This window comes from Rattus norvegicus, chromosome Y (genome assembly GCF_021556685.1).
Source record: "Rattus norvegicus strain SHRSP/BbbUtx chromosome Y, alternate assembly SHRSP_T2T, whole genome shotgun sequence".
NCBI lineage: Eukaryota > Metazoa > Chordata > Mammalia > Rodentia > Muridae > Rattus > Rattus norvegicus.
The window spans coordinates 3,566,314-3,710,492 of record NC_141555.1 but is presented as its reverse complement, the minus strand read 5'-3'; the positions used below and the strand labels follow the sequence as shown (position 1 = coordinate 3,710,492).

General features: G+C 37.7%; 1 long non-coding RNA gene and 1 pseudogene across 1 annotated transcript; one reads left to right on the top strand and one right to left on the bottom strand.

The window, feature by feature from the left end:
- Positions 1–67,236: 67,236 nt before the first annotated feature.
- On the bottom strand, positions 67,237–127,933 carry LOC147997945 (uncharacterized). The gene is made up of 4 exons (XR_015647402.1): positions 127,787–127,933; positions 121,305–121,369; positions 91,290–91,437; positions 67,237–67,574 (listed from the first exon to the last, which is right to left on the bottom strand). It is a non-coding gene; the product is annotated as an uncharacterized LOC147997945 (long non-coding RNA).
- LOC108353308 (ribosome biogenesis regulatory protein homolog) lies at positions 71,599–72,586 on the top strand (annotated as a pseudogene).
- Positions 127,934–144,179: the final 16,246 nt, after the last annotated feature.

The window sequence follows — 144,179 nt, the reverse complement described above, 5'->3', positions numbered from 1 at the left end:
TGCCCTTCAACAGAGGAATGGATACAGAAAATGTGGTACATCTACACAATGGAATATTACTCAGCTATCAAAAACAACGAGTTTATGAAATTCGTAGGCAAATGGTTGGAACTGGAAAATATCATCCTGAGTGAGCTAACCCACTCACAGAAAGACATACATGGTATGCACTCATTAATAAGTGGCTATTAGCCCAAATGCTTGAATTACCTTAGATCCCTAGAACAAAGGAAACTCAAGACGGATGATCAAAATGTGAATGCTTCACTCCTTCTTTAAATGAGGAAAAAGAATACCCTTGGCAGTTAAGTGAGAGGCAAAGATTAAAAGAGAGACTGAAGGAACACCCATTCAGAGCCTGCCCCACAGCTGGCCCATACATATACAGCCACCCAATTAGACAAGATGGATGAAGCAAAGAAGTGCAGACCGACAGGAGCCGGATGTAGATCGCTCCTGAGAGACACAGCCAGAATACAGCAAATACAGAGGCGAATGCCAGCAGCAAACCACTGAACTGAGAATAGGTCCCCCGTTGAAGGAATCAGAGAAAGAACTGGAAGAGCTTGAAGGTGCTCGAGACCCCAAAAGTACAACAATGTCAAGCAACCAGAGCTTCCAGGGACTAAGCCACTACCTAAACACTATCCATGGACTGACTCTGGACTCTGTCCCCATAGGTAGCAATGAATATCCTAGTAAGAGCACCAGTGGAAGGGGAAGCCCTGGGTCCTGCTAAGACTGAACCCCCAGTGAACTAGACTATGCGGGGAGGGTGGCAATGGGGGGAGGTTTGGGAGGGGAACACCCATAAGGAAGGGGAGGGGGGAGGGTGATGTTTGTCCGGAAACCGGGAAAGGGAATAACACTTGAAATGTATATAAGAAATACTCAAGTTAATAAAAAAAATAAAAAAAAATTAGAAGCAATTACCCAAAATTTATTGTTTTAAATTAAGTGGAAATGAAAAACCTTTAAAATATTAAAGATAGGAAAACTTCATATTCACAAGTATGTTCGCAGGCAATAATTGATTCAGATATTGAATTTCCATGGTAAACAGATGGTTTGCCCATCAGAAGGATGTTTATATAGTGTTATCAAAAGCTAAAGTTTCCATGTGAATTATATCCTCACTCATTTTTTTTCAATGGTGCACTCTATGATTTTGTTCTCTGAGCTTAAATTGAAGGAAGTCTGGTTTAATCAGCACACTGTCATAAGTCCTTTATCTTTGTGTTCAATGATAATTTTTGTTCTAGAGACAATGCTGTAGTTTCATATGCGTATGGGAACCCTAAACGTTATGACTAGAAAGCTATTATGAAGAAAGGTTTCTAGTTTCAATCATATTCTTGTTTAATGGGGATGTAATGAATTAGGTAGACTGATTAAAGAAATGGGGTAGCTTACTTAGCTCCCTTGTCTTGTCTTTCCAACAGAGTGGTAGAGACTACCGTTTAACCAATGGTGATTCAGTTCTTACTACTGCTTTTTTTGATGCACAAATATCCTCTTATGATTGGTATAGTTGTTCAACTATCTTTAGCAATTTTCTCCTAAAATAAAAAAAAAATTCCATGACATTTACTTGTTCTCATCACTCTGCTATACCTTGATCAAGAAACATGCTAAAACATGAGATGTAAATGGATATCAATGAACAGAATTCAATTTTTTTGAAACAATCCACATGCCACATATATTTATAGAGATCAAGAAGACTATCAGGAACAATCAGTGTGGTCAAGATCTTTCATACTAAAAGAGAAATGTGTGTTATCAAAAATTAAATCTTGTTATATAGATATTATGCAATAATTATGTTAAACCTCTTGCCTTCTCTGGGTAGAAATGAATATATATACTTACTGAGACAGTCAAGGTTATGATTTAAATTGTTGTTTTATAAACAAATGTTTATGAAAAAGCGTAAACATTTGGATCTAATTCAAATTATGTAGTGATATCTGTTATTCAACCTTTTAGTGCTTCCTTTTTATTTAATTTCTCTAACTATTGCCTTTCTATAAATTCTTTATTTATCTTCAACTGTTTCCTACATCTATTTTGTTTTATTCCTCTATTTTGTTTATACTTACTTTCTTTCTTTGTATTCCTTAACCATTTAAATTTCTATATATTTGTCACTTTAAATTTCAGACAAGCTTTTCTGCAAGAAAAAAAATCCATTTAATTATTGCATGGAAATGTGTAACCCATTCTATTGCACTACATTTTACCTAAGTTGCAGCAAGTGGATGTAGACAATAGATTTGCAGAAATCTCTGTGTTTTATCATAATGAAAGACCAGGAACATATATCTCTATGAAAAGATAAATTGGTAGTTGAAACTGAAAAAATACAAATAGTTTCATGTGTTTGGTTTTATTGCCTTTCTGTTTTACAATAAAATATCAGGTGTTACAACAGCTAACTTATGTTTAAAATTGTGGCATTTACTCTAATTTGGATATTATTCTTTGAGAATGTCTGAATATAAGGGTTAACAAACACACATTCTTTTCACGTATACACAATACACCATGATAATGTAATTCATGACTATACTTTGAAGAATAGATTATCTAGGACCAAACTCTAGGTGAGATAGTGTAACACCTCCAAAACTCCCCTCAAAATGGGCAGAGGTTTCTATCTTGTGTTCATAGCTTAGAGTGGAATCCAACTGTGAATATATGCAGACTTATAGGAAGTGTATGATTATATATTTACTGTTTTAGGACAAAATATTTGTTTCATGATCTCTCCATGTTTAGGCAAGGAACCATAGCTGTTCCTTATACTCTCATGGGTATTTCTTCAACATACAAACCTTAACTATTTCCAAGGCTATTTCCAGTATATTGAAGGAATACCGGGGGGAACTATCTAATTCTAAATCCGATGCTGATTCTTCTTGAGTAGTAGGCAAGGCCATTGGTATGCCTAATTGTGTTTAGAAAAGAACAGAAAATGTGAAATTTATAATATACTAAGAACTCAGACGAACTTCCTTTGCAGAAAAATCAATATTCAAGAACAGAGGGGAACAATGATTCCAAATAAGTACAGAGTAATTACAGAACATCACAAAACAAAGGAGGTATCTTTTTATTTTTATTTATTTTTATTTTTTTGTATGCCTTCTAATATCTTACCAGATACAAAGAGGATCTCTACAGAGTTACATCTATATGGAGTGTGAAATTCTATGTTGGTAGAAGGAAAATTGTTTTGTGGTTTTAGGATGAATGTATGATGAAGATAGAAATAATTCAATACCATATTTAAAAATGGATTAGATCTATGTGAACATGGATGTTTGTAGTTGGGTGCATCTTCTAATAGTATTATTATTATTTTTAGTAGTAGTAGTAGTAGTAGTAGTAGTAGTAGTAGTAGTTATTCAAGTGTCTTTGAATATTTGTGGGTGTTAGCAAAAATTTTATTGTTTTAATAACTAAATGTACTTTATAAGTATGTCTTACTTAGAGTGCATATATATATGAAATAATTATATTTTTAATTTGAGCATTTTAGTTTGTACTGAGTTAATAAAAATTGTATAGGAAAGAAAGCTTGTTTTACTATAAATAATTGCTGATTATTGAAAAAAACATTACTGGTATTTGTCTCTATTCAGACTGTTTGAGGAGTATTTGGACTGTTTCAGAAAATTCATCAATCTCATGTAATGACATTGTGAGGCCTTCACTTGAAATTGTGTGTGTGTTACTGTAAATATATCAGATGGATCTGTACTATAATTAGTAAAAACAAAGTAAATACTATATTTGTTTTTTAGAATTAAGTAAATATGTACTCAGTAGTCTTGTGTGAAAGCATTATCACTAGCATTGAAGAATTTAATTCAATCTGAGATAGTGAGGTCATGCTTGATATCTTTCAAACCATGTGGGAATAATCAGAGTTCATAGCATGGTACAATGAACCGAGGTTCCTGAGAGCAAATTATTAAATATTTAAGTCTTCTAATATCAGTATACAGCATACACTATACAATGTCAGAATGTTTTCATGGACATGCTTGAAATCATATCATAAATGAGACTTAGACTTTGTTGTCTCTAGTAACAGGGTGTCTAGTTTTAGTCTTATAACCACACAGAGGTTTGTAAAGCATTAATTGAACATTATTGTATGTATAGTTATTGGCAAGAAAAATAAAAGTCCTCATTGCTGTTTCTGCCATCCTCTTAAGAAATAGTATTTTCCAAATTCACATACAACAGCATCTATAGATATTGGTTCTGACCCAAACATAAAACTAAGTCTTTCCTGAAGGAATTAAATATTTTGTTTTTCCATGCATCTACTACAATGCAGCTGAAGCTGAGCATAATTTCACAGTATATTACTTATTATTTTTACTACTGAGATGATAATGAATTTGATGATCATATCTTATTATTCTTTTTCTTGAATATACTAACTCACACTTTCCACACCTTTCTTTCTTTAATTTGCTGAAATATTACCTTAATGAAATAATAAATGACAGTTGTGAAGGCTGGCGATAAATATGGTAAAAGGTTTAGTGTAAGCTACAGGAAGGTCTAGTTTTTATTGAATGAAACATCTCTAAGCAGAAGTCACTGAAAGAAAATTCAAATGAATAAAATCAGAAATGAAATGAGGACATAACAAATGAATCTGAGAACCCCCCCCCCCAAAATAATAACATCCTACTACAAAAGTCTATGTTCATCAAAACTACAAAATCTGGTAGAAATGGAAAAGGTTTTAGACAGATACAAAGTAACAAAGTAAAATAAGAATTAAATAACCATCTAAACAGACCCATAACTTTTAAAGTAATGGAAGCAATTATTAAAACTGTACAGTTGACAGAAAAATCTCAGGAGCTGATAGGTTTAGTGGAGAATTCTATCAGTCCTTCATAGAACACCTAATATCAATAGTGTCCAAATATTCCACAAAATATAATCAGACAGAACTCTATCCTATTCCTTCTATGAGCCATAATTATGCTTATTCCTAAGTAATACAAAGATCCAAAAAAGAAAGAAAATTTCAAAATAATTTCCCTTGTGAATGTCAATGAAGAAATGCTCAATAACATTTTGCAAACAGAACCTAAGTAAGAACATATCAAGAAGATCGTCCATAATGATTACATAGGCTTAATCCCAGAGGTGCAGGGATTGTTTCATATACATAAATCTAACAACCTAATTAATTATATAAACAAATTCAAAAGGAAAAATCACACAATCTTCTCATTAAATGCTGAAAAAGCTCTTGACAATATTCAACACACCTTCATGGTAAATGTCTTGAAATTAGCCTGAAAACAAGGCCCATACTTAAACAGAGTAAAAGCAATACAAAACAAACCAGTAGGCAACAACAAACTAAAGGGAGGGAAACTTAAAGAAATCCCACTAGAACCAAGCAAGGGTCTTAGAAAGGCTGCCAACTATCTCTAGTTATTCAGTATAATATTCAGTGCTCGTTGAAGTCAGACAAAAAAGTAGTTCTAATGGATTCAAAATGAAAATGTAGTTGCCAAAATATGCGGATGATAAAATTGTATGCTTATGTGACGCCAAAAGTATCACCCGAGAGCTACTTAGCATGAAAAAACAATTTCAGCAAAATAGTTAGATATAAAATTAATTCAATCAAATCAATAACCTTCTTCTGCTAAAAGGATAAACAGGCTGAGTATGAAATTAAAGGAATAACAATAGTAACAAACACTATAAAATGCATTAGCTTTATTCTAACCAAGCAAGTGAAAGATACATATGACAAGAACTACAATGCTTTGAATAAAGCAATTGAAGGAAATCTCAGAGGATAGAAAAATCTCCCATTGTTTTGGATTGCAAAAATTAACAGAGCAAATATTGCCATTTTTCAAACAGCAATCTACAGATTCAATATAATCCTTATCAAAATTCCAACTCAATTCTTCATAAAATTATAAAGAGCAATTTTCAAAAATATTTGAAAAAATAAGAAACTCAGGATAGCAAAAAAACTATCCTCAAAAATAAAAGAATTTCTTGGAGAATCAATATCCCTGACCTCAAGACGTAATATAGAGTAATATTGATAAAAACTGCATATTACTCATACAGAGCAACATAGAATGATTAATGAATAAAGTTGAAGAACCAGAAATGAAACCACACACACTTATGGCCACTTGGTCTTTGATTAAGTAGATAAAACCATCCAGTTGAAAAAAACATAGCGTTTTCAACAAATGTGGCTGGTTCAACTGGTGTTCAGGATGTAGAAGAAAGCAGACTGATGCCTTGTATTGCCCTGTACAAAGTTCAAGTCCAAGAATACTCCACATAAAGCCAGATAGACTGATGTAATAGAAGAAAAAGTTGGGAAGAGCCTCAAATACATGTGCTCTGGGGAAAAATTCGTTATGAAATCCATAGTTGATTTTGTTACAAGATTAAGAATCAACAAATGGGACCTCAAAAAAGTGCAAAGCTTCTGTAAGGCAAAATAATCTGTCCTTAGCACAAAATGGGAAACAACAAATTGTGAAAAGATCTTTAACATTCCCACATATGATCTACTATCTGGTCTATTATCAAATATATACAAAGAATTCAAGAAGTTAGACTCCAGAGAATCAAATAACCCAAGTAAAAAGGGGATGCATATGGAGACCAAGAATTCTCAGCTGAGTCATTATGAATGTCTGAAAAATACCTAAAGAAGCCACAATTACTCTTATACCTAAACCACACAAAGACACAACAAAGAAAGAGAACTTCAGACCAATTTCCCTTATGAATATCGACGCAAAAATACTCAATAAAATTCTGGCAAACCGAATTCAAGAGCACATCAAAACAATCATCCACCATGATCAAGTAGGCTTCATCCCAGGCATGCAGGGATGGTTTAATATACGGAAAACCATCAACGTGATCCATCATATAAACAAACTGAAAGAACAAAACCACATGATCATTTCATTAGATGCTGAGAAAGCATTTGACAAAATTCAACACCCCTTCATGATAAAAGTCCTGGAAAGAATAGGAATTCAAGGCCCATACCTAAACATAGTAAAAGCCATATACAGCAAACCAGTTGCTAAAATTAAACTAAATGGAGAGAAACTCGAAGCAATCCCACTAAAATCAGGGACTAGACAAGGCTGCCCACTCTCTCCATACTTATTCAATATAGTTCTTGAAGTTCTAGCCAGAGCAATCAGACAACAAAAGGAGATCAAGGGGATACAGATCGGAAAAGAAGAAGTCAAAATATCACTATTTGCAGATGACATGATAGTATATTTAAGTGATCCCAAAAGTTCCACCAGAGAACTACTAAAGCTGATAAACAACTTCAGCAAATTGGCTGGGTATAAAATTAACTCAAATAAATCAGTTGCCTTCCTCTATACAAAAGAGAAACAAGCCGAGAAAGAAATTAGGGAAACGACACCCTTCATAATAGACCCAAATAATATAAAGTAACTCGGTGTGACTTTAACCAAGCAAGTAAAACATCTGTACAATAAGAACTTCAAGACACTGAGGAAAGAAATTGAAGAAGACCTCAGAAGATGGAAAGATCTCCCATGCTCATGGATTGGCAGGATTAATATAGTAAAAATGGCCATTTTACCAAAAGCAATCTACAGATTCAATGCAATCCCCATCAAAATACCAATCCAATTCTTCAAAGAGTTAGACAGAACAATTTGCAAATTCATCTGGAATATCAAAAAACCCAGGATAGCTAAAGCTATCCTCAACAATAAAAGGACTTCAGGGGGAATCACTATCCCTGAACTCAAGCAGCATTACAGAGCAATAGTAATAAAAACTGCATGGTATTGGTACAGAGACAGACAGATAGACCAATGGAATAGAATTGAAGACCCAGAAATGAACCCACACACCTATGGTCACTTGATTTTTGACAAAGGAGCCAAAACCATCCAATGGAAAAAAGATAGCATTTTCAGCAAATGGTGCTGGTTCAACTGGAGGGCAACATGTAGAAGAATGCAGATCGATCCATGCTTATCACCCTGTACAAAGCTTAAGTCCAAGTGGATCAAGGACCTCCACATCAAACCAGACACACTCAAACTAATAGAAGAAAAACTAGGGAAGCATCTGGAACACATGGGCACTGGAAAAAATTTCCTGAACAAAACACCAATGGCTTACGCTCTAAGATCAAGAATCGACAAATGGGATCTCATAAAACTGCAAAGCTTCTGTAAGGCAAAGGACACGGTGGTTAGGACAAAACGGCAACCAACAGATTGGGAAAAGTTCTGTACCAATCCTACAACAGATAGAGGCCTTATATCCAAAATATACAAAGAACTCAAGAAGTTAGACCGCAGGGAAACAAATAACCCTATTAAAAAATGGGGTTCAGAGCTAAACAAAGAATTCACAGCTGAGGAATGCCGAATGGCTGAGAAACACCTAAAGAAATGTTCAACATCTTTAGTCATAAGGGAAATGCAAATCAAAACAACCCTGAGATTTCACCTCACACCAGTGAGAATGGCTAAGATCAAAAACTCAGGTGACAGCAGATGCTGGCGAGGATGTGGAGAAAGAGGAACACTCCTCCATTGTTGGTGGGATTTCAGACTGGTAAAACCATTCTGGAAATCAGTCTGGAGGTTCCTCAGAAAATTGGACATTGAACTGCCTGAGGATCCAGCTATACCTCTCTTGGGCATAAACCCAAAAGATGCCTCAACATATAAATGAGACACGTGCTCCACTATTTTCATCGCAGCCTTATTTATAATAGCCAGAAAATGGAAAGAACCGAGATGCCCTTCAACAGAGGAATGGATACAGAAAATGTGGTACATCTACACAATGGAATATTACTCAGCTATCAAAAACAACGAGTCTATGAAATTCGTAGGCAAATGGTTGGAACTGGAAAATATCATCCTGAGTGAGCTAACCCAATCACAGAAAGACATACATGGTATGCACTCATTGATAAGTGGCTATTAGCCCAAATGCTTGAATTACCCTAGATCACTAGAACAAAGGAAACTCAAGACGGATGATCAAAATGTGAATGCTTCACTCCTTCTTTAAATGAGGAAAAAGAATACCCTTGGCTGGGAAGGGAGAGGCAAAGATTAAAACAGAGACTGAAGGAACACCCATTCAGAGCCTGCCCCACAGCTGGCCCATACATATACAGCCACCCAATTGGACAAGATGGATGAAGCAAAGAAGTGCAGACCGACAGGAGCCGGATGTAGATCGCTCCTGAGAGACACAGCCAGAATACAGCAAATACAGAGGCGAATGCCAGCAGCAAACCACTGAGCTGAGAATAGGTCCCCCGTTGAAGGAATCAGAGAAAGAACTGGAAGAGCTTGAAGGGGCTCGAGACCCCAAAAGTACAACAATGTCAAGCAACCAGAGCTTCCAGGGACTAAGCCACTACCTAAAGACTATATATGGACTGACCCTGGACTCTGACCCCATAGGTAGCAATGAATATCCTAGTAAGAGCACCAGTGGAAGGGGAAGCCCTGGGTCCTGCTAAGACTGAACCCCCAGTGAACTAGACTATGGGGGGAGGGCGGCAATGGGGGGAGGGTTGGGAGGGGAACACCCATAAGGAAGGGGAGGGGGGAGGGGGAATTTGCCCGGTAACCGGGAAAGGGAATAACACTTGAAATGTATATAAGAAATACTCAAGTTAATAAAAAAAAATAAATAAAAAAAAAAGAAATGTTCATCATTCTTAGACATTTGCCAAATACAAATCAAAACAACACTGAGGTGCCACCTTTTACTGGTAAAATGGTTAACATCAAAGTCACATGTGACAAAAGAGTTGGTTATTATATGGATTATAGGAACACTCCTTTATTTGCAGTAGAACTGTAAACTAGAACAAGCACTCTGGCAATCATTTGAAGGTTTCTCAGAAAATTTGATATAGTAATGACTGAAGAAACCTATCCTAGGCATATACCAACATGAGCTCTAACATATTACACAAACACACATTCCACTATATTCATAGCAAAATTATTTATAATACCCAGAACCTGAAACAACCCCATATGCCTTTTAGCAGAAGAATTAATATAGAAAACATGATACTTACAAACTATGGAGTACTACTCAGCTATAAAAAACAGTGCCTTCATGAAATTTATAGGCAAATAGATGGAACTAGTAAATATCATCCTGAGTTAGGTAACACAAGCACAAAGAAACCCACATGGTATGCACTCTCTGATGATTGAATATTAGCTGAAGCTATCAATATAAAAGCCTAGGACCACAAGAAGCTCAAGATGGATGACCAAAGTATGGATGTTTCAGTCCTTCTTAATAGAGGGAACAAAAACATTCATAGAAGGAGATATGGAGACAAAGTTTGTAGCAGAGGGTGAAGGAATGGTCATTCATAATCTTTCCCTCCTAGAGATATATTACAAATATACAGCCAACAAACTCAGTCAATATTGCTGATGTCAAGAAGTATATGTTGACAGGAATATTTTATAGTTATTATCTGAGAGGTCTGTCAAGATCCTGTGAAATACAGAGTCAGATGGTGTCACGGAAACATTGAATTGAAAACACGGCCCCCCAAAAAAAGGGATTTAAATGTAATAAAGGAGCAGAAGCTGTTTTCTTCCCCATAGGAAGAACAATGATGTGAACTAAGCAGATCTCCAGAGATTTCAGAGACTAATCTTCAGCAAAAATACACATGGTGGGACCAATGGCTCCATCCTCATATGTAGCTTAGGATGACCTGGGCTCATCAGGCATCAATAACAGGAGAGGCCCTTTAACCTGTGAAGGCTCAATGGCCCAGGACAGTGGAATGTAAGACTTGCAAGATCGGAAAGAATTGGTAGGTGTGTGGGAAAACACTGTCATAGAGGCAAGAAGGAAAGGGTGATTCCAGAGGCGAAATTGTGAAAGTAAATACCATGTGATATGAAAATAAAGAAAATGTCCAATAAAAATAAAAAAGAAGGAAACAAGCAAATAAATAAATAAATAAATAAATAAATAAATACATGACGGAATAAGGCAGGAAAATACCTTGGAACGTAAATGATTAAATGTAAATGTTATTGTAATCTTCTCTGTTCCAAAGAGTTTTGTTTTGGGATTCCACAACTTCTCTGGTTGAGAGCTCTTTTTGCTACTAAAACTGTTAAAAACTTTTTGATAATTCATGGGTTTTTAGAACAATGTCAACAAGTGCTATAAATATTATTGTATATTGTGGCTGAGTCAGAAATCTCATTACATAAACATTTTCTAAAAACACTTTTCACTCTCAGGACATCTCCAGACAGTTCAGTTCCTTCTAAAGAAAAGTCTACAAACACACATATTTTTCATTCTTCCAAATAATCTCATTCAGGAAAATAGCTCAGTTTTTCAATTTATATAACAACTGCATCATTTATTTCAGGATTTCTTTATAATAGCCAATGAATTAGCAATTGGCAGCTCTTTAGGTTTTTTTTGTTTGTTTTGTTTTTGTTTTTGTTTTGTATTGTTATTTGTATTTTGTGTTCTGTTTTTCCTTTTGTAAGTTTTTTGTTTGTTTGTTTTCTTGTTTTCCTTTGCTTTTCTTTTTGCTTTTTGAGAAAAAGTATGTACATTTCCTTTTAACATTGCAAACAATTCAGAACTGAACTTTACAATATTACTCCACAGTCTTGTTTTTATTTTTACTCCAAATTTGAGTGGATAATGTAAAATAAAAAATTATTATTCTTTAGCATTTTTGATTTTATGTGGCTATATGAGGAAATTATCGAAACATTAGGAACAATAATCCTTCTACAGGGTTTAAATAATTTCATACTATTTGTTATTACAGAGTACAACATAAAAAATGTGTTTAGATAAATTTGATGATGGAACATAAATTTGATCTTCCCCAGTGTCATTTTTTTCCCTCCAGCTTAAAACACATACCCAAACAGAGACCATGACTGTCAGGATAAAAAGGAAAACGACATGCTGGTGTTCATTTCATACTCTCTACCATGCAAATAAACCAATATTTAGCCCTGTGCCACATTGGTTGTTATGTTCAAAAAGTTACATTTGACCTACTTAAACCAAGACCCCTTTTCCAACTCAAGCAGAGAGATTCTACTCCCAAACCCATATTATCCACTAGAATTCCAAGTAGAATGCTTGCCATATAAACTCTCCCAGTGTCAGTTTCCAGACACCCTTTTTCCTCAACTCCACTCACCTCTTGATACAATTAGTAATCTATAAAATACCAGAAAGCCTACCCATGTATATAAAGTCACATCGGCAATGAGAATACCAGTAAAATTTACCTGTCCACTTATCCTCTCTAATCTATTTGTGCATCTAATGCTGAATACCCAAACACCATCCCAAATAAACATCTCTTATTTAATAAATAGTTCCATTTTTCATTGTAGAGACACCATACTCAACAAAAGTCTACAGTGTCCACCAGGAATATGGTCATAGACCTGGGCTGGACCACTTGCTCAGTCACAATGGACAAAGGCCATAAATAAATGAAATAAATCACAAAACATAAACACATAAATTGACATAAAGACATGAATATACCTCCAAGTTCAAAATCCTTAATCCTTTAAAGAAGTACTTGATGAGCCTTTTCCTGAAAGCATTAACATTTATATATTAGAAATTAACTTATGATTATATGAATTGAAAGGTTATTAATAAATTTCTGTTATGTAGTCAATCTAACTTGATAACAGTTCCAGTGGCTCAACTTTCTTATATTGTATCAATCTAAATTCAGTGGAGAATACATTGGAAAACTGTGTTTTAGATTACTGAATACAGGAGGTACAGTAAAACAGATATTATGAAAATTGACATTTATGTCTGAATGTCATACATTCTTACTCAATGGTCACTTTTTTTTGTAAGGATATAACAATCATAGCACAGTAACTGTGATTTTTATTGTTGTTAATGTTTAGTATATACACTGTATTTCATTCAGATTTCACAATGTAAATTATTATGTGAAATATTTTATTTATTTCACATGTTATTAATTCATACCTTTGTCTATATCATTGTCATAAATTCTTATTAGATCACATACATCAAAGAAGCCATCCATTATTCTATTTGTTCTTTGCAATAATGACCTGATAAATACATTCCCAAATATTTCAACAAGTCTGGTATAGAATAGAGACTATGAAGTTCTATCATCTAATCTTTATTGGTAAAACAATGAACAAATAATGAAAAAAAGAGGTACAAACAAATAATGAAAAGCAAAAGAAAGGAAGGAAGAAAGAAAGGAAGAAAGAAAGGAAGAAAGAAAGAAAGGAAGGAAGGAAGAAAGAAAGAAAGAAAGAAAGAAAGAAAGAAAAAGATTTACAGTTGTTCAGTAAGGATCTAGCCATATTAGATGCCCACACTTGCAACCCACACACCCACCACTAGGAAGCAGGTGTCAAGGAAACTCTCAGAGAAAGAGGCATATGCTCCTTGAAGTTTTCAACTGCACAAAAGTATGAAGACAGTGCTCTGGCCTCCTAGAACACAAACAAACAAGGGACAGCTTGCCACCTATCATATCAAAGATATCCAGCAGAACATATTTGCAGGAGGGAAAGGCTACAGAGACAACAAAATGATTAAATGTTAGAGAAAACATGATATTGAAAGACCAAGCATATAAGCATCAAAAAGCACCTAAAAACAATGCTATTTGGGAACATCAGAATTTAGTACTCACAGCATGATAAGCCTTAACTACCCCAAAACACTTGAGAAGGTAAACTCTGATCTAAATTTCACTAAAATGATAGAAGACATTAAGGAAGACATAAATAGTACAATTAAATAAATACAGGAGAAGGCAGGTAAACATGTAGAATCTGTTAAAGAGTACAGATATAAATCTCCTTCAAAAATATAAGAAAACATAATCAAACATGTGAAGGAATTAAAAAAATCCATGATAAATTAATGAAAACAGAAATATTAAGAAAGAAGAATTAATGGTAACCCAGGAGATGGAAAATTTTGAATGAGGCCAAGAATCACAGATGTAAGTATCCACAACAGAGAACAAGGAGTAAAGAGTCTCAGGCATAGAAGATAATATTGAAGACGTTGATAAAATGAAAGGAAATATGAAAACAAAAAAGACCCTAAATCAAAACATTCATGAAATCAAGAAGACAAACCTAAGAACCAAAGGTATAAAAGACTGTCAAGTTTTCCAACGAAAAGGTCCGCTAATGCCTTCAAAAAATTATAGAAGATAAATTTCCTTACACCTGATGTAAAGAAATACATGCTCATAAATACAACAGGATTCTACATCAAACTGTTGTACAAGAATAAAAAAAAATGTTACGTCATAATGAAAATATGAAATGCCCAGGAAAAGAAAAAAAAACTTATTGACAGTAGTAAGAGAAAAAGTCAAGTAGCATATGAAATTATGTCTATCAAAATTGGACTAGAATTCACAAGAGAGATTCTAAAATGCAGAAGATCTTAGGGAGATATCATATAGATCCTAAGATATATAAAACCACAGCACTCTCTATTATTCTCAGTAAAACTTGCAATTGCCATGATATTTTATGCCAAAACGAAACGGAAATCGTATTTACCCACTAATCGATCCATATTGAGGTTAATATTTGGAAAGCTTCTACCAACAAAGAGAAACTACACCTAGTGGGAAAAAAGAAATTATTAAAAGAAATAAACAAACAAAATAAACCAAAAACAAAAATAAAACAAAAGAAGAGAGCAACACGAACATAATTCTACCACTAAGAAACCAAAGACAGAAAGAAAAAGGAAAAAAACAAGCAAACAAGTCAAATAAGAAACCAAACCAAACTAAATCAAACCAACAAAAAAACACAACAGGTAAACAACAGCAAAAAGAAACAAACAGGCAGCAACAGTCACTCGACCTCAACATCTTTACATGAATGTTATCAATTCCCTGTAAAAAAAACCTTGGATAATAATTGGATAATTAACTAGAAACCAACATTTTACTGAGTACAGAAAATGACAGAAGCTACCACATTGCAAAAAGCCAAAAAAAAAAAAAAAAAAAAATCCAAGCGATTGATCTGAAGAAACAAGCTGAAATAGTTATTTTAAAATTTATTACAATAATTTTTCATCAAAAAAGATAAATATAAAATGTCGAAGGACACTAAATACCCAAAAAAGAAAAAGTAATCTCCCACATTGCTAAATTTTAAATCACATATTGAACATCAGCCGATAATAAAAAGACACTTCAATAGCTTTATCTAACCAATGGATTATGGAGATAGAGTCTACACTGAGACAGTTTTAAATAACAGAAGAATTTTCTTATGAAACAAAAGAATTTCTCAGATATCTACAGAATATTTTCCCTAAAACAAATGAATATTCCTTTTTTAAACCATGTCATGGTAAATTTTCTAAAACTGACTATATAATCAGTCACAACGGATCATAAATGAATATAAGAATATTTAATTAGTGGTCTATGGGACCAGATGACTATAGAAACATGATGCTTTTCAGTTACATGAAAAACAACCGAAAAGCCATCTAAACCTGGAAGATGAACAACTCTCAATTCCATGAAAACTTGGTTCGGGAAGAAATTAAGACATTTATGAGTTCTTTAGTGTTCATTAAAAATGATGGCGCAACATACACAAACATACAGTGCATAATGAAAGCAATGATATAAAAAACAACAAACAAAACAAACAAAAAATTAATTTCTCTGATTGTCTGCATAAAGAAATTGGTTAGAACATATGCAAGGAGCTTAATAGGCCACCTGAAACCTCGAGAACAGAGTAGGTGGAAGGGGATATTCAAATAAATACAAAAATTAACGAAGTAGAATCAAAATGATTTTTACAAAGGAGCAAGAAATATAGAAACTTGTTCTTGAGAATATCAATTTGATAGATAGACCTTACCCAAACAAATCAGACAGCAGAGAGACAGTATTCAAATTAAGAAAATTAGAAATGAGAAAAGAAACATAACAAGAGAAACTCAGGAAATTCAAATCAAAAGAAACAAAATAAAATAAACCAACAAATCCTTCTTCAATGCCATAAAACCATATACAAATAAAAAATTAATGAAAATCTTAGAAGAAATATATGATTTTACTGACAGATACAGGATAATCTTTATGGAAATAGAGACTTTAGGAAGTCACGATACACACACACACACACACACACACACACACAAAAGGACAGGGCCAGAGGGTTTTATTGCAGAATTCTTCCAGATCTTCACAAAAAAGAGCAACTGCCTATACTTCTCATACTCTTAAACAAAATAAAAACCAAAGCAAAATTTCATAATTTGTTCTACAAATCCAATGTACAAAAGAAAGAAAGAGAACTTCAGCCCATTTTTCCTTATGAATATTGATGACAAATACTCAACAAAATCCTCACGATTTTAACCCAAGAACATATCAAATGCTCATTCACCAGGACCAAGTAAACTTCATCCTAGGGTAACAGGGATATTTCAATGTATGGAAATTATTCAATATAAAGCAGTATATTTAAGACTTAAAGGAAACAAAAATTTCATGAAAATATCACTATATATTGAAAAATTGTGTGATAAATAAAGCACAAATTCAGGTTGAAATATAAGACAGAAGAAGTGATGACACTCCCGAGAACTCAGAAGAGAAAACTACTTTATGTTCACATGCCTGGGCCAAGAGGAAATTTCTAGTACTATATGTGCCCTCCGCCTACCAAGATCTAGGAGCAGTCTGCGGCAGGACCCTTGGGATTTCTGCCTGTGCCAAGAAACCTGGCCCTCCTACACCCATGAAAGCAGAGGAAAGACCAATATTTCTGCTTCAAGTGACATGCTTCGTGGATTCAAGACACACAAAGGAAGAAGACCTCTTCGACTGTACACTTCTGGGTTCTGCTTGCACCTGGAAATGAACTGAAGTGGTCACACAGCTCCCTGCACCCAAATCTCATAGGGACGGGATCTTGATGCTAAGAGGAAACTCCTACTTTTTGCACATATTTCTGACCCAAGGGGCAAATGCCTAGTTCCATCTCTGCCCCCTGGGCAAAGGAACCTAGGAGCAGTCAGGGGTAGGATGCTTCCAGATTCTGCCTGGTCCAACACCTGAGAACCTGTAACTAGGAATGTTAACATACCTGAGATCAGAGAACTCTGTCCGAGAAGGTGCTGAAAAAAGAAGGTCTACAGCAGTGTTGACATACAGGCTTATGGATGGGTCTAGCCTCCGTCAGAGACAGAAAGACAAGATAACATGAGAGACAAACTGATTGTGAGAGGCAAGCACAAAATCCTAAGCAACATAAACCAAGAATGTATGGCATAATTGGAACACAGTTCCCCCAACAAAGTAAATAATGAATGACCAAACACATCAGAGATCAAGATTTGGATGTAACCTCTCATTTTATGATAATGGTAATGTGGGCCTTTAAGAGGACATAGAGAACTCATTTAAAGAAATACAGGACAACATAAGGAAATCAGGTGCATATCACACATTGAAACTGACAAAATAATAGTAGATAATATCAAAACCCTTCTTTCATTAATGGGCTGCTCGTGGAAACAGAAAATAAACAGACAGAGGGAACCTAAGAGACATCATAAAACAGATGGACTTAAGAAATATTTATAGAACATTCCATCCAAAAATAAAAGGATATTATTACTTCTCATCGTGTCATGATAAAATATCCAAAATTGACCATATAATCGGTATCAAAACAGACTTTAACAGATACAGGAAGATAGAAATAATCCTGTGCATCCTGTCAGATCAACATGGACTAACACTAATTTTCAATAACAGCAAGAACAAGAACAACAACAAAAACAACAACAAAAAGAAATCCCAATTATACATAAAAGTTGAGTAATATTGTACTTGATGATAACTTGATAATGGAAGAAATAAAGAATTAAAACCCTTTCAGAATTTAATGAAAATGAAGGCATAAACATACCCAAACTTATGGGACACAATAAAATAAAAGGTAAAGAAAAACTAATATATCTGAGTGAATGTAAAAGGAAACAGGAGAAAGCATACTTAACCAGCTTGAGAGGAAAATAAAGGTTTAAAAAGACAAAGAAAATAAAAGCAACAGAATTAGAAGGTAGAAAATTATCAAATCCTTGAGTAAAATTAACCATGTAGAAAGAAAAAAAATACTGTACAAAGAATAAATAAAACCAGGAGATGTTTCTTTGAGAAAATTAACAAGATAGATAAACACTTAGACAGACTACACAGAGAGCAGAGAGAGTGTATGCAAATTAACAAAATCAGAAATGAAATGGGAGACACAACAACAGAAGTTGAGGTAATTCAAAAAACCCATAAGATTCTATTACCAAAACATATATTCAACAAAACTGTAAAATCAGGCCAGAAATAGACAGTTTTCTGCACTAACACCATGCACCAAAGTGAAATCAGGAAGAGGGAAACCATCTAACTAGCCGGAAATCTCCCAAAGAAATAGAAGATATTATTAAAAGTCTCAGAACCAAAAAGAACCCAGAACAAGATGTGCTTAGTGCAGAATATCATCAGACCTTCAAAGAAGACTTCCTACCACTACTGTCCAAACTATTCAACAAAATAGAAAGAGTTGGAGCACTACTCACTTCCTTCTATGAAGCCACATTACACTTATACCTAAACCACACTAAGACCCATCAAAGAGTGCATCAGATCATTTTTCCTTAAAACATATCAGTGAAAAAATATTCAATAAAATTCTTAAAAACCTATCCAGTAACCTATCAAAACAGTCATTCTTCTTGATCAAGTAGACTTCATCCCAGCATGCAGTGATTGTTCAATATATAATATATAGAAATATATAGAAATCCAGCAACATAATACACTATATAAACAAACTCAAAGGGAAAGAAAAAATTTATTTTTCTTTCTTAGATGCTGAGAGAACATTTGAATAAAAATCAGCAACCGTGTATGATAAAATTCGTGGAAAGATCAAAAATCAAAGCCATACATAAACATAGTAAAAACAATATAAAATGAAGCACCAGCTAACATTGCATTCAATGCAGAGAAATTTGAAGCAATTCTACAACCTTCAGGGACTAAACAAGTCTGTCAACACTCTCCCTCTATTAATTCTATACAGTGTTCATAGTCCTATCTAAAGCAATGAGAAAACAAAAAGTGTTCAAACGGATACAAATTTGAAAGGAAGAAATCACAGTAATGGTGATGAAATGATAGTATAAATAACTGTCCCCAAAAGTTACATTTGAAAACAACTAATCCTGAAAAACAACTCCATGAAATTGACTAAATATGAAATTAATTCAAACAAATCAGTAGCCATCTTCTAGTCAGTGAATAAACAGGTTGAGAAAGAAATTATTATAACAAAACCATTCACAGTGGTCCCAAATAATGTAAAATACACGCTGTGATTCTAACCAACAAGTGTAAGATCTGTATGACAAGAACTTCAACATTTTGAAGAAAGAAATTTAAGGACATATCAGAAGATGGAATGACCTTCCAGTGTCTTTGGTTTACAGGATTAATATAGAATAATGGCGATTTTGCCAAAAGCAATCTACAGACTCAATGGAATAACCCTCAGAATTTTAACTCAAATCTGAAGAGCGTTATTAAGAACAATTTGTAAATTCATTTGGGAGAACAAAAAGTAAAACCAAACAAAAATGAAAACCAAACAAAAAAAAACAAAAATAAATAAGAAACAAACAAATAAAAAGAACAGGATAATTACAACTATAGTCAACAAAAAGAATATCTGGGAAATCACCATCCATGACCTCAATCAATATTACAAAGTGGTTGTGATAAAATGTATGGCAATGGAGCATAAACAGGCAGATAGAACAATGGCATAGAATTCAAGGTCTAGAAATGAACCCACAAACTTATGCTCACTTTAACTAAACCATCCAATGATAAAATGATAGCACTTTTGAACAATTAGTTCTGGTTCAAATGGAGGAATGCATGTAGGAGAAGACAAATCATTCCATTCTTATCAAAGTTTACAAAGCTTATGTTCAAGTGGATCAAAGGCCTGCACATCAAACCTGCTAAGTTCAAACTAATAGATTGAAATCTGGGAAAGATTCCCAATAATATAGACATTGGGGAGATTTTTCTGGACAAAATAGTGATGGCTTGTGCTCTAAGATAAAGAATCAACAAATGGAACCTCTTAAAATGACAAAGCTTCAGTAACTAAAAGGGCAATATCATTTGGACAAAAAGGAAATCAGCAGAACCGAAAAAATATTTTTAATATTCCTACATATGATAGAGGGATATTATACAAAATGGACAAAGAACTCAAGAAATTACATTCCAAAGAGTCAACTAACCCTATTAAAAATGAGGCAAAACAATTCTCCGCTGAGGAATACTGTATAACAGACCAGTACCTAAAGAGATGCTCAACATCCTTTTCAACATTGAAATGCAAATGAAAGCAACTCTTAGATTCCATCTCACACCAGTCAGAATTGCTAAGATCAAAAACTCAGGTGACTTCAGATGCTGTCAATGGTGTGGAGGTACAGAAGCATTCCTCCATTGGTGGTAGGATTGCGAAACTGAACAGCCCCTTTAAAAATCATTCTGGAGGCTGGGGATTTAGCAGTGGTAGAGTGCTTACCTAGGAAGCGCAAGGCCCTGGGTTCGGTCCCCAGCTCCGGAAAAAAAAACAAAAAAAAATCATTCTGGAATTTACATAGAGTATGATCTACTGCACGACCTGAAGACCGAGCTATACCTCTTCTGGGTATATATTCAAAAGATGCTACAGCATTCATCAGAGACTAATCTTCCACTCTGGTCATTGCAGTTTATCTATAATAGCCAGAAGTTGGAAAGAACCCAGATGCCCTTCTACAGAGGAATGGATATAGAAAATGTGGTACATCTACACAATGGAATACTACTCAGCTATCAATAACCATGATTTCATGAAATTCATAGGCACATTGAATGAACGGGAAAATGTCATCCTGTGTGAGTTAACCTAATCAAAGAAAAACACATATTCTCTGCATTCACTGATATGTGGATAGTAGCCCAAAACCTCAAATTACACAAGATGCAGTCCACAGACCACAGGAAGCTTAATAAAATTGCATTACCCAAATGCAAATGTTCCCACTCCTTCATAAAAGAGGGAACAAAAAATATTGAAAGTAGTGGATCTGAAGGCAAACTTTAGAACATACACTGAAGGAACTGCTTTGTAGAGCCTGCATTACAATATAATATATACAATCTTGTGATAATACTAATGAAGCTAAACAACACATGCTGAAAGGGACCAACTATGGATATCTCCTGAGAGGTCCATCCAGACTATGTGAAATATAGACTTGAATGCTCACAGAAAACAATTGAACTGAGAACAGAAACCCATTGTAGGAATTAGAGAAAGAATTGAAAGAGCTGAAGGGGCTTGCAATCCCGTAAGTACAACAATGCAAACCAACTGGAGCTTCCCAGGACTAAACCACTAGCAAAAGACAATACATGGATTTACCCTGAGCTCCAACTGCATATGCTGCAGAGCTAGGTTTGTTGGGGTAACAATGGAAGGAGAAGCTCTTGGTCCTGACAAGGTTGGACCCCCAATACAGGGGAATATTTGTATGCATGAGTAAATGGGTGGATGGTGGTCAGCCGTTCGGTGAAAGGGGGTTTGGGGCAAGTGGACATAAAACCAGGAAAGGGAAAATCATTTGAAATGTAAACAAGGAAATATATCTATTTAAATAATACAATTTAAAAAACAAACAAATACACAATAAAATTAAGAAAGAAAGAAAGAAAGAAAGGAAGAAAGAAAAGAAGGAAGGAAGGAAGGAAGGGAGGGAGGAAGAAAGGAAGGAAGGAAGGAAAATATTATTCTATTTGAAATATCCCATTCACAAAAGAATTCACATGGTATGTACTCACTGACAAATGAATGTTAGCCAATCAGCTGAAATTACCCAAGATCCAATACATAGACGTCATGAAACTCAAGAAGAAAGATGACTAAAATGTGGATGCTTCAGTCATTATTGGGAAAGGAAACAAAAAATATTCATAGGAGGTTATTTGCGACAAAATTTGGATCAGAGACTGAAGGAATAGTCATTCAGTGGCTGTCCCTCCTAAGGATACAGCACATATACATAGAGCCACAAAAGTCACACAATGTGGCTGATATCAAGAAGATCATGTTGACTGGAGTCTGATATAACTATTATCTAAGTGGACTGTAAAGATCCTGTGAAATTGATTGTCAAAAGCACTCAAGAAAACCCTGAACTGAAAACATGGCTCCCAGTTGAAGGGTCATAAGCAGTGAAGGAGCAGAAGGGGTTTTCCTCCCCACAGGACAAACAACAATGTCAACCAACCAGATTTCCCATCACTCCCAGAGACTAATCTATAAAGTAAAAATACACTTGGAGGGACCATTCGATTCACCCTCATGTGTAGCTTAGGAAGGCCTGTCCTTATCAGGCATCAAATAAGAAGAGAGACCCTTGAAGCTGAGAAAGCTCTAGTGCCCCAGTGTTGTGGAATGCCAGACTGGGAAGATAGGAGGGAGTTGGTAGTTGAATGGGAAAGCAATGTCATAGAAACAATATGGAAAGTGTGATTCTAGAAGGGAATTTGTAACAGCAGACTCCATTTTAAGTGCAAATAAATAATATCCAACAAAAATAGAGAAACAAGTAATAAATAAATGAAGAAAGAAGGAAAGAAAGAAAAAAAGAAAGACAGAAAGACAGTCACAAAGAAACAGAAAAAAGAAAGAGAGAGAGAAAGAATGAAAGAATGAAAGAACAAAAGAGAGAAAGGAAGAAGGGACAAAAGCAGAACAATATCTTAGAATGTGGATGAAAAAATATAAATGTAAATGTGTTCTGCTTTGTTCCAGACACTATTCTCCTTTCTATTCTATAATTTCTCTGGTTTAGAGTATTCTTTCTAATAAACTTTTTTTCAGTTCCTTCTTTTTTATTAACTCATACACAACTACTTGTCTTCTGGTTTGTTGAAGCAGTAAGTCAGACACTTGCCACAGTAATGCCTGTCAAAGTGGCTACTAATAAACTTTTAAAAGCAGTTTGGATAACTTGTGTGTTTTCAGACCAATGTAAACAATTGCAATAAGCATTATTGCATCTTGTGACCAATTCAGAAATCTCATTACATAAGTAAATATCCAAAAACGATTTCACTCTCAAGTCCTCTCCAGAATTCACTTCCTTCTCTAGAAAAGTCTATAAACACACTTATTTTACATTCTTCTACCTCATTGCACTCGGAAAAAAAATGTCCTTTTTTCAATTTACTTATCAATTCTATCATTTACTGCATGTTTCCTTTAAAATTGGCGATGAATACAGAAGCCCATGATGACAGAGACCTCTGTGGGTTTTTTGTTTGTTTGTTTATTTTTTACTTGTATGTTTGCTTGTTTGTTTTTGTTTTGTGTCGGTTTTGTTTTGTGTTGTTTTTGTTTTTGTTTATTTGGGATTTTTTGGAGAAAATAAGTGTGCATTTTCCTTTAACATTGCAAAAAATTTCAGAGCTGAAATTTACAATACTACTGTGAAGTTTTCTTTTGATTTTAACTCCGAATCTTAGTGAATAATATAAAATAATAACGTTATTGTGACTTTAATGCATTTGATTATATGTGGCTACAAGAGAAAATTAACTAAATACTAATAACAATAATCCTTCTACAGGATATAAAGGAGTTCATACTTTGCATGAGTGTTTTGTACAATGTAATGAAGCTGTTTGTTTTGATTTTTATGACAATGGGACAAAAGTTGTTCTTCCACACTCTGTTTCTCTACAACAGAAAGCACCTGCTCAAACAGAGACCATGCCTGCCAGAACACAAGGTAAACTTCATGCTGCAGTACATTTCCCACTCTTAACCATCCAACAAAATGAATATTTAGCCTTCTGCCTCATTGATTTCTATGTTTCAACTCAAAACTCAAGAAATTACATTTGATTGAAATTTCACTATATATGCTGAAATACATTGCCAGATGATTGATCAAGAATGTCTGCTTTCTCTCCATCCTATTTCCCAGATAGTTTTTATCCAATTAATCTCCAAATCTTCCTTTAAACAGATTATTTGTCCAACTCAGGCTCAAACATCTCACTGTATCCAAAACTCATATTATCTACTAGACCTTCAAGTAGACTGCTTGCCAGAGAACCTCTTCCAGTGTCTAAGTGTCCTGCCATCCTGTCTTCTCAACTCCACTCCCCATCTTGATTTCATTCTTAATCTATAAGATGATGGAGAGACTACACATGGATATAAGGTAAAACTGGCATTTAAAACTCAAATAAAATCTACCATTCCACTTATCCTCTCTAATCTTTTTTTTTCATCGCATGCTGAATACCCTAACACTATTCCCAATTAAACATTTCTTATTGAATAAATAGTCCCATTTTTTCAAATAGAGACATCTGCTCACCAAAATCTCCAAAGTTCACCAGGCAATGGATTCAGTCCTAGGTTAGATTACTTCTCAGTCACAATGGAAAAAGGCCATATAACCAGATAAAAAGCAGTTCGCAGAAAATATAAAAAACAAACAAACAAAAAAACAGAAACAAAAAACATTGAACAAATATAAACCCAGATATTGACCGAAAGACATGAATATATCACAAGTACCAACTCCTTAGTTTTTTTTTTTTTTTTTTTTTTTTTTTTTTTTTTTTTTTTATTAACTTGAGTATTTCTTATATACATTTCGAGTGTTATTCCCTTTCCCGGTATCCGCGCAAACATCCCCCTCCCCCCTCCCCTTCCTTATGGGTGTTCCCCTCCCAACCCTCCCCCCATTGCCGCCCTCCCCCCATAGTCTAGTTCACTGGGGATTCAGCCTTAGCAGGACCCAGGGCTTCCCCTTCCACTGGTCCTCTTCCTAGGATATTCATTGCTACCTATGAGGTCAGAGTCCAGGGTCAGTCCATGTATAGTCTTTAGGTAGTGGCTTAGTCCCTGAAAGCTCTAGTTGCTTGGCATTGTTGTACATATGGGGTCTCGAGCCCCTTCAAGCTCTTCCAGTTCTTTCTCTGATTCCTTTAACGGGGGACCTATTCTCAGTTCAGTGGTTTGCTGCTGGCATTCGCCTCTGTATTTGCTGTATTCTGGCTGTGTCTTTCAGGAGCGATCTACATCTGGCTCCTGTCGGTCTGCACTTCTTTGCTTCATCCATCTTGTCTAATTGGGTGGCTGTATATGTATGGGCCACATGTGGGGTAGGCTCTGAATGGGTGTCCCTTTAGTCTCTGTTTTAATCTTTGCCTCTCTCTTCCCTGCCAATGGTATTCTTGTTCCCCTTTTAAAGAAGGAGTGAAGCATTCACATTTTGATCATCCGTCTTGAGTTTGATTTGTTCTAGGTATCTAGGGTAATTCAAGCATTTGGGATAATAGCCACTTATCAATGAGTGCATACCATGTATGTCTTTCTGTGATTGGGTTAGGTCACACAGGATGATGTTTTCCGGTTCCAACCATTTGCCTACGAATTTCATAAACTCGTTGTTTTTGATAGATGAGTAATATTCCATTGTGTAGATGTACCACATTTTCTGTATCCATTCCTCTGTTGAAGGGCATCTGGGTTCTTTCTAGCTTCTGACTATTATAAATAAGGCTGCAATGAACATAGTGGAGGACGTGTCTTTTCTATATGTTGGGGCATCTTTTGGGTATATGCCCAAGAGAGGTCTAGCTGGATCCTCAGGCAGTTCAATGTCCAATTTTCTGAGGAACCTCCAGACTGATTTCCAGAATGGTTGTACCAGTTTGCAATTCCACAAACAATGGAGGAGTGTTCCTCTTTCTCCACATCCTCGCCAGCATCTGTTGTCCCCTGAGTTTTTGATCGTAGCCATTCTCACTGGTGTGAGATGAAATCTCAGGGTTGTTTTGATTTGCATTTCCCTTATGACTAAAGATGTTGAACATTTCTTTAGGTGTTTCTCAGCCATTCGGCATTCCTCAGCTGTTAATTCTTTGTTTAGCTCTGAACCCCATTTGTTAATAGGGTTATTTATTTCCCTGCGGTCTAACTTCTTGAGTTCTTCGTATATTTTGGATATAAGGCCTCTATCTGTTGTAGGCTTGGTAAAGATCTTTTCCCAATCTGTTGGTTGCCGTTTTGTCCTAGCCACAGTGTCCTTTGCCTTGCAGAAACTTTGCAGTTTTATGAGATCCCATTTGTCGATTCTTGATCTGAGCGTAAGCCATTGGCGTTTTGTTTAGGAAATTTTTTCCAGTGCCCATGTGTTCCAGTTTCTTCCCTAGTTTTTCTTCTATTAGTTTGAGTGTGTCTGGTTTGATGTGGAGGTCCTTGATCCACTTGGACTTAAGCTTTGTACAGGGTGAAAAGCATGGATCGAACTGCATTCTTCTACATGTTGACCTCCAGTTGAACCAGCACCATTTGCTGAAAATGCTATCTTTTTTCCATTGGATGGTTTTGGCTCCTTTGTCAAAAATCAAGTGACCATAGGTGTGTGGGTTCATTTCTGGGTCTTCAATTCTATTCCATTGGTCTATCTGCCTGCCTCTGTACCAATACCATGCAGTTTTTAATCACTATTGCTCTGTAATACTGCTTGAGTTCATGGATAGTGATTCCCCCTAAAGTCCTTTTATTGTTGAGGATAGCTTTAGCTATCCTGGGTTTTTTGTTATTCCAGATGAATTTGCAAATTGTTCTGTCTAACTCTTTGAAGAATTGGATTGGTATTTTGATGGGGATTGCATTAAATCTGTAGATTGCTTTTGGTAAAATGGCCATTTTTACTATATTAATCCTGCCAAGCCATGAGCATGGGAGATCTTTCCATCTTCTGAGGTCTTCTTCAATTTCCTTCTTCAGTGTCTTGAAGATCTTATTGTACAGATCTTTTACTTGCTTTCTTAATTTCACACCGAGGTACTTTATATTATTTGGGTTATTAAGAAGGGTGTCGTTTCCCTAATTTCTTTCTCGGCTTGTTTCTCTTTTGTATAGAGGAAGGCAACTGATTTATTTGAGTTAATTTTATACCCAGCCACTTTGCTGAAGTTGTCTATCAGCTTAAGTAGTTCTCTGGTGGAACTTTTGGGATCACTTAAATATACTATCATATCATCTGTAAATAGTGATATTTTGACTTCTTCTTTTCCGATCTGTATCCCATTGACCTCCTTTTGTTGTCTGATTGCTCTGGGTAGAACTTCAAGAACTATATTGAATAAGTAGAAAGACAGTGGGCAGCCTTGTCTAGTCCCTGATTTTAGTGGGATTGCTTCAAGTTTCTCTCCATTTAGTTTAATGTTAGCAACTGGTTTGCTGTATATGGCTTTTACTATGTTCAGGTATGGGCCTTGAATTCCTATTCTTTCCAGGACTTTTATCATGAAGGGGTGTTGAATTTTGTCAAATGCTTTCTCAGCGTCTAATGAAATGACCATGTGGTTTTGTTCTTTCAGTTTGTTTATATAATGGATCACGTTGATGGTTTTCCGTATATTAAACCATCCCTGCACGCCTGGGATGAAGCCTACTTGGTCATGGTGGATGATTGTTTTGATGTGCTCTTGGATTCGGTTTGCCAGAATTTTGTTGAGTATTTTTGCGTCGTATTCATAAGGGAAATTGGTCTGAAGTACTCTTTCTTTGTTTTGTCTTTGTGTGGTTTAGGTATAAGAGTAATTGTGGCTTCGTACAAGGTATTCGGTAGTGATCCATCTGTTTCAATTTTGTGGAATAGTTTGGATAATATTGGTATGAGGTCTTCTATGAAGGTTTGATAGAATTCTGAACTAAACCCGCCTGGACCCGGGCTCTTTTTGGTTGGGAGACCTTTAAAGACTGCTTCTATTTCCTTAGGAGTTATGGGGTTGTTTAACTGGTTTATCTGTTCCTGATTTAACTTCGAAACCTGGTATCTGTCTAGGAAATTGTCCATTTCTTGAAGATTTTCAAGCTTTGTTGAATATAGGTTTTTATATTAAGATCTGATGATTATTTGAATTTCCTCTGAATCTGTTGTTATGTCTCCCTTTTCATTTCTGATTTTGTTAATTTGGACGAACTCTGTGTCCTCTCGTTCGTCTGGCTAAGTGTTTATCTATCTTGTTGATTTTCTCAAAGAAGCAACTTTTGGTTCTGTTGATTCTTTCTATGGTCCTTTTTGTTTGTACTTGGTTGATTTCCGCTCTGAGTTTGATTATTTCCTGCCTTCTACTCCTCCTGGGTGTATTTGCTTCTTTTTGTTCTAGAGCTTTTAGGTGTCCTGTCAAGCTGCTGACATATGCTCTTTCCTGTTTCTTTCTGCAGGCACACTGCGCTATGAGTTTTCCTCTTAGCACAGCTTTCATTGTGTCCCATAAGTTTGGGTATGTGGTACCTTCATTTTCATTAAATTCTAAAAAGTTTTTAATTCCTTTATTTCTTCCTTGACCAGGTTATCATTGATCAGAGCACTGTTCAATTTCCACGTATATGTGGGCATTCTTCCCTTATTGTTATTGAAGACCAGTTTTAGGCCGTGGTGGTCCGATAGCACGCATGGGATTATTTCTATCTTTCTGTACCTGTTGAGGCCCGTTTTTTGACCAATTATATGGTCAGTTTTGAAGAGAGTACCATTAGGAGCTGAGAAGAAGGTATATCCTTTTGCTTTAGGATAGAATGTTCTATAAATATCCGTTAAGTCCATTTGGCTCATGACTTCTCTTAGTCTGTCTACATCTCTGTTGAATTTCTGTTTCCATGATCTGTCTATTGATGGGAGTGGGGTGTTGAAATCTCCCACTATTATTGTGTGAGGTGCAATGTGTGTTTTGAGCTTTAGTAAGGTTTCTTTTACATATGTAGGTGCCCTTGTATTTGGAGCATAGATATTGATTGAGAGTTCATCTTGGTGGATTTTTCCTTTGGTGAATATGAACTGTCCTTATCTTTTTTGATGACTTTTAGTTGGAAATTGATTTTCTTTGATATTAGAATGGCTACTCCAGCTTGCTTCTTCTGACCATTTGATGGAAAGTTGTTTTCCAGCCTTTCACTCTGAGGTAGTGTCTGTCTTTGTCTCTGAGGTGTGTTTCCTGTAGGCAGCAGAATGCAGGGTCCTCGTTGCGTATCCAGTTTGTTAATCTATGCCTTTTTATTGGGGAGTTGAGGCCATTGATATTGAGAGATATTAAGGAATAGTGATTATTTCTTCCCTTTATATTCATATTTGGATGTGAGGTTATGTTTGTGTGCTTTCATTCTCTTTGTTTTGTTGCCAAGACGATTAGTTTCTTTCTTATTCTAGGGTATAGCTTGCCTCCTTATGTTGGGCTTTACCATTTATTATCCTTTGGAGTGCTGGATTTGTAGAAACATATTGTGTAAATTTGGTTTTGTCATGGAATATCTTGGTTTCTCCATCAATGTTAATTGAGAGTTTTGCTGGATACAGTAACCTGGGCTGGCATTTGTGTTCTCTGAACGTCTGTATGACATCAGTCCAGGATCTTCTGGCCTTCATAGTTTCTGGCGAGAAGTCTGGTGTGATTCTGATAGGTCTCCCTTTATATGTTACTTGACCTTTTTCCCTTACTGCTTTTAATATTCTTTCTTTATTTTGTGTGTTTGGTGTTTTGACTATTATGTGACGGGAGGTGTTTCTTTTCTGGTCCAATCTATTTGGAGTTCTGTAGGCTTCTTGTATGCCTATGGGTATCTCTTTTTTTAGGTTAGGGAAGTTTTCTTCTATGATTTTTTTGAAGTTATTTACTGGTCCTTTGAGCTGGGAGTCTTCACTCTCTTCTATACCTATTATCCTTAGGTTTGATCTTCTCATTGAGTCCTGGATTTCCTGTATGTTTTGGACCAGTAGCTTTTTCCGCTTTACATTATCTTTGATAGTTGAGTCAATGATTTCTATGGAATCTTCTGCTCCTGAGATTCTCTCTTCCATCTCTTGTATTCTGTTGGTGAAGCTTGTATCTGCAGCTCCTTGTCTCTTCCTTTGGTTTTCTATATCCAGGGTTGTTTCCATGTGTTCTTTCTTGATTGCTTCTATTTCCATTTTTAATTCCTTCAACAGTTTGATTTTGTTTTCCTGGAATTCTTTCAGGGATTTTTGCGATTCTTTCAGGGATTTTTGCGATTCCTCTCTGTAGGCTTCTACTTATTTATTAATGTTTTCCTGTGTTTCCCTAAGGGAGTTCTTCACGTCTTTCTTGAAGTCCTCCAGCATCATGATCAAACATGATTTTGAAATTAGATCTTGCTTTTCTGGTGTGTTTGGATATTCCATGTTTGTTTTGTTGGGAGAATTGGGCTCCGATGATGCCATGTAGTCTTGGTTTCTGTTGCTTGGGTTCCTGTGCTTGCCTCTCGCCATCAGATTATCTCTAGTGTTACTTTGTTTTGCTATTTCTGACAGTGGCTATACTGTCCTATAAGCCTGTGTGTCAGGAGTGCTGTAGACCTGTTTTCCTCTCTTTCATTCAGTTATGGGGACAGAGTGTTCTGCTTTCGGGCGTGTAGTTTTTCCTCTCTACAGGTCTTCAGCTGTTCCTGTGGTCCTGTGTCTTGAGTTCACCAGGCAGCTTTCTTTCAGCAGAAAATTTGGTCATACCTGTGGTCCCGAGGCTCAAGTTCGCTCGTGGCTTGCTGCCCACAGGCTCTCTGCAGCGGCAGCAACCAGGAAGATATGTGTCGCCCCTTCCGGGAGCTTCAGTGCACCAGGGTTCTAGATGGCCTTTGGTGTTTTCCTCTGGCGTCCGAGATGTGTGTGCAGAGTGCAGTCTCTTTTGTTTTCCCAGGCTTGTCTGCCTCTCTGAAGGTTTAGCTCTCCCTCCCACGGGATTTTGGTGCAGAGAACTGTTTATCCGGTCTGTTTCCTTCAGGTGTCCTATCCGGTGGTGTCTCAGGCAGGGGTCCTGCCGCTCCTGGGCCCTCCCCCATGGGAGCCCAGAGGCCTTATACAGTTTCCTCTTGGGCCAGGGATGTGGGCAGGGGTGGGCAGTGTTGGTGGTCTCTTCTGCTCTGCAGCCTCAGGAGTGCCCACCTGACCAGGCGGTGAGGTCTCTTTTCCACGGTGTCTGGGAGCAGAGACCTGCTCAACTCCTTAGTTTTTTAAAGAAGTACTTGGTAAGTCTTTTCCTGAAATCCTCAACATATTTATATTTTATTAAATTAACTTATGATTATTGGCATTGAGGGTTTATTAATACATATCTGTTATATAGTAAATCTATCTTGAAAATGTTTCCAATGACTCATTTTTCTCATGCTGTATCAACCTAAATTCAATGGAACAATATACGGTGGAACTGTGATTTATAATTAGTAATACTGTAGATAGAGTAAAACAGACACTGTAAAAATATTTTATCAGGGGTTGGGTATTTAGATCAGTGGTAGAGGGCTTGCCTAGAAAGATCAGTGTCCTGGCTTCAGTCCCCAGCTCCGAAAAAAAAAAAAAAAAAAGAAAAAAGAAATAAAGTTTTATGTCTGAGGTTCAAAATTTCTTCTACTTTAGTTACTTAATAATTTTTGTCAAACAAAATAACAATTGTAGCACAGTATTTTTGACTTTTATTAAAGTTAATGTTCAGTATACATACGGTACTTCATTTAGACCAGATTTCACAAAGGTAATTTTAATGTGGCATATTGCATTTGTTTCCCATATTATTATTTCCACTATTTGACTCTATAATTGACATAAATTCTTATTTGATCATATACATCTGTTACTCAATTTCTTCTTTGCAAGTAGTGATCTGATAATTACAACGTCAATAATTTCAAGATGTATGGGATAGAACAGAGACCATAAAGCACTAACATCATATTTTTATAGGTAGAACAATGAACGGAAAATGAAAAGAACAATGAAGCACACAGGTAATGTCAAAGAAAAATGAAAGAAAGAAACAAAGGAAGGAAGGAAGGAAGGAAGGAAGGAAGGAAGGAAGAAAGAGACCAAAAGTTGTCTGGACATGCTCAGGATAACAGGGGAGGCCCCAGCACAACAAATGCCCTCCACACACACACACACACACACACACACACACACACACACACACACACACACACAACTGATAGAGGAAACTCTCCAAGAAAGACCCACATGCTCCTTCAGGTTTCCACCTATGCCCAAGTATGAAGGCTGTGTTCTGGCTTCCTTGATACAAACATGAGAGACAGTTTGCCACCTATGACTTCAGATACATCCAGAAGTACAGGTTTGCAGGAAGGAATTCTACAGAGACAGCAAGTTCAATAAATGTGAGACAAAATCAATAGTGAGATAAAGCCCAAGCACATAAGCACCAAAAAACTACTGCTATGTGGGACCTCAGAACAAAATTAACACAGCACAGCAAGTCTCAGATACCCCAAAAGACCTGAAAAGAAACATTCAGATTTAAAATCCCATCTCAATAAAATGATTGAAGACATTAAGAAAGACATAAGTGGTAGCCTTAAATACATACAGGAGAATTTAAGTAAACAAGTAGAATGACTTAAAGAAGCCACATATAATTCTCTTTTTGAAATACAAGATAACACTATGAAACAGGTGAAGGAATTAAAAAATCCATGATATAAAAATGGAAACAGAAACATTAAAGAAAGAAGAGAGAATGTCAACTCAGGAGATGGAAAACTTTTGAATTAGAGCCAGAATCACAGATGTAAGCATCCACAACAGAGTACAAGACATAAAGGGCCTCAGGCAAAATGGATAACTTTGAAAACATTGATACAAGGAAAGGAAATATGTAATTAAAAAGCCCTAAATTCACATTCAAGAAACCCAGGACACAAATCTAAGAACAGTAGGCATAAATGATTTTAAAGTTTCCAAACACAAAGGGCCACAAATGTCTTAAACAAACTTATAGAAGAAAACTTTCCTAAAACCTAACATAAGGAAATACATGCCTGAAAACATAGCAGGATCTTACATCAAACATATTGGACAAGAAAACGAAAATCTCTTATATCATAATGAAAGTACAAAATGCACAGGGAAAAAACACATTAACAGTAGTAAGAGAAAAAGTCAAATAACATATGAAATCATACCTAACAGAAGTAGACTAGATTTCTCAAAAGACACTAAAATTCTGAATTCCATGTGTAGATAACATATAGAACCTAAGAAAACCGAAACTGCAGCCCACTCCACTATACCTAAGAAAACTCTCAATTGCCGTTTGTCAAGAATCCACGGCATTTCATGCTTAAACCAAATAAAAACAGTATATGTCCTGTAATCCATCGCTATTGATGATAATACTTGGAAAACTTCTACCAAAAGGAGGGAAAATACAATAAAGAAAAAATAAAAAAAATCATTATGTATTTTTCAATAAAAAAAACAAAATATGATAGCAACACAAATATAGTTCTAGAAGAAGAAGAGGAGGAGGAAGTGGAGGAGGAGGAGGAGAAGGTGGAGGAGGAGGAGGAGGAGGAGGAGGAGGAGGAGGAGGAGGAGGAGGAGGAGGAGGAGATAAAACCAAGAGAAGTAGAAGGAAGTGAGTTATCAAACTCCTGGCTAAAATTAACCATGTAGAAAGAAAAAGCACTGTACAATGAATCAGCAAATCCAAGAGCTTTTTCTTTGAGAAAATCAGCAAGATTGATAAACCCTAAGCCAGAATAACCAGAGGGCACAAAGACTGTATCAAATTTACCAAAATTAGAAATGAAAAGGGAGACATAGCAACAGAGGTTGAGGTAATTAAAAAAAAAAAAAGACCTCAGATCCATCTACAAATGTATATATTGAAAAAAACAGGAAAATATGGAAAGAGACAATTTTCTAGACAAATACTGGATACCAAAATTAAATCAGAAACAGATAAACCATCTAACAAACCCCATAATTCCTAAATAAATAGAAGCAGGTATTAAAAATCTCCCAACCAAACAGACCCCAGGACGAGATAGGTTTACTTCAGAATTCTATCAGGCCTTCAAAGAAGACTTCCAACCAATACTGTCTAAACTTTTTAACAAAATAGAAAGAGGTGGAGCACTATGAAGCCACATTTACTCTTTTACCTAAATCACACAAACACCCAACAAAGAAAACTTTAGACCAATTTTCCTTATAAACATCGATGAAAAAATTCTCACTAAAATTCGTGTAGACTGTATCCAAGAACACATCAAAACAATAATTGATCTTGATCAAGTAGGCTTCTTCCCACACAGGGATGGTTCAGTATATCGAATTCCATCAATATAACCCACTATATAAACAAACTAAATTGGGAAAGAAAAAATGTCCATTTCATTAGGTGCTGAGAGGACATTGGGCAAAAATCAACACCCCTTTGTGATGAAATTCTTTGAAAGATCAGAAATTCAAAGTCATATGTAAACATATCGCAAGCAATATACAGCCAAGCAGCAGCTGACATTACGTTCAATGGACAGAAATTTGAAGCAATCCAACTACAGTCAGGAATTAATCAATGCTGTCTGCTCTCTAACTACTTATTCTATATAGTGCTCATAATCCTATCCAGAGAAGACAGGAAATGAAACATGTTCAAAGCGATACAAATTGGAAAGGCATTAATCACAATATTGGTAAATGAAATGATAGTATAACTAAGTGACCCCAAAAGATCCACATGAGAATAAATAATCTTGATAAACAACTTCAGGAAAGATACTGGATAAAAATTAGCTCAAACCAACCAGAACCCTTCCTCTACTCAAAGCATGCATAGGCTGAGAAAAAAATTAGGCTAAGGAAACCATTCACATAGTCCTAAATAATATAAAATACTTAAGTTTGACTTTAACCAAACAAGTGTAAGATTGTTATGAAAAGAATTAAAACAGTTTTGAGAGAGAAAATGTACAAGATCTTAGAAGATGGAAAGATCTCCCATTGTCTTGGTTTTGCAGGACGAATATAGTAAAAATCATGATTTTGCCTAAAACAGACTAAAGATTCCATGCAAACTCCATCAAAACTAATAATTCGTCATAAGGTTAGAAGGAGAAATTCTGAATTCATTTAGTATACCAAAAAACAAAAAGAAAAAAATAACAAAATATACAAAAATAACAAAAAATAAACAAATAAGAAACAAAAGAAAACAGAACTAAAAAACAGGATAATTAAAACTACAGTCAACCAAAAAAGAACATCTGGGCAATCATCATCTCTGATGTCAAGCACAATTACAGAGGTATAGTGAAAAAAAACTGTATTGTATTGTTCCAGAGAATGGCAGGTAAATCAATGGAATATAAATGAACCCACACACTTACTGTTGATTGAACTAAACCATGTAATGGAGAAAAAGAACATTTTCAACAAATGGTACTGGTTCAAGTGGAGGTAATCATGTCAAAGAATGCAAATCATCCAATTTTTATTGTCATGTACAAAGCTTAAGTCTGTATGGATCAAGGAATTCCACTTCAAACAAGATGAACTCAAATTAATAGATGAAAATCTAGGGAAGAGTCTCCCTCACATAAGCATTGGGGATTTTTTTTTCCGAACAAAACCCCAAAGGCTTATGCTCTAAGATCAAGAATCAACCAATGGGACCTCGTAAAATGTCAAAGATTCTGTAAGGTAAAGTACCAAATGATTTGGATAAAATGGCAAGCGAAAGATTGGGAAAAGATCTTTACCTATCGTACATATAATTGAAGGCTAATATTCAAAATGTACAGAAAACTAGAGAAGTTAGACACCACAGAGACAATAACCCTATTACAAATGGAGTAAAGATGTAGTAAAAGATTTCTCAGCTGAAGAATTTTGAACGACTGAGAAGTACCTAAGAAATGCTCAACACCCGTATTCATTAGGTAAATGATAACCAAAACAAACCTGAGAGTCCACCTCACACTAGTTAGAATATCTAAGATCAAAATCTCAGGTAAGAAGAGTTGTGGGCAATGATGTGGAGAACTACTCCATTGTTGGTGGGATTGAAAACTTGTACAACCTCTTTGGAAATCAATCTGGAATTTCCTCTGAAAATTGTCCACTGTGCTTCCTGTGAACACAGCTATACTACTTCTTGGAATGTACACAAAATGATATACAACATATAACAAAGACACATGCTCCACTTTGTTCATTGCAGCCTTATTTATATTAAGCAAATGTGTAAAGAATCCAGATACACTTCAACAGAAGAATACATACAGAAAATAATGTACAAACACAAAATGGAATATTATTCAGCTATCAAAAATTATTAATTCATTAAATTCATACGCAAATGGATTGAAATGTGAATTATCATAGAGATTGATATAACCATATCACACACACACACACACACACACACACACACACACACACACACACAAAAGAGAAAATCGCACATGTTGTGCGCTCACTGATAAGTTAATATTTTCCCAGAACCTGGAATTACCCAAGATGCAGTCCACAAGATACATTCAGTTCAGGATTAAGGATGTCCATAATGTCCTTCCTTACTCCTGAAAACAGGGAACAAATGCTTCCATCGGAGGGTGTATGGAGGCAAAGTTTAGAGCTAAGTCTGAAGGAACAATCCAGAGTTTGCCCCTCATGTGATATATATATATATATATATATATATATATATATATATATATATATATATATCCATATATCCATATATCCAGCAAAACTAGATAAGATAGATGAACTAAGAAGTGCATGGAGATAGGGACTTCATATAGATGACTCCTGAGAGGCAAAACCAGAGCATGTTAATTACTGAGGCAAATGCTAGCAGCAAATTTTTGAACTCAGATTGGGACCACCATTGGAGGAAATATAGAAAGAATTGAAAGAGATGAGGGGGCTTGCAACCCCATGTAAAAATAATGCTAAGGAATCAGAACTCCCAGTGAGTGAATCACTACAGAATGGATAGTACTGCATATGTAGTGCAGCATGGACATTTTTTGGCATCAATGGAAGGAGAATATCTTTTTCCTTCCAAGGTTAGACCCCCAGTGTAGTGTAATGTGAGGGTGGTTGGAAGTGGTGTGGTTTGGAAGGAGAACAACCTAGTAGACGTGTGGAGGTTCCTCAGAAAATTGGACTTTGAACTACCTGAGGACCCAGCTATACCTCTATTGGGCATATACCCAAAATATAACAAAGACACATCCTCCTCCATGTTCATAGCAGCTTATTTATAATAGGCAGAAGCTGGAAAGAAACCAGGTGCCCTTCAACAGAGGAATGGATACAGAAAATGTGGTACATCAACACAATGGAATATTACTCAGCTATCAAAAACAATGACTTTATGAAATTTGTAGGCAAATGATGGAACTGGAAAATAGCATCCTGGATGAAGTAACCAAATTACAGAAAAACACACAAGATAAGCACTCATTGATAAGTGGCTATTAGCCCAAATGCTTGGTTCACCCTAGGTCCACAGAACACAGGAAACTCAAGAAGAATGACTAATATGTGAATTCGTCAGTCCTTCTTCAAAAGGGGAACAAGAATACCCTTGGGAGTGTATAGGGAGGCAAAGTTTAGAACAGAGGCAGAAGGAACAACCATCCAGAGCGTGCCCCAAATGTGGCCCATACTTATACATCCACCAAACTAGATAAGATGGATGAAGCAAAGAAGTGCTGGTCAACAGGAACCAGATGTAGATCTCTCTTGAGAGACACAGTCAGAATACAACAAATATGTAGACGAATACCAGCAGCAAACCACTGAACTGAGAATGGGCCCCCTGTTGAAGGAATCAGAGAAAGGACTGGAAGAGCTTGAAGGGGCTGGAGACCCCATATGAACAATAATGCCAAGCAACCAGAGCTTCCAGGGACTAAGCCACTACCCAATGACTAGACATGGACTGACCCTGGGCTTCAACCTCATAGGCAGCAATGAATATCCTAGTAAGAGCACTTGTGGAAGGGGAAGCCCTTGGTCCTGTCAAGGCTGAACCCCCAGTGAAATTGAGTGTTCAGGAGAGGGCGGTAGTGGGGGGAGGATTGGGATGGGAACACTCATCAAGAAGGGGAGGGGTAGGTGCTAGGGGAATATTGGCCCAGAAATCGGGAAGGGGAATAACAATCGAAATGTAAGTAAGAAATACTCAAGTTAAAAAAGATAACAGGAAAAAATTTAAAAAAAGAAGTGTGGGGGTAGGAAATTGGGCTTAGATATGGGAAATCAGGAAAGGGAACATCAACTGAAATGTAAATAAAAAAATCCCATAAAAGAAAAAATATATCAACAACAACAAAACCATCTGAAAACTATAGATAATTTTATTAGAATCTAGAGTTTCAGGATCCCATGAAGTGTTTACTTTTCCAGAATGTTCATTAAATACTTTTCTTGAGATATTGTTAATTCACAAAGAATTAGAGACATCAGAATATGAAAATAAATATCTAAATATGAGACAAACAATAAAGAGAAAAGCAGTAGACATTATGAAATTAAAGAGAAAGAAGTGTGAATCAATCCCACTAAGAAGAGAGAAGTGGGACGGCCTACTTTCCCATTTATTCAATATAGTACTAGATGTTTAGATTACATCAAAGGTAAACAAAATGAGAAGATGATGTAAGTCATGATATCACTATTTGCATATGATATGACACTATACATACTGACCCCAAAATTTCTACCAGAAAACAATACATGATAAACAATTTCAGCAATGAGTTTGCATATCATATTAAGTCCAATGAATCAGTATCCTTCTTATACTCAATGGCTAAATGGAAAGAGCAAGAAATTAGGGAATTTATGTCCTTAAAAACAATCATAGGACATGTAAAATATCTTGGTGTGAATTGAACCAAGTTTGTAACAGATCTGTATGTTAAGATCATAAAGATTGTGAAGAAAGAAAATAAAAACCTCAGAAGAAAGAAACATCACATATATTCATGGCATAGGTGAGTTAACACAGTAAAAATGACCATTTTATGAAAAGCAATTTACATTTTCAATGTAATTACCATCCAAATTTCAACTCACTTCTTCACATAAGAAGAAAGATAATTTCTTACATTTATTTGGAACAATACAAACTCGGAATAAAGAATGTATACTCAACAGTTAATCATACTTGTGGGAACAATCATCCCTTTCTGTTGCCCTTCATGCTCGATATTTTCCATGCAGATATCTTGTTAAACATGGTGCACAGGTTCAAGTGTAGGGGACAGAACTTAGGCAGGGAGGGAGAGCTGACTCCACTGTTTGTACTTCTCTAAATCCATTTCAAAACTGCTGCAGGACTTAGGGCTGGTTGAGCCACCAGGGCACTGATCAGGGTTGAAGGGAGCTTCTGACAGAGATTTCAGGAGGGTAGGTCCCTTCTCTAAGTGGCAGTGTTACAACTGTTTTGACACAAATTATCAGAGTATTTAATAATTCCTGCACACCTTTAATACTTCTGAATAGGATTCTTTAATACAGTGTTTGGATGGGATAGGGTCTGACAGCAGTTACTTATTGGTTTGGCCTGATTCTTGGCCATAAGAATACTTATGGATGTGGTCCTCCTTATATATGACTGGCCTGCCTTGATCCTACATGGTCTGTGGTCAGGTTCTCAATCTGTGGAGAAGGGGATTGTGCCACTGCCCTAAGCGACAGCTCTGTCTTAATTCATCTACATGGGGTGGGGGGGGAGCTGTAATTATGTGTGATGGGCTTGAACTTCTGGGAAGGTGCTGCACTTCCTTATGGTCCCTGGGACTTTCACATATTTCAACAAGTAAGCAGGGTATTTTTCACAGTCCAACACCTCACACATGGCAATATCTACTAGGGAGTATAAGTGTTTTTCTTTAAAGGAATGGTATTAGTAACGAGACACACGAAGATCAATGAAATATAATTTAAGACCCAAGTATAAACTTACATACTTGGTAGTTGAACATGAAGCTAAAATGATCCAGAAGAGAAAATACCATACATTGGCACTTAAAGGGAGACCATGAGTGAGAGTATAAAAGTGGGAAGGCCAATGAAATGAAGACAGAAAAAAGAAAAAATACAGAAATGAGGTCCCAATCTCACCTTCCCTGGAAGATAACACTAAGAGCCCACCTCACTAAAAAGGGGCATAACAGCAGGACCAAGAAAAAAAGAGGTCAATTGAAATCACAAGTACATTTCTTCCAGCAATAGGCAAAAAATAAGGGGTGTTCTAAAGCATTCAGAACACGATGATGAAGCAAGTATTACTTTGCCAATTGATGAGCATGAGACTCTTAATCTCAGGATCATGCGTTTGAATCCAATATATAGAGCAAGATGTCACATGTAACTTGATGACTCTTTTCTGTACAATACATATCCTTGGTGATTGGAGGTGATGTGGCACAGAGTAAACTGCACAGACGCCATAAGAAAGTGAGCAATGTTCAGTAAGCTCATACTGATGAGTTTTAGTGCCTGATATCTCTACAGTAGCATAGATATAAAGAAAGGGTCTATTCTAGACAGCAGTTTCTTATCATGCAGTAGAGGTCATTTATGCAAGTTGCAATTTGGTCCTCCTGCAGGAACAACCCTTGTAGTCTTGCAGTCCCAGCATTTACATAGAGGTATTGACAATGTTCTTGCGATATTAATCTATCTTGTTCAATTTTTCAAAGAAACAGGTCTTGGTTTTGCTGATTTCTATATCATTTACTTTCTTTCTGACTGATTTCAGCACCAATTTTCACCCTTTCTTGTACTCCTCTCCTCTTTGGTGTGTTTGTTTCTTTCTGTCCTAGAGCTCTCAGGCATTCAGTTAAGTTGCATGTATATTTCTAAGGGAGTCAACATTCCTATCTCAAGCTCTTCTATAATAAAATAATGATTAAAACTCCATGGGATTGTGAAAAACACAGACATATCAAATAAAGTTATAAAACCAGGCAGTAAAGAACACTCATACACTTATGGTCATTTTATTTTGATGAAGGAGCTGACAAATACAATAAAAAAAGAAAGCATATTTAATAAATGGTGCTGGTTTAATTGATAGTTTGTATGTAGAAAAATGTAAATAAATCCAAAATTTATGACCATGCACAAAGGTCAAGTCCAAAGGTATTGAAGACTGAAATTACCAAATTTAATAGAAAATATATTGGAAAAGAGCCTTGTACTCATCAGCACAAAGAAAATTTTCCTTAACAGGACAACATGGTCTAAGAACCTCAAATGATACATGGGAATTTTGGAATAGAAAAGCTTTTGTAAGATAAGTCATGCTCAGTAGCATAAATCAACAACCTTAAAAATGGGAAAAATTCATTAACATCCAAAAGAGGGCTAATATCCAAAATATATAGAGAACTGAACAAGTTAGCATATAACTAATACCATAAATAATCCAATGAATTAATTGGGTACAAAGTTAATCAGAACTCACAACAAACGAAGCTCAAAAGTCTGAGAAGCATTTAAGAAATTTTTACAGGCCTTAATAATCTTTAAATGTAAAAAAATACAGTCCTGAGCTTCTACCTCACTCCAATCAGAATGGCAAATGTGAAGAAGTCAATTGACACACTTTTTTTTCAGGAATTTATTGAGAAGCCTTATTTTTAATAGGCACAGCACCAAACAACTCATCTAGTTGTTTTCTGCCCACCAAATCGTGGATATAGAAAATGTGATTCATTAACAGTATTGAAACTTATTCAGTTTTCAAATACAAATATATAATACATTTTGTATAAAAATAACTGGAACTTAATCTTATCCTCAATGGGTTACCTTGTCTCAAAGGACATTCCTGTTATATATTCACTGCTAAGTGGATATTAGTCATTAAATACAGGATAAACAGACATCACAGAACAAAAAGCCTAAAAAAAGAATGATTAAGGCAAGATGATTAAATCTCACTCACAGGAGGGTGATATGACAATCATAATTGTCAGATGGAGGGAGGGAACTGTATGGCACAAAAAATGATGATAGGAATGGAGTGGTTCAGTATCAGGTGTGGGTAGGGAAACAAGGGATAAGTATTTCACCATGATGATGAATGAAGTTAAGCAATTAAAAGGTATGGGCATATAGGATGAGATAAAGGATGAATAAAAAAACTGATACAAAGAATGGTCACAAGAATCAAATGTGGTGTCCTTAACAAAAACTCACAGCATTGAGGACATGAAATGTAAAGGGATTAATAATGCTATGAATTTCCATCTCACTCAAGGTATACTGCTTAATCCACTGTGGAAGAAGGGGGAAGAGAATTAATATAAGAATATGAATTTATGAAACCCGTGTGAAAATCAGTAAACAGGAAGAGAAAATCAGAAAATAAAGGCAGCAAATTTCACAGCTACATCCTTATTGGGTATATATCTGAAGTATCATGAAGTAAGGAAGCCATAGAGATATTTACACATATGTATTCCTGAGCTGTACAGAACAACCTAGCTCTTTGGCCAGTCTTATGACCCACAATGGTCAAAAGGATGTAGAGTATGTGAAACACATATGGAACTCACATTTTTCCAAAATTTAAAAAAAAAAGGAAAGTTCTGGTCTTTCAGTAATATGTATGAGATTAACTAGAAATTATTATTATATTTGAAATTAGCCAGGCTCAGACACATTTTCTTTTATATCTGGAAGTAGATAAAAAGGTGTGTAATGTGTCTGTGTGTGTGTGTGTGTCTGTGTGTGTGTGTGTGTGTGTGTGTGTGTGTGTGATGTTGATGTAGAAAGACGTTAAGACATTAGTGGGAATAAGACATCTTAAGAAATGCAGTATATAACTAAATACATGCAAAAATAAAGTACATGTTGGAATTAACTGGGATAAGAAAAGAATACACCTAAAGAAATAAGAAGGGAATGAGAACAAAGAAAAAATAAATGATGATCTAGATGCATAAAATACTATTCTGCACCAGTTTAATTCGAATTTAAAATAATAAATTATCCTACAAACGCATGTCATAGGATGGTGTCTGATATTTGACATTAAAACCTACAAACTTGACTTTTAGGGAGGAAAGTCAGTGATTGCTGTCCAGACTGTTTGTGAACTTCCTTATTCCTTCCAAAAACACTCTTTCAAGGAGCTCAAATTTAGATATGTGGCTGACTGCAAAAAACATGGTAGTTAACCCCTCCAGCAGCTGTTCTATTCATTTTGCCATGATCTTTACAGCGAAATTTAAGAATTGATAATACAGATCACAAGAAAAATTAAAATCAGAGACATGAAATTATTTCCTTGAATTGGAAACTTTTGGCTTCTTTTGAAAATTCATTATGTCAAGTGATAATTTCTTGGCCACACCATTGTAAGGATGATGTGCTAAATGTGCATGTGATAGAATGTATTCCTAGTAGCAGACACAGGTGCAAGGATAATGTGCTATAGCAACCAAGTGATATGATGTGTGGTGTACAAAATTGAGATAAAAATTTCCCTACAGACAGTGGGAGCTCTAGCATTGGTATGCTGTATTCCTCCTCATTTTTCTTTTCTAATAACTTGCATGTACTAGTGCACCTTTTATTGAGTTGTAAGCTCTATTTGTGGCGCTGCAAAAGACAGAATCCTGATGAATATCTTATGGTTAGGACACAGGGGCTGCTTGCTGCTTTCCTTGTGGCCTAAAATAGTTTCTATCCCTTGCTATTTAAACTGGGTTATACAGTCAATGCTGATAAATATGTGGCGGCTGGCACATGGATTTTTGATCTTAGCCATTCTAATCGGTGTGAAGTCGAGTGTCAGGGTGATTTTGATTTGCATTTCCCAGATGACTAAGGGTATATAATATTCTTTCACATATATTTCAGTCATTCAATATTGTTCAGCACACATTTATTTTTTAGCTCTGTACCCAATTTTATGATAGGGTTATTTGAATCTCTGGAGTCTATCTTCATGTGTACTTTGCATATATTGGATATCAGACCTCTTTCAGATATATGTCTGGTAAAGATATTTTCCCAATCTTTGCTTTCTAATTCATCCTAAGGAAAATTTCCTTTGCCTTTTCCAAGCTTTGCATTTACATGAGATCCCATTTTTCAATTCTAGATCTTAGAGAATAAGTCACTGTGTTGTGTTCATGAACATTAGACCCAGTGTCCATTTGTGAGTCTTTCCCACTATTAGTTGGAGTCTATATTGTTTTATATGGAGGTCCTAGATCTATTAGAACATGCTGTTTGTACAGAGTAAGAAGAGTGGATTGATTTGCATTCTTAAATCGTTGACCTTCAGTTTATTCAGCATCATTTGTTGTCCTTGCTATATTTCCCCCACCACTAAATGGTTTTGCCAACTTTTTCAAAAGTCAAGTGACTACATCCTCCCCATCATTCGTTATCTACTGAGTTTTGGATCTTACCCATTCGACTGTTGTGAGGTGGAATCTGTTTTTCGGTTGTTTGTTTTCTGTTTTTTTTTTTTTTTTTGCGGGTTTATTTTTGTTTTGTTTTGTTGTTATTTTTTGGATTTGCAAAACCTTCATAACCAATGATCATGGGAAATCTTTCTAATTTCTATGATCTTCTTCAATGTATTTCTACACAAAATTGAAGTTCTTATTCTAAAAATATTTACTTGCTTGGTTTCAGTCACACCAAAGTGTTTTATATTATTTTCAACTATTGTGAATCGTGTATTTTGCCTAAATTCTTCTCAACATGCCTATCCTTTGAATAGAAGATTGCTATGGATTTGTTTGAGTTATCTTTATATAGAGCAACTTTGTTAAAGTTGTTTATCAGCTGTATGAATCCTCATTTTATATTGTGTAGTCACTTACGTATACCATTATTCTATCAGCACATAGTGATATTTTTGACTTCTTTACAATTTGGATCCCTTGCCCTCTTTTTGTTGTCAAATTGCTCTAGTTAGGAATTCAAGTGCTATATTGACTAGGTAGCAAGAGTGTGGCAGCTTTGTCTAGTCCCTGATTTTCTCCATTAACTTTAATATTGGCTACTGCTTTGTTGTATATTGCTTTTAATATGTTTACCTATGGGCCTTGAATTGCTAATCTTTCCAAGACTATTAACATGAAGGAGTTTTCAAATTTGTCAAATGTTCTGTGGGCATCTAATGAGATGACCATTTGGTTTTTTTCTTTGAGGGTGTCTTTAGTGAATTACATTTATGAACTTTGATATGTGAGATCACCTCCCATCCGTGGGATGAAGCTTACTTGATTGTTTTCGATGATTGCTTTGATGTGTTCTTTGATTTTATTTGTAAGAATTTCCCTAAGTATTTTTGATTAGGATCGATCTTCCTAAGCAAGATTGCTCTTAATTTTTCTTTCTTTGTTACATCTTTGTGTGGTTTAGGTATAAGAGAAATTTAATAAATGGGGTTGTTTTTTTTTTCAGTTTCTATTTTGTGTTATATTTTGAAGTGTTTTGGTAAAAGGCCTACTTTGAAAATCTAATAGAATTATCCACTAAAGATATTTGCTCTTGGCCTTTTATTGTTTGAGGCACTTTTAATAACAGCTTCAATTTTTTAGGGATTTATCAGGTCACTATTTTGTTTTTTCTCATACTAATTAAACCTAAGCATCTGATATCCATTTAGAAAATTGTTCATTTTTTTCACAATTTTCCAATTTTGTTTAGTATAGGTTTCTGTAATAGAATCTGAGGAAAAATTTGAATTTCTCAAATTTTGTTGTTATGTCTCACTTTAAATTTCTAATTTTATTCATTTGGACAATGTCATTGTGCTCTCAGCTTAGTGTGTCTAAGGGATTATTTTTCTCGATAATTTTTTCAAAGAAACATTCCCTGATTTTGTTGATTCTTTGTGTAGATCTTTTTGTTTCTGGACCTGAATTTTATTATTTCCTGCCTTCTACTCATTTTGGATATGTTTGCTTTTTGTCATTCTAGAGCTTTTATGTGTGCTGTGAACCTACTGATGTATGCTCTCTCAAATTTTTGTTATTTTTATATGTGGTAGTGTGTTGTTTATGCTGAAATGTCTGTGCATATCACATGTATAGTGCAAACACATGACAGAAATTGTATCTGATAACCAAAAACTCAAATAACATATGTCTCTGTGACAAAATGTGATGCGAATCAAACAAGGGTCCTCCAAAAGAGATTAATCTATCTCTATTCCACTTTTATTTAAATTTCATGACTGAATAAATGTGATTGTGTTGTACATGAGAAGCATTAAGATCAACTTTACTCGAGCAAAGGGGATAATGTCTATTGTCACATAGGCTGAGGACAAGGAGAATGAATTTTATATATAAAATATTAAGTATAAAAACTTAAAAGTCCACTTATATATTACTACACAAACTGAGATCTAGCAAGGCCTCCCTTTTCCAACAAGTTCTGAACTTGACAAGTACATAATTAACAACATAATCCTTTTCAAAGTTTCAGAAAAATCTCTTAAAAAGAGACATGCCATACAAATTTTCTCAGATATTAAAAAAAGACATCGACCGGAAGTCCCACACCCACGGATCCCGGCCCGCAGCAGCTCTCTGCTCCCAGACCCCGTGAGAGAGAGAGACCTCACCGCCTGGTCAGGTGGGCACTCCTGAGGCTGCAGAGCGGAAGAGACCACCAACACTGCTCACCCCTGCCCACATCCCTGGCCCAAGAGGAAACTGTATAAGGCCTCTGGGCTCCCGTGGGGGAGGGCCGAGGAGCGGCAGGACCCCTGCCTGAGACACCGCCTGAACCTGAAGGAAACAGACCAGATAAACAGTTCTCTGCACCCAAATACCGTGGGAGGGAGAGCTAAACCCTCAGAGAGGCAGACACGCCTGGGAAACCAGAAGAGACTGCACTCTGCATACACATCTCGGACGCCAGAGGAAAACACCAAAGGCCATCTGGAAGCCTGGTGCACTGAAGCTCCCGGAAACGGCGGCACAGGTCTTCCTGGTTGCTGCCCCTGCAGAGAGCCCGTGGGCAGCACCCCACTAGCGAACTTGAGCCTTGGGACCACAGGTAAAACCAACTTTTCTGCTGCAAGAAAGCTGCCTGGTGAGCTTGGGACACACGGAAGCAGAATTCCTCTAGGACCCGGCACATTCTGTGTTTACCGGAAGTCCCACAACCGCGGATCCCGGCCTGCAGCAGCTCTCTGCTCCCAGACCCCGTGAGAGAGAGAGACCTCACTGCCTGGTCAGGTGGGCATTCCTGAGGCTGCAGAGCGGAAGAGACCACCAACACTGTTCACCCCTGCCCACATCCCTGGCCCAAGAGGAAACTGTATAAGGCCTCTGGGCTCCCGTGGGGGAGGGTGCAGGAGCAGCAGGACCCCTGCCAGAGACACCGCCTGAACCTGAAGGAAACAACTGGATAAACAGTTCTCTGCACCCAAACCATGGGAGAGAGAGCTAAAACTTCAGAGAGGCAGACAAGCATGGGAAACCAGAAGAGACTCCTCTCTGCACACATCTCGGACACCAGAGGAAAAAGCCAAAGACCATCTGGAACCCTGGTGCACTGAAGCTCCCGGAAGGGGCGGTACAGGTCTTCCTGGTTGCTGCCACTGCAGAGAGCCCGTGGGCAGCACCCCATGAGCGAACTTGAGCCTCGGGACCACAGGTAACCAAATTTTCTACTATAGGAAAGCTGCCTGGTGAACTCAAGACAGAGGCCCACAGGAACAGATGAAGACCTGTAGAGAGGAAAAACTACACGCCCGAAAGCAGAACACTCTGTCCCCATAACTGACTGAAAGAGAGGAAAACAGGTCTACAGCACGCCTGACACACAGGCTTATAGGACAGTCTAGCCACTGTCAGAAATAGCAGAACAATGTAACACTAGAGATAATCTGATGGCGAGAGGCAAGCCCAGGAACCCAAGCAACAGAAACCAAGACTACATGGCACCATCGGAGCCCAATTCTCCCATCAAAACAAACATGGAATATCCAAACACACCAGAAAAGCAAGATCTAGTTTCAAAATCATTTTTGATCATGATGCTGGAGCACTTCAAGAAAGACGTGAAGAACTCCCTTAGAGAACACGTAGAAGCCTACAGAGAGGAATTGAAAAAATGCCTGAAAGAATTCCAGGAAAACATGAATAAACAAGTAGAAGCCCATAGAGAGGAGACACAAAAATCCCTGAAAGAATTCCAGGAAAACATTAATAAACAAGTAGAAGCCCATAGAGAGGAGACACAAAAATCCCTGAAAGAATTCCAGGAAAACATAAATAAACAAGTAGAAGCCCATAGGGAGGAGACACAAAAATCCCTGAAAGAATTCCAGGAAAACAAATCAAACAGTTGAAGGAATTAAAAATGGAAATAGAAGCAATCAAGAAAGAACACATGGAAACAACCCTGGATATAGAAAACCAAAAGAAGAGACAAGGAGCTGTAGATACAAGCTTCATCAACAGAATACAAGAGATGGAAGAGAGAATCTCAGGAGCAGAAGATTCCAAAGAAATCATTGACTCAACTGTCAAAGATAATGTAAAGCGGAAAAAGCTACTGATCCAAAACATACAGGAAATCCAGGACTCAATGAGAAGATCAAACCTAAGGATAATAGGTATAGAAGAGAGTGAAGACTCCCAGCTCAAAGGACCAGTAAATATCTTCAACAAAATCATAGAAGAAAACTTCCCTAACCTAAAAAAAGAGATACCCATAGACATACAAGAAGCCTACAGAACTCCAAATAGATTGGACCAGAAAAGAAACACCTCCCGTCACATAATTGTCAAAACACCAAACACACAAAATAAAGAAAGAATATTAAAAGCAGTAAGGGAAAAAGGTCAAGTAACATATAAAGGGAGACCTATCAGAATCACACCAGACTTCTCGCCAGAAACTATGAAGGCCAGAAGATCCTGGACTGATGTCATACAGACCCTAAGAGAACACAAATGCCAGCCCAGATTACTGTATCCAGCAAAACTCTCAATTAATATTGATGGAGAAACCAAGATATTCCATGACAAAACCAAATTTACACAATATCTTTCTACAAATCCAGCACTACAAAGGATAATAAATGGTAAAGCCCAACATAAGGAGGCAAGCTATACCCTAGAAGAAGCAAGAAACTAATCGTCTTGGCAACAAAACAAAGAGAATGAAAGCACACAAACATAACCTCACATCCAAATATGAATATAACGGGAAGCAATAATCACTATTCCTTAATATCTCTCAATATCAATGGCCTCAACTCCCCAATAAAAAGAAATAGATTAACAAACTGGATATGCAACGAGCACCCTGCATTCTGCTGCCTACAGGAAACACACCTCAGAGACAAAGACAGACACTACCTCAGAGTGAAAGGCTGGAAAACAACTTTCCAAGCAAATGGTCAGAAAAAGCAAGATGGAGTAGCCATTCTAATATCAAATAAAATCAAGTTCCAAAGAAACGTCATCAAAAAAGATAAGGAAGGACACTTCATATTCATCAAAGGAAAAATCCACCAAGATGAACTCTCAATCCTAAATATCTATGCCCCAAATGCAAGGGCACCTACATATGTAAAAGAAACCTTTCTAAAGCTCAAAACACACATTGCACCTCACACAATAATAGTGGGAGATTTCAACACCCCACTCTCATCAATGGACAGATCATGGAAACAGAAATTAAACAGTGATGTTGAAAGACTAAGAGAAGTCATGAGCCAAATGGACTTAACGGATATTTATAGAACATTCTATCCTAAAGCAAAAGGATATACCTTCTTCTCAGCTCCTCATGGTACTTTCTCCAAAATTGACCATATAATTGGTCAAAAAACGGGCCTCAACAGGTACAGAAAGATAGAAATAATCCCATGCGTGCTATCGGACCACCACGGCCTAAAACTGGTCTTCAATAACAATAAGGGAAGAATGCCCACATATACGTGGAAATTGAACAATGCTCTACTCAATGATAACCTGGTCAAGGAAGAAATAAAGAAAGAAATTAAAAACTTTTTAGAATTTAATGAAAATGAAGATACAACATACTCAAACTTATGGGACACAATGAAAGCTGTGCTAAGAGGAAAACTCATAGCGCTGAGTGCCTGCAGAAAGAAAGAGGAAAGAGCATATGTCAGCAGCTTGACAGCACACCTAAAAGCACTAGAACAAAAAGAAGCAAATACACAAAGGAGGAATAGAAGGCAGAAAATAATCAAATTCAGAGCTGAAATCAACAAAGTAGAATCAAAAAGGACCATAGAAAGAATCAACAGAACCAAAAGTTGGTTCTTTGAGAAAATCAACAAGATAGATAAACCCTTAGCCAGACTAACGAGAGGACACAGAGAGTGCGTCCAAATTAACAAAATCAGAAATGAAAAGGGAGACATAACTACAGATTCAGAGGAAATTCAAAAAATCATCAGATCTTACTATAAAAACCTATATTCAACAAAACTTGAAATCTTCAGGAAATGGACAATTTCCTAGACAGAAACCAGGTATCGAAGTTAAATCAGGAACAGATAAACCAGTTAAACAACCCCATAACTCCTAAGGAAATAGAAGCAGTCATTAAAGGTCTCCCAACCAAAAAGAGCCCAGGTCCAGACGGGTTTAGTGCAGAATTCTATCAAACCTTCATAGAAGACCTCATACCAATATTATCCAAATTATTCCACAAAATTGAAACAGATGGAGCACTACCGAATATCTTCTACGAAGCCACAATTACTCTTATACCTAAACCACACAAAGACACAACAAAGAAAGAGAACTTCAGACCAATTTCCCTTATGAATATCGACGCAAAAATACTCAATAACATTCTGGGAAACCGAATTCAAGAGCACATGAAAACAATGATCCACCATAATCAAGTAGGCTTCATCCCAGGCATGCAGGGATGGTTTAATATACGGAAAACCATCAACGTGATCCACTATATAAACAAACTGAAAGAACAGAACCACATGATCATTTCATTAGATGCTGAGAAAGCATTTGTCAAAATTCAACACCCTTTCATGATAAAAGTCCTGGAAAGAATAGGAATTCAAGGCCCATACCTAAACATAGTAAAAGCCATATTCAGCAAACCAGTTGCTAACATTAAACTAAATGGAGAGAAACTTGAAGCAATCCCACTAAAATCAGGGACTATACAAGTCTGCCCACTCTCTCCCTACTTATTCAATATAGTTCTTGAAGGTCTAGCCAGAGCAATCAGACAACAAAAGGAGATCAAGAGGATACAGATCGGAAAAGAAGAAGTCAAAATATCACTATTTGCAGATGACATGATAGTACATCTAAGTGATCCCAAAAGTTCCACCAGAGAGCTACTAAAGCTGATAAACAACTTCAGCAAAGTGGCTGGGTATAAAATTAACTCAAATAAATCAGTTGCCTTCCTCTATACAAAAGAGAAAAAAGCCGAGAAAGAAATTAGGGAAACGACACCCTTCATAATAGACCCAAATAATATAAAGTACCTCGGTGTGACTTTAACCAAGCAAGTAAAAGATCTGTACAATAAGAACTTCAAGACACTGAGGAAAGAAATTGAAGAAGACCTCAGAAGATGGAAAGATCTCCCATGCTCATGGATTGGCAGGATTAATATAGTAAAAATGGCAATTTTACCAAAAGCAATCTACAGATTCAATGCAATCCCCATCAAAATACCAATCCAATTCTTCAAAGAGTTAGACAGAACAATTTGCAAATTCATCTGGAATAACAAAAAACCCAGGATAGCTAAAGCTATCCTCAACAATAAAAGGACTTCAGGGGGAATCACTATCCCTGAACTCAAGCAGTATTACAGAGCAATAGTGATAAAAACTGCATGGTATTGGTACAGAGACAGAAGGATATACCAATGAAATAGAATTGAAGACCCAGAAATGAACGCACACACCTATGGTCACTTGATTTTTGAAAAAGGAGCCAAACCATCTAATGGAAAAAAGATAGCATTTTCAGCAAATGGTGCTGGTTCAACTGGAGGGCAACATGTAGAAGAATGCAGATCGATCCATCCTTATCACACTGTACAAAGCTTAAGTCCAAGTGGATCAAGGACCTCCACATCAAACCAGACACACTCAAACTAATAGAAGAAAAACTAGGGAAGCATCTGGAGCACATGGGCACTGGAAAAAATTTCCTGAACAAAATACCAATGGCTTATGCTCTAAGATCAGGTATCGACAAATGGGATCTCATAAAACTGCAAAGCTTCTGTAAGGCAAAGGACACTGTGGTTAGGACAAAACGGCAACCAACAGATTGGGAAAAGATCTTTACCAATCCTACAACAGATAGAGGCCTTATATCCAAAATATACAAAGAACTCAAGAAGTTAGACCGCAGGGAAACAAATAACCCTATTAAAAAATGGGGTTCAGAGCTAAACAAAGAATTCACAGCTGAGGAATGCCGAATGGCTGAGAAACACCTAAAGAAATGTTCAACATCTTTAGTCATAAGGGAAATGCAAATCAAAACAACCCTGAGATTTCACCTCACACCAGTGAGAATGGCTAAGATCAAAAACTCAGGTGACAGCAGATGCTGGCGAGGATGTGGAGAAAGAGGAACACTCCTCCATTGTTGGTGGGATTGCAGACTGGTAAAACCATTCTGGAAATCAGTCTGGAGGTTCCTCAGAAAATTGGACATTGAACTGCCTGAGGATCCAGCTACACCTCTCTTGGGCATATACCCAAAAGATGCCTCAACATATAAATGAGACACGTGCTCCACTATGTTCATCGCAGCCTTATTTATAATAGCCAGAAACTGGAAAGAACCCAGATGCCCTTCAACAGAAGAATGGATACAGAAAATGTGGTACATCTACACAATGGAATATTAATCAGCTATCAAAAACAACGAGTTTATGAAAATCGTAGGCAAATGGTTGGAACTGGAAAATATCATCCTGAGTGAGCTAACCCAATTACAGAAAGACATACATGGTATGCACTCATTGATAAGTGGCTATTAGCCCAAATGCTTGAATTACCCTAGATCCCTAGAACAAACGAAACTCAAGACGGATGATCAAAAGGTGAATGCTTCACTCCTTCTTTAAATGAGGAAAAAGAATACCCTTGGCAGGGAAGGGAGAGGCAAAGCTTAAAACAGAGACTGAAGGAACACCCATTCAGAGCCTGCCCCACATTTGGCCCATACATATACAGCCACCCAATTAGACAAGATGGATGAAGCAAAGAAGTGCAGACCGACAGGAGCCGGATGTAGATCGCTCCTGAGAGACACAGCCAGAATACAGCAAATACAGAGGCGAATGCCAGCAGCAAACCACTGAACTGAGAATAGGACCCCCGTTGAAGGAATCAGAGAAAGAACTAGAAGAGCTTGAAGGGGCTCGAGACCCCATATGTACAACAATGCCAAGCAACCAGAGCTTCCAGGGACTAAGCCACTACCTAAAGACTATACATGGACTGACCCTGGACTCTGACCCCATAGGTAGCAATGAATATCCTAGTAAGAGCACCAGTGGAAGGGGAAGCCCTGGGTCCTGCTAAGACTGAACCCCCAGTGAACTAGTCTATGGGGGGAGGGCGGCAATGGGGGGAGGGTTGGGAGGGGAACACCCATAAGGAAGGGGAGGGGGGAGGGGGATGTTTGCCCGGAAACCGGGAAAAGGAATAACACTCGAAATGTATATAAGAAATACTCAAGTTAATAAAAAATTATAAGCCCGTAAAAAAAAAAAAAAGTCACAAAAAAAAAGTCACAAAAAAAAATATCAAATAAAATCAATTTCCAACTAAAAGTCATCAAAAAAGATAAGGAAGGACACTTCATATTCATCAAAGGAAAAATCAACCAAGATGAACTCTCAATCCTAAATATCTAGGCCCCAAATACAAGGGCACCTACATACGTAAAAGAAACCTTACAAAAGCTCAAAACACACATTGCACCTCACACAATAATAGTGGGAGATTTCAACACCACACCCTCATCAATGGACAGATCATGGAAACAGAAATTAAACAGTGATGTCGAAAGACTAAGAGAAGTCATGAGCCAAATGGACTTAATGGATATTTATAGAACATTCTATCCTAAAGCAAAAGGATATACCTTCTTCTCAGCTCCTCATGGTACTTTCTCCAAAATGGACCATATAATTGGTCAAAAAACGGGCCTCAACAGGTACAGAAAGATAGAAATAATCCCATGTGTGCTATCGGACCACCACGGCATAAAACTGGGCTTCAATAACAATAAGGGAAGAATGCCCACATATACGTGGAAATTGAACAATGCTCTACTCAATGATAACCTGGTCAAGGAAGAAATAAAGAAAGAAATTAAAAACTTTTTAGAATTTAATGAAAATGAAGATACAACATACTCAAACTTATGGGACACAATGAAAGCTGTGCTAAGAGGAAAACTCATAGCGCTGAGTGCCAGCAGAAAGAAAGAGGAAAGAGCATATGTCAGCAACTTGACAGCACACCTAAAAGCTCTAGAACAAAAAAAAGCAAATACACCCAGGAGGAGTAGAAGGCAGGAAATAATCAAATTCAGAGCTGAAATCAACCAAGTAGAAACAAAAAGGACCATAGAAAGAATCAACAGAACCAAAAGTTGGTTCTTTGAGAAAATCAACAAGATAGATAAACCCTTAGCCAGACTAACGAGAGGACACAGAGAGTGCATCCAAATTAACAAGATCAGAAATGAAAAGGGAGATATAACTACAGATTCAGAGGAAATTCAAAAAATCATCAGATCTTACTATAAAAACCTATATTCAACAAAATTTGAAAATCTTCAGGAAATGGACAATTTCCTAGACAGATACCAGGTATCGAAGTTAAATCAGGAACAGATAAACCAGTTAAACAACCCCATAACTCCTAAGGAAATAGAAGCAGTCATTAAAGGTCTCCCAACCAAAAAGAGCCCAGGTCCAGACGGGTTTAGTGCAGAATTCTATCAGACCTTCATAGAAGACCTCATACCAATATTATCCAAACTATTCCACAAAATTGAAACAGATGGAGCCCTACCGAATTCCTTCTACGAAGCCACAATTACTCTTATACCTAAACCACACAAAGACACAACAAAGAAAGAGAACTTCAGACCAATTTCCCTTATGAATATCGACGCAAAAATACTCAATAAAATTCTGGCAAACCGAATTCAAGAGCACATCACAACAATCATCCACCATGATCAAGTAGGCTTCATCCCAGTCATGCAGGGATGGTTTAATATACGGAAAACCATCAACGTGATCCATTATATAAACAAACTGAAAGAACAGAACCACATGATCACTTCATTAGATGCTGAGAAAGCATTTGACAAAATTCAACACCCTTTCATGATAAAAGTCCTGGAAAGAATAGGAATTCAAGGCCCATACCTAAACATAGTAAAAGCCATATTCAGCAAACCAGTTGCTAACATTAAACTAAATGGAGAGAAACTTGAAGCAATCCCACTAAAATCAGGGACTATACAAGTCTGCCCACTCTCTCCCTACTTATTCAATATAGTTCTTGAAGTTCTACCCAGAGCAATCAGACAACAAAAGGAGATCAAGAGGATACAGATCGGAAAAGAAGAAGTCAAAATATCACTATTTGCAGATGACATGATAGTAAATCTAAGTGATCCCAAAAGTTCCACCAGAGAAATACTAAAGCTGATAAACAACTTCAGCAAAGTGGCTGGGTATAAAATTAACTCAAATAAATCAGTTGCCTTCCTCTATACAAAAGAGAAAAAAGCCGAGAAAGAAATTAGGGAAACGACACCCTTCATAATAGACCCAAATAATATAAAGTACCTCGGTGTGACTTTAACCAAGCAAGTAAAAGATCTGTACAATAAGAACTTCAAGACACTGAGGAAAGAAATTGAAGAAGACCTCAGAAGATGGAAAGATCTCCCATGCTCATGGATTGGCAGGATTAATATAGTAAAAATGGCCATTTTACCAAAAGCAATCTACAGATTCAATGCAATCCCCATCAAAATACCAATCCAATTCTTCAAAGAGTTAGACAGAACAATTTGCAAATTCATCTGGAATAACAAAAAACCCAGGATAGCTAAAGCTATCCTCAACAATAAAAGGACTTCAGGGGGAATCACTATCTCTGAACTCAAGCAGTATTACAGAGCAATAGTGATAAAAACTGCATGGTATTGGTACAGAGACAGACAGATAGACCAATGGAATAGAATTGAAGACGCAGAAATGAATCCCCACACCTATGGTCACTTGATTTTTGACAAAGGAGCCAAACCATCCAATGGAAAAAAGATAGCATTTTCAGCAAATGGTGCTGGTTCAAGTGGAGGGCAACATGTAGAAGAATGCAGATCGATCCATGCTTATCACCCTGTACAAAGCTTAAGTCCTAGTGGATCAAGGACCTCCACATCAAACCAAACACACTCAAACTTATAGAAGAAAAACTAGGGAAGCATCTGGAACACATGGGTACTGGAAAAAATTTCCTGAACAAAACACCAATGGCTTATGCTCTAAGATCAAGAATCGACAAATGGGATCTCATAAAACTGCAAAGCTTCTGTAAGGCAAAGGACACGGTGGTTAGGACAAAACGGCAACCAACAGATTGGGAAAAGATCTTTACCAATCCTACAACAGATAGAGGCCTTATATCCAAAATATACAAAGAACTCAAGAAGTTAGACCGCAGGGAAACAAATAACCCTATTAAAAAATGGGGTTCAGAGCTAAACAAAGAATTCACAGCTGAGGAATGCCGAATGGCTGAGAAACACCTAAAGAAATGTTCAACATCTTTAGTCATAAGGGAAATGCAAATCAAAACAACCCTGAGATTTCACCTCACACCAGTGCGATTGGCTAAGATCAAAAACTCAGGTGACAGCAGATGCTGGCGAGGATGTGGAGAAAGAGGAACACTCCTCCATTGTTGGTGGGATTTCAGACTGGTAAAACCATTCTGGAAATCAGTCTGGAGGTTCCTCAGAAAATTGGACATTGAACTGCCTGAGGATCCAGCTATACCACTCTTGGGCATATACCCAAAAGATGCCTCAACATATAAATGAGACATGTGCTCCACTATGTTCATCGCAGCCTTATTTATAATAGCCAGAAAATGGAAAGAACCCAGATGCCCTTCAACAGAGGAATGGATACAGAAAATGTGGTCCATCTACACAATGGAATATTACTCAGCTATCAAAAACAACGAGTTTATGAAAATCGTAGGCAAATGGTTGGAACTGGAAAATATCATCCTGAGTGAGCTAACCCAATCACAGAAAGACATACATGGTATGGACTCATTGATAAGTGGCTATTAGCCCAAATGCTTGAATTACCCTAGATCCCTAGAATAAACGAAACTCAAGACAGATGATCAAAATGTGAATGCTTCACTCCTTCTTTAAATGAGGAAAAAGAATACCCTTGGCAGGGAAGGGAGAGGCAAAGCTTAAAACAGAGACTGAAGGAACACCCATTCAGAGCCTGCCCCACATTTGGCCCATACATATACAGCCACCCAATTAGACAAGATGGATGAAGCAAAGAAGTGCAGACCGACAGGAGCCGGATGTAGATCGCTCCTGAGAGACACAGCCAGAATACAGCAAATACAGAGGCGAATTCCAGCAGGAAACCACTGAACTGAGAATAGGTCCCCTATTGAAGGAATCAGAGAACGAACTGGAAGAGCTTGAAGGGGCTCGAGACCCCAAAAATACAACAATGTCAAGCAACCAGAGCTTCCAGGGACTAAGCCACTACCTAAAGAATATACATGGACTGACCCTGGATTCTGACCCCATAGGTAGCAATGAATATCCTAGTAAGAGCACCAGTGGAAGGGGAAGCCCTGGGTCCTGCTAAGACTGAACCCCCAGTGAACTAGTCTATGGGGGGAGGGAGGCAATGGGGGAAGGGTTGGGAGGGGAACACCCATAAGGAAGGGGAGGGGGGAGGGGGATGTTTGCCCGGAAACCGGGAAAGGGAATAACACTCGAAATATATATAAGAAATACTCAAGTTAATAAAAAAGAAATTTAGTGACTAAACTCAAAATGAAGACGCCTAGTATTCTCCTGTTTACCTTATCCTCCAAATAAACTTTGCCACAAATGTCACTGGAACAATAAAAACTTGGTGTGTAATAAATAAAAAATTTATCATGAGACCTGCATGTCTCAGAAAGTTCTATTGTCCACCATTTCCACTACATTAAATATTCTATTGAGCTTTCAAACACAACTTTATTTAGTGTTGGTGAAAACACACTCCCTTAAATTAAATACATGAAAAGAAAAGCAGACAGTACTATTAGTACGTCAGGCCAGTTAGAGGAAGAGCATCTAGGAGACAAAAGAACTCCTATAGTTGGTGTTCCTGCATGAGAAGCAGATGAATATGTGGTACATATTGTTGGACTCCAAGTCATTTTACTTCTTTTGTAGGTTAATTGACAGTGTAAGTCTTCTTAAGAATTAGGTATGTCATTTTTTGTTCTACATTTCCCAGTGTCAGTGAGTTTGATGCTTTGGAACATTTAGGTTTAGAAGTTATCCCCTGAGTTTTTAGCAGAGGCATAAAGGAAGATAACTATTATCAATACTGTCTTGTTTCCAATGAAGCCAAAATACATATGTCATATGTACTGACCAAGATGCCTTTGTCTTTGGAATAAAACACGCTCCACGTGTTTCAATGTTGAGCTTAATCTGAGGTAGTTTTATTGGAAGAGTTTCTTAGGCCTAAAAGTTTTATTAGAATTTTCCAATTATGCCTTTGGACTACATGTTCCTGAAACACAATAACAAGTATTTCAGGGTACCATTGTATTTGGTTGAAATCATGTTGTGGGTCCTGCATATAGGAACCAGCATCTTCTCTCTTGACACAGTTGTGGTGACAACTATATAGGAAGATGGAGGGATGTAAGTGCAGGGATACATTATCACCACAGTGAGAGTGGCATGCATTTAACGTACAAGTTAGAGTACAGAATCGCGTTTTTTTCTCCAAAGGTATGCTCAAAGAAAAGCTGAATAATGTAAATAAAAGCAACACACAAACTTACATAAACATAATCTGAGTTTGCACTATGGGTGTAAGTGGAAAGGACCAAAAGGAAATATGCTAAAATGCATATGCTAATATGAATATAAATATTCTAAGATGTTTTGGAATACGGCCAATACTTTTTTCTTTTTCCACTTTTACCCATTGTAAATTTTCTCTTCTTGGAGTGCATATCTTTCCAATAATAGAATATTGAAAGGATTGCATTTTATTATAATTTTTCCTTCTCTTATGAAGGCAGGCACTTCATAATATGAATGTCATGATACTCCGTAAGTTACATTTTTTTATGTAATTCTCTTAAACACACAGCTTCCCTCTAGATCTGCACTGGCATCAGAGAAGTTTTTCCAGAAGACCAAGAGTCTATCAAGATGACTAACAGTGTTTTATTTACCTTTTCCTTGTATGAACATCTCAATTAGGTGAAGTAAACATGTGAGCCCTAACATAAACTTCTACAGCAATGTCAATTGATCTCTTTGTTGTAATTTATGGTTATAAACTTAAATTTATACTTGCATTGTTTAATAAATGGTAATAAGATATTTATTCTCTTTCAGGAAAATAAGAATAAAACTACTTTTATATATTTTTTTTAAAATGCAAGCAAACAATAACAACAACAATACTAACCACAAAAACAAAAAATTCCTCACAGTAACTGGAACTGTCCTTAGGTCTATTGTGCACACTGATAGGTTTGTAGAACTCTGTCATGCCACTTCCTCCTCTCACCCAGCTATTTTCTTTTTTTTATAAATATCATAGTTCAATAGTTTAACATGCTTATTTTAGAAATCTGCCCAGAATTCTCAAATTTATACTAAGATTCTTAACTCATGAACTACATTAAATTATATATCTTCACATAATCCCAAGTGTAGCAATGCTTTTGACTTTCATTGAACTTGAATATGCACTTTGCTACCAAGGCAAAATCTCAATTTCCTTGTTGTATAAAGACAGTTGACTATTACAGTCATCGTGTTGGTTCCTTCTATTATAGTTACTTGCCAGAATTATCTTCATTTAAAACTATTTTTTTCAAATTTATAGGAAGTTCCATAGTATAATAAAATAATTCATGAATATGTAGTTATACTTAAAATCCCAAGATGATTTGACACATTTGTAATCTTTGAAATATACAAGTTTTACTTTCCACTTTTAATGGTATTCTTTCATTACCATGAGAATTGTATCACTTCCTGGGTGTTTTGTTTGCTTTTAAAATTAATTTCATGTAGTTTATTTAATGTATACTGTGTGATGGTATCATCCTATGATACGTTCTGTACCTATAATTAAGGAAATTGGATTTAATTGTTTTTTTAACCTTGTCTAGGTTTTTATTGAACGTGAAAAATATGATTGTTGACCCTTTTCCATAATTTACTGACAGATCTCAATTTTTCCTCAATATCTGCTTAGTTTTCATGATACCTCCTTACTAGTCTATGGCAAATTGACTGCATTTTTCTTTGTAACTTAAAATGTGTGTGTTCTTAAAATTTTTCACATGCTGAATATAAAGATGAAAGTAGAAAGATGACGGAATTAAGATGCTTGGTGAAAGAATAATGAATATGATTAAGGTCAATTTAGGTATGACTAAGGATGACTTGTAGAATATCTATCAACCAGTAATAATTTGTACAAGAATGCTCAAAATTGTAATGCAGACACACAGATAAAGTTTTATTTACCAAAGAAAGGTACTAATTATATGTTTAAAAAACAGGTTCCCATACAGTGGATCTAAAATGGAGTCCCAATAATGGGCCTTCACGTAGAGAGAAGCTCCTGGTGACACAAAATTTATAGCTCTGTTGACTAACTTTTCCATAAGAAGGTAAACACTGAGAGTTTTACGATTTTACCCTGTTCGGGGCAGGATTTGAAATAATGGTAAGACCAATGATTATAAAACAGACAGAGGTAATGAACAGTCTCTGCTCCTCCAACATTCTACTGGTGGACAGAAGACCAAAGTTTTGATTTGTGATTTTTTCCCTACTCTACAATTATACACCTTTATTAGTAAAAAACATAGTTTGATATCTAAACAATGCTATTAAAGTTGAATTTGTTTTCTTAATTAAATAACTATAACTTTAGCCCATTGTTCCCTACCTCAAATTACTTGTAAAATTATGAGCATGTTTTCTATTCTTTACTAATTTACCTTTGTCCTCTCGGTTCCGTACCATTTCTGTTAACGCAATGTATGTGCATGGTGGCTCAATTTCTTAACCCTTTCATTTCACAGACTGATTGCGTTCAGGGATCAAGGCTATTCCATTCTATATATTTGGTTAGAGGAAGTAACCATGTATAAGCAGAGATGCAAGAATTTTTTCCTGTTTCCTCTGTCTCTCTCTCTCTCTGTGTCTCTGTCTCTCTCTGTCTCTGTCTCTCTCAGAAACACACACACACACACACACACAGAGACAAATTCAGTTTCATTTATATTGTAACTAGACAGACTCTATGAACATGACTAACATATTCAACATCGTGGAATGTTGGGAAATCTACCTATAACTCTGTATATGTTTTGAGTATACTTTGGTTAAATTTACAATCTTTGTTTACTTTTGAATATCTAATTTTTATTTTGATTTTTTTTTCTGGGTGTTGCGATTCAATTCTAAATCTTTAAGCATTCTGTGCAAGTATTATATTTATGCTATATCACTTGCCATATTTTGTTTAATTTACTTTTTCAAACTCATTCCTTCTCTCCCTTAAAGTCTCCTACCCAGTCACTCATTTCCATAATCCTTCTCTTAGTCCTTTTTCATCTTCTTTTCTGACTGGCATATACCCTACCTGATCATCATCTCATGTTAATATTTCAAATCTCTGCTAGGAAAGGCATTTTTCTCCCACATTGAAGCCAAACATAACCATCCAGTTTTTTTTAAACGACCATATATCCCACATAGTAAGAAGGCATTTTTGGGTGGTCTCTACACTGATTGTATCTGCTAAGTGTGTAGAGATTTAGATCCAGCCTGTTTTTGGTTTTTGGTTCAGATTTAAGAGACACAAGTTTGTACAAGAGACTTGTATCTCTTGTTTTTCCTCTTGAGTTCTTCTTCCAGATCACAATCCTTCTTCCTATTATTCTATAAGTCCCATTCACTGATCGACAGTTAAAATCCATATCTGTCTAAAACACTTGATGTGGGGATTCTCTCCGAATATAACTTGCTCATGTCTGCATATTTATTATCATTATAGTGAACTAAATTACAGGAGAAAATGCAAATTAAGGATTTTGGCATCCTATACAATGTTTAAAGAATTAGAAACCTACTGCATGCCTCCCTATTTTTCTTTTAATGATGCAACATGAGAAAGATGTAATATCTAAAGAGAAAGTTACCTTCAAGAAGCATTAGGGTATTTTTAGGAAATCTGTAAGTGTTCAAAAAGTTGTAATAAACATGGAATTTTTTTAACTTTTTGGCAAAATAAAAGTGCTGTTCTAGATATGGATGAGAAACAGCGTGTTGTTTGGAAATAGAAAGAGGTAAGAACTTGAAGCCTCCATACGTCAGAAGACATAGCATTTATCTCTTCATTTCTTCTGTTTACCACATAAATGTCACAACTTCAGGGAAGGATACCCTAGAAAACTTTGTTCAAAATAGCCCCTCTATTGTCGCTGTCTTTCTGCCTTACTAAGACTTCTGTGGCTTTTCATTGCCATATACTATTATTCATTTGTTTGTATTCTCGTTGTTGAGAAATAAGAGCAGAGAGTGCTCAGTGCCTAGGATGAGAGCTGCCATAATATGTTAAATCACTGAGGACAAGGAACCAGCACAGATCTAGTTATGGCAACTTTGTAGTTAAGGGCAGGTACAAAATAGACTTTGATAGATAAATCTCCATGATTGCATAACAGAGTCATTCGAGAAAGGAGCAACATATCAAGCTAGTATTTTGTATTTGAAAACTGTATTTATGACTGAGTTAGTGAGGTCACTTGTGAAAAATTTGTAATTATTCCTAGATCTGCTCTTTATATACTTGAAAAAAGTAATACTTTCTTTTCTCTGAATATTAAAGTGCATTTGCCAATTAATGTGAAGCTGGGGATCATGATACAGAGCACAGCAATGCACTTAGCTTGACCAGTCACAGTCTGCAGTGTTAAAACAAGTGGACGTATTGGTCTGCTAAAATGTTTAGAGAAATATGACTCAAGTATCAGATGTATTTTGAAGAAAAATATGTTAGCCTTAACTTCTAGTTCAATTGTCCTCTCACTCAGATGCATTTGAAATTTTGTCTACAAATTTATTTGTGCTCATTTCTGGTTCTTGAGAGTAAAAATTTATGATAGCATCACTGAAGTCTGAACTGGACAGAAGATTTTGAAAAAGTGATTAGATATTTGAGAGAAGGATATTGGTTGCTTCCTAGTTCCTCATCCACCAACATATCTTGGTTAGGGATTCCGTGAAAAAATATTTGTTACAGAGAGTGTTTGCATTGGTGTCTTTACAATTTATAATTTCTGGATATATGCTGTGATTTCATTTCATGCCTAGTGTCTTACTGTTTCTATCGTCATACATCAAATGGGACAGCAGAATATCCCCAGTTATACCTGTTCATTATGTACATTTTAGGACCCTATGGTAAGGTCCAAATAGTTGTGTATGAAGAACTCTCAGTCACTGAGGCAGCTTTAGATATTTGAAATCTGAAATGACTTAACACAGGAAACATAAAATTCATATAGTTTTTCAAAAAACATTGGATGTTGTATTTGCAAAATATTCTTACAAATGTAAAAATTGAATAGAGCTAAAATATTAATGCTTTGTAAGGTTTTGGTCTGATTATTTTTCTTCCTCTTATGGACACTAGCATGACTCTTGGTTAGTGTATCTGTTTTATCCTGGTGTTATCTATTTACCAGTGGTTTTTTACCCATATGTTTGCTAATATTCCTAGTGAGTCTGTGCATGCAGACTAATCAAATCACATGAGAATAATTGATCCTGACCCATTTTTTGTAGTTGCATTGTGACAACTGTCAGCATCTGTCCTGACAGCTACTTCAGTTTTATCTGCACTATGGATTGATCTTGGGATGCTTTTTGCCCTTGGAATTTGGAGGCAATTTAGTGCACAGACAATGACACAAACTACAAGAACATGTTAGAAATGATGTAGCAATTTAAGGTGAGCACTACCCCAAGCTCCTTTAATACACTCTTCCCATATTCACATTAATTTCAATAAACTATCTATTCAAAACAGACTATGGTGACTAATTCACATTATTTGTAAAAGAAATCCTTGTTTTCTACAGCAGTCCTCAGTTTGGTTCCCCTGCAGTAATTCTTATGTCATAGGCTGTCCTCATTTAAGTCCTTCTCAAAGAGATGGCTTTGCCGCTGCAGGAAACCAACTATTTAAATAATGCAGCCTTCCCATTCATAATAAACTTCAGATGTTGTTCTTGGTTTATAGATTTGCTTGAGTTCTTTTGATGTGACTTTTGAACCCTTTGTTTACTAATATCATGACCGTCCATCTGTGACATCTGAACACATTTTTATATCAAAGGTTTTTCTCTAAAATACTATCATGAAGCATTATATGGATTGCTTGTATTGTCTGGTGTGTGTCAAGAATGGCAGTGACTAGCAAGGTGCTTGTTAGTTCTCACAGTTGTGTAGTGATATATAGGTAGATTTGGTGATACCCAGAGTTAGTAATTTTTCTATCCATAATTGTACTCTTCCTTCCCTTTCTTAGAAGTCTAAATCACAGCTTTCAAGTTCCCTGTTCTTTCAAACCACAGAACCTATTCCATTGCCAAGGTTCATGATGACTGATGTCTCCAGTATTCAATAAGATCATGTTAACTTCAAGACATCAAGACATCAAGTCCATGCCATAGGAAATAAAAATGTCTCATTTGCTAAGGCCACAGTATGCTTTTTCAAACTAACTAAGTTGGGTTTTCAGCACTGCTTCTCTTAAAACAAGAGACTTCCAGTTCAGTATATCAGAAACTCTCTTCCATATATATGTCCTGCACAGAAATACACATATCAGTTAAAACACTAGCACACACTAAAAAATATAAAAGAAATTTACTTGTGAAAATAAAAGTAACGCTTCAGTCATGATTATTTTTCATGTGGAGGGCAGCTATGCCATAAGGTTTGTGATATTTGAGCACTTTGACTGCATTTGATTATTTTTTTCAACAGAGAAGACTTTTGTTTCAAGCAATGTATGAGAAAACTACATATAGGTCCTCTTACTTCCTTCCTGTGGGGATAAGCATGGTATCTTCAAATCTGCTTCATCATTCTCATGACTTTGCGATTTTGTGTCCAGAATGAGTATATAGAAACATTTGTGGAAGAGATGTTCTGTAGTAAAACAACACTAGTTTTGTTCACGGGCCTCTTGGACCAGGTGTTAAATTTTCTATGGATCTAAAACAATGCATGAAGATATTTCAATCACCTGGTATCTACTGAGGCCTCTTTTGAGACCAATTATTTGTTCAGTATTATGAGAATATGCTATGAGGTGCTGTGAAGATTATATATCCTTTTTTAAGAAACAATTTTCCTTACAGAATTAGGAAGAACAATTTTCAGATTCATTTGAAAAAGCAAAATCTTAGTACAGTGAAAACTATTCTCTATGATAAAAGAACTTTAGGGGAAACTGCTTCTCTGACCTCAAGACATATTAAAAACAGTTGTAATAAAAAACAGTTGTAATAAAAAACTTGAATGGTATTGGTCACAGACAGCATGTAGACGGATAGAACACAATTAAAGATCCAGAAATGACTCCAAATACCAATGATCACTTGATTTTTGCATAGGGACTAAAACTAGACTATGGAAAAAATATAACATTTTCATAAAATGCTGCTGGTTGAAATGGAGGTCAGCATTTAGAAGAAAGGGAATCAAGCTGTTTTAGCTACTTGTACAAAGCTCTAGTTGACATGGATATTAGACCTCCACCTAAAACCAGGTACTTTGCAGTTAATAAAATAGAAAATGGAGAAGATTCTTCAACACAGGCATATAGCAAGTTTCAATGTCTCACAAAATCATAAAAAATTTCAAAGAAAGTGTGAAGTATTCATAGAATTCTTTCAGAATTTAAGTACCTGCATTTAGTGTAAAGCACCTACGTGGAATACATCCTATAGCATGCCTCAGAAAATCAAATGGAGACACTTGTTCTAAGTGTCTCAACCTTTACTTACAAAAGTCTATTTTCAGAAACATTTAAGAGTGAATTCTTGTTAGTCTAAGTATTTAAATATAATTCAATTTAAAATATGATTGACTAGCATTGCCTGTCACAGTTTTGCTCACCTGAGAACTACCTGCTGAAAAGTATGATTTTATTTGTTTAATTTGTGTAAACAAGAATTTTATTTTAGAAGGCAAAGGACAATTAAGGACTTAAAGCAACCTCGCTTGCAATAATATTCAAATAGTGAAATTATCTTTCACAGTTCATGAAGGATAATATCCCCTTATATTTCTTTTCTGACAAAAGTCATATATATCTTTTGTACATTCTGAGCATACTACATTTGCAGCGACAGAAAACACATTGTATTCTTAGAATGTACTTTAATGAATCCAAGGAAACAAGAAAAAAATGCCATCAATATCCCCCATTTAGATCTCAGAATCAATTGTTTCACAATAGTGTAGTTATTTTTACATTTCCTCCTTTTCTCTTTTAAAATATTTATTTATTTATTTATTTATTTATTTATTTATTTATTTACACCCCAAGAAATGACACTGCCCTGGTCCCTCATTTATTTATTTATTTATTTATTTATTTTTGTTTGTTTGATTGTTTGTTTTTTAGTTTACTTGTTTCTTTATATTGATATTATATTTACTTCATTGCACATGGTATAACCTTTGAAATTTTCCCCTCTGGGATCACCCTATCACTTCTACATTCTGCTTGCCTCTCCTTGAATTCTCAAATCCACTCATCAACTCCCTCCATCTCTTACCCTGGTACTCCTTTATAGGGTGACTCAAACCGTCACAGTTTCAAGGGCCTCTCACTGATGACTGATAAGTCCATTCTAAGCTACATATGTGTCTGAGCCATGATTCCATTCATGTATAATTCTGGCTGTTAGTTTAGTCTCTGTGAACTCTAGGGTATTTGACTCGTTGATATTATTGTTCTTTCTATGAGTTTGAACACACACTCACTTCCACAGTGGTAACACCAGCTTGAAAAACACCAGAAATGCAGCAGTGTTGCTTTTTCTTCACATCCTTACCATCATCTGTTGTTACCTGAGGTACAGGAAAGAAATGGACTTAGTAGTTATCTTGTATTGAACCATAATATTTTCTTCTAAATAGTTTTATGCTTATACTTAATTACAAAACAAAATTCCAAAATCCATTTTTTTAGTTCCAAAGTGATGTTCAAATTTTACTTCTTAACATGGAAAATTTCATTTTTCTAGGGCTGCCTTAGAAAAGTAGGACTTGGTGCACTTTAGATCTTTGTTCCAGAAACAAAGAATGATGATATTCAAAATTGGCATGTTCTACAATTCAGGATCTGTGTGTAGGAAAACACAAGGGGGTCCCTGGAACTTCAAAGACATTAAATCATGCATTAAAATAGAAAATGCAATCTTCACCCATTAATAAGACTTCTCCTTTTATGAGTATTCAATATCTATACCTATGCTGTAAATAAGGATGCAGTATAAAAGGAATAATACACATTGTCAGTGCATTTAATACAGTTCTAGAAATTCAAATCTCCTGATCAGAATGCTCTGATACTAGCCTATATTTTGAATTCCAAAAAACAGAAATGAGCTCAAGTACATCTGTAGAAAAAATTACCATTCCAGCGTAGTGATAAAGAAATTCTACCACAGTATCTGATCCCAAATTCCCAGGGTCTAAAGTCTTACTTATCACTGAGATAGATTTCCCTCTACATTCCAGCAGACTAGAATGTCCACAGGTCCCACATTTCAGACTGTGACCTGCTTGGGAGTAAACAAGAAGTACAGAATTCTTCGGTTGTCTTCTCCTAAAATGGCAATACCAATTAATTGCAAGTCTATACTAACCAGCTTAATCTACTCTCTGGGCCTCACAGAAAAGATTGCGTGCATTTGTTTGGAGCTAGTGCCTGTATTCAGGGTTCACTTAAGCAATAGCCACTAACATCCTATACAGTGACCAGTCATTACCTTTATTTCTCAGCAATTAGTCTGTCCATAGAAACATAATTGTACATGGTCCTGAAAAGTCACAGGAACCTTGATAAGGCAAATCATCAGTGACAATAATTCCACTAAATGTCCCTCTTTCATAGGGTCACAGTAATAAAAGGAATAATACTAGTGTGAATGGCATAGTATGCTTACAGGTAGTAGTCTAGCATTACTGTCGTCTGAGAAGATTCATGCTGCATGAGAGATGCAGATACCCACAGTAAAACAGCATTTGGGACATAAGGATTAATATGAAAACTGGAAATTCATTGTAGCCTCCAATAACTAACTAACGGAGTGACTTATCTTGGACATTTCAGCCTTTAAGAGGTTGAGTGACCAATCAAAGTGCATACACATGTGAGACAAAGCCTTTCTGCATATATAGCTTGGTTTTCATGTGAGTTGTGAAAATGTAGAGCATGGGTTACTCTAACAGCTGTTCCCTGAACAAGGGAGATGTATTTACAGCTAAGTTGACTTTTATTTCTGCCATAAATGGGATGTCACTAACATTGAAGAGAATTATTGTTCTGAGTAGGCAGTTACCCAGGGCTGCAACACCTGCTCAGAAAAAAATTGGAAGGGTCATTTGAGGAATAGTTTGTGTAAGGTGGTAAACAGGAATTCACACTTAAGAGCACATAAAGTGTACAATTAAATAAATAGACTTGGGGCAGAGTACATACTCAGGATCCTTAAAGTCCTAGGTTGTATTCACGAAACAGAGAAAAATTATCAATAGAAAAAATAAAATTAATGTAGGAATTTAATCAAAACAATCTCTAATTAACAGTAACATGTCAGTTATACACCATGCTATCAAAAAAGATGCCAGTCATGTCCCTGTAGTTTATAGACTTGTGGGTTTTAAGTAACTAAATTATTTTTTTTATTCATTGAGGCAGAATCTCTATTTTGTAGCATTACTTCCCCTGGCACATATTATGTAAAATTCACTGGCATTCAAGTCAAAGATTTTCTTTGGAATTATCACCTGATAAAAACCAAAATGAATGCTATTCTTGGGCCAATTTCAGATTGACTCAACAATTACAACACACATATGTTTTGTTCTGTACAGAATTTCCAAATAAGAAAGTTTGTACACAAAACCTGCAAATTTATAAAAGGAAAAGAAAAGAAAAACTGTGTCAGAAAAGGAAGAGGGGGCCTGGAAGAGATCTCTATAACCACCTGCAGTTTCTGCAATAAGTAAACCAGGGTGTCATTCTACCTGGAGGTAGTAGTTTTAATACTAAAAATGAGAATAATTTCACTTTAATTCCCCGAAACTAAAATAAATATCTTCCAACTACTGTCTTATACCTTATAAAGCAATAGTTTCATTCTATATTCATAGATCAGAAGAGGCAAATCAAATTTGATTCCCTCATAGGTTAGTTTATATTAAATAGAAAATTTCAATAGGACTCCTTTTAATATACATGTTTGCATAGGGTTGTGTGTGTGGGTAATATTGTCTATCTGTATATGTTTATACAAGAAAGCCTGGACACAGACAACTGAAACAGAGATCATTGAGGATCACTGCTTACAGTTTGCATTCTGTGTCTTACTCAACCTGTTTTTTATATATACCAGAGTAACTTGTTCAGGGGAGGCATTGCTCAAAATGGGATGGGTCCTCCCCGTCAATCACTAAATTTGCCCCACGGGTTTGTCTATTCTATATTTAAGCTGAAGTTCTGCATTATTAGATTTATTTGGCCCACTTGTTCTCAACATGTTGGCCATGATCCATTTGGGCATAACATATTATATATCCTGCGTATCAGATATTACACTGTTATTCACATCAGTGTCAAAACTACAGTTATGAAATAGTAATGGAATAATTCAATTGCAGAGGGTCTCCACAATATGTGGAATTGTATTAAAATACTGCAGCATTAGTTTAGGACCACTGTTCTAGCTCTATCAGGCTGAAAAAATACCTAACTTAGGAAAACATAGGAGCATTTGAATTAGAAGTGTGCCTCACCATTATGTGTATCTGGGCTCTGTAGATTCCAACTGTGATTCCCAAGCTTTCATAGCAAGAGTTTTACCCACATGGCTATTTCCCTAGCCCAAACTGAGCATTCTTGAGTAGAAAATCCAAAATGGTTCACAATCTGAAATATATCAAACATTGTCTTGCTGCAAGTGAGAAATTTCTACAACTGGAATCCAAATATTATGCCTGTGTGAAAATGTATAAACTGAACCACTCAGATCATAGGTGTATTAGAGAAATATATCTTATGAAAATGGTGGTTGTTACAGTTGGTGGGTTCTATTCTAAATGAATATATCATGGGTATGCACATATTCCACATTCTGTGTAAAAACAAAACCTTTTCTAGTTTCAAACAGTGTTCTCTCTCTCTATCTATCTCTATCTCTCTCTCTTTCTCTCTCTCTGTGTGTTTGTGTGTGTGTTTCTGTGTGTGTTGTGTTCGCGTTGTGTGTATTGTGTGTGTGTTGTGTGTGTTGTGCATGTGTGTGTGAGTACATTGTCTCTTTGTGAATGTTTGTAAGTGCGTGTACATCATAGAATTCAGTGACTAGACTCACTAATTAAAATTGATATTGTTACTAAGAATTCATTGGTAATATACATCAAATATGTGGAGGTTTAGTTAAGGACACGATATGGGTTGAAGGACTTTGTTAACACCCAAAGATCTAAAGACTGTGGATGAGGGAGAGTCTTTTCCCTGAAATGTGTAAATGAGGGTCCATTCATTTGACATACTGTCCACTCCCACTCCCACAGTTTTTGCTGTTTCCCAGAGTCCAATATCTTTTTCCTACACCTTTAAATGTATGCAAGTTGGTATATATTGTTTCATTGAGTAAAACTTGAGAGGGGGCATGATTTGAATATGTTCACCCATGTGTTTTCATGAAATCTCTGACCTACAACCCAGTTTTGTGCAATGAAAACTTCATCTTCCTGGCAATATAGGTGTTCAGATATATGAAAAACATCAATTTGTTAACTTACTGTCCATTCTTAAAATTTAAAGTCCTCAAATGTGATAGGATAAAGCATGAAGCAAGCGCCATGGAATGGCAGAGTATAAAGGAGCTGCAGGCCAAAGCCAAGGAGGAGGAATCAGAGAAGCTGTAGTGCATCCTAATGCACAAAGAGATGAAGCTGCAGTTCGAACTGGGCAACCTGCTGGCTTTAGAGAACAAAACCCTGATGGTACTCCACCAGGCAGCATCCTGGCCAGAAGCTGAGCTTAGAAAAACACACAGCATCTCATAAACAAACTTTGGCAGCTGCCAACGGAGAATGGAAAAGACAGTAGTAGCACACTTTCAGGATCCCACTACAGGCTTGCCCACTGAAAAACTGCTGCACTGACCAAGGCCACTCACCCGCTGGCAGCAGTAACATGCCTTAAGGGCAACTATCCCAAAAAGAGGACCACACTCCTGTGGGACAAGGTGAATGACCAGTGGTCATGCACTCGTGGCTACAAGCACACCTGGGATGATAAGGTTCCTGAGAGCTCTATTCCCATGGGAGACTAGTTTGCAAGAGGAATCAGGCCAAGAATGAATGCATGGCTGAGAAGGAACTGAACCTTCTGCAGAACCTGCCCTGTGAGAACAAGGTACAGGAATCCAGCTAAGTGGGCCTGAATCCTACAAGAAACCAGAGTAAAGAGGAGCAGGGCCACAGCATGTAAGTGGCCGAGGTCTTCAATTTTTTGGTGGAATGTTTCCTGATGTGCCTCTCCAAGAAGGAAGCATTCCAGGGCTCTGGCAAGAAAAGGAAGGTTCAGCACCTATTTGGGGAATTCACAGCCAAGAAATCGAACCAATTGGAGCTACTCCAAGTAGTGAAGAACAAGAAGCCTCAGCTGTAGGTTAACATGGTCACCACGGAGCAGATGAGCGAAGAGGACTAAGAGGAGGCTAACAAGAGAAGAAAAATGAGAAAGAAAGGCAGGAGAAGGGGGGCCAGCAAAGAATTTTAGGCAAGAAACATTCCAGTCCACCTGTTTTGGGTCACCAAAAGAAAGGAGTGTGGCACCAAGGAGGGTAGAGGAGAGAGAGTACTGCTCTGCCCTCTGAACCTGTTCTGAAAAGCTACAACTGTCCATACTGTAGGCTGGTTCAGGAGATGGAGACTGACCACAATGAGCTTGACATAAAAGGAACAGGCATGCCTTGTCTCACTCAGTGCTGGACTATGAATTACTGGAGACACTGACTGGAAGCTGGTGTATTTTGATAAATTAAGTATTACAGAATAATATTAAGAACCAGGAACAAGGTAAGGCCTGCTTTTTATTTTGAATTCGGATGCTATGTAAAGGTTGTTCAAATTTCTAGGCTATAGTAGATTGGTTTCAACACTTTTGCATTATTTTTGTAAGAAAGCTTGTATATTTTTCAAAGCAGGGAAATGGGTGGAGTTTACAAAGAGTTAAATGTATAGGGATAACTCGAGTTGCTTTTAGTAGAAACTGTATGTAGCCAGTGAACTTGGTACCAATATGGAGTGTTCTGTCAAAAAAAGTTACAAAGGATATTAAAAATACCGCTTGTACTAGGAAAACTCAAAAATTCTTTTGGAATGTACTGTAATTATGAAATAGTCCTTCTTGGTGTTACTTTTGGTGGTACATTTGTCCAATAATTTGCACCACAGTAAATAATGGTAATTAACCTTGTTATTTAAGAAAATGGTTGTCTCTTTGTCTGTACCTAATGACTTTTGTTTAATTGGCTTGGATTTTAGATTTTATTAAATGCTGGTCTGGTATTCGCTGTTGAGTCAATTAAGGCTTTCTGGAACTCACTAAGGCCAAGTGCTTTGGTTATAAATGAGGACCCACACACAACAGATTCCACACTTATTTCTTTCCTGGATGTTTTTCCCTGATTACCTGTCCTTTTTTATCTTAATAAACTTATCTTTGCATAAAGAAAGAAAGTTTAAATCCTACCTCCTCGCAATCATATATACAACCAGAAAATTAGTGCAGATATCAGTGAACAAATTTCAACAGGCACTGTTGCTTGCTGCTTGTGGTCTCATCAACTATCACTTCTCTGATAGCTAACTTTTTGAATTCCAAGGTGTAGGTCTGAGTTTGTTGGGGGTGGACCATGATTCTGTCTTCATGGTATAGCTAAGACTAACAAGGATATATAGGGAATGAAAAGCCTCAGATCTAATGAAAGCTCAATTTTCATCGGTTCAAAGTTCATGACAGAATCCCTTATACACTGTCATTGGGAGCTTCTGCCTTCTTACCAAGGGTCTGCAAAACCCATGGTAAAATGCTGCCTAACCAAACAAGTGTAAGAGTGGAAAAAATCATGTAAGTTCTTTCCAAATTATTGTCATTACCTTTGGCTACACCCTGGATCAGATAGTATCACAATGACAAGGCTCAAAATGAAAACTTGTGGAATGTAGGGAAAGTCAGAAATCCAATGGATCTGTGAGATAGTTCAGTGGAGTTCTCCTATATGCAGAAGTACAGGGCCTCGATAATGAAAAGCATTTGGTTAGAGATGTTGGCACACTGTTTAGCTGTAAGCCTGAGAAACAGTGAAGGAGGTATTTAAATGTAAAATTATATAAATGAATCCCACCATATATGTGTTACAATAGGCCCAGGGTACGTAGGAGGAATATGCACCATTTCATGGAAAATGATGAGAGTTTTGTACTATAAACTGTAATGACTTTTTCATTATTTGCACGTAAATAGGACTCTGAATTCCCCATGCACAATGAATTTCCCATCTATACTTTTATCATTATCATTAATTAACCAGTTTGATTATTGATGTTCAGCTACTATCTGAAACAATCTTGACTGAGTGGTAAAATGTTTGGAACAGTGCCTGGAGGAATTTGGCACTATTTGTTGAACATATTCATTTTGGTGAACTCTTCCCACCTAGAATAGACTTCATTATAAACAATCATGTACACTTAATCTCCCCAATCCAACAGATATCAGGGATATCAGGTTCCAAGTCATGACCATTTTCTCAGACCCTCATATATGCCTAGTTCTAATAGATTTATAATATCACTGTTTTAGATTTATATCACTGCAAAACTTGCAGATTGTTTAGATATACAGTGTCAGCCAACAAAGTCTACAACAAATTTAAGTGTGAGCAACTCAGTATTGTGGATCCCAGACAGGGAATCTGGTGAAGGTTAGTTACCAGAGCCTTGCCAATATTTTCTGGCAGAGTGATCTTTCCTGTGGTGTCCACTACCAACCTTTGGGTTCAAGCTGTCCTTCTTTTCTCTGTATATTCTCAATTTCTCCATGGTTGAACCATGGAGCCTCAGCAATAGTGGATCACAGTATGGCAGGAGAATGTCAGTACATCATTCTGTATCTTGGGCAAGCACAGGAAAGACGAGTAAGTGCCCTGTTAACCTCTAGCCTATATGTAGACAATATTTTTTATTTTTTTTATTAAATTTAGTATTTCTTATTTACATTTCGAGTGTTATTCCCTTTCCCCGTTTCTGGGCAAACATCCCCCTAATCCCCATTGCTGCCCTCTTCCCTACAATCTAGTTCACTGGGGGTTCAGTCTTAGCAGGACCCTTGGCTTCCCCTTCCACTGGTGCTCTTACTAGGATATTCATTGACGTAGACAATATGTTAATATACTAAGCCTTAAACCAGGGAACTCAGGGAGGAAAAGAAGTATTCACCAGGAGAGCTGAGAATTACTCTTTGATCTTAATGTCTTTCTGGAACCTGTGAAGACAGCTCTTTCCCTTTAAATCATACCATGCACTTGTGCAGTAACAAAAGGATAGTGACTTTTCTCATATACGAAGACAAGTCTTCATTTTCACCATGTATTCTGACTCTAAGGCTTGGGTCTGTATCATCTTTTTTAGTAACTGCTGAAGCCACTTTGTAATTTGTTCCATGTTTATGAAGGTTTTACTATTGATGTGGTGCAGTGCATCAGATATGTTCATAGGATGTAGGGTATCCAATATTTCTAGACAGATTATTTCAGCCAAGTTGGTTTCCTCATACAATCAGTGATGAGGATGTTTCAGACATCAGGTAAGAGAGTTGCAGGATTGACGGCCAGGCTCCAGGATAGTTCAGGACTAGAGCCTGATATTATTTCACACATGCAATAAAAATCCAAGGGTCTGCTATTCCTTTCAGGAGCCTCAACTACATGGTGTTATATGATTTCTTAACTGCTTTTGTAGCATCTTGGATATTTTGCCACTAATAAGGATTTTAGAATGACAATGAATGTGTATAGAAATTACCAATAATAAAATGCTGAGATAAGAGCAGTATATGGACAATTGTATATGTTTATGATTCCAGAACATTCTATATCTGTGGCAACAACCATGATTATTATTTCTGTGTTAAAATTTGGGATATACCAAAAATTTTTACTGGACCAAAATTGTCACATCTGTTAATTGAAGTTCTGAATTTTTCTTATTTTAATATTTGTCCTTATATTCTCCTTGATTTTCATAATTTCATTTATTAATATTAATACCATCATCATTATCATCATCATCAATTATTCTTATGATGATATTGGGATATGAACTCAGGACTTTGCACAAGATGGGAAAGTACTACTACTACTATAGTATCCTCTAGCCTGATTTTTGACATTGCTTTGTCTCTCAGTTCATACAGTGATTTTATTCTTTTCTACTCCTTTCCTTTCCTTTTGTCTAAGGTTCTAAGGATTGACATTTGTGCTTCAGAATGCTATGAAAAAGTTATATTACTATGCTCTGCTCTGGCCTCAACAGTGTCCATGATTACTGTCAAAAGTGAGGTCTTTCAGGTGGCCCCAAATTTGTCCTTAGAGTGGAATTCCAGGAGAGATCTGAAGTCATGATTGGATATCTGTCTGTCTGACTGGCAAAACTCTGATAGACATGACCAAGGGCAAAAGCTTTGAACTGCCCCAGCCCCAATGCTTGCTTTTGTATTACAATTGAAACTGACACCTATGCATTAAGGCAGTGGTTTTCAACCTTCCTAATGCTGTGAATCTTTAATATTGTTCCTCATGCTGTGGTGACCGCAACCACAAAATTGTTTTCATTGCTATTTCATAACTTTAATTTTTGCTACTGTTATGAGTTTTATGGTAAATATCTAATGGCAAGACATCTGATGTTTGAACCCCATGAGAGGGCCACTCGATACTAAAGGCTTTCTCACCCAGTAGGGTTGAGAATTACTGTAATAAGCCTATTCAGATACATAAATAGAAGTGTTGAAGGAGTCCTAGTGGATAAAAATGATGGACTGTTCATTCCCTCTCTATTATCACAGCTGTTTGAGAACATAATAAATCTCCATGGGTTCTGAATTCTGTGTTTGATTGGATGGGAGTAAGATCTGAGAAGCCTATCAAAGTGACAGGTTGCCTTGATATTTACTCTTCAGCTTCTAAGCCACTAGTTTATTTCTTCTTCCTAGCAGCAGTTGTGTCTGTTTCATTTACTCCTTCAATATCTCTTAATCAGTGCCCTCTTTCATTGCAAAGGATGAGATTTGAAAAAGCAGTGTGTCTAATTTGGATTTCCATGCCCCTTAATTGACTTAGAAACTTGAGATCCAGTGTCTAGGAGACAGAAAAAGGACTCAAATGGAGATAAAGATTTGTGTTTGGACCAGGACTAAGAAGCAAGCTTACAATAAATAAGATTAGAAGATTGTGGAATGTTATGATTTAAGTGTATGAATTCCTGGAAAAATCTCCAGTCCTCTATAGACTGTCAAATTTATAGGAGGGTGACTCTAAATTTTCACAGCAACACAGTATCACATTACTATTATTTCCTTGTGTCATCTATACGTAGAGGAACTGGTGTTCATTTTTATTGTTTATTCTACTTTTTGGTTGGGAAGTCCTTCCTACTTTAGAATAGTATGAGATAGAGGTTACTTATGCTTATGTTACAAAACTTTTCATTTTTTAGATCAATCCAACGAAGAAGAAAGGAGGATAGAGTAACAAAGAAAAGATATTTCTTAAATTTAAACAACCATCAATTAGAGCTCTTCTTTCTGTAAATAAGAAGAAAAATCTCTTACATGAGAAGTACTGGTATGAATGATGAAGACAAACTTGACCAGCTTAATTTTTCCAGAAAAGAGAAAAAGAACACAAAGAAAAATTTTGAATATACACAAGCAATCCTACTTAACTCTAATGATAACTTTGTGTAGATTTGTTTCAAGTTTGCTTCAGTAAGTTAATTTTTCAAAGTACTTTCTTCAAAATTAGCCCAAAGCCCCTTTTTTATACATGTGTATTTGCTACATTAATATTTTTTTACAAATCCGAGGTAATGCAATAGGTCAAAATAAACATCTATTCAGGAAAAAGAGAAATAATTCTGAAATTCCTAGCAAAAGCTCAGTTCCAAATTGAAAAGCCCTCCACAAGAACGACAAGAAAGTAACCTCTGACTGTAGGTGATATCATTATACAGGTGAAGGCAGTTATAGGATAGAACAATGCCTATCACTGGAAATGAAGTAAGGAATGTTGGGAGAAAAGTTTTATAGGATGAAGAGATGGGAGCAAGAGGACGGAAGAACAGAGAGAACATAGCCGGAAGTGTTAAGATTTCTCTCTGTGTATTTACAGGTTGTTATGATTATTCTTAAGGTGTGAATGAGTATAGGATTTTGTATGGCTAGATGACCAAATTATGCCTTATCAATTGAGTCAAAGGTTATTGTATGGTATGTTCTTTTCTGATTTAATTGAGTTCAAGAGAATGTGTTGTGTTTGGTCACTGGGCAAACCACAGAATTGGAGATATATTTTGGTGTAGTGGGATTAGTATATATATTAAGGGAGAATTTGCCTTATTCAATTACATGACCAGTAACTTCATTTATATTTTATTTGACTTTATTGATTGTGCAGTGGAAGAGGGAAAACAATCTGGGCATTACTTAGAGTAATATCTTTGATCAGGAGGAAGAGCTTTCTAACATTGCTATGATTTTCCAAGTCTTGGGAAGGAAGGCAGTCAATCCAGATGGGCTGCTTTATAGTCCCAGCACTTTATGAAAAGTTCTTTGATTTTGGCACTATTCTTATTGGCCAGGGCATCCTGGGAACCATACACAGAGTGAAAGGAAACCATCCCAAGTCAATGATCAATCAGAACAAAACACAACCAATGTTTTTCAGTAAGTTCAGTCCAGCAAGGCAAGCTCACATTCCACAAAGGCCAAATCTCATCTCGAGCTGGAATGACATTGCTCACTGTAGCACACACACACAGTACATCATCTTGGCCTACACATTCACTCAGCAACTGATGTTCACACCACTCGTTCATAGCCTCTAGCTGCTCCCTTTGTTCCAGATGATAGGGCTGGATATGGTGTTGTAAGCCTTTAATCCTAGTACTCATACCTCAAACACTTCTCCTAATGATTTTGGCAAGTTTAATCAAGTAACACTGAGAGACAAATCCAGCACACATCTTTTGGAAAGTAAAAACATATCAAAATAATGCTGTCAAATTCATTTGTAGGTCATCAGCCTGCTTACATTTTACTGCATAAGAACTGCAGGCAAGAACCTCTGGCCTCTAAAACTGGCAGTATTTCCAAGGAGTCCTGTAGAGAAAATATCCTGTCATTTCTAGCGTAAAACATGTTGTTTCTGGTCAAACAGATACTGCACTGGTCTCTGTGACAGAACTCTGTGCCTTGGTCCCTGCCAACCAACTACTCTTGAAGTCCCAACATTGATAGTCACAGGGTCTCAAGGAGTCCAGGGGACATCTCTTTGCCTCTGACTTAAGTCTATTTCTCAGAAATAACAAGCTTTCCTCAGAACGACAGGCACCAGAAAACTCATTCTTTCGCCTGTGTTTAGAAACATTGTGCATGGGACTTACCTAAGACTTAAATTCCAGCTTCTTACTCATCTTTTGGGATTACCAAACCTCTTTGCTCTCTTTTCTTTGCTTCTCCTGTCTGGCAAATGCTTTTTCAATAGTTTCATTGTCTCTCATTTGTGGCTACAGAGTACACCCAGGGGCATTTTGTATGCTAAGCACTCATCAGACATTGACCAGGACTTCAGCCCCAGTGGTGTCTTTTATAATATAATCCTTTTAATTCTATTTCTTGAAAAATCCTACCCTATAAGTGGGGAGTGATTGCAGAGCTCACCTTCATTACTACTTGTCATCTTGTATGTACTTGTGAAATATCATTTCTAAATTTTACACACTCACACACACACACACACACACACAGTTATTTTATTGCATTCGGTGAATGAAGTCATTTAAACCTTTAAAAAAAAACTTTGTTTGTTTCATGTATGTGGGTACACTGTCACTGCCTAAAAACACACCAAAAAAGATCGCAGATTCCCATTACAGATACCTGCAAACCACCATGTACATTCCGGGAATGAAAATCAGGAACTCTATAAGAAAAATCAATGCTTTTTACCACAGAGCCCCTACTTTGCCCCATTTAAACTCTTTAAAATCTATTTGACAGTATATGGGTTTAATATCCTTGATTAAGATTCCTTCCCATCATCTCTCTCACTCCATCTAAACCACCTCCACATTCTACTCTACCCTCCTCTCTTCCTCCTCTTTCTTCTCTTCCTTCTCTTCTACCTCTTCCTCCTCCTATTCTTCTTCTATTCATTATCATTTCTCCTTCTTCCCTCATATCTTTTTATTCCCCTGGTTTTGATCATAACACACTGAGTTTAACTATGATTTTTGGCCTCAGAGTGGATTGGGTTTAACTTATGAGAGAGTGAGCCACTTCTCAAGGGATATATCACTTAGCAGAAATGACATCCCCTCACCTCAGTAACTGTTAACTATTAGGAACAAATATACCCCGTGCAATTCAGTACTCAGTTGACAACCACTGCATTATGAAAATTGCTGAAACTTCATTGGTGTCTTGTGGCTTAGACCTGTACCTTCATCACAGTTTATTTAATCCAAGGGAATCACATCTCTTTGCTCATACCAGATGTGGTGATATCACTCCTACTACCTCCAAGGATATGTGTTTGTGTGTTTGTGTGTGTGTGTGTGTGTGTGTGTGTACCTGTGTCCTTTAGATTTCCAAGTGCAGTTGACTTCATATAACAAGAAGAGCTGTATCGTTAATAAGGAGTGGCCATTCCCCATCAAGTCCAACCCTCTCCTAGTGTGGTTTCGACTCAGGTCCGAGGAGAGCACAAGAGCACTATAAGTAAAAAGAGTATACACCATTGGAAACAAAATCATTCTTATGTGTGCAAATCCAGGAAGTTGTTATATGAAAGTGAGAAGAGAAAGTACGCAACAAAAAAGCAATAAAGGACAGACAAACTGCCACAAAAGAAAACAGCAGTTGGCCAAAATGAATAGCCTACATCCAGCACAAAAAAAGGTGACTCCCAAATTCATAGATTGCATTCCAAGGACATTTTCCTCAGAGATACAAAACCGTGTATTCCTCTGAAACACTCGTCATTGTGAAATTGTAACATGTGTGATGAGGTCAAGTGATACATATAACTTCTTTTACTAAACTCATTGTTTCATACCTAGAAAAGAATCACATGTGAAGACAGGAGTTTCTGTGGGAGGCTTGTGAATACTGAGCACTGTGCCTTGCTGGCATGACTTCTATTTTATCTTAATAAACTTACCTTTGCATAAATAAAAAATGATGAATTCACACATCCTCACAATCCCTCATACAACCAGAAAATTAAAATAGACATCAGTAAGCAAAGTTCAATAGTCACAGTTCTTTGCTGCTCTGTGGTCTCATCAGCTACTGCTTCTCCAATATTTACTTTCCTCAGTTCCTAGCTCCAGGCTTCTTATGGAGGCAACATCGAGGCTCTTTACTGCTATGCCCACTCTCCAGGTGCTATATGGCCTTGTTATATCCCAAGGCACACCTGACCTTGATTGATTGTTTTTCCAAGGTCATTAATATGTTCCAATCATATTTTTCTTCCTAGTGAAACTTATGATAGCTCATCTATTCCTTATTATGCACCCTTTACCTACTATCCTGTGAGGAGGGGGACACATATTCTTCTTACTTCATTATATCTTTCTGAAAACATTATCTGTCTTCAGGCAGAAAATTAGCTACTGCAGAGACATGCCTTAACACGGCTCTTACTTCCTCGTGCTGTGCCGATATGCTGTTTCATTCCTCTATTATCACAATTAAATTTGTTAATGGAGAGTTTTCCTGGATATAGTACTGGGCTGACATTTGTGTTTTCTTGGGGTCTTATAACACCTGTTCCTAGTCTCTTTTGAGAACTATGAGCCAGCATGCATACATGATTGTTGGGGAAGTCAGAGGGAAAAATCAGCATGTAATAAAAATAATAAAAGGACAAGATGAAGAAGGAATGGGATAGAGAAACATTACTGTATCATCTATATTAGGATAGATTAAATTACAGTATTGCTTTGTACATTGTATTATGGTCTTTACTATCTCTTCCTGGAGCAGTACTGAGCTGAAGTCAGCTGCTTTTTAACTATGTTATATAGTATCTGGTGCAACAATTGTAAATAAGGTATTTATTTTTAAAAATATCAAAAGGCCTATGAGATGTTGTGTTTCCGTTTTATTTTGCAAACTTGATAAGTTTTAATTTTACATTATTAATTACTTCAAGTGATTGGATAGTCCTTTAATGGACCAGTGTACCTCGTGGAATTTTATTTCCTATGCTGGCTCATTCACCTTATCCTTATTGATGGTCCATCTTTTGTTTGTGAAGTATGCTATTAAATCAGCTACAATTTTCTACTTCTCATTTGATATTTATAAGGAAGAAATCATCTACATATAAATTGATAGTGACTTCCTGTGATCTTTGAAATGAGTCTAATTCCAATCAAATTGTATTATGTAGTGTGACTGGATTGTTCTTATATCCTTGTGGGACCCTGGTTATTTGCCATTGTTTTCATTCCTATGAAAATATAGTTGTTTCCTAGAATTAAGGTGTAAAGGAATGCCAAACAATAAGTTTGTTAAATTTGCAGTGATTAGCCAATTAGTTTGCCTTTTGTCTTTTTCTTAGGAAAATGTCTTCTACATCTGGTAATTGTCCTTTCATTTGGCCTGTAAGGTTATTTATGCTTCTATACTGTACTGTAAATCTCCATTTGCCAATCAGTTTGTTAACTGGCCAAAGGATGCTTTGTTTGAAGCTCTGTGTTGGTTCTATTAAGTTTTATTTCAGTAAGGTTTTTATGGTCTCTTTTTCTTCCTCCATCCCCCCTTTCAAGGGGTGGGCCCGGGAGTGAAACACCATCCCAGATGCCACCACTGCCCATTGTGATTTCCAGTACAGGAGGGAGGCAGCAAAAGGTAAGGAGTCTGCACGTTTCCGAGCTGCAAATATCCGCATCCTTTGCTGCCTCAATTTGGTACAAGCATTTGCCTTCCATGATGGCTCCAATGTGCTCCTCTCGAGTACATGCTGCACCTTTCCTTTATATGGTGACGAACACTGCATAAGGTTCAGGGTTTATGCTGGGCCATGGGTGCATCTCCTTCCTCTGGTGTTTGGGGTGACAGTGCCTTGGTGTTATATTTCTGATTGGCAAAGGAGCCCTCTGTGAGATCTTACCTGACACTGCATTGTATTAGGACGGTCTTTATTGTTAGAATGCTCAAACACATCGACCAACAAATCCTAGCCCAAGGCAGATAAAATTATGGCATTTCCAGTGGTTGGAAACTCCACATGTAAGTAGTGGTGTTCATCATTTTGTTTGAGGTGGAATGTGGGTGCTGTTGGATTTCCTTCTAAGTTCCAGAACACAATTACCTGTCAACAGCCAGGTATTCCTAACTAAGTATAATAGGGAAACTTTGTCCCCATACTTCACCTCTTTCCGCTCTGTAAAGATATTTGTATGGAATGTGCAAGGTCAGTTAAGAATGATTTTTTCCGTCTTTTTAATTTACAGGAATTGTTTTTATTTATTTACATTTCAAATGTTATCCCCTTTCCTAGTTTCCTCCCCATAATCCCCATTTTATCCCTACAGTTTTCTTGATGGTGTTCCCCCACCAAACTACCCACTCATTCCCATCTCCCCACTCTCACATTCCCTTCACTGGGGAGTCCAGCCTTGTCACGACCAGTGACTTTTTATCCCACTGTTGCTCAATAAGGCTATCCACTGCTACATATGCAGCTGGAGCCATGGGTCTATCCAAGTGTAATCTTTGGATGGTGGTTTAGTCCCTGGGAGCTCTGGTTGGTTGGTATTGTTGTTCTCACAGGGTTGAAAACCACTTCAGCTTCTTCAGTCCTTTCTCCAACTCCTCCAATGGGAACCCTATTTTAAGTTCAATGGTTGTTTGAGAGCATCTGACTCTGTAATTGTTATGCTCTGCCAGAGCCTCTCTGCAAAAGTACTTGACAATGTGAGGTAGCTAATTGGATAGGTCCTGCAGAGAAGCAGGACAAATTGTTAATTGAAATAATAGAAAAACAAAAAACAAAAAAGTAAACTCAGGTGATTATATAAAGCCCTCCAGGTCAGGCCCCAATACCAAGAGTAGTTGGACAGAACAAAACCAACTCAATGGGTATTTTTTGTAGACATTTTGGTCTCATATTGATATGTTGGGAATCAGTATCATCACTTTCCCAGTTTGGTCTCTATTCACAGCATATGAACTTCTCCACTTCTATTTCTCTCCCATCTCTACATCATACTTCTTTATGGTGGTTCCATCCTCTTCCCTGCAACTCAGGAAGACATGTCCGTCTATGTGCTTACACCTTTATCTGTATTCTTCCTTGACAATTGGAGAGTAAGCCTGGGATTTTCCTGGTGTTTTCCTTCCCATGTCCAATCCTTAAGAGAATCTGACACTAACAATCATATTATAGACTCACTCTTGACATTCAGCTTCTAAACTTCTGGTCACTTCTATTATCTGCAATTGTTTTCCCTTGTGTATTTAAATGTTCTCTTTTAAAGAAGACTCAGGCCAGGCGAGATATCTCAGTGGTTAAAGATTTCTGTTTTTATGGAGGATTGACATTCAGTTTCCAGTACCAATATCTGCATGCTCCAGATAAGTTCAATTACAGAAGACTATGTTTTCTACAAGCACTTGAAATCATGTGTACATACCCACTCTGAGAAAGACATACATACAATTAAATCTTAAAATACAATATTTTTTAAAAAGAATTACTTCACTTGACAATATTGATCAATGTATTTAATCTGAGCACTAGGAGCCAGATGCTGGTGTAACTCAGAATTTGAGGCCAGCCTGGTTTCTAGAGCAAGTTCCAGAACTCTCTCAAAAAAATAAAACAATAAAAAACAAACATTAAATATACCTAGCAATATGTTGCTATTTGGAAAATGTGTAAGACATAATGTGTATTCAACATAGTTGAAAAGGTAGTCTCCCTTGTTCCTTTATAAACTGTGACTATTAATATTAATGATCACCATGATCATGATCAACTTGTACCTATCCTTAGGATTTCCAGAAAAATCTAACTGAGAAAAGATTGTTGCCAACACCATGATTGTTGGCATAAAGTAGGTACATTATCTGAATCTACAAAGAGAAGAAGATAAAGTCAGTGGAGTGGCAATATTCATTTCTTTCTCCTTCTTGACTGAATTCAGCATGTTGCACAGTTTGAATCTTCTGCCACCACGTTGATTTCACCAGGATATACCAAAGTAAAACTCTTTTCGTTTTACTTCTTAACATGAATTTTTTCCGAAGGAAACCAAACCACAAACAGATACATACATACATAAATTCATATGTATGTGCATACACATGTATTCATACATATATACATATATGCTTACATCCTTCCATTTTTTCACTTCCACTTTCTTTTTTTGATTGACAATTGATTACATTCAATTGCTCAATTAGTCCTTCTTCAAGCTTATATTGGGTGGCAGAGTTTCTGCTTTCTGACTGAAATAAATAAAAGTAGGTATTCAAAATATAATAGTTCTTTGAAAATGCTGTTAGATAATGTTTTGATGGGGCAAACACATTGAAGAATGTATAACTGAAACAGACACAGGTGAAAGGATATTATGTTAATGTAAGTAAGCAAAAGCATACTTGATGAAGGATTCTTTGTTAACAATACAAATGTATTGTTCTGACCCACATTGTGTAATTGAACTGCATTTGTTGGGACTACATTGAAAGAAATGTTCCCACAAATTTCTTGTGGTATGCTGCAGTTTTCTACAACTTCTGTGAAAACATGTCACTTGTTAGAATGACATCAAACATAAAGACACACATGCTAGGCAAGACAGGGGCAGAGGAAGGACAAGTGTAAGGCATGCGATGTTTGGAAAAAGTATAAAAGGGATTCAATTGACAGTGGCAGAGACTGAGTTTGGCTTGCCTATAGAGGTAGATGTGCAACACATATAAGTCTTGCACCTTCCCTGCTCTTCACTTCCCTGAGAGTGGCAGAGAAGAGAAATTCTGACATTCTTCCTGGTCCCTCCTGCTGACACAAGCCACGGCAGAGACCTGGCTGTATATGGTAGGTAGTTCTACCACTCTGTTCATGTTTGTGATCCCAACTTTATTGGACTCATGGTATATCTGTGGAGTGGATCAAGATGCTGCTTGCTGTTGCCCTGTGAGCTGACCTGTCAGATTCCAGACAACCCAGAAAGGAGTTGCTCCAAAGAACCATTATAAACAGGTCTACTTCCCCTTTATCCTTTCTTTTCTGTACCTCAGGCAGGCCATGTAAAGCCATTCATCAGTGAGTATTTTTTACATATTCCTGACACCAGAGTTCAGTCTCTAGGACCAATAGAAGAGCCAGGTATCTGACTCATTTAGGACTCTCTTTTCAGGAAATTTGGAATCAAAACAGATAAATACATCTCTCTGCACCATACAACCTATGTACTTTTACATGTAGGGTCAGGGTCATGATGAAATTGAAGCATCATCATAAAGAGTGTCTATCCCAACTGCAAAATTCTATGAGACCTTAGAATTCAATTAAAGGTAACTATCAAAATGATGGTTTCGTGATATAATATTGAAGTTGCACAAGTAATATACTTAATATAATTTTAGGAAGCCAAAGTTGTCAAAGAAATACATATAGACAGATAATAAGAGGAGGTTATGTTTCTCTCCAAAAAGGGGGACTAGTAAGAATTTGCATAAGAAAATTATAAAAGCAAGCAGAATTAGTCATCATAGGAATTTAATAAGGGGAAGAATGAAAAGACAATAGACTAAATATTGGAGGCAGCATTCATAATCACAGTCTTTTAAATCATATGTACATGTCATCAAACACATCACTAAGGAGGAAAAAAAAGGTTTCAGACTACAAATGAATAAAGAACTGAAAGATTTGAAAGATCATTTCAGGGGGGATTTAGGTCAGTGGTAGAGTGCTTGCCTAACAAGTGCAAGGCCCTGTATTCGGTCCCCAGATCCGAAAAAAAGAAAAAAAAAAGATCATTTTCATAACTGAGGAAGATGGCTTTGAGAAATGAAGAGCTTTCTGTTCAGAAGGAAACCTGACATGCAGGAGGCAAAATTAAAGGAGTGTAGTGGTAGAAGCTATTACTACAAGGCAGAGCACACGCCATCTAAGCAAAGCACTAAGCTCGTATGTTCTTCTCTTGAGAACTTTTAACACATAAGAAGCATTAAAGTTGAAACACAAGGAAGTCATGATATAAAAAGTTATCAGGAAAAGGAAACGGCTATAACAGAAAGAGATATTGCAAAATAGTAGCTACAATTAATCATTTATAGGGAACTTGACTACCAGAGAGACTTTTTACAGAGATGTTTCCTTTTGAAGTATTTAAAGGTACAAGTTTTGGCTGCTTGATTGTTTTTGTAACTCCTCACATGCCCACTTAAATAATTACAGATTCACAGATCCACTTGTGTCAGAGCAACAGTGCACTCTAGGAAAACCTCAGTTTTACTCCTTGCTTTCCTATCCTAGGTGTTGTGGGAGCCTAAACTTACTGTACAGACAAACCCAAGTCCAAGAACCACACTACATATAGCCAGTCCATCAAACAGCACAGAAATGACATCAAGAAACACCAGTCACTAAGATATGAATCTCTTAGGGGAGCTCATCACAAGATTCTGAGGAACATATACATTGACAGGATGCCCAACAAAGCAAAGATAGTGAGTATATGAGCAGAGGCCATCAAGAATCTGATGAAGCCTGAGGCCATCAAGCCCAAGGTGCCAAAATGACCCATCCAGAACCTTTGCTATCTGACTTTTATTGCTCACTTGAAATTTGGGAAGAGGATTCGAAGCTAGGTGGCCAAGTGTCATAGGCTCTGCCAGACAAATCCAAAGGTTCAGACCAAGGCAGAGGCCAAAGCTCCAGCTAAGGCCCATTCTTCAGCTCAAGCCAAGGTTAACAAAGGAGCCTATACCCCTCTGAAGGCCTGGAAGAAAAGGCTTCTGCCAATGTGAATACTGATGGACTTCAGTGACACACATACATACACACTATTTGCAAATGAACAGTTTATTGTGCTCCTTATACAAATAATCATGAGACAAATAAAAAAAAGTTTTGTTTTGTTTTAGGAATGGGAGACCAGTGGTATCTGAAAGTGAAGAGTGAAGGTGGGAGACGTTTTAATTAAGAGGTCTCAATATTGAAAGAGAAGCATTGACAGTGAAAGCGACATCAGAAAATGGTGAAAGAATCAGAAAATGTCACTATGCACAAAACTTATCTATTCTAAGGTCCCTTGAACCATCTTGGGAAGTTTCTGTCCATCTCTGAAGTTGGAATTTTGTGGAAGATAACTGAAAGGCCCCTGTTTCAGTCCTCAGCTAGAATGGTAGCTTTCTAGAAAGGAGGAAGTAACATCTATCTTTTGAGAAGGGAAGTAAGAATTTAAGGACCACTACCTCAGAGTTTGAGAATTATGATGTTCATAAACTACTTCTGGTCAGATCCTTACTGGGGTGCAAAGATAATTTTTCTCTAGAAGTCTAATTCTCCATGCCGTTGAGGAGGAGAAGCTTCTGAATACACACACACACACACACACACACACACACACACACACTTGCGCACACGCACACACAAACACACACAGACAGAGAGATTTATCTCTTTTCATTTAATCTTATCACTTTTTATGCATAGTTAGACTGGTATTTCTCTGTGGAAAGAGCAGCAGCTTCACTCTGCTCTGATAATGAATGGAAATTAGGAAGAGAGACTCTGTGAATCAGTCCTGCAACTTGCCAGTGCCTGAGCGTTCAGGGACTGCACAACACTTCATGTTCAGGGCATTTGAGATCTATGTTGAGTTCACAGCACCAAGACATAAACATTGAGAATGGGGAGAGGAAACAAAGGGGATCTAGCATTCCTTTTAAGGGAGTCCTTTACCTTTGTATTCCAATAGAGAAGATTGGTATGATGGAGCCACATCAACAGACACTATGAGGAACGAATTGACTAAGTGCTTAATAAAGACAGAAAAAAGAAAGATTTCTCTCACATTCTGTCAAGAAAACCAACTGGTGTCATTGATTCTGTGTAGAGATAAGTAGTTGGGGCAAAGAGAAATAGTTGTATGTGAGGCTATTTGTGTTTTTCTGCCTGCTCCTGTCTGGATTGGCTGTAGCTTTTTGTTTGTTTGTTTGTTTGTATGTTTGCTTGTTGTTCTTTTACTAAGATCTAGTGAGGTGAAGTAAATGGGTGTAAAATCAGCCTTTGTCAGTTAAGATCTGAAAAGCAAGACATAGATTTAAACATCACAACACACTTAATGTAATAAATAACTATTATTCTGCTGAAGTTGAAAACAGCAACAGAACTGCTCAAGTTCAGTTTTCAAAAACATTGACTGAGAATGCACACTTAAACAATGTAACTAGCATTGGCCCACTTGATGCGAAGCACATTAATTGTATGGTACCCACAGTTATTGTAGACGGAATCAGTTACATGCAAGATTTCTGTATGCTGGTCTCCAGGAAAGTATACAACAATGTACTCAAAATACAAGTTACTGTAACAACAGCATACTTGGGACACTCTGAGCAGGTATCTCAGGAGAGTTACCAGTATTTTGATGGTGGAAAAGCCACAACTTAACAATTGACCCAATCTGAACATAAATGTCTCTCATGCACAACAATAAATGCAAAAGGAGATGGGGATGGGTTCAGTAATACACCAGAGACATCATCAGAACTGTCAGGTAGGACGTGCTAACTTGAAGAACATTTTTAGTTGTGCATGTCTAAAGTTTACACTGGGATGCTGACAGTCAAGATAGCCAAAAATGGTCATTGTTCGGTTCCTGAACTTTTTATTTTTTTTTTTTTGAAGATTTGCTCCTAACAAGAGCTTCTCCTCCATCCTAAGTTAAGTGATTGACTTTCTTGCCACCTTTCTTCACAAGGTGAAAAATTGAGACTTACTTAGAATACTATAATTATATGTAAATAAATTTAATTTATATTGAGACATAGAACACAAAAAGTAATTATATAAAAGTCATAGGTTTAATCTGTACATCTACCAATAATTTAGTTCAGTCCTTAAATAAGGATTCGAGGATTACATGAATTCAGGCTGAATCCTCTACTTCACCAGGCTAGGCATGCCACACACTTGCCCCTTCGTACAATGTCCTTTTGGCACTTATTAAGGTTATTATTATGGACATGGTGACAGCAGAGCCAGAACAATAGAAGGGAGCAGATCAGCTGGAGCTCCATAAAGGTGGTTGAAGGAGTATAAAAGCTTGCCAAGAATATTCCAGGACCCTGTGCCACGGTCCCAGAGTCAAGGCCCCAACCTAAACTTGTGAACACTATTCTTTTGTTATTAGGTAAGAATTATTAATCACAGAATCTATTGCTACACGAAAACCCCAAAGAAAATTATCAGTATTTTAAGGGGGAAAGAATGTATAAAACACACCAGGAGATACCATTGTGCATCAAATGTGAGACAAGGTGAAATATTGTAGTCCTCAAACTGAGGCTCTCAGTCTCATCACTTTCATACCCTGGAAATAGAAACAGGCTAAATCTAAGGCCAAATCAAGGTCATAGAATCCCCAGATTTTAAGGCATTCATACACACACACACACACACACACACACACACACACACACACACACACAAATAGAATTGGTATACCAAATAAATGCAATGATGTGGCATTATCTCAAGGTACAGTGAACAAAATTAAAGAAAAACAATGATACCCTGTGGCCAATACAGTCATATACTGTGAGGCAGTAAGAAGGAATGGGCATATCCAGCTGTTCACATAACCTATTAAAAACCCAAAGCATTTCCAGGTCAATTACAATGATTGGTCATAAAAACAGCACCTAGAAATTCCTACAAGCCAACACATGTACAATTTCTTAAAGCACAAAACGACAGTCATACACTACTACTCATATTCCAAGTCTATGATTCAGGCCAGACACTATGATTTACTTTTATAAGAAATCAAAATAGCCTGTGCCCCCATCACATTCCTATCTGAACTTCACATTCTGTATTTAAGATGCAATCAGGAAAATGATTGTGAACACTAGGATACCATGGAGATATAGCCCACTGTGATGTTAGGAAATATGGGCTTAACATACATCACAAGACAGTCACAAAAAACATGCATTGTGAATACCTGTCCTTTATGTTCTTTCAGGGGTAGTATGTGAATATTCTCTCTTTCCTTTTGCATCTTGTGGAGATTTTCAGGTTCTTCAAATGCTTCATTCTATCCTCCAGAACAGGGGTGGTGGAGTGTTGGAATGATACCTCCTGGGGAAATTCTGTTGGTAGAAAACCCAAGTAAACTGGAATATATTAGGACTTAGTGGCAGGAAAAAATATGCTTGGTGTCAAAGAGAAATCTGAGCACCAAACGTTCTAGAAGTACATTGAATCCCTGACAGAGCAGTAAAGCTTTCTTTAAGCTGACCTCAGTTCTTACTACATCATTAACACTCAGTTGCTGAGGATATGGAGAATTGTTTAATGTTTTGATAGGGGTAGAATATTTTTGATCAAATCCAAAAATTTAAATACCTTTGCTGAGTGAGATTTTTCTTCCTGAATTGTATAAACACATGGTCCATTCATGTGATATTCAATCCAATTCCCACAGTTTTACTGTATCCCAGAGGCCAATATTTTTTCCTATACATTTAAATGTATGCAAGTTGGAGTTTATGACCAATGAATGGCCAGTGGTGACAGACTTGTGGCTACAAGTCTGCCCAGAACGACACTCAGGGTGGCTGATCGAAGTACATAGGAGCACCAACCCCATAAAAGACCAGTTCACCAAGAGAATTCAGGCAAAGAAAGAATACATGGCCAATAATTAGCTGAACCATTTGTGGAACATGGCCCACATGTACAAGATGCAGATGCCCAGCTCAGCCTGCCTGCACCCTGTAACACACCAGAGTAAGGAGGAGCTGGTCTGCAACATTCAATTGTCTGTCCCGCGCGCAACCTCCCGCCGGCAAGAAGCACGCGGACATTAGAAATCCTTACTGTGACCACTTTATTAATCTTAGAAGAGGAAAAGCCACGCCGCGCCAACATGGTGCGCTTATAAAACCCTAGTGCGGCACACCCACACCTGATTGGTTGTTACCCATGATCTCATAAGGCACGCCCTGGAGTGGGCAAAGACCTGGCACAAAGGCACTCTTGCACATGCGCACAGTTAACTTCCTGAAAGGGGGGCCGGCTGGTGCAGCGAAGGTTGGTGCCATCTTGCAATGGTAGAGTCTATCCTGACCTACCACGTGGGGCACAGTGGAAGACAGCGCCATCTAGTGGTGGCGAATGTATTGCGGCCCTCTATATCTCACCCTTATAATTTATATAATTTTATAGCAGACATGATCCCCCTATCGCGTGCAATGAGGAAACCTTAGCAATGTGCAAGGGCTGATCAAAGGAACACTGAGTCTCTCTCAATCCCAGTGCAATGGACCCACAGATCCATGGGGTGCAGGAGCAGGGAACTCAGATACAGAGTAAATCCTGAACAAGATAACCAAATTCCAGGTGAGGCCCTTTGTACAATGGCCACAAGTGCTTGAGTGATAACGGCCTTGTCATGTTACTGTTGAGATCTGAGTTTGAAAACCAACCAAGTATGAACACTGATCCACAGCATAGGGCTGCATCAAACAGAGCCACTCCCGATAAGTAGTGGGCACCTCATTTGGTCCTCCTCAGCCGTTACCACCAAGGACCGTAGTCAAGCTGCTCTTACAATAAAATTTTGAATTCCCAATTGTTAGTAACTACTCCAGAAAGTTCACCCACTGTACTTGTCTAACAATAGATTGGGGGAGGAACTCCAGATACTGCAGACACAATGTCTGTAGCAGTAATGGCTGCTACAATAGCAGCGAAAGTGTCAAGGTCTTTTCCAGGACAGTTCAGGATCACTCATTCTTCTGTGGAACAACCAGCAGACAATGGAACCATTTCTGAGATCTGTATAACCAGGACAGAGTTCTCCAGTCACTGTAGCTTTACAGAGGTAGCTTTCTGTGAAGCTACAGTCTGTAAAATGACAACACCAGTTACCAGTTAAGAGTCACCAGGGAAATGAAGGGACAGCAACGGCTGGAGTCCAGTCCTCCCCAGCAAGCAGCAGTGTGCAGAGGGTCAGAGAGCAGGCCATAGTGGGAAGGGAACATGTGGCGGTAACACTGACTGCAGCAATGGCAAAATCTCTGTGATGACAAAGGATGAAGTGGAATCTTCTATCTTCCTCTCAGGGCAGAGGAATGACTCCAGGGACCCGAACCAGGAAAGCTGAATAACCAGGATCAGCAAGTCTCAGCAACCACTCAGGCAGCTGGCACACTCTTGTAGCATCCTGTAGAAAAAACACAAACATTCCCTCTTCCCCATATAAAATATCTGGACAGGATCATGTCAATAAGTGGATCTCTCTATTTCACCTAGGCAGAAGTATGCCTAGTTGTAGGGTGCCATAAACTTTGGCATCCAAATTTTTAAAATTGAAATAAAAGGAGCATTATTTAGCATACAGGGATAACTCCCCCTTTTTATTTATTAAGATATAGTAAAGATATTATTTATTAAGGTAAGTTCTCAAGGATTAAGTTGAGGACACTGAGCACTTGTATTTATAAATTGACTTGTATACCAAATTATTGTCTCTAGCATAATTGTATTGGATATATAAAGAATGAGATTTTTTCACTAATTGTTCTTATGTAAGGCCTATAATCTGTCTGGAATCTTGTCCTCCCTTGTAAAGAGCCTACGCAATCCAATTTGAGTTCTTAAATGTCCTATAAAGGAACAGTATTTAGTGCTCTTATCCACTAAGCCATTTTTCTAGCACCTCACAAACTTTATTTACCTAAACATAAGCATTAATTAGAAATGTCAAATCTTGTAAATATTGTCCAGATTCAGTCTTACTAGAAATCCCTGAGCTGGCAGGGTGAGGCTGGGAGTTGAAAGTAAGCAAATGAAATCTTCCTCTTTTCATGAGGGTGTGTTATCAACTCCATTACCATTTTCAAGGAGCTGGGTCTATGGTTTTGTTTAGTTCTCTGAGCCAGAGTACTAAAAGGACAGTGAGTTGTCAGACAATTCACACTGAAATCATCACTCACTGATTTTATGTAGAAAACCTGCCTCTAATAAAGCATTAAGTGATTGTAAAATTTGAGGGCTAGTAGTATCTAAAAAAAAAAAAAAAAGAAAACTTTTATTCAATTGTAAAACCACAAGCCACACATTGGCTATCAGTGTATGAATTGAAAGCTTGATTTTTAACATTTAAAAACAGCGGCTAAAGCATGGAATTTAATAATCTGTGTTGAAGCAATAGAAACTCAAGAGAATAAACAAGTGATCCAATCATACATGTAGCCTTTTCATTAGATGAACCACCTATAAATACAGTAAGCGCATTTCCTATGGGTTGTATGCACAAATATGTAGGCAGTACAAAAGCATTTAAAGAGTAAAATTATCAATTTTGTCTGAAAAATTTGCATATGTAATAGGCCAAATATCAGTACTTAGTAGTAACCAATTAACTGTTGTTTGGAATAAGATATGTTTTACCAGGTTTCTATTCAAAATACTTCTATGACTCTAGTCCACAACTCTGTACTAACACAGCTGAAGCTTTATCTCCAATGTGCATAACAAAGACCTAAGTCCTCTGGTAAGGTGAGGTACTTAGCCAATTAACATATCTTTAGGAGCTTAAAATTAGCTTCAAATATTCTTATCCGGAGTAGTGTAACAGCTACTCCCCAAATATTAAAGCTCATTTTGAGAGCAAAGGTTTGTAATACAAATTTCCATATACATTGAAAGATTTAAGTTCTAACTTCTTACACTGAAGAAGCAACAAAATTACCTAATATGAGGCTGTTGGCCATTGTTAATGATATCACTTTATGGGCTCTCTAAAACTATAAGCAAGCTCACAAAATGAAAACTCACACTTGTTATGACGAAAACAAATTGTATAAAATCAATCCTCTAAATCTGTCTTGAAATGGCAGTTGGAGTAAGGAAACTGGCTGTAATGCTCTCACAAGTTCTAAAACCTCATCAATCCTTATCAATCCTGTAACAATCTCTACCTGTTTGATTTTTCCTTAATTAAAAATAAGTTTGAGTTAGTCAATGTAACACTGGCAATCCTAAATCACAATCTTTAAGTTCTCTTTGTAACACCCGAACACCACCACAAGGTCACCTGAGTTCTGAGTATGTGACTAGGTAGCTGTTCTCTGGGCAGTGGAAATTAGCATTGGAATACAGATAACTTCAGGGCAAGCCATAACTTTGGAAAGCAAAACTCAACCTCCAACAAACAATCTAGTCTCCAAGGCACCCCAGGTCTATCTATTATGTTACAAAGTTTGACTGTCAATTCTTACATTTGGACGCGCAATGGTGCGGTATCCAATACCTCAACAAGGGACAATGTCCTAAATTCTTTTAGAAGCCTGGTTTTTAGGATAAGAGTTCCATAAAAATATTACCTCAATTTAGACCTGTTTCCCTAGGTTGGCCCATGTCACACGCTATCTAGAATGACTCCATCCAGATTACCAGCTTTATGTCAACTTTCTGTTACCAATATTATACCTTTTTAACCATATCCAATAACTAAAAAGCCAGTAGTCCATAACCAAGGCAAGTAGAGCATATTTATACATTTAAAACCAATGAGAAACAAAATTGAAGTGGCTACACCTATCTTAATATTTAGACCAAACATCATTTTTACCCTTTTATCTATGATTTTAAGAGAAGCACCTTGTCACCTGTTGAGTCAAGTAATAAGTCAGGGATTTTTTTTTTTAAGAGAAACAGCTATCAACTCTTGTATGAAGAAGCTGTTGGCGCTTTTAAGATCAGCTCGTGTAGACGCTTAGCCTCTGGTCAGCTTCTCCAGCTAATCTAGACACCTGACTCTAGGCACAGGGCTCTAAAAACCTGATTGAAACTGTTTTTTATTCATTTGTTCCTTTTTGAAACGAGTTAAAACCAAGTCAAGGTGTGCACGACCGGCAGATAAAGTTTTTACCATTTTTTCTTTTGAACATGAAACATAAAACTTTTAGACAACGAGAAACAAAAACCACAGACATACACTGACAGACATGGGGACATCCTGGTGCACCAGAGACAAACAATAGACAAATAGGGAAAAAAGCTAGATGGTGTTCACAGTGACTATCCACTCGAGTGGAGCTGATATGGGCGATGGATTGTCTCAATTCCTGGACTAGCCCACCAACGTGTTGAAACCCAATTCTGTAAGATACTGAGAGATATTATCTGAGCAGTATGACCGACATTCACCAATGGTATGGAAGTGAAACACAGCCCTGAATATATTTACTCACAACCCAATTACATTAACTCCATCAGGCTGTGCATGGGCACTGAGATGTCCTTTTGTTTGATTCTTCTGAATAAATTTTCAGGCGCTCTGCCTCTATCAAATCTGATCAGTATGACTCTGTAAAGCTGTCGCGTCAGCGCCCGGACGCCGCGGCGTCCCCAGAGCCGGCGCGGGAGCTTAATAACACCTTTCATAAGCACTAAGACAAGGTTTTCTCCCAAAATACTGTGTTCCTTTTACCTCCTCCCTTCTCACCCGGGGCATTCTTTCCCCAATCTTTCATCTCTGGCAGTGGTAAGACTGCAGGGGGGCCTGCTGCTTGAGATCGATCAGGATCCTTTTCTCGTTGCAACTTTTCACTACCCTCTGTTTCTGACTCTTTGTTGTCTTGCCCTTCCCCCAACACTCTCCGCTTTGCTGTTATAGCTGGGCAGTTCCCACACGACCTCTGACGCCGTTTGGCGGTAGCTAGAAACTCAAAGGTCAATAGAAACAACTCGAGGGTTGCCAGAGCAACCATAGCGGCACCTGCTGCATCCGGCAGGGGACTGAGCTGGAGCAGATCAAGGCTAAACATAGTCTCTCAGAGTTTTTTACCTGCATTCCACAGCTTCTGGATTTCTTCCATGAAACGGAGGCTTCCTCTTGGCACCAGCGATGATGTAGCTTTTTTGTGTGCCGGGTTTCGGCACCAAATGTCCCGCGTGCTACCTCCCGCCGGCACGAAGCACGCGGACATTAGAAATCTGCGGCACACCCACATCTGATTGGTTGTTACCCATGATCTCATAAGGCACGCCACGGAGTGGGCAAAGACCTGGCATGAAGGCACTCTTGCACATGCGCACAGTTAACTTCCTGAAAGGGGGGCCGGCTGGTGCGGCGAAGGTTGGTGCCATCTTGCAATGGCGGAGTCTATCCTGACCTACCACGTGGGGCGCAGTGGAAGACAGCGCCATCTAGTGGTGGCGAATGTATTGCGGCCCTCTACAATTGTCCAATGTCTTCAGTGTTTCTGGGAAAGCTCCTTCCAGGAGTAGGTCCCCAAGAAAAAATACCCCGGGGCTTAGGTGAAAAGAGGAAGTATCAGGCTCCTTTTGGGGACTTTGCAGCCCAGAAAAAGAAACAATTGGAGTTATTTCTTCTCACCAACCGCAATAAACCTCAGCTGGATGTGTCGAGCACCAACAACAAGCAGATGTGGGAAGATGACCAATCGGAGGCTGCCAAGAGTAGGAAACAGAGCAAAAAAGTCAAAAGTAAAAAAGGATAGCCAGCTAGGACCTTCAGGCAAGAGAAAGGGTATATTGTCAAGTCAGGGACAGAAAAATAATGGAGGCTTGAGACAGGCAGCATTCCAGGCCACCTGCTTAAGGTGTCAAGAATAAAGGAGTGTGGCTCCAAGGAGGGAAGTGGAGAAAGTAGGGCTCTCCCCCATAGAATAGTTCTGAAAAGCTAAAACTATGTACTGTAGGCTGGTTCTGGAATTGGAAGCTTATTTCAATGAGGTTGATATTGAAGGGACAGGTTTGACTCCTCTGAATCAGTGTGAATTAATGAAGACACTTGTCCTGCGCTATCGTCTCGCCAATAAGAATACACGTGGACACCAGGATCCCTCTGCAGCAAAGTGTTTATTGCATCTTGAAGAAGAAAGACCTGGGGCCCATAAAGGCGCTGCTTATAAAACCCTAGCATGGCACGTCCATGCCTGATTGGTCCTTACCCATGATCTCACTGGCATGTCCCAGGGTGGGCAAAGACTTGGCGAGAACACACTTTTGCACATGTGCACACAGCTTGTTTCCTGAAAAGAGGTCAGCCTGGCACAGCGGAAGCCAGTGCCATCTTGTGACGGTGAATGCTAGCGCGGCTTTCCAAATCTCCCTCTTTTAGTTTTACTAGAATGAGGTTGGTCTAGGCCTCTGCAGTTATGTCCATCTACTGTGGCTCCTGTCTTAAGTCATTCCTCTAATGTCACAGCCTTACCCGTCATAGGGTAACCTATCGCCCTGGGCACAAGTCTTAGGTTGGTCTGTGCATGAGGAAAGTTACTCGTCTCTGGATACTGCAGTACCATGTGACAGTAACTGCTAAATGGCCTAGGGCAAACTCTACAAAAGAGGCCAGGCAAAAAAAATGAATTAGTGGGGAAGTCATGATCACCCTATCGCGTGCAATGAGGAGACCTTGACGATGTGCAAAGGGCTGATCAATGATCGTTGAGTCTCTCTCATTCCAGTGCAATGGATCCACAAATCCATGGGGTGCAAGAGCAGAGAACTCAGATGCCGACTAATTCTTGAGCATAGATAACCAAATTCCAGGGGAGGCCCCTTGTTCAATGGCCACAAGTGTGTGAGTGATAATGACCTTGTCACGTTTCTGTTGAGATCTGATTTTGCAAACCAACCATAGCATGAACACTAATCCACAGCATAGGGCTGCACCAAACAGAACCACCCCCACCCATTCTTTGAAGTGAGAAAAGGCTTAAGAAATCAAGGAAGAGAGTCCCTCCATCAGCGTCAGGTCCACTCATGTTGAGTTGATAGCCAAAACTGCTGCCCTCAAAGACTTGAGAGTCTCGTCAAATCCTGCTGACCAATTTCCTGCAAGGTACAATGACAATCGTCTAGACAGATTAGCTGCTCGGGTAAAATTTTCATATTGTACACTGGTAATGCAAAGCGACCCCAATTTTCTCTCACATCCCAATGGGGCCAATTGAAAGAGAATATCCAATCTTTCCTCTACCAGGTAGAGGTGTTGGTTAACAACCATTAATCTGCCCTTCAACTGGGCACTAGCGAAGGTATGAAGATCAACAGCATCTGCCACTGTGGCTGACAATTGATTCAGGGCTGTACCTGTTTGGACTGTGGTTGCCATGGCAACCCCAGTGGCAGTTGCAGCAACTGCACTAATGGAGATCGCCACCACAATGGATGCAGTTATACCAAAGTCTTTCTTCTGCCTGAACAAGGACAGGGTGGAAGGGGTCTCTACGGGGACAGGAACCCACTGCAGGACTCTGGCAACCATGGCACGATTAGCCCACTTTGAATTCCAACATTGTGACATAACAACAAGAATCATTGGAACAGGCTTCAAATGAAACATTTGAAAGGATAAACAAGAAAGGGGGTAAACACAGACTGGGGTAGGTGGATAATTAGTCTGGTTCACCAAAGTTTTATTGAACCCAGTGATCTCTACCGTAGAATTAGCATACGTAGTTGTAGTTCCATCAGTTCCTGAGGAAACAGAATCTAACCCCCAGTACTGAAAAAATCTTGAGATACCAGTAAAGGAGGCCTTTCCAACAGCTCCTCCTTGGATAAAGACCAAGGGATTAAGATTGTACAGTTGACATTAACTCCACAAAGCACCCACTTATGAAAGGGGTACATTCTAAGGTCCGGTAGAAATAGTCTCTGTTTCATAGCGAATTCTTCCCCTGGGTCAACCATCATATTGGGAGAAAAGGAAAAAGTTCTATCCTGATCTGCCCAGTGAGTAATGGAAGATTGACAATCAGACCAGGGTGGGGTCATCCCCTCATCCTCCAAACTACAATGGGGGACTATTCTGGGTTGATGAGGACGTTCCCTGTCTGTGAAGTTAGGCGATAGAAATGTGCCATTAGCCCAAATTGCCTCCTGCCAGAAGTTCTGTTTTGAAATCGTTATATCTGGGTTACTAGTATCCTGGGTTAGACTCACGCAGCCCCCTTTCGTCTCATCAAACATTCCTAAGTCTCGGCCTGTGAGCTTGATGCATCTTCCTGTTCCATCAATTTGAAAACAGAGAGAACCTTGTTCTGATAAAGAACGATTTTCCCCTAGTGGTGCCCAGGTGGAAGCATACAGTAAGTCTGGTAGTTCTAGAGTTTTGTTGGTTGTAAAATCTTAGGGGAAACAGCTGCATCATGACGGACAGGTATGGGCTTCGGAAAGGCAGACGAAATTGCCCATCTGTATTCTCCCAATATACTAGGAACCCAGATCCAAAGAGGCAGTGCAAGGGCTAGAGGTAATTTCCGAGGGATCCATCCGGGAATCATTTCCAGGTGTCAGCCTTCTTCATGTCAGTCGTCCCAGTAGCCAGAATGGGTTGTCTTCTTCCTGCGGGAAACGACAAACAGCTCCCCTGGATCTTATTAATATAGGATCCAGGCCTTTCCATAGTCCAGTCAAAACATCTTTCCATTTTATCATCTCTTTTGGTCTATCAGGCTCTGAAAAGTGACGTTCACCGCAGTATGGCCTTGGACATCAGGATTTAAAAAATTAAGGGTGAAGAGTGCCATGGAAACAGCTACTCTTGGTACTTAGGGTAGAGCCTCCTTGACTCCCCCTTATTGTTTAATTAAATAGGATTTGAGAGTGCAATGGGCATGTTCTACAATGCCCTGCCCTTGAGGATTATACGGGAGACCAGTCAGATGAGTCACATCCAACTGGCGGCAGAACTGTTGAAATTTTTGAGAAGTATAAGCTGGTCCATTTTCTGTCTTAAGGAGTTTGGGTTTACCCCAAGCACTCCACGCCTCAAGGCAATGCTGAATTACATGCGAGGCCTTTTCCCCTGTTAGATGTGTAGCAAACATGATGCCAGAGCATGTATCAATAGAAGCATGTAGATACTGAAGTCTTCCAAAGGAAGGGATATGAGTAACATCCATTTGCCAGACCTGCAGTGGTCGGATTCCCTGTGGATTAACTCACACATGGGGTAAAAGCAAGAAGTGACAACAATTTTGATATTGGGTAACTATCTCCCTAGCTTCTTTTCTAGGCAGAGCAAATCGGCGGCGTAAAGTTTCAGCCATCACATGAAGTTGTCTGTGAAATTCTTTTGCTACATCTAATTGGGGGGACAAGGCAACTGCAATCACTCTTGTACCTTGGTCCGCTAGGTCATTTCCGTTGGACATTGGACCAGGAAGGCCCGAGTGAGCTCTAATATGTGTTATAAATACAGGGGATCTCCTGCCAAGAAGGGTAGATTGAATTTGTTGAAAAATTTGAGCAAGTTTGCTGGAAGGCCTAATTAATCCAGCCACCCCAAGAACCTTAACCGCATTAACCACATAAGAGGAATCTGACACAATGTTAAGCAGGCCCAGGAAGGCCTCAAGGACCTCCAGCACCACTAAACATTCCACAACTTGGGGTGAGGTTTCATTATATTGCTTAGATACTACCTTATTATTGACCACATAAGCACCTACACCAGTTGTTGACCAGTCTGTATACACTACAGCCCCATCAACAAGTGGTTCCTGAGCCATTATGTGTGGGAACACAATGGCTTGACGTAAGGCAAATTGCAGGATCGAATGTTTTGGATAATGATTATCAATCTGTTCAGCAAAGGAAGAAAGTAACACGGCCCAAGCATTTGAGGTAGCAGTTAATGTTTGAACCTGAATAACTGTGTATGGTACTGTCAAAATTTTGGGTTCTTTTCCAAAATGAGTAATAGCTGCCTTCAACCCGCGGAGTGCAAGCTGACCAACCACATTGGGATACCAGTCAATAATCTTAGCAGGAGATGCATTGGGATGGATCCACAATAAAGACCCATTTTGACAGAAGACAGCTGTTGGTAATTGTATAGTTTTGAAAACACATAAATCAAAGGGCTTGGTTTCATCAATGCGTTGTAATTGAGCATCCTGTAAGGCACTTTCTACAACTTGTAAGGCCTGGTTTGCGGCTGGCATCAATGCTCTCGGAGAGGAGATATGAGGGTTCCCTTCCAAAATATCAAATAAAGGTTTCAACTCATCAGAGGGAATCTTTAAGAATGGTATCAGCCAATTTATATCTCCCAATAAATTTTGGAAATCATTTAAGGTATGTAAATGATCTCTACAGATCTCTAATTTCTGAGGAACTATTTTTTCAGGATAAATGACCAATCCCAGAAATAAGCCTGGCACTCGGCAAATTCTCAGCCAGTCCTGTAAGACTTTGCTCTTTCTAGGTGTAATAGCTGCTCTGCATTCCTGTGTGGCTTGCTCATAGACCAACTGTTCCACTAAAAGAATTGCTTATTCAGGGTCTCCAAAGATCCTGCCTGCTGGCTCTGTCATCCTAGCCACGAAGTCTGGGAATGACTCCTGGGGGCCTTGTATAATTTTTGTTAAGTGTCCCCCAGACTCTCCCTTCCTGGAAAGTGCCTTCCACGCCTTAATGGCGGCAGCGGAGATTTGAGCGTATGCTCTCCAGTTGTAATTTGTTTGATTATTGGCATACAGCCCTTGTCCTGTTAACAGATCAAGTGTCCAATTTCTTTGATGGCCTTCAGCAGTGGAATTGACTTTGGCCTGTGCCTGGAGGCGTCATACCACAAGGCTTTCCATTCCATATATTGCCGAGAACTTGGAGGCCCACTTACTAATGCCGCCCTTGCAGCTGCTATCCTACAAGGCCAAAAGCACTCAGGTACAGGTGATCTCAAGGTCTGCTATAACTGTGGTAAACCAGGACATTTAAAAAGGGAGTGCCAGGCCCTCACAAAGAGAAAAGCACCAGGACTGTGTACTAAGGGTGGGAAAGGCTATCATTGGGCCAGTGAGTGTCGCTCACTTAGAGATATCAGAGGCAGGTTTATTCAGCCCGGACCTCCCCAGGCAGAAGGAGGCAAAAACACTCCAAAAAACGGGTATCCGGGCCTCAGGTCTCAGGGCCCCAAAACATATGGGACCCCAGCTCACAACAAACAGACACAACGGTCCACAGTGCTACAGAAGTCTCAGCAGGAGTGGACCTCTGTTCCACCACCCAATTCATGGTAATGCCACAGATGGGTGTGCATCCTGTCCCCACTGACTACAAAGGCCCCCTATCCGTGGGAAGTGTCAGCCTTATTTTGGGTCGATCCTCCTTAACCTTAAAGGGACTTATTGTTCACCCTGGAGTAATAGATCAAGATTACTCGGGAGAACTTGAAGTTCTCTGCTCTTGCCCTCAAGGCGTTTTTTTCCATCTCCTCAGGTGACAGGATTGCTCAGTTGATTATCCTTCCAAGTTTACATGATCATTTTCTTTCTTCTGGGGTCCCTAGAGACACAGGAAGGCTTGGATCTTCCAGGACTGATTCTGCCTATTTAGACAACCAAAAAAAATTAATGCAGGAGAATCAAACAAAATGAAATTTTGATTCGAAACTTTGATCTTGAGAGTTGTATTTTACAGAGTGCCTACTTGGATTCGTGGTCACAAGGACTTTCAGCTGCCTCCAGTCAGGACACATAAGCTACAGCATTTGCTTCATTCTTCCTACCCCCAACCACATAGGATTTCTGAATGCCATTTACAGCTTGAAGAAGTTATAAAGGAGTTGTCACCCCAATTCCCTGGACTTTGCGGTGCTGAAAGTGGTTATTGTAAAGTTGTTTTTATGTGGAATTTAGAATTAGTTATAATTTAACAGGGAGGAATTAACTACATTAATTTATACCGGTGTAATCTCATTTTTTAACTAAACTGAAATCATATCTTTGCTTTGATATAGAATATATTAATTAAAAGTTTAAAAGTACAAGGTTTAGAGCCAGTTCTTTTATTGATGTCATTACAAATTTCTGAGTTGATTACACATGTATTTTAAGGGCCAAATAGCAAATATATTGTTGACTTTGTATGACTACTTTCAAGATATTATTAAGATATAAAGAAAACAGTACAAATTATCTTATATAGGTAAACAGTTTTCAAAAGTCAGAAATCCAAAAAAAAATGAGATTTAAAGTTATTTATCTTTTCTTGAGAAACAGCTGCTCATAACAGTTCCCCTTTGGGGGATTTAATGAAGAATTTGAACATCTCTACTTCCAGATGAGACAATACATTGTGGCTAGGCAGCCACTTGACAAAACTGCCTGTTTCAACTTCAGGCTAATACTGTCCAAAAAGGGACAAATTATGCAGAAGAGTTGAATGATAAACTGTGCCAAGACAGGGTGATCAACCCTTCAAAATCTGCATTTTAAGAATCTGCAGGTTGATTTTGGTACAGAAGGCTGAAGACTTGAGTCTCATGTTGTTGACAGGTGACTGTGCTAATGAAGACTTATCTCTACAACCTCTCAGTTCTAGGAGCCATATTAGGCTTCCTATGTGCATAGATATTTGATCATTCTCAGATTTCTGATGGGGTTGAAGACTGATTATAGTCTCATAGCCTATCTGTCTATTTAAGTCTGAATAAACACATTTTATTAGTTATCAGATAGTATACTCTCTAGCCAAGTTAAAATATAGAGATTAAGCCTTTCTTAAGGTAGAATGAATAACTAAATGTTCTGTTTATCTGATATAGTCTTCGACTGGTTGTTAGATATATTTTATTCTTTTAATTACAAAATAATAATAGGTATGCTCACCTTATATTTGAGAGATATTTGAGAAAAAAGATTTTTTTAAATAGATGAAAAGGGTGAAATGTGGGATGATGTCACAGGTGAGGCAGGTACAATATAGGAGGAGACCTGTCATTGGATGAGAAGGATGGATTGGCAGGAGTAAAGTTTGCAGGAAGAAGAATAGACTGGAATGAAGAGAGAGGGAGAGAGGAGGAGGAGAGGCACGGAAGCTGTGGCAGGACAATGTAGGCAGACGTAAATATCTTGCTCTGTGTATTTACGGGTTGTTATCAATATTGTTAAGGGATGGATGATACTGGGCTTTGTATGTTTAGGTGGGATATTATATCTTATCAATTGAATCTAAGGTTATTGTGTTGTGTCTTCTTCCATGTGATGATTTGAATGTAGCCAAGTGTGCAGCAGCAGGAGTCACTGGGCTGCCAAGGAGATGGGATGTGTTTCCACCTAGATATCTAGCAGATATCTTGGGGCACCACATTGTCAGACCTAGTGAAGTAAAAGACAACTGTACCTTTTTTATTTTTTTATATTTTACAACATCATGGGCAGAGAAAGAAATTAAAGAAATAACATCCTTCACAATACTTGCAAATAATATAAAATATCTTGTCATAATTCCAACCAAGTAAGTGAAAAAAACATATCAAAAGAAACTGAAATTTCTTTCTCTGAGGAAATAAATCAAAGAAGATCCCAGAAGATGGGAGAATTCCCATGTTCATGGATCAGAAAAAGTAGCATAGTCAAAAAGGGTCATCCAAACAAACATACTACAGATTAAAGAAACTGCCTCAAAATTGCAACTCAATACTTCAACGAAAAAACAAGATGGCCAAAACAATTCCCAATCATATAAGACCTTGTGTGTGAATCAACATTCCTATCCCCATGAGATACTACAGAGAAATAGTGAACAAAAGCTTCATAGGGTTCCTAACACAGACAGGTAAATGTGTGGAAGAGAACTGAAGAACCTTAAATAAACCCACTCACCTATGATCCCATGGATTTTGAAGATTCCAAAATAATTCAATGGAGAACAGGAAGCAATTTAAGAAATGATGCTAACCTACCCGGAAGTCTGCATGTGGCAAAGTGCATATTGATCCATTTCTACTTCTCACTATAAAGTTCAAGGACAAGTCAAACAAGGACATCCACATATAATCAGACATTCAGAAATTTATAGAAGGAAAATTTCAAGAAACTGCCTAAAACACATTTGCATGGGAGAAATTATTCAGAACAGAATACCAAAGGACCAGGCTCTAAAATAAACAATTGATATATGAAATGTTAGAAACCTGAGTACATTCGTTCAGGCAAAGGATAATGTCAATAGGGCAATACAACAACCTACAGATTAAAAAAGAATTTTAAAATCCCTATATCTGAGAGTGCTAAAATTCAAAACATATGAAAAACTGAAAACGTTAGACACTCAGGCAATAAAATAACCCAACTTTTAAACGGGGGTCAAGAGGTAAACCAAGAATTCTCACCTGAGCGATCTCAATTCCCGAGAAATACACCAACAAATGTTTATCATCCTTAGTTATCAGAAAAAGCCAAATCAAAACGATCTTGAGAATGTACTTTACACCAGTTAGAATGGCTAACATACAAAATAAGGCATTAGCAGAGAGGGCCAGAACGCAGAGAAAGTGGAATATTTCTCCATTGCTGGTGGGATTACTAACTGTATGGCCAATTTGGATACAAACGTGTTGGTTCAGAGAACATTTCAAACAGCTTTACCTGAAGACCCTGCTACACATCTCAGTTCTTGGCATTCACTCAAACATGATCCACATATAACAAGGGCATGTGGTTGAATATGTACATAGCAGTCATACTTACATGAGCTACATGCTGGAAACAACTCTGATATACCTCAACTGAAGATTTAATGCAGAAATTGTGGTATATTTATAAAAAAAGGAATAGTACTTAGGTATTAAAAATGAAGACATATAAAACTTTGTTCGCAAAGGGATGGAACAGGAAAATATTGAAGTAACAGAGATCAAAAAGGACATAATATGGCATGTACATAGTGACAAGTGAATTTTAGTCCCAAAGAATAGAATACCCACTATAGAAATCTTTGGTCACAAGAGTGTTAACAGTGTAAATGGCCAAATTGTGGATGCTTGAAACCCACTTAGAATACAGAACAAAGTGATTATGGGAGACAGAGCGATGGATGGAACTAGTTAAAGACAGAGAAGGATGGAAAAAAAGGAGTAGTAACTATGGGAATACCGAAGAGTAAACTACAGGAAAAGTGGAATGAATAACAATAAGTATCATTGGGGGATATGGAATTTGGGTAAACCCTGAAAAATCCCAGATGCTAGGGATGCTAGAGGCTCCTACAAACTTACTAGGATAATGTTAGCTGAAATACCAAGCAACAGGGAGAGAGGACCACAAGATTCGGCCTTCTGAACCTAGACATACCCCCCATCAGAGGGGTGGGTGCAAACACATATCAAAAATATAAACTATAATTATTGTGCCTAAAATAATGTAAAGGCAGAAAAAGGTGCAGGGGTTTAGTGGAAGGCCATCCAGAGACCACACCTCTGTGACAACAATTTCATTAACACACTCTAAGTCCTGGATATATTCCTGTTGCCAATATGTGTTTGCAGTGAGAGACTGATAGGGCTTTCCACAGAGGGGATCTAAAAGCACCTGACTGAGAATAAGGCAGATATTCAAAGCCCACATTTTTTTTCTTTTTTCTTTTTTTTAAATTAACTTGAGTATTTCTTATATACATTTCGAGTGTTATTCCCTTTCCCGGTTTCCAGGCAAACATCCCCCTAATCCCTCCCCCTCCCCTTTTTTATGGGTGTTCAAAGCCCACAATTTAACTGAGCGTGATAACCACAAAAAAGAGGGAGAGGAACACAGAAGGAGGTGAACGGGATTAGAACCCAATATGAAGAACATAAGTATCTATTAAGTTAATGGTAATTCAGAGGCTGAGGAACTTTACCACAAACTAAAGTGGATACTTCGGCCAGTCCATGGCTTCTGCTACATAGAGAGCAGAGCATATGGAGAAGACAACTGCCTTGTCTGCCATCTCTGAGTAGGGAGGCAATTGCTGTTTTTGAAATTTAATACCCAAGAGATACACCTTTATCTAGAGTGCTAAAGTAGAAGTGTGTATATAGAGGGTTCAGCATCCTTTTAGAAAAAATGATGATAAGTATGGCTTGGCGGATTCAATGAACAAAGACCAATTTGAGGAACGACAGTTTAAATGTAAACTCTCTCTCTCTCTCTCTCTCTCTCTCTCTCTGTCTCTCTCTGTCTCTTTATATATAATATATATATATGGAACACATATTCATTATTTGTTATGTAGATATACTGAAATATAAACTCCATAAATTTGTGACTTATTATTGAAATTTCACATAGATGGACACGTAAATATTTTATCATCTGTCCTTGCAGGTATAATAAATTTTAAGCTACCTTTATAAAAATTGAAATAAAAAATTGTATTTCTACTCCCTTAGGCTTCCATTCAATGCCTCAAATGTTCCTTAATATTAAGTGTCCCTCTCTATATCCCCTGCATCATCACCCTCTTCCCTTTCTATTCACATTTGACATTCCCTTTCCTGACAGAGTCCCTCAGCAATCCATAAGCAAATTTGTACTTGTCAAAATGAGGATAGACTAGCTCACATCTCTAGCTTTTTACAATAAACTAATCATTTAGTAACACAGATTGAATAATTAACATTCAGATTAAAGTGAATATTTATCCCATTTGTACTTTATGATCTGGACCACCTCATTCACATGACTTTTACAAAATCTGTTTATTTTCCAGAGAATGGGATGCTTTTCCTTTTTGTGATTATTAAGAGCAATCCAATCTGAAAAATCACCACATGTTCTTTATGCATTCATCTGTTAATGGACAAGTTGAATATTTTCTTTTTTTTTTTGGTTCTTTTTTTCAGAGCTGGGGACTGAACTCAGGGCCTTGCACTTCCTAGGCAAGCGCTCTACCACTGAGCTAAATCCCCAACCCCTACAAGTTGAATATTTTCAAATTCTGAATACTATAATAGAGCTTCATTGAACATGGTGGAGCAAGCATTTCTATGCTAGGATTAATCAACATTTGCATATATGTCCTGGAGTTCTATCTCAAGGTATAACCATAACAACCTTCCTGAAGAAACATTATACTGATTTCCAAGGTTCCTAAAGAAGTTTGCATTGCCCCCAGGAGAATCGAAATTTTCCACTTGATCCATAACCCATTAAGTTCATATGAGCTCTCTTATGTGTTATTAGACTGCATTTTTCTAAAAGGTATGAAAAAATATCTCATAATAATTTTCCTAGGCATTTCTGTAAAGTCTATGGATGATAATTATTAAGGTTCTAAATCATTTGAATTTCTTAAATTGTGAAAATTATGCTTATATATATAGACCATTTTATTTATGTTTTTCTTGATATATAGTGTTCTTGTTTTATGAATGTTTTATATAAACCCATTATTGTATGTGTACATTGAAATAATATTTACTATTTCTGTAGAAGACCTTTTAAATTAATGGTATATTAGATAATACTCTCTCACTGAGCTCACAGAATTGGCAGACATGTTGTAGTTAATAGAATTTCATAAAGTAATTTAATGAAACATCCTAAAAATAAAACATTTTCTAAATACATCACATTGTGAAATATACATTAAATATTTTATTGTGGAAGTCCCACACCCGCGGATCCCGGCCCGCAGCAGCTCTCTGCTCCCAGACCCGGTGAGAGAGAGACCCAACCGCCTGGTCAGGTGGGCACTCCTGAGGCTGCAGAGCGGAAGAGACCACCAACACTGCTCACCCCTGCCCACATCCCTGGCCCAAGAGGAAACTGTATAAGGCCTCTGGGCTCCCGTGGGGGAGGGCCCAGGAGCGGCAGGACCCCTGCCGGAGACACCGCCGGACCCTGAAGGAAACAGACCGGATAAACAGTTCTCTGCACCCAAATCCCGTGGGAGGGAGAGATAAACCTTCAGAGAGGCAGACAGGCCTGGGAAACCAGAAGAGACTGCTCCCTGCACACACATCTCGGACGCCAGAGGAAAAAGCCAAAGACCATCTGGAACCCTGGTGCACTGAAGCTCCCGGAAGGGGCGGCACAGGTCTTCCTGGTTGCTGCCGCTGCAGAGAGCCCCTGGGCAGCACCCCACGAGCGAACTTGAGCCTCGGGACCACAGGTAAGACCAAATTTTCTGCTGCAAGAAAGCTGCCTGGTGAGCTTGGGACACACGGAAGCAGAATTTCTCTAGAACCGGGCACGTTCTGTGTTTACCGGAAGTCCCACACCCGCGGATCCCGGCCCGCAGCAGCTCTCTGCTCCCAGACCCGGTGAGAGAGAGACCCAACCGCCTGGTCAGGTGGGCACTCCTGAGGCTGCAGAGCGGAAGAGACCACCAACACTGCTCACCCCTGCCCACATCCCTGGCCCAAGAGGAAACTGTATAAGGCCTCTGGGCTCCCGTGGGGGAGGGCCCAGGAGCGGCAGGACCCCTGCCAGAGACACCGCCGGACCCTGAAGGAAACAGACCGGATAAACAGTTCTCTGCACCCAAATCCCGTGGGAGGGAGAGCTAAACCTTCAGAGAGGCAGACAGGCCTGGGAAACCAGAAGAGACTGCTCCCTGCACACACATCTCGGACGCCAGAGGAAAAAGCCAAAGACCATCTGGAACCCTGGTGCACTGAAGCTCCCGGAAGGGGCGGCACAGGTCTTCCTGGTTGCTGCCGCTGCAGAGAGCCCCTGGACAGCACCCCACGAGCAAACCTGAGCCTCGGGACCACAGGTAAGACCAAATTTTCTGCTGCAAGAAAGCTGCCTGGTGAACTCAAGACACAGGCCCACAGGAACAGCTGAAGACCTGTAGAGAGGAAAAACTACACGCCAGAAAGCAGAACACTCTGTCCCCATAACTGACTGAAAGAGAGGAAAACAGGTCTACAGCACTCCTGACACACAGGCTTATAGGACAGTCTAGCCACTGTCAGAAATAGCAGAACAAAGTAACACTAGAGATAATCTGATGGCGAGAGGCAAGCGCAGGAACCCAAGCAACAGAAACCAAGACTACATGCCATCATCGGAGCCCAATTCTCCCACCAAAACAAACATGGAATATCCAAACACACCAGAAAAGCAAGATCTAGTTTCAAAATCATATTTGATCATGATGCTGGAGGACTTCAGGAAAGACCTGAACACACTTAGGGAAGCACAGGAAAACATTAATAAACAAGTAAAAGCCTACAGAGAGGAATCGCAAAAATCCCTGAAAGAATTCCAGGAAAACACAATCAAACAGTTGAAGGAATTAAAAATGGAAATAGAAGCAATCAAGAAAGAACACATGGAAACAACCCTGGATATAGAAAACCAAAAGAAGAGACAAGGAGCTGTAGATACAAGCTTCACCAACAGAATACAAGAGATGGAAGAGAGAATCTCAGGAGCAGAAGATTCCATAGAAATCATTGACTCAACTGTCAAAGATAATGTAAAGCGGAAAAAGCTACTGGTCCAAAACATACAGGAAATCCAGGACTCAATGAGAAGATCAAACCTAAGGATAATAGGTATAGAAGAGAGTGAAGACTCCCAGCTCAAAGGACCAGTAAATATCTTCAACAAAATCATAGAAGAAAACTTCCCTAACCTAAAAAAAGAGATACCCATAGACATACAGGAAGCCTACAGAACTCCAAATAGATTGGACCAGAAAAGAAACACCTCCCGTCACATAATTGTCAAAACACCAAACGCACAAAATAAAGAAAGAATATTAAAAGCAGTAAGGGAAAAAGGTCAAGTAACATATAAAGGGAGACCTATCAGAATCACACCAGACTTCTCGCCAGAAACTATGAAGGCCAGAAGATCCTGGACTGATGTTATACAGACCCTAAGAGAACACAAATGCCAGCCCAGATTACTGTATCCAGCAAAACTCTCAATTAACGTTGATGGAGAAACCAAGATATTCCATGACAAAACCAAATTTACACAATATCTTTCTACAAATCCAGCACTACAAAGGATAATAAATGGTAAAGCCCAACATAAGGAGGCAAGGTATACCCTAGAAGAAGCAAGAAACTAATCGTCTTGGCAACAAAACAAAGAGAATGAAAGCACACAAACATAACCTCACATCAAATATGAATATAACGGGAAGCAATAATCACTATTCCTTAATATCTCTCAATATCAATGGCCTCAACTCCCCAATAAAAAGACATAGATTAACAAACTGGATACGCAACGAGGACCCTGCATTCTGCTGCCTACAGGAAACACACCTCAGAGACAAAGACAGACACTACCTCAGAGTGAAAGGCTGGAAAACAACTTTCCAAGCAAATGGTCAGAAGAAGCAAGCTGGAGTAGCCATTCTAATATCAAATAAAATCAATTTCCAACTAAAAGTCATCAAAAAAGATAAGGAAGGACACTTCATATTCATCAAAGGAAAAATCAACCAAGATGAACTCTCAATCCTAAATATCTATGCCCCAAATACAAGGGCACCTACATACGTAAAAGAAACCTTACTAAAGCTCAAAACACACATTGCACCTCACACAATAAGAGTGGGAGATTTCAACACCCCACTCTCATCAATGGACAGATCATGGAAACAGAAATTAAACAGTGATGTAGACAGACTAAGAGAAGTCATGAGCCAAATGGACTTAACGGATATTTATAGAACATTCTATCCTAAAGCAAAAGGATATACCTTCTTCTCAGCTCCTCATGGTACTTTCTCCAAAATTGACCATATAATTGGTCAAAAAACGGGCCTCAACAGGTACAGAAAGATAGAAATAATCCCATGCGTGCTATCGGACCACCACGGCCTAAAACTGGTCTTCAATAACAATAAGGGAAGAATGCCCACATATACGTGGAAATTGAACAATGCTCTACTCAATGATAACCTGGTCAAGGAAGAAATAAAGAAAGAAATTAAAAACTTTTTAGAATTTAATGAAAATGAAGATACAACATACTCAAACTTATGGGACACAATGAAAGCTGTGCTAAGAGGAAAACTCATAGCGCTGAGTGCCTGCAGAAAGAAACAGGAAAGAGCATATGTCAGCAGCTTGACAGCACACCTAAAAGCTCTAGAACAAAAAGAAGCAAATACACCCAGGAGGAGTAGAAGCCAGGAAATAATCAAACTCAGAGCTGAAAACAAACAAGTAGAAACAAAAAGGACCATAGAAAGAATCAACAGAACCAAAAGTTGGTTCTTTGAGAAAATCAACAAGATAGATAAACCCTTAGCCAGACTAACGAGAGGACACAGAGAGTGTGTCCAAATTAACAAAATCAGAAATGAAAAGGGAGACATAACTACAGATTCGGAGGAAATTCAAAAAATCATCATATCTTACTATAAAAATCTATATTCAACAAAACTTGAAAATCTTCAGGAAATGGACAATTTCCTAGACAGATACCAGGTATCGAAGTTAAATCAGGAACAGATAAACCAGTTAAACAACCTCATAACTCCTAAGGAAATAGAAGCAGTCATTAAAGGTCTCCCAACCAAAAAGAGCACAGGTCCAGACGGGTTTAGTGCAGAATTCTATCAAACCTTCATAGAAGACCTCATACCAATATTATCCAAACTATTCCACAAAATTGAAACAGATGGAGCCCTACCGAATTCCTTCTATGAAGCCACAATTACTCTTATACCTAAACCACACAAAGACACAACAAAGAAAGAGAACTTCAGACCAATTTCCCTTATGAATATCGACGCAAAAATACTCAATAAAATTCTGGCAAACCGAATTCAAGAGCACATCAAAACAATCATCCACCATGATCAAGTAGGCTTCATCCCAGGCATGCAGGGATGGTTTAATATACGGAAAACCATCAACGTGATCCATTATATAAACAAACTGAAAGAACAGAACCACATGATCATTTCATTAGATGCTGAGAAAGCATTTGACAAAATTCAACACCCCTTCATGATAAAAGTCCTGGAAAGAATAGGAATTCAAGGCCCATACCTAAACATAGTAAAAGCCATATACAGCAAACCAGTTGCTTACATTAAACTAAATGGAGAGAAACTTGAAGCAATCCCACTAAAATCAGGGACTAGACAAGGCTGCCCACTCTCTCCCTACTTATTCAATATAGTTCTTGAAGTTCTAGCCAGAGCAATCAGACAACAAAAGGAGATCAAAGGGATACAGATCGGAAAAGAAGAGGTCAAAATATCACTATTTGCAGATGACATGATAGTATATTTAAGTGATCCCAAAAGTTCCACCAGAGAACTACTAAAGCTGATAAACAACTTCAGCAAAGTGGCTGGGTATAAAATTAACTCAAATAAATCAGTTGCCTTCCTCTATACAAAAGAGAAACAAGCCAAGAAAGAAATTAGGGAAACGACACCCTTCATAATAGACCCAAATAATATAAAGTACCTCGGTGTGACTTTAACCAAGCAAGTAAAAGATCTGTACAATAAGAACTTCAAGACACTGAGGAAAGAAATTGAAGAAGACCTCAGAAGATGGAAAGATCTCCCATGCTCATGGATTGGCAGGATTAATATAGTAAAAATGGCAATTTTACCAAAAGCAATCTACAGATTCAATGCAATCCCCATCAAAATACCAATCCAATTCTTCAAAGAGTTAGACAGAACAATTTGCAAATTCATCTGGAATAACAAAAAACCCAGGATAGCTAAAGCTATCCTCAACAATAAAAGGACTTCAGGGGGAATCACTATCCCTGAACTCAAGCAGTATTACAGAGCAATAGTGATAAAAACTGCATGGTATTGGTACAGAGACAGACAGATAGACCAATGGAATAGAATTGAAGACCCAGAAATGAACCCACACACCTATGGTCACTTGATTTTTGACAAAGGAGCCAAAACCATCCAATGGAAAAAAGATAGTATTTTCAGCAAATGGTGCTGGTTCAACTGGAGGGCAACATGTAGAAGAATGCAGATCGATCCATCCTTATCACCCTGTACAAAGCTTAAGTCCAAGTGGATCAAGGACCTCCACATCAAACCAGACACACTCAAACTAATAGAAGAAAAACTAGGGAAGCATCTGGAACACATGGGCACTGGAAAAAATTTCCTGAACAAAACACCAATGGCTTATGCTCTAAGATCAAGAATCGACAAATGGGATCTCATAAAACTGCAAAGCTTCTGTAAGGCAAAGGACACTGTGGTTAGGACAAAACGGCAACCAACAGATTGGGAAAAGATCTTTACCAATCCTACAACAGATAGAGGCCTTATTTCCAAAATATACAAAGAACTCAAGAAGTTAGACCGCAGGGAAACAAATAACCCTATTAAAAAATGGGGTTCAGAGCTAAACAAAGAATTCACAGCTGAGGAATGCCGAATGGCTGAGAAACACCTAAAGAAATGTTCAACATCTTTAGTCATAAGGGAAATGCAAATCAAAACAACCCTGAGATTTCACCTCACACCAGTGCGATTGGCTAAGATCAAAAACTCAGGTGACAGCAGATGCTGGCGAGGATGTGGAGAAAGAGGAACACTCCTCCATTGTTGGTGGGATTTCAGACTGGTAAAACCATTCTGGAAATCAGTCTGGAGGTTCCTCAGAAAATTGGACATTGAACTGCCTGATGATCCAGCTATACCTCTCTTGGGCATATACCCAAAAGATGCCTCAACATATAAAAGAGACACGTGCTCCACTATGTTCATCGCAGCCTTATTTATAATAGCCAGAAGCTGGAAAGAACCCAGATGCCCTTCAACAGAGGAATGGATACAGAAAATGTGGTACATCTACACAATGGAATATTACTCAGCTATCAAAAACAACGAGTTTATGAAATTCGTAGGCAAATGGTTGGAACTGGAAAATATCATCCTGAGTGAGCTAACCCAATCACAGAAAGACATACATGGTATGCACTCATTGATAAGTGGCTATTAGCCCAAATGCTTGAATTACCCTAGATCCCTAGAACAAACGAAACTCAAGACGGATGATCAAAATGTGAATGCTTCACTCCTTCTTTAAATGAGGAAAAAGAATACCCTTGGCAGGGAAGGGAGAGGCAAAGATTAAAACAGAGACTGAAGGAACACCCATTCAGAGCCTGCCCCACATGTGGCCCATACATATACAGCCACCCAATTAGACAAGATGGATGAAGCAAAGAAGTGCAGACCGACAGGAGCCGGATGTAGATCGCTCCTGAGAGACACAGCCAGAATACAGCAAATATAGAGGCGAATGCCAGCAGCAAACCACTGAACTGAGAATAGGTCCCCTATTGAAGGAATCAGAGAAAGAACTGGAAGAGCTTGAAGGGGCTCGAGACCCCAAAAGTACAACAATGCCAAGCAACCAGAGCTTCCAGGGACTAAGCCACTACCTAAAGACTATACATGGACTGACCCTGGACTCTGACCCCATAGGTAGCAATGAATATCCTAGTAAGAGCACCAGTGGAAGGGGAAGCCCTGGGTCCTGCTAAGACTGAACCCACAGTGAACTAGTCTATGGGGGGAGGGCGGCAATGGGGGGAGGGTTGGGAGGGGAACACCCATAAGGAAGGGGAGGGGGGAGGGGGATGTTTGCCCGGAAACCGGGAAAGGGAATAACACTCGAAATGTATATAAGAAATACTCAAGTTAATAAAAAAAAATATTTTATTGTTTGGGAATTCCCACCCATGTAGTTTGATGATAATATTCCCATTTATGCCTCCTACATCTCTCTCTACTTCTTTGAATCCTATGTTTGTATATCTTCCACAACAAATTATTGTATACTAACTCCATGATAAACCATTACAAATAATTGTTCAACCATAAAACAGAAGTCAATAACTGTCCATAGTATGGCAGTTAGCAGTAGGAGCCCTCAGGTCTTTCCACTGCATTCTTGATTGTTGAATGGCTTGAAGCTCTCCAGGGTACCACAGATGCTATGTGTCATGAGTGCAACACTCCTCTTATCCTGAAGATACTCTTTCGCTCTGATAAACCATCAATTTGGGAAGCTACAGTCTCTTTGCCCCATCTCTTGGGATAGCCTTTGAGCCTCGTGGAAAGGGTAAAATGTATATCAAACTCATCACGGATGAAATCAATAAAATGAGTACAAAAATATAATGAAAGCAGGAGATCGTTCTTGGAAAATATTAAAAAGATTTTCATAAACTTTGGCCAAGCTAGGTAAAAGGACAGGTGGAATTAATAAAATTTAAGAGAAGAAAGAAGACATAGAGAAAACACAAGTAATTTTATATTTACATTGCCAAAATTAGAATATTCTTTTAAAGTATTCATGATTTAGTTGATGTATTTGATATGTCAGTATTAAATCAGCTCAATGTGCATAATGTAAACAGCACCATAATAACCAATAAAGGCATGTATTTAAAATATCCCACTTAAAAGGTCATAGGACTTCAAATATTTGATCTTACAATTTGATTAGACATTAAAGATGATTTAAAGGTTCTTAGACTATACCATAAATTGGACAAAAGGATCACATACATTAAAAACCTATTTTCTATCTGTTAATACCCAACAATTGACAGAAAAAAAAGGAGAGGATATGAAACATAGGGAGAAAGAGGCAAACAGGAAGGGAAAGAGAGAGGGAGATAGAATTATAGTCAAGTGACAGAAAAGAGAGGAAGAGAGTATTACAGACTAATTTCTATCTATACACACATATTATCAATAAAATATGTATAAACAGATTCAAGAGAAAATTAAAAAGAAAATCTTCGACCACATTTTGTTTAACATACATTTATCAACAATGTAACAATCATGACAGAAGTCCTTGAGAAGCCATAGCTATAGAAGATATAGTTCAACATAACAACGGCTAGATCCAAAAAGCCCAAAGCTATCACCATGCTAAACAGTGAAAAATTCAAAGCTGTTTCACTACAATCAGGAACAAGACAAGAATATACACTTTTTTCATACCTATGAATCCCAGATTGTGTATTTTTAGCTAGAACAATTCAACAGCTGAAGAAAATCCAGGGAGAAAGATGAAAAAATGGAGCAGTCAAAGTGGTCTGATTTACATATTATGTGAAAGTATTTTAAAAACTCTAAAAATGTATCACAGTCTCTTAAGACTGATAAATACATTAATAAATGCAGAATACAATATAAACACACAAATGTCCTTAGGCTTCCTTTATACCAGTAAAAAGCATACTGTAAAAAAAAAAAAAAAAACTTGTGAGGAATTACCCTACCAACTGTTCGAAATTAAACAGTAAAATATTGTGGATTAAAATACAAAAAATGCAAAGAGAACTATGAATTAGCTACAAGTAATCCAACACTGAGTCAACTCTGCTGGTGTTTTGAGAAACCTTAAAAGCTTAACTACATGGAAGATTTCTTGTTCCTGTTTCCTTACATTGCTGACTCCAACCTTGCATCTCTGACACTAGGAGAAACTTCACATCATAATATAAAGCATGTTTGCTTTGAAACTAAATGGATGCTTCTAGTTGTTCTTTACAAAGAAGAGCACACAGTGTTCTGTGATTTATCCTCTTTAAGGGAGGAAGTATTATCCATCTCACAATACCCAGAATGACCAAAAAGTGATCTAGAGAAATTCAAGACCAAAATCAAATGGCCTGGTCAAAACTATTTCTGTCATATCCTATGTGTTTGCTCTTTTAGGGATTTTTAAATTTTTGTGTAAAGATTACTAATTTACGCTCTCTTACCTTCATTTCAGGAACTAATACTATTAGATAGATTATAATTATCTGAATTTCAATCCAAACTTTTAGGGAGAGAACAGACTTTTTGAAATTGTTTTCTTGTTCCTTCTGATGTCTCTCAAAAATGAGATAAGTTATTTATCCATATTTGGATCATCTGTGCTCATAAAGAGTCACTGAAAAGTCATCATTACTGTGTGGACTAGAAAACATAGGTGAATCTTTTCATTCCAGTCATTTATGTCTTTTGATCTTTCACTGTGACAAGTGCTAAAACATATCATTGAAGCAGGAAATATGAAAAGGATTGCTATCAATGGTTTCCAACTTGGACTTCATCTGGATTAACTGAAACCAAAAAATAGAAGGCACAACTGTGAGGGATTTCTGTTAAAATCAGTTTGAATCTGTGAGGTAGGAAATTACACCTTTAAATTTACACAAATTTAAGCCAGATAAAATCTAAACCATTCTTAATTCTAGAAGCATAACTTAGGACTGAAATAAAGAAGCTGTTATTGTAACCTGATTTGATTCACCTTACTAGCCTATCTGTATTTTCAAATGAAATCAGACACTTCATTAATGATTCAAGAATATACTGAGGAAAAGTTGAAATATCAGCCTCTTCATTCATTGAAGAGCCCCGGGATATTCGGACATCCAATTCATAATCAGCCATTTTTGAATTAGCTGCTATAATTTCTTGAATTTTTACAGAAAAACCCTTTAAGTGGATAAAGAATTTCATCATATAAATTCTATTGGATATTCCTGACTACTACACGAGTTATCTAGTGAGAAAAACAGAATAAAGATTGCCTCCTATGAGTCTAGCTCATTGAAAACAATGACTTCATGAAATGGTTAGACAAATGGATGGAACTCAATCTATCATCCTCAGTGTGGTAAATTAGTCACAAAAGAACACACTTGGTATGCACTCACTGATAAGCAGATAGTAGCCCAAAACCATAGAATTCCCAAGATACAATTGACAGACCATATGAACCTCAAGAAGTAAGAAGACCAAAGAGTGGATGCTTCAGAACATAGAAAGGAGAGCAAAAATAATCACAGGTGGACATATGGAGAAAACATATCTAGCAAATAGTGAAGGAAAAGCCATCAAGGGACTTGCCAAACTGTAGGAATCCAGAACGTATACAAGCACCAAACCCAGGCAAATTTGCAGATACCAAGAAATGGATGTTTCAGGAACCTGATAGAATTGTCTGCTGTGAGGGTCTGCCGGAGCTTGCCAAAAACAATGCAGATGTTTATATCCAATCACTGAATTGTGAACTGAGTCCCCAACAGAGGAATTGGACAAAGGACTGAAGCAGCTGAAGGGATTTGCAACCCCATAAGAAGAACACAATATCAAAAAACCAGACCATGCAAAACTCTCCAGGAATAAACCATCTCAAGAGAACATAGAGATGGACCTATGACCAATCTGCTATGAATATGTAGCAGAGGATAGCTTATTTTGACATCAATGGGAAGTAAGACCCTTGGGACTCTCAAGGGTAATACCATAGAGCAGAGAAATATCACGGTGGGAGAGAGGAGGCAGGATGTCAGTAGGAGAAGGATCACACTCATAGAAGCAGGAAAGGACTGGGATATCAGGTGTTTTGAGGGGAAACTGGAATGGGAATTACATTTAAAATGAAAACAAATATTTGAAAAAAAGGCAAAAGATAAGAATCAGCTCAGTTGCATATTCTCAAGGATCATATTCCCTAAATCAATTTTTGTCAAGGTATGAAATGCTCCAATGCAGGTCTTCCTAATTTCTATAGATTCAGGGCAAATAGCCAAGTTAATCCCTCAAATGAAAAACAAACTAATACATCTTCATGCATACATCAGATGGAGGAAGTAGACCATAAGATAGCAATATTAATTAGATTTCTTAGATTTCTGTGGGTTAAGAACTTGCACTTTCATAAAATGTTAAAATCAGAGGATAGTGTGTGGCAGGTTTGTACTTTCCTTTAACCATATGGATCTTATGGAAGAAATTCAGGTTTGGAGTTTTGGAGTCCAGTTACTGGACATCCTGAGACAACTTGCATTCTGATCACTTCAGTAATGGTACATAAGTAGCTCTGTATCTGTAAGGTGGTACTCTGTGTAAATCTCTCTGTCATTCATAAATAGTAGATTTGTCTTGACATTGGTTTGAGAGCAGAAATCTATAGGCACATGAAATTTGTTCCACCAAGCATCATGTCTCTTACATATTCTTTTATAAGTCATGTCACTCTGGGAACACAACATTAATCACTTATTTATCTGAGGAAAACACTTCATATTATACTGTGAGATCTAATGTGGTGAGAGAGCAGGATCTTCATCCTTCATCCTTCCTAGTCTAGAAAACAAACATTCTCTACCAGAGATGTGTAGTTACTGCTGAAAGCTCCATATCCCAAATCTAGTATGAATCTTGCCGTTAACACTGCTTTGATTGAGCAACAACAGGTATTACTCACCAGCTCCACTCCCAGGAGAGTTCTTCACTTCTTCATTTCATCTAATTGACCTCAGTCTGCAATATCTTCCAGAATGAGATATGAGAGAATTATTCCAACCCTGACAATGCTGAGATGCTAAGGCATGATCCTGAGCCCACTAATCTCCTACGGGTATGCCTGGCAATTTAGACCATTAGCATGACTACTCCTGTATGTGTCCCTACAGGTCTCAAAAAACTTCTCACATTATTTGGGTGTTATCCATTCCAAATGATAAACCACACAAGGAATAACAAAAGGACATGGACTGACATCTATCATCTTTTTGAGAATTTGAATCCCAGAGGACCTAAGGGGCAAATAACAATCCTCTGTCACTTCAGGTCTGTGTGAAATCCATTGCTCTTTGTTGTCCACTGGCAGAATTGGTTGCAACAAACATGGAAAGGGGGAAGGAGAGCATGCTCTGGTGTAATAACACCATCATGGAGGCAGGGGTTGTGGGAAGAGAATAGGGTTTTTTATTAGTGGAAACTGGAAAGGGACATAATATTTGAAAAATTGATAAAAATTATCCAATGAAAATGTAAAAACCTGATACACCTCCTCAACAAAAGAAGCTATAATTTATATCAAATAGAACTGAGCAACAATATCATTATCAAGAATAACTAAAAACAAACCACCAATAATAATAAAACTCTTCATTCCTACAAAATTGTTGGAATTACTGAAAATTGCAGTCATTGCTGATTCTATATTTGAAGGAATCCATAGGCATATATCTCTGTGTGTCCTGGCCTCTTTTTATATTCCCATATTGAATATTTTTATTTTCTCTTATGTATTAGAGAAATACTTCTCAGTTTCTGCTTTGTTTTTGATAATAAAGGTAGCTTAATTTAAGAGTGGCAGCATACAGCAAGGATTTTTTTAATCATGATTTTGGGATCCACAGACCATGACACACAAATACATCAAGAATACAGTTTCCTGTGCAGCTCTGCCTGGCTGTAAACCAGTTATGAATCCTAAGATGCATGAGAATTGCAGAAAACCACTGTTGCCTTATACTTGTGCTGTTACAGGGAGAAGAGCCACACATGACTCAGAAGGCATATATATATATATATATATATATGTATATATATATATATATGTGTGTGTGTGTGTGTATACATATATATGTATATATATATATCCTTAGTAATATGGCATTTTAATTAACAGATAAATAACAAAATTTCAAATGTAAAAAAGGAAAACCAAACACACAAAAAATCAAGCTTCAAACCAAAAACCAAATACAGTAGTTAACTTAGGCAGCATTCAATTGCTGCAGGTATTGCAACATACATCTACAGCCAGTCGCTGCCCTTGCAAACATAGCAGATCATCAGGCAAGATGGTAAAAATATCTTCGAAGGTATGTGAAGACATGCCTCAATCAGGGTGGTTGGTTGTTGATTTACAAGTCCTCAAATGGTTAAACATGTGGAATGTTCCATGTGATGCCTCATGCTCTTTCAAGTGGAAACCAAATTGCTACTATTATGAGGAATCAGATGAATTAGGTTTTGTAATTTTTTGCACGCTCAGTGCTCCGAGTGGACAGTTCTGTCTCTGAGAGCTAGAGTCCTAGTCTATGATCAGTTCTAGCATCTACAGGAGTATTTCAGACTAAGTGGTGGAAAAGGCCTGGTGGGGACTTGTCATGTCAGTTATACAAAAGACAGCAGCACAATTCAGCAGGATAATACAGTATGATATTTTATCTGAGACCATTGACTCATGCCCAAGAAAATAAGGAAAGGGTCTCACAGGGCTGCATATTTTCTCAGATTTTAAAAACTCCTAGAAATAAAATTGTGAACAGCACATTACACCAATCATCCTTATGTTTTATTGTGTAATATCATGTTGCAATGTCTTAATGTCACTAGAGGAGAGATATGGCAACCTAGAAAAAAAAAAGGGTTAGGACACCTGGTCATCACTGAAATGAAGGCAATTATTATTTCTCCACTATAGGAATCTGCCTGGCTTCCACTTTAAAACTCAATAATCGCCAAGAGCCAGAGAATCAATATTACAGGAGGTACATGCACACTAAAGTGATATTAAATTCAGCAAGAAAATCTTCCCAATGGGAGGCACTGAAATCTAAAGGATATGCTCATGCAGAAAATAAACTATATCACTACTTTGTTTATCAGTATCCTAAAACTATTTAGGGGAAACTTAATGGCAATGGGCTCAGAAAATACTAGAGAGCTCATATGGGAGGGATGAATATACAATAGCTAGAATCTATATGGATCACATATTTCTTTTTAAATGTAGGAGAACAATATTCTGAATTGTTCCTAGCTGACAACTGCAGAGAACTATGAAGAAAGTTAAACACCTGAAAGGACTCTTTATAAGTACTGGTAATCTACTTGAGTCCTCCCATCCCATGCTTTTAAATAATCTCAGTGACACCGATATGGTGATGCATCTTCTCAGCCAAGTCCTTTTACTCAGTGACCAATTCTTTCTGTTTCAGGGGATCCTGCAGTCTTTCTTACTTTGTCTCCTCATACTGGTCATTAGAAGATAATATTATCCATGGAAGCATGCATGTGTACAGACACTCAGACAAACAGACACACAGACACACACCCAGACATACACACTTTTGAACTCAACCAAATACATTTGTTCACAAACACAGAGTACTTTTAGAATGTGGGTAGTGTCCCAGTTAAAGGTAATATAAGATATCACCCAGGTTCCTAAGTGTACCTTAAGGAAAAAAGGCAAAACAAACAAACAAACAAAAAAAACAACCCTTGAATGGGATATGTATGTAGTGAGCACAGAAGTTAGAAACAGGTATCTTTGCCTGTTACCCAATCCTGCTTAGAAAGTTCTCACGGCTCTGCACTGTAGGCTTAATTTCAGACAATGGACCATTGGTGGTGACATATGAACCTCTTCAGTCCTCTAACTCACTGTTCCCCAGTGAATGCAAAATGAGCAGCAGTTACCAATAGGGGTACCATATCATACCTGACATGGGAACCAAAACTACCAGCACAAACAACTAGGAAATCTCCACAACCACAATCCAAGCAAAAACTCTTTGAATTGTAGTGAGATCCTGTCAGATATATTTCAACACAGATAAGACTCACTAATTCAATGCCAAATGGTTGAATGCATAACCAAACCCAGAAAAAAAATCCTCGGAAGGGATGGATAACATTGTACGTTTTCACTTTCTGGCTGATAGACATCTGGACAATTCCACTTAAAGGCCACTCTGAGGTTTACCACTACAAAACTAATATCCCACAGTTTCTCTGCTGACACCTATTTCTTGTTCTGGAATTTCAGCATCAAAGGTTGAATTTTCAGAAGATTTGTACATGGGTTCTCATTTGACAGCCCCAGCAATGTCTGATGGTCATCCCTTTTCTAAAACCTCCTTAAAGATAGTTTTCATTCAGATCAAATGACTTTGAATAACAATAGTTATGAGTGCCATGGATACAACACAGGATGAGTGCTCTGGACTATTTTGAGCCTAAGGTCTGTCTGAGGGAAAGATGTGATTAAAAACCTGGGCATAACTCCTGAACATCTTCTGGTTGCAGATTCAACTCTACAAAAATTAATCTTTCGAATAAAAAATTCCAGGCCAACCTCCAAAGCCAAGGAACAATAAGCCAAGTTTAGGCCAATCTGGAAAGAAACTGATAGCAGGTAATGATTGAAATATCCAGGATGTTGAGAAGATGCAAAAAGCCACATGAACTTCTATTGTACACTCACTATATACCAAGAGCAAAGAAGGCAGAAGAGCCCTTAGTGAGAGGTTTTGGCACTTACATCCATGTTCTTCATTCCTGTGATTTCCCTTAATTAATGCCAATGTTGTTGGATAGTTTTCCCCCTATAAGTAGTTACAGTAGTGATCAAGACCCCATAAGGGCAATTTAAAATCAGATTAGAAAATTTTGTTTCCATTTGTTCTAGTGAAATATATATATATATATATATATATATATATATATATATATATATATATATATATATATACATTCATATTCACTGGCTGTTTACTTTTGGCCAAAATAACTACAAGTAAGAATCCTAGAATCCTAGAGACTCCTTTAAAGGCAGACTTCCTGGAATGCTTCAAATATAAAACCTGATGCTCACTTTAGTTCAACGACAAGAATGTGCAGACACGTTCTATTCCTAGTGCTGGGGTCAAACCCTGTGCATTAGTCATCAGTTTTCTTTTGTGAGTTAATTAGATTTGTACAACATTCATTGATCTGCCAGTGCATTTTCTTCAGGTCAGTCATCACTTGCTGTTGTTGCATCATGAGCATCTCAGACTCAAAATTGTTCTTGTGGTAGGAGTTATTCCAAGAATCAAATAACTTTATGAACTGAGATCCAAGGATTACATAAAACAAGACTGAATCCTGAACTACACTAGCTTAGGGTTTGACCCACAGTTGCTTCTTTGTACTGGGTCGGTATGGTTCTTATTAAACTTATTATTAGGGAACTGAGAAAAGCAGAGCCAGCAAACAAAAGGAGGGAGCTGATCAGCCTGAGCTCCTGAGGGGGCTGGAAGGAATAGACTAGCTTGCCAAGAACATCCCAGGACACTGTACTAAAGAAAAAGCTCTGACTTAAACCTTAGAAGACAACTTTCCTGTTCGTAGGAAAGAATTCACAATCAAAGAACCTATTGCTACACAAAAACCAAAGGAACATAATCAGTATATGTAGGAAAAAGAATGTATAACACACACCAGGAAAGTGCAATATGCGTCCAAGTTTAGAAGCGGTAAAATGTTTTAATGCTCCAAGTAAGGCTCTCAGTCTCATCACTATCATACCATGGAAATAGAGACAGACTAATATTCAGGCCAAATCAAAAACATAGAATTGCCAGGTCTTCAGGGATAGACATAGACATACTCAAACACACACACACACACACACACACACACACACACACACACACAAATACACTACACACAAACACTAAGACACACAAACACACACAAACACACACACACACTCAAATACAATTAAAATGTCAAATAAATGCAATGGTGTTGCATTAGCTCAAAGGACAATGAATAAAATCAGAGAAACCAAATATTTTCTGTTGCAAATCCAGTCACACACTGTGGGATCATGCCCCTCCAGCTGTTCCCATGACCTTTAGAAGCCCAAGCATGTCCAGGTCAATTACAACAATAATTGGTCATAAACATAGCATAGAGAAATTCCCATAAGTCAACACCTATTCAGCCTTCTTAAAACACACAATGAGAGCCCACACACTACAACCCTTATACCCAGACTGTGATTCAGGCCACAGGCTATGATTTAACTTTGTCAAAATCAAAATAACCTGTGCTCCCATCACACTCCTATCTGAACTTCACAGTCTGTGTTTAAAATACAATCAGGAAATTGATTTTCATTATGATGACACCCTGGAGTTTTAGACAACTGAAAAGTGAGGAAACATGAAATTAAAAGACACCTTAAAACACTCAACTAATAACTTTCACTGTGACTACCTCTCATTTAAGTCCTTTCTGGGTATTATGTCAGTATTATTCAGAGTTTTTTTCTCTCATTTTGCATTTTGTGGAGAGCAATTTTCATGTTCTCCAAATGCTTCAAGCACTCTCCTTATCAAGTGTTGTGGAAGGTTGTGATAATGCCTTCAGATCAAACTCTGTATATAACACAAGTAAACTGGCATGTATGAAGACATAGTGCCAGGAGAAACTATGCTTAGTCTAAAACAGAAGTCTGAGGATGAACATTTTGAGAGATACACTGACTCTCTGACAGAGGAAGAAAGCTACTTTTAAGCTGAACTCAGCTATGTCCCTCTTCCCCACCGTCCTAGCCATATGATGACATATGCCATTATAGACATAAACGGCACTTCCTAATCCCAATCCTCTGCCACATAAATGCAAAAGGTGGCACAAACAGGAAGAATTGGAGGACATTCTCAGCTAATATGAGACATGTATTTTCTTGATTCCAAACAGCTTAATTTCTTGAATCTCTAATCATGCGTTTTCAAGAACAAAGTAAATGACACTTTGATACATGAGCAGGAGAGTATCCCTCTTGCTATCACTTACCCATGTAACCTACATGACACTGCTAAAAATAAAGGTGTTCAACAGCTTATCCTGAGAGAGACCCTTTGTTATTCTTACAGAGGCTCATCCTAGTGTTCTTTGACACTCCCTATGATATTAAAGAGCACCAAGGAAAGCAGTTTGCATATATTAATTTGTGGCTCTCTGTTAAACTACTGATCAGAAATTGTTGCGTCTGGGTCAGCCATTTAGGAAGACTGAAGTTCCAAATCATAAGTCCTACTCCTGCAAGGACCAACTCAAGCCACCCTCCTCCAGGAACCTACCCGACCCCAGCAAGTACTCATTGGGCCTTACCTAGGACTATTCTATTTGTCATGTTCTCCAACATAATAGAAGGCTGGCTTCATTCTATCTTAGTCTGGTCTCTGCAAGTATATGATTCTACTTCCAAAATAGACTGAGCACCCTGGAGAGCATGGCTGCTTCTGAAACAATTAGGCTCTGAAGGTATAGTACACTGGCAATTTGTGTCACCACAACACTGGTGAGATCACAGAAGTTTCTAAGGTTCTCCTGGATACAACAGAATTTCCAGAGAAAGCACTCCTGATGATGTCACTGGGAAAAGTCATAGCCTACATGCTCGCTAACCCTACACAGACTGACCAGTTCCTACAGTACCTTTTCCAAAGACTCACTTTGGAGGCAGGGAACACACATACACACTCTCCTTCCAGAGCTTCAGAGTTCTCACTACTTCATTACAACTCAGTTGCTGAGAATAGGGAGAGTTCATTAAGGCCTTGAAATGGAGACCATCTTTGTTAACACCCAACGATGTGAAGACCTGGAATTAGGGAGATTCTTCTCCCTTAAATGTTTAAACCCAGGGTCAATTCATGTCCAATTCCCACAGTTTTTACTGTTTTCCAAAGGCCGACATTTTTCCCTACACCTTTAAACTACCTTGTTGTGGCAACATAGGTGCTCAGGTGTAGGGCAAACACCCAATTGTAGACTTTCTGTCCATTATTAAAAGTTAAGATGTCCAAAAATGAGTAGACTGATCCTTAAGTTAAAGGCATGGAAAGGCAGTGTGCTGAGGAGCTGCTGAACAAGGCAGAGCAGGAGGAAGCAGAAAAGCTGCAGCACATCATGTTGCACAAGAAACTAGAGCTGGAGATTGACCTAGGTAACCTGTTAGCTTTGACAGCAACCCTCCCTATGGTGCTATGCAAGGCCAGGCCCTCACTGGAGGCAGAGCTGTGGGCACTGTCATGGAAAACATGTAGCTTCTCTTCACCAAACTGTGGCTGATACCGATGAGGCACATGGAGGAGGTGGAAGTGTGCTTGCAAGTGCATGACACAGGCTAGCCACCCAAGAAACCACTGCTCAGCAAAAGCTGGTCACTCACTGGCAGAAGCAGTTAAATCATCTTAAGGGCATCCATCCCAAGAGGAGGACAAACCTCATGCTGAACGAGGTGAATAGTGAGTGGGGACATACTTGTGGATGCAAGCACTTGGGATGACACTAAGGAGGGGCTGATCTAGGAGCCTGAGAGCGCTGACCCAAGCAATGACTAGGTCTTCAAGATGACTCAGGCCAAGAAATAATTCATGGCTAAGAACTAGCTGAACCATCAGTGATACCTGGTCTGCATGTACAAGATGCAGATGCCAAGATGTGCCGGCATGCTCCCTACAAGACACCAGAGTAAGGAGGAGCTGTGCTGCACGATGCATGTGTCCATGGTCTCCAGTGCTTTGATGGGACACTTCCAGGAGATGCTCCCCAAGAAGAAAGTGCTCCGGGGCTAAGAGAATTAGAGAAAGTTTCTGCCCCTCTTTAAGGACTTCATAGCCCAAAAGAAGAAATATTTGGAGGTATTTCCTGTTGTAAACAGCAAGAAACTGCAGCTGGAATTGTTGGGGGTCACCAACATGCAATAGGAAAGAGGACCAAAAGGAGGTTGCCAGGAGGATTTAAATGAGTCAGAACGGCAAGAGAAAATGGCACATCCAGGAGGCTTTAGAGCCAAGAAGCATTCCAGGCTGCCTACTTTAGGTTGCAAGAAGAATGGAGTGTGGCACCAAGGAGGGAAGAGGAGAAAGTAGTGCTCTCCCCTCTGGAACTGTTCTAAACAGCTAAAACTGCAAGTATTGTAGGTTAGTTCAGTAGTTGGCCACATTTTTCAATGAACTTGACATTAAAGTGACAGGTTTGCTTCTCCTCTAGTCATTGCTAGACTATGAATTAAGGGAGGCACCGAATGGAAGATGATGTATTTTGAGAATATGAGAATTATAGAATTAAAATTGTCAGAACCAAGAAGATGTTAAGGCTTGCCTATCATCTTGATTTTGGATGCTAGGTGAAGATTGACCAAATTTCTAGGTTATAGCAGATTGGTATCTACATTTTTGCATTATTGTAAAAAAAGCCTGCATATTGATTAAAACAGGAAGAATGTGTGGAAATTACAAAAGATATATAGGTACCTGGTATTGCTTTAAGCTTTTACTGACAGTAGAGGTTTTATGTGAAGACTTTGACCTGTGAAATATGGAGTGTGCTTTCAAAAACCAAAGTTACAATGGTAGTAAAATGGACCATTGTATTAAGAAAACTCAAAAATTCTTTTTGGCACTGTCTATAATTAATATATAGTGCATATTCATACTATTTCAGGTGATATATTTGACCAATACTTTGGAAGCAAACTAAATAATGGTAATTAATCTTCTTTCTTAAGAAGATGTCATTTTGTTTGTAGCCCGTGGGTTTTTTTTTAATTGGCTTGGGTTTTAGATTTTATCAAATTCTGGGTTGCAATTCACTATGGAGTTGTGCAAGCCTGTCTGAAACTCACTTAGGATAAGTGCTGAGATTATAAGTGCGCAGACATAAACAACAGATTTAATGTTTATTTCTTTCTTGGATGGTTTCCCTGTTTCATTATCCTTTTTTAAAATCTTTAAAAAAACCTTATATTTACATAAGTAAAAAATAAATAAGTTAAAGTCTCAAATGCTATCAATTTCTCATGTCACCAGAAAACTAAATTAGACATCTGTGAGAAAAGTTCAACTGGCAATGATATTTGCCGCTCTGTGGTCTCATCAACTATCACTTCTCTAATATCTACCTTCATGAACTCCCAGGTCCAGTCCAGAGTTAGATGGGAGTTGGACCCTGATCCTGTATTCATAACATAACGAAGATTTACAAGGATAGAGAGGGAATGAAGAAGCCTCAGATCTAGTGAAACCTCAATTTTCATGTGTTTTTAAGATCCTGAGAAAGGCCCTTAGACACTGTCACCTGAACCTTCTGCCTTACTTACAAGGATCTGCAGAAGCCATGGTAAAATGATGCCTAACCACACAGATGTAAGAGTGGAAAAATCATCTAATTCCTTTCCAAGTTTATTTCTTTACCTTTGGCTACTGACTTGAGTAGGAAGTAGCACAATGAGAAATCTCAAAATAGGAACTGGAGGGATGTTGGGGAAGTCAGGAGTGCAATGGATCTCTGAAATAGTTCAATGAATAGCCTTTATGGAGAACTTGAGGGCCTGGATAATGAAAAATAATTAGTACTTGATTTTGGCCAGGTGCTTACCTGTGAGCCTGAGAAACAAAGAGGAGCCTTATTTCAAGCATAAAATTATACAGATGAATTCATCGATTTATGTGGCACAATTAGCACAAGGTAAGTAAGTGAGAGGCCTATGCACCCTTCCTCGGACACGAATGAGAGTTTTTTACTGCAACTTGTAAGGACCTTTTCTTTATTTTCAATGGACTAGAACTCTGAAGTCCTCATGCACAATTAATTTCAAGTATATATATATATATATATATATATATATATATATATATATATATATATCTCATTACCTTTAATAAATCATTTTTGACTATGAATGTTCAGCTACTATCTGAAACAATCTTGGAACACTGCTTGGCAGAACTTGGAGCAATGTTTTAGTATTTTCAGTCTGGTGGAGAAAACATCTTCCCACCAGAACAGACTTCATTAAGAACAATCATGTAATCTTCACTTCCCCTATATGGAAGTTTTCAGGGAAATCAGTTTCCCAGTCTCAACCATAGTCTCAGTCCCTCATATCAACCCACTTCTGAAACAAGTATTACTGTTTTAGATTTATATAACTCCAAAACTGACACATTGCATAGATATACAGTGACAGCATATCAAGTCTAGTTACAACATATTTAAGTGTGAGCAACTCAATATTGTGGACTCCAAACAGGGAACCAGGTGTAGGTTAGTTACCAGAGATCTGCCAATATTTCTGGTGGACCAATCATTTCTGTCATGTCCACCACCAACCCTTGGGCTCAAGCTCTCCTTTTGTCCTTTGTACATTTTCAAATTCCCCTTTGTTATACCACAGAATCTCGGGCACGAGGGGCTCACAATATGTCAGCTGCATGTATACAAACATGGGGAGGTTGGAAGGAGAGTTAATTATTCATCCAGATATAATGGATGGGGACAGCAAGGATATGTGAAAAATGAGATGCAATTGCTGCAGGTGATAGAATTGCTCAACTGTTGCTCTTTCCTTATATCAAGAGAAAGGCTGCTCCAAAAGGAAGGGAAGGAGATTTTGGGAGTCCTGGAAAATGTGTTTTGTCAAACAATATTCAATGACTATAGGCCCAAACTAATGGTACAAATGAATGTCATTGACATACAAGAATCGGTTGCTATAATAGCTGATGTTACTATTCATTATCAAAAGTTTTGTAGTGCAGATCAGTTCCTTCAGAAGGATTACACATACTTTAGAGGAGGTGGTAAATTAGCACAAATAAGTCCAAGTGTTCAATCAGTCAGGGTTAAAGTTAGGGCAACTCAGAGTTCAGTATAAGGTTCTGTCAGGTTCAATTTTAAGTGGGTCACGCATGTCAAAAAGAAAGGAAACACTGAACTTCATGGTGATATTGTAATTAATTCTTTCTGAGATTCACATGGCTTGTAGGAGGATCAGGCCCAATTTGCATTCTACCTCAGAGTTCACCTACAGATGAGTAAAACGTCCATGATGTCTAGTGTGAAGTGTATAAGAAGTATTTCTTGATGTTGGTGTCATGCTTTCACTAATGTATTTTAAATGCTCTTATTGATAACTGTTTTGATCTCTTAATGTAGGTGTAAAATGCCTATGAGACAATTGGTATATAAAAAATATAATTTATATGAATCTAATTGGTTTTACTATGTCATGGTCATTTATACTTTGGTCCAGAATTAACTTTTGTGGTTTCAGTGTGAAACAATTTTCAAAGTTCATAAGTTTGAACACTGCCTCCTAAGCTGGTAATGCTGTTATGCATTTTTGAATCCTTTAGGAAATGAACCTTCCTTTGAAAAATGGGTTGTTACCTCTAGGGAAGGAAGAATGGATAAAAAGAGAAAGGGATGGAGGGAATGAGCCAAAGATAGATTCAGAGAGAGAGACAGAGAGAAAAAGAGAGAGAGACAAACAGACAGACGCAGAGAAAAAGACAGACAGAAAGAAAGGAAGAGAGAGACAAAGAAACAGAGAGACAGAGTGCAGAGAGAAAAAGAGAAAGTGGTTGACCACTACTCATGTTCCCTTGTTACTTTTGGTTGGCTACTCTGTGGTCTACTTTTACTGGGCCTTAGTCCATAGTTCTGAGAAGGTCCCAAAGTGTACTAACCAAGATTTTGGCTATTTTCCTTCTGCTTCTGGCTACCAGTTATTATTCGAAGTATGTCAACTTAAATATGGCTTTTGTAATTAAAATTCACCCTGACAAATGCTTGGTGCAACCATGGTATCCCTAACACCCAACATTACTGCTTGCTGGCTAATAAAGACATTCTACTGATTTAAACCCAAGTCCTGTCTGTTCTCATGGAAATCCCCATGACACTGCTTCTTGTGATACTGTGGGTTTCTCCTGTTTCAGTAATTTAATTGCCAGACAAATGTAATCCCTTGCAGACCCTAGATACAAACCATAGTCTTTTGTACAAGGGTAAGTGCCAATGATCATTTGAGGGGTATATATTCTCATTGGAAATCATAACTTAAAATCCCTGATATAATCAAGTTGACACTTTTAAAGAGTATGAATACAATTACCTTTACTGTTTTACCCTGACATGTTACTGATACATTGACTCAAATCTAGCCTCGTGAGAATTGAATCCCAGGCTACAGATTGAGAACTGCACAATACAATAAAAACAGACAGAGCACAAAGTGTATACATTTATGGTCCTTATGGGCCATTTTTCTCTGTAGTACCAAAGGAACACTATCTTGGGACCTGAACCTGGCCCCAGAAATCCTGGATACTCCTTTTCCAGCAGCAAGATTCTGTACCTCTCAGGAAAGACTGCAGATTCCTGAGTTGCCACTGTGAGTTCAGTATCCCTGCAATGCTATACATTCTACATGCCACCAATGTATCAGGCTGTGAGGTGAGTTTGGAGGGTTCAAAGCACCTCAGAAGTCAGATACTTTTCCTTGTCCATCCTTAGTAAGCTACAGCCCAACTGGAGAAGAATCACTGCAAACCGACTTGGCTGCATCCATGATGAGGACCAGAATATGGCAATAGTGTCAGGGATTCTGGTCCTACTTCATCCAAAGGTTCCATTGGATTGTGAGTTTGTAGAATTTGCCCTACAACTAGGTCATCTGAATAGGCTTTTTTCAGCAGAACTGTGGCAGCTGCCATGCTCTCTAGACACATTCACTTGTTTTCCTATAATTTTCCTGTACCTATACTGTTGTGTTGAGAACAAGTGAAAGAAACTTATCCTTAGTGCTCCTATTTCATTTTCAGATTTCATTTGATAATAAATTCTAGATCCTAGTCTCAACTGGAGCTGGGCACTTAGCAATAGCTAAACAGCTTCTATTGTGAACAAGCAGTTGCTTCAATTCACACATCACAGGTACATTTTCTCCACCTTGTTGGCATGGGCAAAAAGAACATGTCCCCAGGCACAGAGACTAATTGCTATCCTAACTGATGTAACCTCTTTGTTCAATTTCTTTGTCAAAATATGATTGGACAGTTTCTAACCTCTTCCCTCTTGAACTATGATTTTATCCTTTATAAATATGTTGTCCAAAGTCACTTCTGGGTCATACTTCAGCTTCCAGGTCGGTTCTACTGATCTATCTATCAGTAACAGCTTTATTGCTAAATATTTTGTTAGCTGTCTTGACCTTGTATTTGGGTTAAGTTGGATTTAAGTGGACTTCATTATACTGCAAGGCCTCACCTCTACAGACTATTGCCTGTGTGCCTCTCATATTATGTTCTATTTCTTTATAGTGAGATATCTAGGTAATACTAATCATTCACTCTCTTGGTCACACCCTCCCTCTTTCCCATCATCTTTTATTTTCTTGACTCTCATTGCCTAGGGTATGGAATGAAATCAGGATTCACACTTACTCACTGGATGCGATGCTACCTCTCTCTGAGCCTCTTTTGTGTTTGTGGTTGGTGACTAAGACTAGAAAATGCTAAGGAAATTCTCTGCCATGGGCCCAGTTCCCATGTAACATGAGTGTCAAGGCTTAACACACCTGCATAGATGTCCAGGTTGTTCCTAGAAGTAAACGAAGAATTGAATGTCTAGTAGCACAAGTAATGTAGTAATGAATATAGCTAGGATGTTTCCTAAAGTTGGTCCACCTTTTTGAATGTCATATGATCTGCAAGGTCTGAGAGGCATGGTCCACAGTCACTTTATCCAAGAACTGCTTCTCCCTTTTGATATGCCTGCCCTGGTGCTTCCTCTTACATATCCTAATGTTTCCTGAACCTCTGCACACTGTACTGGACCAACTTGCTGCAGAGCAATATGAAGGGGAACTTTCATTGAAATAACACTATTTAGATGAATTAAGGACTTTATACAATTCCTGATTTGGTTCAAATACTTTTAAGAAGAATGATTATCAACATGGTTATAATCATTTTTTTCAGAAAGATATAATGAAGTAAGAATAAAGAATTTGGGTTCTTTCCATAAAGGATAGTAAGTAAAGTCTGCATGACAAGGAGTTGAATGAGATTTCATGATTTTCAGTATGAAGAAGAATATGATTGGAAAAAATTAATGATCATGGAGAAACAATCATTCCAGGTCAGGTGTCCCTGGGATACAAGAAGGCCATATATGATCTGTAGAAGTGGCACAACAGTAAAGACCACATATTGCTCTTCTAGGAATGACATGGTATCTCACAACCATCTGTTATAGGATATTGTGGAGTGTCTGAAGACATGGACAGTTTACTCACATATATAAAGTAAAATGTTAAAAAATAAATCTATATAAAACTGTTGCTTTTAATTTATGAGTTCAGAGTATGAAATAATGCTTTGACCTTAACTATCATCATCCTTCTCTAACTCCCTTTTGCATAACATTCTATCTGTATGGTAATTTTATAAAGAACATTTTTCTAAGAAATTATGAAAGCTTGAGTTTAAAATAAAGGATGGCAGTTGGGACTCGGCTCCTTACACTAAACATGTATACATGTATATGTGTTTGTCTGTGTCTAAAAAATATGTGTACATATACATATCTATGTTTCTTTGTACTTACATATATAGATCTATGTGTTATATTTCTCTATCCAATTCTTTCTTGACCTTTCCTTTGACTGGAGAATTGTGACACAGATATTTACAATTATTGATATGCCTGTAAGTAATCAAACTCCTGTTGTTGATTTTTGTGTTTTCTTCATGTATTTTCTTCTTTAATAATTAAGAGTTGCCACAATCTAACTCTGTCTGCGATAATCAATTCCCACTTCAAGGAAAAATAGTGTTTAATATATCTCCCTTAGGATTTAGTTTGTTGACTATTGTTTGTTTAGGCTTCAATTTTATAGAAAATTTCCATTCCCCTTAAATCATCAGTTTCATTGGATATACTATTTTGGGTTCCCTGTTATGGTTTTTAAGACTTGTATGACTGCTGGTGGATTTCAGCGATTTACTGAGAGATTGCCTGTTTCCTACTTAGTGTTCTGCTTGTGCGTCTGTGGGAGAGGAGTTTGGTGTGCACATATGTTCCTTTCCATATTGTGGGGAAAATTCCACTATGAGCATGCTGAAGACATACATGGACCTAGTGTCTCCTTCATGCCCATAATTAAAAGTTTTTGTATTTGATGATTTTCCACAATCTTATCATCATTTCATGTTTATGTGTGGTAGGTTTGCATGTACTTTTGTGTTATTGCCATAAATTTTCTTAAATACTGAACTTCAACTTTAAGATGAATTAAGTTTTTAATTCCTGACTTTGTTTTATTAAAGCAGAAGGAACCCAGTAAGAAAAAACTGTACCTGCCAAGATTCTTCTATTATTTGATTTTGTACATGTTTAATAGTGAAGTTACACAAGTATTATATAACCTACTCAACATTGTGAACACCATCAGTTCAGCTATAAAAACAAAACTTATTCCAACTCTTACATATAATGTATCAAAGATAATCGACAGAAACTTTAAGAAACAATTAAAATGTTATAAATTTGTATGACTTTGATATGCATAGATGAAATTTTCATAAAATATGCTAGCACAGTCTGAATCCATTCCACTGGGATATAATGTTATATTAACAGCCCTGAATTGATAAAGTATGTCCATTTTTTAAGGAAAAAAGACAAGAAATTTATCCAATGTCTGGAAACAAAATGAGATTCAATAAACAACCATTTTAAAATGTTAAATTATTTTTCTTGAATAATGTAATATGCATATTTTAAAAGCCTTTAAATATTTTCTTAAGAATAATTCACTCTATTCATTTTTAAATATTGTATTGAAGGGATTTACTATTGTAATTTTTTATTGTGTGTAAAGGGACATACCATGCTTACAAATCCTAGTGAGAATGATTTATACATTTATATTTACTGAATGTATTTATATGAAATAGTTTTTTATTTAATCTTCTGTAAGTTCAATTATGCCTATATCTACATGATTCTGTGACTACTTGTTCTTGTAAATCACCCAAGGCTCAAATTCATCAGAATTATGCAGAATTACCTTTTGTTTTTTCACCAATGATTATTTTTTTGTTTACTGTACATCAAAATCACACATCCTTACTCTCTTCCCAGTTCATCCTAACAAGTTACTCCCCAGATGTCCCATCTGTTTCTTCTATGGAAAAGGAGAGCCCATTTGGATGGACCCTATAGAAATAGCTAGTCCCTGCAGGAAAAAGCACTTTTTCTCCCACTGAGGTCCAACCAGGCAATCCAGGGAGAGGACATTCAAATGCCCGAAACAAAGGCAAAAAGAACTTCTGTTCCTCTTATTAGTGGCCTCACATGAATTAAAGGAGCACATTTGCTACGAATGTGAATTAATCCTAGGACAAGCCAATGTTTTCTCCCTGTTTGGTGACCTAGTCTTTTTCTGGGCTTGGTGCCAGAGGAGACCTAAAGAGGAGGTTAAAATAGGGGGAAAGAGAAGAAAGACACAATTGGTTAGGAGTCAGGAATGCATTTCTCTGAGGGCTGGCCAATTGGCCTTCAGAGCAGTCCAGATTAAACACTGTAAGTAATAACTTGGGGTTATTGATAAGAAAGTAGCCTCTAATAGTGTAGATTGTAGATAACTGCTCAGCTCCAGTGCTGATTAAGGATTAGTGTAAATAATAATAGAGGTGTTTTTGATTTGGGCATGGAATGATCAAAGGCAGGGTAGAAACCCTAGATTGAGATTAAATTATTTTCTATAACATACTTCATAAGTCTTCTTGTCGTGTCCTTGACCCCTCCAATTACCTTGTGAATTTTGTTTCAGAAATAAAGAAGTGTAAAACTCAACAGAGTTGAGTAAGCTTTTGCCTCACTGGTCTTGTTCAATTTGAAATAATTAAATTATTCCTGCAACCTGTGCAAATGTCCTAAATTATACAATTCTTTTCAGCTATGTTTAAATGCAAACAACCAGAGCCTAAAGCTGAAATATGATTATGTAATTATTAAAGATGTTAGGTTCAGTTTTGGTTAACACTATTGCACAATGCCAGAGCCTAATAATAAAAATCTCTGTTGTCTTTACCAATCCTACAACAGACAGAGGCCTTATATCCAAAATATACAAAGAACTCAAGAAGTTAGGCTGCAGGGAGATAGATAACCCTATTAAAAATGGGGTTCAGAGCTAAACAATAATTCACAGCTAAGGAATGCCGAATGGCTGAGAAACACCTAAAGAAATGTTCAAAATCTTTAGTCATAAGGGAAATGCAAATCAAAACAACCCTGAGATTTCATCTCACACCAGTGAGAATGGCTAAGATCAAAAACTCAGGTGACAGCAGATTCTGGCGAGGATGTGGAGAAAGAGGAACACTCCTCCATTGTTGGTGGGACTGCAGACTGTTACAACCATTCTGGAAATCAGTCTGGAGGTTCCTCAGAAAATTGGACATTGAACTGCCTGAGGATCCAGTTATACCTCTCTTGGGCATATACCCAAAAGATGCCCCAACATATAAAAAAGACACGTGCTCCACTATATTCATCGCAGGCTTATTTATAATACCAGAAGCTGGAAAGAACCCAGATGCCCTTCAACAGAGGAATGGATACAGAAAATGTGGTACATCTACACAATGGAATATTACTCAGCTATCTAAAACAACGAATTTATGAAATTCGTAGGCAAATGTTCGGAACTGGAAAATATCATCCTGAGTGAGGTAACACAATCACAGAAAAACACACATGGTATGCACTCATTGATAAGTGGCTATTAGCCGAAATACTTGAATTACCCTAGATGCCTAGAACAAATGAAACTCAAGACGGATGATCGAAATGTGAATGCTTCACTCCTTCTTTAAAAGGGGAACAAGAAAACCCTTGGCAGGGAATAGAGAGGCAAAGATTAAAACAGACACAGAAGGAACACCCATTCAGAGCCTGCCCCACATGTGGCCCATGCATATACAGTCATCCAATTAGACAAGATGGATGAAGCAAAGAAGTGCAGGCCGACAGGAGCCGGATATAGATCTCTACCTAGAGACACAGCCAGAATACAGCAAACACAGAGGCTTATGCCAGCACCAAACCACTGAATTGAGAATAGGATCCCCGTTGAAGGAATCAGAGAAAGAAATGGAAGAGCTTGAAGGGGCTCGAAACCCCATAGGTACAACAATGCCAAGCAACCAGAGCTTCAAGGGACTAAGCCACTACCTATAGACTAAACATGGACTGACCCTGGACTCTGACCTCATAGGTAGCAATGAATATCCTAGTAAGAGCACCAGTGGGAGGGGAAGCCCTGGGTCCTGCTAAGACTGAACCCCCAGTGAACTAGATTGTTGGGGGGAGGGCGGCAAGGCAGGGAGGATGGGGAGGGGAACGAATGCCCATAAAGAAGGGGAGGGAGGTGGAAGTGTGCCTGGAAACCGGGAAAGGGAATAACACTCGAAATGTATATAAGAAATACTCAAGTTAATAAAAAAAAAAATCTCTGTTGTTTGTTTTAGTTTGGTTTTCATGATAGGAAATTCCTATATAGCTTTTACATCCTGGTAGTCTATCTGAGGATCATGCTGCTCTTGGACTCAGAGTTTCTGCCCGCCTTTGCCTCCACAATGCTGGGATTAAAGGCATGCTCCACTACCACCTGTCTCATAAAGGTCTTATTTTCTTATATTATCTGGTTGATCATATATTGGAAATGGGCACAGAAATCTTTGACCAATGGAAAATTAGTAAACACTGACCTCTCTAGGTTCAGAAAACTTTTCTTCCACCATGTAAATGCTGGACAAACTTGCCATAAATTGAGAAGAAATCACTATCCAAGACACAAATTTAAATGACAGATATTATCTTTTTTTTTTTCGGAGCTGGGGACCAAACCCAGGGCCTTGCGCTCGCTAGGCAAGCACTGTACCACTGAGCTAAATCACCAACGACAGGTATTATCTTAAACCCCAACTGAATAGAAAAAAAAATGGTGAGCTGTGTATCCCACAAAGAATTAATATGGTTCATGAACAAAATAGGACTCTTCAGGCATGAAATTATGGAACATTTATCACTACAATAAACACTATGTATAATATAAATAAGAAAGTACAATTAATTCATGCAATATCCTGTATAGAATTAAAATAAATTAAGATAGAAAAACATGATGCTCTTGGGGACAGAAATTGAGGAATGATATTTGTATAGTCATACATATCTCTCTTTACTAAGAGCAAGAGGTCAACCTTGTCAAGTTATAACAGCTGTGTTTTTCTCTATCACCTCACACTCCTGCTTGACTGGCTGGCGAATATTTCCCCTGCAGGAGTAGATTTAACCTCTTACCCTTGTTATACATTTGGAGACTCATGAAACCTACAAGGTCTATACACCATAAGAACTTCATTTAGATAAAATGAGGCAAAATTCAATCTTGTTAGAGATACTTCGCTATTTTTTTCTTCCCTGCACACAGTAACTCCCCTTGTAGTGATTAGTATCCATCAAACGCTTAAGTGATCCATTCTTCAACCCTTGTTAAATACTCTCAGCTTATAAAGTATTGAGAGTTCACATATGAGTCGTCATGCAGGACTTAGAATATAGATTTTTCTTTACAATACTCATATTGTGAAAAAGTAAATAAAACTTGCTTCAGGCCACCATTTTAGCTCTAAGCACATAAAGGTTTAAACTTTGTTGTTCACAAACAAGTAGTGTATGTGAATAACAATCAAAAATGTTTTCCAAACTCAGAAAATGGGAACACAACTTCAATCCCAGCACTTGGGAGACAGAGGTAGGTAGGTCTCCTGTGGTTGAGGCTACTAGCATCATCTACAGACTATTCCAGGAAACCCGTGGCTATACAGAAAATTTTTGCCCCTAAAAGAAAGAAGAAGGAAAAAGAGGTAAGAAGAGGAAAGAAGGAAGAAGAAGGAGGATCATTAAGACAGGAATAGTAAGGCAAGATGGAAAGAAGAGAGGAGTAAGTCAGAAAGAAGAGGAAAGATGGGAGGTGCAGCAGGTAGGCAGAAAGAAGAAAGAAGAAGGAATAAGAGAGAGGAAAGAAGGAAGAAAGAAGATGAAAGAAAAAGAGGGAGGAAGGACAGGAAAGAAAGAAGGAAGAAAAAGAAGCCATTGCTGATGACAGGCAGAAGGAAGAAAGGAAAACAATTTTTAAAATTTTGTTTGTTTGTTTGTTTGTTTGTTTGTTTTTAGGGGCAGCCAGATGCTCAATAAGTAAGGCCCCTGGTCTGTAAGCATGATGGCCTAAGTTGAGGTCCATATCTACATAAAATCTGATTTGATGCTGCACATTTCTTTCTAGCTACATCACTTTGTCTGAGATGAGAAAGATGCTAGGAGTAAGATAATCCAGCCAAAATTAAAATCTTTACGTTCAGGGAGAAATCTTGACTTAAAAATTAAGGGGGAAAGCAACAAGGAGACCCTGTACATACGCTGTGGCCTCTGGACAAAGCGGAGAAAACTCAGACCTCTGATCTTTAGCATGTGCTGACTCAAGTATTCACTGTAATGCTGTTAAGTATGTAATCATGTAGTCATCATATACAACTGATTAAAGTAAAGAACCAGCAGTCATTAACGTGTGTTTGTACCTGAGACAATATAGAAATTATCCAATGTGAATCCCAACATTTAAAAAGAGAAGAAATACTCAATAGTTACAATAAAAAGAAATAAAGTTTCACAGCAATATACACAAAGTTGAACATACTGTCTAAAAGACACAGACAAGAAAACAGAGTGATTCAGGAAAAATGGCCAACAACTATGCTAATCAGTAAGATGCGTGCACTCATGTAGACTAAAATCCTGGATGGAGAGGTTCAGGTAAGTTCCCTACACATCATTTTTATTATAACAGTGTTTCTTGTTAGAGTCCTCAAAAACATAGTCCAACAAATCCTAGTCCAAGGTGGATAAAATTATGGCATTTCCAGTGCTTGGAAACTCCACATGTAGATAGAGATGTTCATCATTTTGTTTGAGGTGGAATGTGGGTGCTGTTGGATTTCCTTCTAAGTTCCAGAACACAATTACCTGTCAACAGCCAGGTATTCCTAACTAAGTATAATAGGGAAACTTTGTCCCCATACTTCACCTCTTTCCGCTCTGTAAAGATATTTGTATGGAATGTGCAAGGTCAGTTAAGAATGATTTTTTCCGTCTTTTTAATTTACAGGAATTGTTTTTATTTATTTACATTTCAAATGTTATCCCCTTTCCTAGTTTCCTCCCCATAATCCCCATTCTATCCCCACACTTTTTTTGATGGTGTTCCCCCACCAAACCACCCAGTCATTCCCACCTCCTCCCCACCCTCACATTCCCTTCACTGGGGAGTCCAGCCTTGTCATGACCAATGACTTTTTATCCCACTGTTGCTCAATAAGGCTATCCACTGCTACATATGCAGCTGGAGCCAAGGGTCTGTCCCTGTGTACTCTTTGATGGTGGTTTAGTCCCTGGGAGCTCTGGTTGTTTGTTATTGTTGTTCTGACAGAATTGCAAACCACTTCAGCTTCATCAATCCTTTCTCTAACTCCTCCAATGGGAACCCCATTTTCAGTTCAATGGTTGTTTGAGAGCATCTGACTCTGTATTTGTCATGCTCTGCCAGAGTCTCTTTGAAAAGCACTTGACAATATGAGGTAGCTAATTGGATAGGCCCTGTAGAGAAGCAGGACAAATTCTTGATTGCAATAGTAGAAAACAAAAATCTAAAAAGTAAACTCGGGTGATTATTTTAAGCGCTCCAGGTCAGACCACAATCCAAGAGTAGTTGGACAGAACAAAACCAGCTCAATGGGTATTTTTTGTAGAGATTTTGGTTTCATATTGATATGTTGGGCATCAGTACCATCACTTTTCCAGTTCAGCCTCTGGGCACAGCATTTGAACTTCTCCATTTCTATTTCTCTCCCATCTCTCTACATCATACGTTTTTATGGTTGTGTCATCCTCCTCCCAGCAACTCAGGAACATGTCCGCCTATGCATTTATATCTTTATCTAATTGTTTCCTTGGCAATTGGGGAATAAGCCTGTGATCTTTCTCATGTGTTTTCCTTCCCATGTCTGATCCTTAAGAGAATCTAAAATAACAGTCATATTAGACTCACTCCTGATTTTCAGCTTCTATACTTCTATTCACTTCAATCATCTGCAGTTGTTTTCCCTTGTGTATTTAAGTGTTCTCCTTTAAAGAAGACTCAGTACAGGAAAGATATTTCAGTGGTTAAGTATTACTGTTTTTATGGAGGATTGACATTCAGTTTTCAGAACCAATATCTGGGTGGTCCAGATAAGTCCAATTACAAGGGATCCTACAACTCTGTTTTCCATAAACACTTGAAAACATACATACATACCAACTCTGAGAAAGACACGCATACAATTAAAACTTAAAATACAATGTTTTTAAAAAGAATTCAGTTCACTTAATGTCAATGTATTTAATCCTTGCACTAGGAAGCAGATGCAGGTGTAACTCAGAGTTTGAGGCCAGCCTGGTTTCTAGAAAAAGTTCCAGGACAACCATTGTTATACAGAGAATCTCTACCTCAAAACAAAACAAAGAAAAACAAACAAACAAACAAACAAAAATAAAATATACATAGCAGTATGTTGCTATTTGGGAAATGTGTAGGAAATAA